The sequence below is a fragment of the Neopelma chrysocephalum genome, unplaced genomic scaffold, assembly GCF_003984885.1.
Source record: "Neopelma chrysocephalum unplaced genomic scaffold, ASM398488v2 Primary Assembly neopelma1_63, whole genome shotgun sequence".
Taxonomy (NCBI): Eukaryota; Metazoa; Chordata; class Aves; order Passeriformes; family Pipridae; genus Neopelma; species Neopelma chrysocephalum.
In genome coordinates, this window is record NW_020897720.1 from 13,356,894 (window position 1) to 13,501,072 (window position 144,179).

Consider the following 144,179-nt stretch of genomic DNA (forward strand, 5'->3'; position numbering starts at 1 on the left):
TAAAAAGAGGACATAGCTTTATCCGAGACATAAATTTGGTTCAGGCAGCAATATTGAGGAAGGTTAAATGGTAAAGAAAACTAATCTCTTAAAGCAATATGAATCATAGAAATAGAGGTGATAACAAAAATCTCAGCTGTAATTTTCTCGTGCAACTAAAGTACAGCAGTTCTGGGGCCTTCACAGCAGGGCAAAGGACTGGTCAACGGGACTGAACAGGGAAATGACAGTGGGAGCAGGCACGATCTGTACTTTATTAAGCACAGAACATCTCCCTAATGGGGCTGGTTTCATAGAATCATAGAATCACAGAATCAGTTGGGTTGGAAGGGACCTCCGAGATCATCAAGTCCAACCCTTGATCCAACCCCGCTGTGGTTCCCAGTCCATGGCACTGATGCCACATCCAGTCTCACCTTAAAAACCTCCAGGGACGGAGAATCCACCACTTCCCTGGGCAGCCCATTCCAATGGCTGAGCACCCTCTCTGGAAAGAAATTCTTTCTAATATCCAACCTAAACCTCCCCTGGCACAGCTGAAGACCCTGAGCCCTCTTGTCTTGCTGAGAGTTGCCTGGGAAAAGAGACCAACCCCCACCTGGCTCCCCCCTCCTGTCAGGGAGTTGTAGAGAGTGAGGAGGTCTCCCCTCTGGACTGGGAAAGAGAAAGATCTGAGTGAGTCCCAAATATTTTAAGCTCTTGAGCAAACCAGAGACCTCCTAGCACGTTGACTGTGCATGGGACATGACCTTGTGTCATGCCACTGTCCCCTCCTGCACCCTTAAACTTGCAGTACAATACTAGACTTATTCACAATTTCTCTAACCCTCTTACTATTTATTGCCAGACCCTGCAGAAACTGTTCCACCATCCCTTCATTCCCATTTCCCTGCCAGCTCTGTAGCTACATTCAGGATTTATTTCTTCTTGAAAGTACAGACTAAGTCCTAGACACAATCACACTCCATCACTGCCCTGTGTCTTCACATTCTGCTACAAGTTTCTTTATTATCTTAATACTGAATTTTTGTTTAATTACATTAATTCTTCTTTTATAGCTGAAAGCTTCTCTGATAACCAAAGTACAGTCATTGGGGTTGTACATTTAAATGTTTTAATATAGTTCCACGTCTCTTGTATGCCTCCTGGAGAAATAGATATAGCCCAGCTAGTGCTGTCTGGATAATGGGAGTCCAGGAGCCAGGGACAATGTGCTACTCCAACATGTTTTACACAATCCAGAGCACTGACAAATAGCAATATAAAGCAAAATAAGAAATGATACACAGTAAGTACTGCCTAATGAGAAAATACAGGTCTCCTGAACACCTAAAGCTACATGATACAAGAGCAGGAGCTCCTGCATAGAAACAACAGTTCTTTAACAAAAAAACCACGAGTTTCCAAGAAGCCAAAGGTGATGATCCCTCTATAATCCTCTTCCACAGCCATTTCCCCACCTTACACTCCTCCCTCCTTATTCCCTCTGACTGGCAGAAGTTGGCAAAGCTGTGATAACAATAAAACATGATAACAATAAAACATGATAACAATAAAGCACCATAACAATAAGACACCCACTGTCTGCTTTGTCTTGGGCCTGAGGTGATGGCAGGGATCTCTGCACCAAACAAAGCCTCGCTGCTGATGAAGTCATTTTAAAACCATCTGTCGTAATTTAGTGACTAATGAAGTGAAGGCTTGCTCTCCCCAGCCTCCCCTGCAATTTGCCATTTTTTTGGCACATCTATAAAACAACACTGGCCTCTCCTCACGGTGCCTGTGACAGCCTCGAGGTGACCATCCAAACAGCCCTCAACCCTGGCAAATGTAAAATCCCCAAACTTTGTTTGACCCTCACTGGAAGACATTACAATGGAGCCAGTTTTGCAATACTCTGGCAGCAATTTTTCTCCCAGTGGCTGACATGCTGGCAGTAAAGGACAAGATCACACAGAACACACAGCAAATCCAAATAAATCCAGAGTTCATTGCAGACTGAGGTTCAGATGCAACTCAAAAGGAGAAATCCTGTGTTACTTCACCATCCCTTCTTTTATCTTGCACAGCAAATCACCGTCCTTGACTTTGAATTCCTTCCCTCTTCTCTTTTTTTTTTTTTTTAATGCCTGTTCGTTTCTTTTGATGTCTGAAATAAAAACCATTGTGCTGGAAATATTGCAGTTAGTATGTGGGAATCCAAGCAGCATATTGCTTGTGGGATCCCTTCTGATTTCAGGTGCATCCCGTTGACCTCATACCCCATACCTTGGCAGCGAGATTTTGTTTAGAAACTGAAGAAAAAAGAAATAATACAGAATCATAGAACGGTTTAGGTTGGAAGAGACCACTAAGATCATCGAGTCCAACAGAAATATGAGAAAAGTTTATTTAATTAAAAAAGAAATAGCCTGATCTTGGCAGAATTTTCCACTTATATTTGAGGGAGGTTTATAGCTTGCCAGTAGCTCAGCCTCCATCCTTTGCATATTTTTCTTCCCTTATGTCTGTAACTCCCTTCCAAACTGGCAGGTATAACGATGCTGGGACTGCAAACACCCAAGCACACAAGCACGCTGCCATCAGGCATGAAGCATTGCACCACGAGGCTGGAAAGGCAGTTTATAGCACACCAAGGGTAGAATGCCACATATTTTCTTTGCTTTCTGCAGCTTTTCTTTGAGAAGCCTTTGTGCAGTGAGCTGCTGACTCAGCATCGGCTCCCGGGGGAGCCACGAGAGGGTGATGGTGTGAAACTGCAGCAGCAGACCCAGCACTGGAACTGAGCCTCAGCTCAGCAAAGTCACTCTTGTGCTGTGGCAGAAAGCACACCAGGCAGGCCTTTGGATTGCTGAGGTTTGCTGAGGGGGGTCAGCAAAACACCAATAATTTTGGGAGACGGCAGGAGCAGAGCAGGGCTGTCTGTCTGAGCCCACCCAGGCAGGGATGACCTGCCTCCTGGAACGCTTCCTGGAGTTATTCATGACACCCTCCATGGCCACAGCAGCCCTCCTGCTCCAGCTGCAGTTGCCAAATTTCCTTTCTTTGGCACTTACTATGGAGAAAATTCTCCTTTCTGCCAGGTGAAACGCATTCACTGAACTGAGGGTATTTGGTAGTAAATTCTGAGTCGGGCTGTATTTAATGTTACTTGGGCGTGGTGCAGTTTGTCCATCTGCTCCCAAGTGCTGCATCCCTAATGGATGCTGACATACTCATTTAGTAGCTTCCATTATTCCCTTCTCTCTCCTAGGGCATTCTGCTCACTGATTTGAGCACATGAGCGTGTTTTCAGATGAAAAATATTTCAGTGCTTCCAAACACACGGGCATTTTCCAGCAGTTTTTCTCCAGCCTGTGTCATCTGCTTTGAACATGATTTCTGTGGTGCTTTGCACCTCTCCTTTGAGTCCTTTTGTCACAGGTTTAGTGTCACCAGGGCAGGACTGACCTGGTTTAGATTAAAGCTGTAGTTTTTCCGTAGCCTCTACAACTGAAATTCCTGTCTGTATAATTTTCTGCGGTGTTTTGCCTGTAATCCACATTGTCTCTGCAGCAATGGAGTTGTGTCATCATGTGCTTTCAGTGGCTGCCAATTCCCTTTCTTCTCCTGCATAGCTCAGAGGAAGTCAGGGTAACCTGGCAGGCCCTGATCTGCCCGTCTGCTTTGCTTTCCCTTTCCTCTCTGCGTGTTCCTGCCTGGTTTTGTGTCCAGCAGGACTCTAGATTTTATATTCTCCAGTTCTGCAAACCATTCCTGGCCAAAAGGCTGCAAAAATTTCACCCTTCAAATCACCACAGCATAGGGTAACATTTTCTTTTTCTTTTTTTTTTTCCCTGAAAACTGTGCCATAAGGACTCCCCTGGATGCCAGTACCGCTTACAACTCTATTAGCCAAAGCAAACCCCATCATTGTTTTTCTTCTCACTCTTGCACACTTCTTACACTGATTTCTGGATAGCAGCAGAAGTCGTCTCCAGAGCAGAACAGCTGATCATAGCAGCATTTATCAATCAGTTCCTGTCTTTGACCTCAAACCAGAATTCAGAGTGCAAGATAAAGTGGTGCCAGACCACACAGTTCATCTGTGAGCTGGAGGTACAAGCCTTGGAGCCTGGCTCCATTCCCAGGCAGATGCCAGCCATAGCCAGATCCTGCTCAGAAGGGTTGGCCAGCTCCAGTTTCTCTCACTTTGGCTGTTGTTCAGCAGAAGGTTCATAATAAAGCTCAGTGACAGATGCAATAAACCCTTCTCTCATCTACCTCCCATTGCTACCAGCGCAGCATTATGGTTTTTGTCAGAGATTTCTTGACCCTTTCATCTCTTTTGGTGCTTAATGCAGCTTCCAGCGAAGCACTGCCATCAAATCCTGCCCTAATCCTACCCTAATCCTATTTTTTGCCATCAAGGCAAAAAACAAAAAAAGGTTAAATTGGGAATTGGGTTCATCTGAGTGCTCCTTCTCCCTTCATGTCTGTTCAGGTAGATATAAAAACAACAGATGACTTTTTTTTGTTTTTAATTTACAGATAATGGCAATTATTTAGCACTCCTCCACATCACTCCAAAGTCAAGGCAAGCAAGTTAATGAACTGTACGTGGCACCTTTGCACTTGCAATGTGCTCTGTGTACAAACAGTCTGACAGCTGACAGAAGCTTTAACAACCCAATGCTCTCCCAGAAGTGTCTCTAAGAGGCATTTCTAGTAGCACAGCTCTAGATAAGCTTTAACCAAAGCCTAAAACTGCTGTTTAAATGCAATTTAAACTCCACCTGCTGGCTGAGCTCCTTAATGGCATCATGTCTGCACATACAGATGGTAAAGGGGCTTAAGGATGCTCCCCTTCCAGTAGTAAGGGGCTTAAGAAAGATCTATGATTCATCCCATTAAGAAAAATACCAGACAAGAGTTTCTAAAGTGATTAATGATCTCTGTAGCTCTGTTTAATTGAAACATGTCTAAGAGATCTGATTTGCAAAATCACTAATCACATTTGAGCGCTGGCCACAACAGCCCAGAAATATTCTGAAACAAAAATGGGTCTAAGGAAAAGCAAAAAACGTTAAGAAAGCTTAAAAAAAGGGAATATATTTCATGAAGAAGGCTTGAAATAGTGGTTTGAGCGACCAGATGTTGTATTTTGTTTCCCAAATCCAGTTTCCAGAGATATATTTCAAGTAATTGTAGAGGAGTGGACGATGCACATGTGTAACAATGAGGGTAATGGGATTGGTGCAGAGCTGACATTTACCTCTATTGGGATTCCTTTTCACAAAACTATACATTGAAAGAAAACTAGGATTTTGTGGTTTGTTTCCTTTTTTTTTTTTTTTATTTTAGTAACTGAAAAGCAATGTCAATGGAAAAACAATCTATAGAGCAGTTTAAGAATATGAGGTGCATTCAGGAGAAATCTTGGGCTACAGTAAATGCTTCCATGTGTGATAAGGGTAATTTAGCATAAAACTACACATCTTTTATTTCCTCAAAACTGGCCAGACTTTAGAAAAATGTTATGATATTAATGAGACAGAAACCTCTGAGAATTCAGTGCATGGCATACAGGGAAATCAAAAATTAATTTAAGAGGGCATATTCCCAAGCTATGAGGGTTATTGACAACAATCAGTACATTCAGGAAGTCATCAAACACTATTTTCTTTCCAAAAGAGTGCATAGAAAGACGTAGATTTTCATTTTGCTTCATATTCATATTTCATATTCATTTATTACCCAATATACAGTTTATGTGACCATATGTGACCATACATGAAGTCTTTGGAAAGTATTCACCACAACTGATACCCAGAGAATGCTTTACTTTCCGTGGCTCAATTTGTGGGGCAGGTCAACTGACACTTGAGACTAATTCTGCTTGCCTGGTTAATCCACAAGCTTCAGAATAACCCTCTAAGCACTTCCAAACAAATATCCTGGCCCATTTCTCACTGATATTCACCCCAGTGCTTTCAATAAGCCATTTTTTTATGGACAAAAATGTCATCAGAGGAATTAGTAAGAGCAGTGCAGTCCAGGTAATTCCCATAGAGGGAGATGTTGCTTTGTTTCTTCCTTATTTTAAAGTTTTCCTGCCCATGTCATGGGAGAAACTTCATGTGCTCCGGTCACTGCACAGACACTTCCTGACATGTAGATTTTTAAGATGAGCAAATCATGCACCAGAACCTGTCAGTCATGTCTGTTACTGAATTCAATGTTCACATTGTCCTGACATAGGGATTTTTTCCAGATTCCTGCTCCAGAAAGCACTAACACTGTGCTGTTACAGAGCACCAGCAGTGACATGGCAGTTGTTGAGCCAGCATTACTGAATTTATAATTTATCACTGTTTTCTTAACCTGTCCAGAGGAGACCATGAGGATACTCAGAGGGCTGGAGCACCTCTGCTATGGAGACAGGCTGAGAGAGCTGGGGGTGTTCAACCTGCAGAAGAGAAGGCTCCAGGGAGACCTTATTGTGGACTCTCAGTACTTAAAGGGAGCTTATAAAAAGATGGAGAGAAACTTGTTACATGGGCAGATAGTGATAGGACAAGGGAGGATTGTTTTAAACTAAAAGAGGGGAGATTTAGAGTGGATGTTAGGAGGAAATTCTTCCCTGTGAGGGTGGGGAGGCCTTGGCATAGGTTGCTTGGAGAAGCTGTGGATGCTCATCTATGGAATGTTCATCTAGTCTGGATGAGACCTTCAGCAACCTGGGCTAGTGGAAGGTGTCCCTGTCTGTGGCAGGGGGTTAGAGCAAGATGAGCTTGAAGGTCGCTTCCAACCCAAACTATCCCATGATTCCATGATTCCTAAAGAGTGATGGAGATGGAAACTGTTCTTACAAAGCAATGGGGCAGCTACTGCATTCCCAGAACCCCTTGGATCCTTCAGCAAACCCCAGGCTGACCACATCACCTGGCACCACTTGTGACATGAACACACTTCTGTGTCCATCACAGACATGCAGCACCATCACTTCCTCATTCTGTCCTCTCTCCACACAGAGAACACACCTCAAAAAGAACAGAAGGAATGCTGGGCTGTGTCTGATAGGAATGAATTTTTGAAGCTCAGGTTACACTGAGGACATGACCCTCTGGGAAGCTTTTGTTTGCCTTGACAGCCCGTGATCTTCATACCTGCAAGAGAAGTTTTGTTTAATTTGAAGAGGAGGGTTTGTCTTGAAGGCCTCGGATTTCGTTGCTGCCTGGTGTTGTGGTGGACTCTAATTCTCTTGACTCCTTCATGAACCATATTCTATATAATGTCTGCTGTCCAGCACAGGAGCTTTTTTAATTAATATTCCCCAGAGAGGTGATCTGATTTTGCTTTTGCAGGCAAAGAAATGGGTCTGCTTTAAAAATAACCTCTTATATGAAATGATGCATCATAGTACTCCCATGCAGAACAGCAGTTAGGAAAGTATTCCATAGCAACGGCCACATCTTAATAGAAGATCATCTCCTGGACATCTCCCTCTGCATTTCTGCAATTACCAACTGTGTCTCCTACCATCTGCAATTACATAAAATCCCTCTGGCAACTACAGCTATTGCTTACATGGAAAATTAATGTTGGGGAGCAACGGGATTTAATAACTAAATATAAGAAATGTAAGTTATTACTACATGACTAACTGCCAAGCTTTACCCCAGCTACCAGGAGCCATTGAACTGATCAGCACGGGATGTAATTTTGAATTCCTTGACTTAATAATATAAATCATAGCTCTTGGATTTAATATTTTCTTTGCACTATAATGCAGAACTTTCCCCAGCCACTTGACATTAAAAATGCAGCAATGCAAGAGGCCATTTGGAATATCAGATTTGATTTGCTTAATGGACAACCTGGGAGCAGGTTGTGCTGGGAGCAGCTGTGGCCACACAGGTCTGCCTGTTCCCTGGTGCTCCAGGTTGTGTCCAGGCCTATTTTATATCACATTTCTTCCATATTGCTGGGGAAAAAAGCAATATGAGATGTTTCTTGATGTCACTGTGTCATACTGCTGTTGGGCTACTTGTTTTATAAATCAAAACAGCACTTAGATTTTATTTAGAAGAGGCAAGTTTTGAAATGCATTATATTGGAGGTTAATATTATCCCTTATCTACAGATTAATAATGATTTTCCAGACTTTGGCTTTTTTTTGTCACAGCATCCATTATGAATGATGTCACAACTTGGTTTAAAAGGTGCAGTTATCATAGTGGCTCTCGTTTTCCAGTTTTAAAATAAAAAGTTTGCCTTCTTTTTTTAAAGAAGTGACACTTTATTTAAAATATTTTCAAAGCAATTGAACATTTTCTGATAGGGGGTATAAGTACTGATAAAAATTTCCATAGTTGGCATTTCTCTAGAAGAAAGCAGTGACTAAAATGGCATATGTGTTTGAAAAAGTTGGTTGGCACAAATATAATTTTGGGGAAGAAAATAAGAGGTCGCCTGACTAGAAAGATTTGGGACAAAGTAAATTCTTGGTACTAAATTATCTCTGTCTACCAGCCTGGGAACTGAATCCCAGACATCCACTTCTTGTGCCCTGGAAGAATTAATCTCACCACAACATGTTAGCACCAGTTGGCACCTCTGCTACAGAACAATGCATATGGAGTCACCAGTGCCTTGGGAATGTCAAGGCAGGAAGAAATGTTCAAAAGAGGGGGAATGTCCCAGTTGTCATGACTTGGATGTCAAAGCAAAGAGTGACTGTTTGAAAATGGAATTAATCCTGTTCACCTGTGGCAGAAAAAGGCTGAGTGTAAAACAGCAGCTCGGTTCAACCAAGTCAGGTTTTGAACTGTGCTAAAACCAAACTGCAGTTTCTGGTGGTCGAGATACGGAGATAAAGGGGGATCAGTAAGATCAATGCACAAAACAGGTATCAAACACACCGTGGTTCCAGGTTCCAGCAGTAGTTTTTGGTCAATCTCAGGTTCAGAAGTTCCTGATCTTGATGGGCTAATTTTGAATTACAGGGAAGTCGAGTATCCTTCTGGTGGCTGGAAACCAGAGCAAATGAAAGCACAGACCTGGCCCAACCCCCCCAGGGCTGCAGTGCGTCATCTCTCAGATGGGAACGGTGACAGTGGATTACAGCAATCCCTGAGGGCCAGGTCAGCCCTCTGGAATCCCAGCTAATACTCTGCTGGGACAGTCCCAGGGCTGTGGGTTGCATTAGGAGTGAAATGAGCTCTGAGTGCATTTGGTACGAGGTCACTGTGCCCATCTGAGGGGGAAGGCAAGAATGCCAACAGCATGACCCACAGCACAGGTGTGTGTGTGACTGTACCCTGAGGGCAGGGAGTTCAGAAGCATGGATTGGTCATTTAGTTTGCAAAGAGAGAGGAGGCCAAGCAGCTGAAGAAGGCTCAGACAGCCCCTTCGGAGAAATAGCTCCGTGTCTGAGGAATCTGTACTTTCTTTTGACCAGGTGAAGGTGGAAGGAAAACAGCAGGGATCTGCTGGCAGGGCACAAGACATCCTACAGGGATATTTCAGAAGGCTGCAGTAACCAAGGACATGCATTCTCAGTATCCAATAAACACACAACAACAAATAAACACCAGTGACAAATGGGGTGACGCATTCAGAATTAAGATAGCTGTCCCAGAGTGAAAACACTTATCAAAGTTTAAGAGGATTATCACCAGCCACAACCCTTCCCACACTGCTCTGCCCCCTCCCAGGCAATATTTCCTTCTCCATCATCTCTGCTGCATAAACAAGTTAAGTGTTTATATCCTCAATCACTCAGAACTATCTTCTGCAAATAGTCTCTTGAGGTTGCTAAAATTGATTACAGAGTCAGAGTGTCAAACTGAAGTAGGAATACAAAAATGTAAGAATATGAACCGTTTATATTAATCACAAAGACAGAGGAGCTCTGAAAAGGTGCTTTTTATCATCCTAATATAAATAAATAAATCACAAAACAGGCAAAGGGAATAAAATCTAAGCCAAGGCTTGTTTCAGTGAGGTAGTTCATGTAGTGCAGTTTCTCAGGCTTTTGTAGCAACTTCTAGACAGTCGTGACACACTGTGTGCTTTCAAAATGGGTGTTCTTTGTAGACCCAGCAGATGTGCAATATGATAAATCTGTGTTTTGGTGGGAGGTGAGCCAGTCAATGTCAACAATAAAAATGATCAACAGCAGTCTCCTGTTCCATGGACAAATTGTTCAGGCCCTTTGCAAATTCAGGCAGCTCCCACTCCAGAAATTCTCACCGCTGGTGTTTTGAAGGGTTTCTTCAAAAGCACAAAATACAGAGATTCCCTTCAAACCAGACAAAGTGAGCTATGATAGCAGAAGAGGACAGAAAGTTACCTACACTGCTCTCCCAGATGGCTCCTTCTATTTGCCCTTGTAGAATCATAGAATCATAGAATGGTTTGAGTTGGAAGGGATCTTAAAGATCATCTTGTTCCAACCCCCAGCTCCCTACACCTTGTAACCTTCCATCAACCCCACGAGACAATGCTGTGGGTTCTTTAAATTTCACATGAGCCTTTGTTGCTCATATCAACAGAGATATTGGGGGGGGGTATTTATGTAAAACTTGTGTGTGTGACAGTAAAAGAGAGTGGGAAGAGTCAAGCACTGGAGGACCAGTTCTGTCGGGTGCTCTGCAGAGCACATGGGAAGGGTTTTTGTGTGGGCAGCACCACCAGCAAGGCAAAAGGGAGCAGAGCTGCACTGTGATGTGAACGCAGAGGAGGAGGTGGGAGGGAGATGATGTGTGTGGATGAGAACACAAGGAAAGCAGAGTGTGTCAGCTGTGAAAGAGGAGCCACGGCAGATGGCCCAGTAAGGACTGTATCCATATCCTTGGGTTAAGGGCAATCAGGGACTATAGGGTACTTACCCAGCAGGGAGTCTTTGTTAAGCAAAACTGCCCCACTGAACGGCATTCAGGGTATAATTAGCACTCAGGGAGCACAGTCAGGACAAGGCTGCATTTGACCGTGTGCTGCACTGACAGGTAATGAGAGATGTGCTGGGAGACACCGAGTTTGGCTGCGTTAAAACACAGAGCAAGTCTGGCCGTTTAGAGGGACGAGAGAACAATTATAATGCCTGAAACACTCTTTGAAGGGATGTTTCTCAGACCAGCCACACATCTTTTACATAGGCTGTCCCCGCACCCCTGTTTTTCATTCTTCCTTTAAACCATCTTCTTCCTGCTGTATTGTATGACAAAGGCACTGTGATGATGTGCTGATACTGAGCAAAATAAGGAGAGCTGGAGAGCAGGGTGGTTGATGAGAAGAGCAGGAGAGAAGCTCCTTGACCTCCAGTAGCTGTTTGTAGCTGCAATGATATTATGTCACTGTCAGCTGTTACAGCTCTACCCGTGAAAGAACAGCGAGGGACGCTGGGGAGGAGGTTATGGGCTGGCATCCCGCTTTGGGCACTGAAGAAAGAGGATGCTCCATTCGGGTGGGAGCAGTGGAAGACTCTGGGAGCATTGGCAAGCCAGGAATCTTTCAGGACATTCAAAACTCCAGCTGCCCCCAGTCCCACCATTGTACAGGCAGTGGCAGTTTGTTGTGAACTCTGTCCTGCAGCCAAGATCTGCTGTGGCAGCTCCTCTTTCCCACTGGCAGTGGGCGGGCGAGGCACCTGGAGAAGGCGGAGGGGAGGGTGGTGAGGGACCGAACCCTGGTCGGGGCGGCGGCAGCCCCGCAAGGTGAGCTCAAGGACATCCCACGCACAGACCCCCTCCAAAGGCTCCATCTGGGGCCTCTGGAAAATGGCACCGAGCCATTTTTGTACAGCACGATGCACAAAGTGCCCGCGCCTCCCGTGACCACCCGGCCGCCTGTTCTCTCCCCTCCGCGAACCACACGCTTCGTGCCGGGAGGGACGCGGCTCGCAGCCCTCGCTCTGTCCTCCCGGGCCCCGAAGGTTGAGGGGGCGAACGCCTTTGTACACAATGGCCCGGGCGGGAGCAGCTGCGGAGGCCGCGGGGCCGAGGGCTCAGCCCCGCACAGGCACCGGGGCCGGGGTAGCAGCCGCCGGCGGCCGCCGCGAGGCGGGGAGAGCCCCCGGGAAGCCCGGGGAGCTGGCCGTGAGGGGATCGTGAGAGATCGTCAGGAGACCGTGAGGGACCGTCAGGGGACGGACCGTGAGGGAGCGCGAGGCGTCCCCGCCGCGAGGGGCGGGCGGTGGATGTGACGCGCGGGCGCGCGCGGCATTGTGGGAGCTCCGCCAGCCCGTCCAGCCGATCCCGGTGGCCCCGCGGGCGGAGCGGAGCGGCGGGAGCGGCAGCGGGAGCGGGAGCCGGGAGAGGGAGCGGGGCCGCCGCCGGCCGACGGGAGACATCTTGCCCGCGCCGTAAGTGCCCGCCGCGCCCGCCCGCCGAGCGGGGAAGGGAGGGGGGCGCGCCGGGGGCTCTGTCGCGGCGCGGTGACACCGGCGGCGGGCGGGGGGGGGGGGGGGGGGGGGGCCGGTCCCCTCCCCTGAGGGAAGCCGGGGGTCGGCTCTGCCGCCTCTCGTTGTTGTCTCGGGTGAATCCCGGGGGATCCACCCGCGCCCAGCGAAATGGTGGCAGCGGGGCCGTATTTCCATGGAATCCGCTATGGAATGACGGTGTGGGGGCCGGGGGGGAGCCCGGCGGGGGCGCGGGGCCGCGGTCCGCCCCTGTCCCTGCTGCTCCAGGCACCGACGGGCTCCTTCCTCGGCGTTCCCGCCGGGCAGCGCGGGGGGATCCAGGGAACGCTGCGAAAAGCGCAAGGGAAAAGAAGCAGGACGCGGGTGTTGGTTTTTTTTTTTTTTCCCCGTGCGTTTCACTTCGGGATGAGGAACCCGGCGGCGCAAAAGTTACCTGCGGCGTGCGAACGACTTGCTGAAAAACAAAAGCCAAATGGCGCTTCTTAAAACCGCAAGCGGAGAGCGGCAAAAAAAAATAAAAAATAAAAAATAAATAAATAAACGTTCGGCTGGAAGAAGAATAGGGGCTCGCTATTCTTTTGGAAGTGTCACTTGCCGAGGAGCCCGCAATATGTCTGCCTGCAGGCTCGGAGCAGCCCGTGGGGACCGCCCGGGTGTGGGTGTTCCGAGGGGACCGCCAGCACTGCAGGTGGATGCGGGTTCCCGGGGCTCCGCACCGGGCACGGCACGGGAGCGCTGCCATCGGCCCGTGTCCGCGCCCCTGGGGGGACAGCGAGGGCGGCAAACTCCTCCTGCAACTTGCATCTTCCCGCAGTCCTTTTGTTTTCCCTGTAATCTTTAAAAGTAAGTTGCGGAAGGCCCGTGAAATCGCGCCTGAAGCCGGCAGTGGGAGCCAGCTCGTGTGGTGGAAAACTGGGGATGGAAGGAGGCTTGTCTTGAAATATATTTGGATGAGGCTTGTTATTTGTCTCTTGACCGTACAAATGAACAACCATTTTTTTCCCCCCCAGGACCGTGTGTAGCTGTCACTTAGCAACAGGTCTGTAGGGAACTTTGCAGATCCACTGCCTCCCCCATTCTGAAGAGTGGAAGAAATAAATGAGCTAAGGAGCAAGAGTGCAATTAATCAAAACAGTACCTGGGTTCTTGGGTACAGCTCAGAGTCGAAATACTTAACTGGGAACAAGACAATTAGAGTTGCTTTGAAAATGAGATTTTATTGCAATTGGCTATGAGAGATTTTGCATCAAGTGATTCCTAGAAAACTACCCAATGTGTTTGGGGCTTGGGGGCTTTTTTTTCCCCCAAGTGTTATGAAAGAAAGGAATTAGATTGTTGTTTACTTAGTAATGGTTGCAGGTTATTTTGCTGCATTATGATTCATAACCTTTCACACTGAAATCTCCTGGGTCCCTAAAGAGTAACTTTGCTTTGCTGTTTGTACTGCATACCCTTCTGATTGCCAGCAAAGCCAAATGTTGACGGTGTAGATTAAGCCATAACTTATCTGAAAACTAGTAGCAAGTCTAGAATTTGGCCTAATGACAGTAGTACAGGAAGAGTACTTAAGCACTGTTTATTTTGTAGATCAGCATTAGCAAAAAGAGAAGTCCACTACTGCAAGCTTAGACTTAAAAGAAATTTATATGTTTAAATTTGTCCTTAGGAGTTGCCTGGTTCTGCCAATGCTCAGCAGTGAGCTTTGATACAAGATATTCTCTTGATAGGGAAGGTGATACATAATCACACTGTGGAAGAATCATCATGAACCCGAGCTCTCAAAGAAATTCAGAAGTATTTTTGTACAACTCTGTCAAGTGGGATCAAGGCCTGTTGTCTGCTCCACAGAAAAGGTTATAAAGTAGGGATAAAAGAGGAGGAATCTGGAACTGATGCCACAAGAGGGAAAAAGAAAAGAGGCTCCAGATAGATCTTCCACTGGGAGGGGGAATATTGGCCCAGTGGGCAGTGCTGTGAGCATTAGGTTTTGTCCACTCAAGAGGTAAAATTGGAAAAGAATCATGCAGTGCTTGTGGAAAGAATGCAGGGCTGGCTTGCTTGCTTGTTGGGGAAAGATGCTGTCAATGCATAAAGAAGCTGTAATTCCTTACCCAGACCCATTCTAAAGACAGGATGGGCTGGATTCGTGGTCCTTGCTCCAGGAGTGATGTGAGAGTCACACCATTCATGACCTCAGTGGGGCGAGTTCTTGCACTCCCTTCCCTCAGCAGCGTAGCATCTATCTTAAATTTCATTCTGCATCCTGATTTCGCCCTGGAAACATCCATGTGAATTGTTTATTATGTTTTTGTTTTCTTCCAAAAATGTCTAGGGGCAAAGGAGTTTTCAAAATGTTCTTTAAAACAGTTTTTCTGACCTCTGAATTCACAAACCATCCAGTGCTTTAAGGCCATGTATCAATTTTTTCTGCTTCCTGTCAAGTATACAAAAACCTATAATGTACAAATGGGCTTATTTTGGGCCAGTTCTCCCAGCAGTGGTCAGTGAAGACAATTGTATTTACGTTTTCCTGAGTATTGGTGGCAGGATGCCCAGCTGAAACTCTTGTCTCGCTCCCAGCACTGTTCAGTGGGGAGGTTTGCACATTAAGGGGTGTTTGTTTTGGTGTTTCAGACCCACTGGGGGAGGGAGGGACTTGTGCCAGTTGAATACAATTGTGCAGCAGTGTTTTGTTTAGCACACAGATTTAATGAAAATGTTATTCCTCTTTTCCCCATCCTTTATGTTTTGGGAATTTTAGTCCTCTTAATCTTCAACAGTGCACCTATTGAGCATCCCTAGATGAGGAGTGTTCTCTTAGTGCGTGGAGTGAAAATAAATGTATGTATGGTGCTGCCTTTTCAGATGATAAATTAGTGGAGTTTTGGAACGGATATTTCAGTGGTTTCACACCAGTTTCACAACTGGTTTCACTCCTCTGTCCATTCCAGACCTCAAAGAGTTACTGCTTTGATGAAGAACTTGAGCTGAAGTTTGAAATCACATGAGATCAAATGATAACTGATTGAGAGCTCTTCTCAGTGCTCTCGTACCTAGAACCCACAGTGCCGGGCTGAGCCCCTCTCGTGCTAGGCAGGCACTGTTAGAGCCCATTTTATACCCACTCTAGGCAGTGCATTTTATAAATATGCCAGACTAGCTTCTGATTAGCCAAGAACAGAGCAAGTTGGTTGTCAAAGCAAATTCAGATGCACCTTTTCAAAAAGAGTTCAGCGAGCGGCTATTATTGTAGTACATAAAGAGATTTAAGAGAGAATGGCAGCACTTATATTGTTAATCTTTTGAAACAATGGAAAGAAAATAGCGTTGCAGCTAATCTCTTTTGTGATACCAAAATGAACTTTCCAGCGTAGTCTTTGTACTGAAAGAAGAGAAAAATAATTACTACATCTTAGTATTTTTCCTATTGTAGTAATGATCTCCTGGATTCCACTACACTCACTGAGATGATGATGTAGATCTAAATTTAATCATCTCTTTGCTGAGTGCAGTTAATACAGCAGTGCAAGCCCACGAGCAGAACAGTCCCTGCCTGACAGCAGCAGCAGCATTCATAGTAATTTGTTAGTCATTAAGAACCTGTACCTGAAAACTCTTAATAGCAGGGTGGTTTTATTACTGCTGTTTGATCAAGGTAGCAGATCGACTCAGCTAATAAAGAACTGGTGTTTGGAATTTGGGTATCACTTTGCCAGGATGTGCAGCCTGTACTTTCAGAATTACGTGATGTTAAGCCTTTCAGAAAAACAGATGCCTATGTGCATTTTAGGAAGATGGTATTTAAAAGTGTCGTTTAGCAGAGTATCTTCACGCAGGAAAATATGGCCAACCAGAGTTCCTGCAGCCAATTTCAAACAGAAAAATGTTAATTATGGTGATTTCATCACAACACCTTAATGTTTTCTTAGAATGTGTATTTCTGGCTTGCAAAGACGTGACAGCAGAGGAGCCTCGTAACTCGAATCTTGTAACCATCAAATCTCGTTTGTGTGCATTTGGACATCTTAGAAAGCAGTGTGAGTCTTGCTACAGTCCTTAAGGGGTTTTCAAAAGGCTGTGGATCAGGTGCTAAATTCTGCACCAAGGGCAATCTGTGTCCAAGCACAGCAGAGCCACTGAAGAATATAGTGTGAAATTTGATTTGAAGTGAAAGGTGAATGTAGATACTTGACTGGTCAGTGATATCCCCTGATTATCATAGTGATAATTTTGTGAACTGTCACATTGAAACAAAACCATTTTATTATCAAATCTTTGGAGACTTTGCAACGTATTTGGTAAAGTTTCTCAGTAATTCCATTGCAAAGGCAGGAGAGAAGAAAGAAAGGAAAGTACTGGTCCATTGACTGTCACTGGCTGTGATTCATTTAAAAATATATTTACTTATTATGCCACTCAAATCCTGTGTGAACTGTGGCTCATGTGATAAGGTTCCTTTGGTTGCCTCTGATCTGCGGGCTCCCGGTGACTCAGCAAACAGCTCTGGTTCATTAGTGTTGGCAGCAGTCCAGAGTTTCTGGTGTGACAAAGATAAACCATTTGGGAACATGGAAGGCACAGGGCTTTCTTTGGGTTTTGATCTGTTGCCGTGCTCTTTACTTTTCACTTCAGTCCATTTTCTTGTGGCCTTTGCAAGTGAAACCTCTTTCCCTTCTCTTTTTCCGTGGAGAAGGAGAACGTTCTGAGCTCCTTGGGCCATCCCTCGGCTCAAAGGCAGGACAAACAGGTTCTGCAAAGGAACGATCCTGAGTACACAACGAAGCTCTGAAAAAGGTTTGCCATGCCAGGCTCTCACTTTCACCTCCCAAATTACATGGTTGGCAACAGCAAAAGTGGTACTTGAAACCCAGTTAACTTTCCCACCCTCCACCCCCAACATTTAAACATTCCATGATTCACCAGGTGTAGGAATGGGATCCTTGAGATGGGAAGCTCTGAAACTCATCTTTATCACTTTTAATACTAAAAGTTCCAGAAGTTCTTGGTTTTTTCAATGTGCAGCCCCCCCTCACCACCACCCTTCTGATTCAGACTAAGTTTTTTCCCTACAAATAAACTTACAGACAGAAAGGTCTTTAATGTTCTGTATGGAGGGACCAGGTTAAGTGTCAAGATAGGTCCAGGGTTATCCTAAATATTAATGCAAGAAATGTCACCAAGTGTATAAAATAAAGGGAGAAAATAACCTGTAGAATTAGCAGAGGTGATAAACTAAGGTTGTGAAATTTGTATACGGGTCAGTGTTATTCTGTATTGGTGCCTCCTTTAGTAATGTTTTGATCTAAATGTTACAGTAGCTGATGACTGACACTCTCCCAAAAATATCAGGAAGTAAAGATTTCCATATTCTCTCCCAGCTATTCTGACTATCCCATAAACTCATAAGCTAAATGGTTAATAGAAGTTTACTGCTTAAGGCTTGCAGGTTTTCTCTAGGAAAAGCATGTTTTTCACCCATCAGTTACAAACCAAGGTTCTGTGGGGCAGCACAGGTATTTCTCACACCCTTTTCCCTGGTGTTCGAGTCAATGAACTGCTTAACATTTGTGAGGTTGAACATCTGTGGTGCTATTGACGAAAATGGATTATGAAATATGAAAATAATCTCTGGCAGAAGGTCCAGAGCCAACTCCAAGCCCCACCCAGCCTTCCTGCTAACAAAGTCAGTGGTAACTGGATGAGGAAATACAATTAAATGGATGGGTTTTTAAATCACTGGTGAGCTCCAGTTAGACAGTTTCTCAAGGCAAGAAAATTGGCTTTTGTCCTCTTCTTCACAGAATAATGGTGGTTGCAGAGCTGAGTCCACAGCAGATGAAAGGAGAAGGAGCCCTTTTGATGGCTTCCCCTTTCCCTACATTCCTGGCTGGGTTTTGACATAAATTTCCTAAATGCAGTGTGACTTCCATCTGAGCTACAGAGAGGGGGTTATTTTGTTTACCTTTAACAAGCAGTAAGCCCATTGCATTTAATTTACCTAATGTGTTGTGCAGGTATGGAACCTGATGGGTGGAATATGGCAGTGAAAAGGAAAAGAAATGTTTGATACTTGTGTTTCTTTAGTTCTCCTGAGTGGTCTTCATTTGGCAGTTAGGAGCCTGAATCTCAGTGACTCACTGAGATTTAGAGGACTGCAGGATGTGTCAGCACAGAACAGAAATTGCAAAACTTAAAAGTGAGGTTGGTGAACCTGTTCTGCTGAATTCTGAGCTCCCTCAGTTGAGGATTCAGACATGTAACAAATACAGTCAGGTTCATAAGGGCAAGGAGAGAATTCAGGATAAACAAGAGAAGATGGAAAGGGAAGCAGAGCAATGGTTTGATGGGAAGGAAGGCTCAAAGGGGCTTCACTGTGGAGTGTATGAACTCACCAGTGAATTTGCATGTGTATGAGGCAGCATTTGTGCAGCCAGGGAAGAGCTGGGATGCACAGAGGTCTGGGTATCACTGATGCATTCCACTGGTTTCCCTAGAGTTTGGGAGGGAGGGGGAGATGGGCACTGTCTCCTTGCCCCTGAGGTAATTTCAGAACCCAGTGAATTGCCTCAGCCTGCACAGATACCTTGAGAGCCTGTGAACCCTCCACCCCTTTGGGTTTGTCAGCTTCTATTTACAGCCTGAGCAGAAATCAGAGAGAGAACAGAATATGTTTGACAGCTGTATCAGCAGTAGGTTTCCTCACTGAGATAAACTGAGATACAGTTGTCAGATGTCTGCTGGGTGTTCAGACCCCTGTGCTCTGAGGGAAAGGTGGCAGATGGAAGTTCAGCACATTCCTGGAGGGCGTGTTGAAACAACACATTTCAATGTGGAGATTGTTGGGTTTCAATAGATTCAGATCTCAAGGGGGTCATTTCAGCTCTTTCTAAATATAGAACATTTAGTGTACAGGAGATGTATTTTGCCATCCATAGCCCTTTGTTCTGTCAATTCACACTTCTCAAAAAATGAGGTTTTTAAAGAGGGTGAATACACTTCAGGAAAGCTTTAGTGGACACAGTTTTTCCTGGTTAGGAATGTAGTTGTTCATGAGCATAACTGTCCTACCACAGCTGTTCAAATCATCAAAAGTCCCACCAAAGGTCTTTTGTGGAGAGCAGAGGGTTGTGTCAGCCTCCTTTTTGCAGAAAGCATCCTCTGCTCCAGTGCAGGACCTCTCTTTTAAATCTGGTTATCTTCACTCTTTGCTCCATTAGTGGTACTGGATTCAATCTGTTAGGAATTTCAGAAAAGGAGATTTATAGGAAATAGTTCATCTTACATATTTCCTACATAAAATTATGCCAAGATTGCAATGGCAAATAAACACTCTGTGGAAAAATATTTTAGATTCTTGTTGGATATACTCTAAAAAGGGAACTTGTCTGTATGTTTTAGGCACTCCGATGCATTGCCTACCCCAAAATACTGATTTGTATTGAAATTCAGTGTAAAATATTATAGCATCAGTCCTTATTAATAACCTTTTATCTTTTGTTTGGTTGTTTTTCTTCCTAATCTGTAGAGTGCTGTTTCAGACCTGAGACAGACAAGATGTCCAGCAGGGGTGGAAAGAAGAAGTCAACCAAGACTTCCCGCTCGGCCAAGGCTGGAGTCATATTCCCTGTTGGAAGAATGCTGCGTTACATCAAGAAGGGCCACCCAAAGTACAGGATTGGTGTTGGTGCTCCCGTGTACATGGCTGCTGTACTGGAATATCTGACTGGTAGGTGTTGCTGAAGTTAAAACACAAACTGAATTTGCACAGAAAAAAAGCCCGGAAAAAGATCCTCTGATTGATAAATAACTAAAAAAAAGTGAAATGTGTGCTGTGCTGATCACACATCAAAGCCAAAATCAAGGTATCCCCACCCTGCCTCAGAGCCCTGGTGGTTTTTGTTCGTTCCAGTGCTGGGTTTGCTTTCACCTGTTGTAAAAACTCTCCTTCCACACAGGCAGTCAGGGTTCCCAGTGACACCAGTGTGTGTGGACCGGGCCTGCATTGTTGCCATCCTTGCTTTGATGTTGTGCCCGATGACTCTGTTTGGATTATAATTGCCTGCTAATTGTCTGTTAAACATATACATTAATTTGAAATAGAGAGCTTCTCAGTGTTTACACAGGGCTGAGATTGCTTACAGCCTTGTTTAAACATTTTGTTGGATTTACAGATTTCTTTTGAGACTGCATGTGCTGTTTGCAGTTTATTTGGTTGAGTTTGTGTATAAATGCACACTGTTCATCTGCCCTGGATCTACGTGGCTTATTTGCTTCCATTTGTAGTCCTTGCTCTGTTCCTCTCATTGCATCAGAATGAGAACACCTTGAACAATTATCTCATCCTCACAGTCCCTTCTTGGAGGACCAAAGTATTTTTTGCTCCATTTAGAAAGAAGCTTCAAAGGAAGAAAATGCTTTGCCCAAAGACATACAAGTAAAGATCTTTATGTAGCAGTTCTCCTCTCAAATGAGACCTAAGACATTGCAAGTTTACCCCTCAAACAGCATTACAAAAGCAGTCCTCTGATGGAAGAGCCCAGCTGTAACAGCATCAACCTATGGGCTTTTTGCAATAATGGTTTGCTTAAAATAAAAATTAAAAATAGCTAAGAGTAAACCATCAGCTCAGTCACCTTTGTGTGGGCAGGTTGACTTTTAAGCATTTACCTGTGGTGTAGGGATGTAGAAAAAACACAAGTGCCAGATGGATTGCTGTTTGGAGACAGAGTCTATTAGCATGACTAAGGAAAGGCTTGAATTGGATCTTATTTCTCCTAGCAGTGTTTCTTTTTTCAGTGCATCTGCTTCTGTCACTGCTGTGGTTGCTGCAGGTTCAAGGGTTTGAAGGGAGAGGAGTCTTTAAGCTCTGAGGGTGTGCTGAGCCTCTGAGGAAGAGATACAATTCTTTCTTTGACTTAAGCACAAAGTTACCAAGGTGTGATTTAACTTTCCTGGCAGTGTTTAAAACTGTATCAACCTGACACTTAGGACTCTTTTAGATACACTTGATAGTGAATATTGACATTGAAGAACAGAAATAGGCTGATTTTTTTTCTATGAAGTTTTTTCTTCCCCTAAAGATGATTGATAACATTAGTGAATAATTAATAAACTGCTTGTTTTCATCAAATATCCTTTTTTCCCCCCCTTCAGTCGTTCACATTCAGTTTTCTTTATTTGGGCCTTTTCTTTAAAAGAATGCTTTTAAACTTCATAGATGGCCTTAAAAAAATTAACATTTCCTTCATCTGGGTTCCTGCTTACAGCAATAACAACTCAAATAAAATGCTTCTTAGGGTGAGGGGGGCTTTGAATGCTGCCCTTTTAAAGGAACAGAGTAATACAGGTGAGCTTAAGGCACTGCTAATGAGCAGCACATGTTGCTGCTTAACTCTTTGATTTAAAGTGTTTACTGAGGCAGGGATGGTTCAGGCAGCTGAGAATAAGCTGGGGAAATAAAGGTATTTCTTTAACTGCTGTGGATCCTGGGAAGCTGTCTGAGGACATTCATACCACAAAAAAAAGCCAAGGAAAAGTTACACACATTGGTTTAGGAGAAGTAAAAAAGGGAGAGGGAAAGGAGAGCTAAAGGTAAAAGTATCTTCTTGTTTTCTCCCTTTAAATATTTGCAAGTAGTTTTGTTATGGGTTTTTTGTCTCCTCTGAAGGCTGGGTAGATAATCCTGATATCCTCAGGGGTTTATTTCATCCTTGTATATAGATGCACCTCAAAAGCACAGATATTCTTCTCTTTCCAGAGTAAATAATAGTTTTATCTTAGAGTGGTTTGGGCTGGAAGGGACCTTAAAGCTCATCTCATTCCAAACCCCTGCCATGGGCAGGGACACCTTCCACTAGCCCAGGATGCTCCAAGCCCCATCCAACCTGGCCTTGGACATTTCCAGGGGTGGGGCAGCCCCAGCTTCTCTGGGCAACCTGTGCCAGGGCCTCCCCACCCTCCCAGGGAAGGATTTCTTCCTGATATCTAATCTAAATTTATCCTGTTTCAATTTGAAGCCATTGCCCCTTGTCCCATCACTACTAGTCCTTGTAAAAGGTCCCTCTCCAGCTTTCTTGCAGTCCTCTGACTGTTTCAGTCTGGGGGGGCTTTTTTGCCCTGCTCTTTCTGTAAGTTTTTCCCACTCTATTTGGTACAATTTTTTAGTCTTTGGTGCTCTGTATGTTTTCTGAAGTTGAGGTCATTCACCTTTTCCAGCATCATTCAGACACACTCCCTTGAAATGGGATGCTTGGAGATTTTTGGTTTGTGTTCTTTTTACCTCTTGGCAGTTATTACTTCACAAACCCAGAGAAATCCTGACTTCTCTCCAGGAGAGGTTTTTTTTTAAAGATGATCATGTCAGCACATGGTCTGAGACTAAATCAAAGCATTTCAACCATTTCAAAGTAAAAGCAGGAACGTGACATAATAGGAAGGAGCCCATGTGAAGTGGCCTGCTAATAAATTGGCTAAATGAAAAAAAAGCAATCCTGTGCATCCAGGAAGGAGAGGAGAAATGTGAAATATCAAAAGCAGTTGTAGGAAAGTGAAACTTCAGAAAAAAATCGGAGGGAAAATGGCAGAGACGTGACCTAATAGAGAGGAACCCACTAAGGTTTGAAACCTTGTTCATCAGGGTGCAGAGTATTGGACTCAACTTTAATTCTTTTGAAGGTGAGCTGATAAATTCTGCTGGCCTTTGCTAAAGTTGAACTTTGATGTAAATCTGAAATTAGCCCATAATGTGCTCAGATCTGGGATTTTTTGTTCAATTTGAGATTTGAACTTTTGAAATGCTTCCAGCTGTTTAGGCTTGGAGTTCTGTTCTGGATTCATCTGGAGTTATGACTTTGTACTTTGAAGGGAATTTAGTTTTATCATGTATGTACACTACTCATCAGAAAGTAAAGGTGCACATTCTGTCATTTGTTATGTCCTTAGATTTCAATATACTTGACATAGAAACAGGTTGCTCAGTGAGTATTCTCCTTCTCTTACTTCTTCATCAGAGGTTACCTAGAAATAATATTACAAAATAATTGTCTCATCAGCACACCCAGTGTTGGCAGCTTGGTTTCTTGAGCCAACTTTCTTATAGTTGCCTGTTTTTTCTCTGAGGAAATAACATGTTATGTCCACTCTAATAGGGTGCAAGTGTGTGTTTTGTGGGGAACTGTGCAGAAAGTACCTTTGAGTGTTACTGATGTCAAAGCAAGTGGATACAGTTCCTTTCTTTACTCTGCAGGAATAGTGTGGATGCTGAAGAACTATAATACATGGTTCTTATTTCTTTTCCTTCTTTGCAGCAGCAGTTCATGCAGTGCTGCCTGTCTTGTAGGGAATAGTCAGAATATTTGATTAACTTCTTATGCTGCAGAACTAATTTCAGGCATTATCAGCATTATCAACAGGTTTATGTTGGCAAGTTCAGGGTTGGTAATTCCTTTTGTCTCCTTTCCTTATTGCATCACGTGGTTTACAATGGTTCCTTGCCTGTTTATCTTCCCTAATGTGGACTTCAGAAAACTGCCATCCACTCCTTAATTTCTCTGCAAAGTAGTGAATCAGTATCAATTTATGTCAAAAAAGAACAGTAGGTCAGGCAAGGGAATGGCCACAGACTCCATCTGGGGCACTGCAGCCACTCACATGAACTTGGATGCTTTGTATTTGTCAGAACTGGTCCAGCCACACATCTAATCAGGTCTGGTCCTTTCAGATGTAGAACTTGTCCAAATTACAGTCCAGTCCAAACTTGCTTATGAGCTGAAAAAGATACTCCTTTGCCCTTGAAAAATAGAAGTCTCTGGAGCATATTTAAAGGCAGCAAGAACCAGGCCTGCAAGTGATTTCTGCTCCCCCTGTCCCCCATCATCTGTTCTACACTGTAAATAATTTTCATTTGCCAAAATGTCATAGCAAATGAGGAGAAGGAGAAGTTTATAAAACAGCAGGAGCACAGGAGTACAGAAGAAATGAGATCCTGATTTATATTTGTTATGTACAAAGTGAAGGAAGGAGAAAATGTTAAATGTCTGTTTTCTCCATTAGTTTTTTTTCCTCAACTGTGAGGTGGGGTTTTTGTTGCCATTCCTCTCTGGTGTCCTGCTCACTGCCCAAAATCTTTACAGGGTCACAGGGGAAGACAATGATCTGCCCTCTTAGTCAGATGTACTGCTGAACTCCTGCCTGGGAGCAGAGGGACCTCGGGGGTCCACAGGAAAAAAGCTTTAGGTTAAAATTGAGTTCCAGGCATTCTGAGACTGCTCTAAATAACAGTCCTTAGGGAGTAATGAAATTTAAGAAGATAATTAATTGACAGTATCTTTTTGATACTGTTGAAATGTGTACTCACTACCAGGATGCATCTCTTCTATTTAAACAGGCAGCTTTGGAAACACTGATCCCTTTTATGGTGTTTTGCCACAAACTGTGTCCCAAGGAGGTTTAAAATAAATTAGGGGTGGGACAGGTAGGACCTGTGTCTTACCTGAGCAAGCACGAAGCTGACTCTTCATATCCAGTGTGGGTTTAATATGGATTAATACTGGACCTAAAATACAGCAGAGTTGTTTATGGCAGTACTCTCACAAGCAGAATATTTTGAATATATCAGCATAGCAAAGCTCCTTTGTACCATTCCTTTTACGTAAGATTTATGTCCTGCTCTTAAGTGAAGAGAGATTGTCACAATTTAAAATTGCTCTACTTGTAAGAACTGTCTCTTTAGATATAAAACCTTATATTTTTACCAACTGAGTGACCAGCTTTTCTGATTATAAATGCATGAATCAGTGTGTTTCAGATGTACAGAAATGAAGAGTTTTCTTTCACTGATCAGCCCTTCCTTGACTCCAGCCCTGTAAGCACTTATGTGCCTCTTATCATGTAGTGCCATAAACTTCGGTGGATCCCCAAGTTACAAAAGCTACCCCACTCCAAAATTACTGACCCAATCAGGGTCCTGATGTGTTCTCAATTAGGGTCCCATGAGATGTATTTTTTACATCACAGTCTGCAAATTATTTCGTCCCTTGAAAATGTTACATTTTAGGTATATTTTAATGCACTTAGCTCTAGAATGAAATATTTTTTATTCTAGAATTAAATACTTTTTATTCTAGTAAATTATTTCATCTGTTTAGTGGGCTAAGTTGCCAGAGAGTAATGACTTTACTGTCTATTGCTGCTCAATTTACTGTTGGTGTCAGCGTTTGTTTTGAAGAGTGGAGTGTAAATGAAGTGTAAAACAAATATGGCTGATTTTGCTACACGTTTTTTTTCTACCCTTATCTTTGCCTTATCTTGAATTCCTTGTTGAGAAGAATAAAAGCATCTATAAAGCTTAAGCCTTTTCTTCTTTGGCCCTTTATTCTTGGAATGCCAATTGCAGCACAAATGGCTGGAAAGCAGGAAGACATCCTAACTCTCTGGAGCAGCACAGTGTGTTTAGCTCAGATGTTCTCAACTTTTAGAAGTTGTTACATCAATATTGTGAGCATAATTTCCCCCCCTTTTTTTTTTTGCATGAGGGAAGATTATTTAGAATGCCTGAGTTCAGATAATGTTCTGTCTTTGGTCTTCAGTCTTTTTTTCCACAGTACATTTATCCCCGAGTTACGTTTAGAAATGGAATTCCACGTGGATTCTTCGGTGCAGTCAGATGAAATGCTCCATCCTCAATATAAAACTTCATTGGGGAAAAATAAATTTAGGGAATATACAGTGAAATGCAAGATTTTTAAAACAAACAGGAGGTGCTTTTTTTCCAAACTGTGGTGTAGCAAGCCTTGTGTTCTCAAGATGTTATGGATACTAAAAATGGATACTGAACCATTCTGGGGCCAGAAAACAATTAGACACATCCATGGAAATAAAATCCATTGGGGGACTAAACAAAAAGGTGCATTTCTAAGATGGGAAACCACGTCCCCAAGTGCCACATGCTCCACTTGATCAAGTAATGTCTGGCAGCAGTTCCATTAATCACATTTGAGCATTTCTAAAACATTTGTAAGCTGTTATGAGTAACAGCAAATGTGTCCTGCCAGGTAGAGGAGGCTCCACTGAAAAGAATAAAGGTTGATTTGAATTAGATCAGGATTCTTGAAGTCAGTGGAGAAGAACTAGGCTATCTCTTTAAATTAGTACTCAGGGTGTGAGTGCTGTAATAAATAACATTTGAGTTGAAATTCAGGTTTCCCTGAAAACTGAACTCTCATACCATTTACAGATCAATAGTAAACCCTGAAACTAAAAGAAAAAAAAATAGGAAGTTAAATAACATTAGATCTCATACCAAAAAAGAAAAAAAAAAGATGGTAATAAAGTGTAATAGAGAGCTGAAAAGTGGCTTTTGTGGCCTGAACTTGTGTTTTATGTAAGCATCAGTCTGTCATCTGCCTCACAGAAATGCAAAACTTGGAATAACTTGGCAAAGTTAACAGTTTCTCCTTTAAGGGGCCTAGTTTTGATACAGCTCAGACACTCAAGACTGAAAGGTTTGGGTTTTTTATCACATCCTAAGAGAATGATTGCCCTGCTGGGAGTTAAGGTTTCATCCAGGCTTGTGCAAAGCAGTAAAATTGCTTGAACTGATTTTCACTGCATCAGATTTCCATGACTTTGAACCCAGGCTGAGAACTGTTTTATTGGGATGCATAAGAGGGAAAGTGTTGTTAAATGATTCTCCCTTCCCTCTTGCAACTGCAGATTCCAGGGGGATTGGGTGGAATACGTGGAGAGAAGAATGCAGGAAACTCTTACCAGTCTTGGTTGATTGGGGTTGATTGAGTTAAAACCTTCTGGAATCACGTAAAATGATTCTCAGGTCAATAAAATGCTGATGGGAAGATGATTAATTTAAAGTACAATAAGCAGACTCCTTGTCATGTAGTTGGCTTTGTGGCAAATACATATTTTTTTTCAGTGGAATTGTATCAACATTCATTTCTCTTTGATTTCTGGATACCAGTTTTCTTTGGAGGAGAGGCTTCACCATTCTTTTAAAAACCTCTGACTCGTTCCTGTTGGAATTTGAGTCTTCAGGAATTGGCCTTTTGTCAACACATCACCTGTTAGTTGTTAAGAGTTTAATTTTCAAAGCTATGATTTCATCTCCCTGAAGAGAAGGTGGACAAGGGGATTTGATGCAACAGCAGTGGTTTAGCTTGAGATATAAACTGAAAAAAGAGAGAAAAACAACATTTTGGGGATGAACTCAGACCAATTAAATTGACTATTAACATTTAGAAAGTATTACAGCCTGGAATGCACGATAAACTAAAGGCCTGAAAGGAGTTTTAGTCAGTAATGACCAGTAATATTTTGTTTGGAAATGGGGATAAATGAACTGGAGCACTCTCCAGGAGTGGGAGAGGAATGCATTTGCTTTTGTTTCCATCCAGGTCTGCAGTTCCTGCTGTGCCTGCTTTGTTTCCATCTTCACAGTAACTCATTTCATTTTAACCTGGTGCTGTTGGTTCCAAAATTTGCAAGTGTTGTGAAATAGGTGTGGAAGGCAGAGAGGAGCCCCCCTGGGAAACAGGGAAATGCCAGCAGGGAATTGAGAACTCAGGAGATGTCCAGGACATGACCAGAGTCTCTGAAAGGAAAGGGTGAGGAACTCACCCTGAAAACTTGCTTCAGGATGAGGTTTCTGTGGAGACTTCTGACACTTCTTGGTTGTGTTTGAGTAGGAAATGCCTTGAGAACACCTTTTCCTGTGGTCTTATCTCAGGTTTAAATGCAAAGATGTACGACCGGTTTTCTCTTCTCCTTTAAAAATATTTAACTGAACTTTTTAAAAACCTCAGCTGAAGAAAAGCGGTTTTGGTTCAGGTGCTGAGAACAGGCTTGAACCAGTTTTCACTACCCATATCCTGGTTCTAAAGGTTACAAAGGAGTTTTTCAATTGAAAACTACCTTTGAGTTAAAATTTAAGAGGAAATGTCTTAACTTTTAAGGCTTTCACTTCCCACTTTAACCTTCTACTTTAATAATGAACTGAAAAGAAGAAAAATATTAATCATAACCTTCTACTTTAATAGTGACTGAAAAGAAGAAAAGTATTAATCACAACCTTCTTTAATAATGACTGAAAAGAAGAAAAATATTAATAATAACTATACTTTTTAAATCAAATTGATATGTTCATGATAGATTTCTGAGGCTTCCATCCCTTTTTTTTGCTACTTAACAGCTGTCCATACATGAATATATCACATGCTGACATAGAATTCCTACTTAATTGGGGTTTTTTTCCTAATTAAATACTTCTCACAGCTTTTTCACTGGATTGTTTTATGTCTGCACTTAAAGCAATACATTTTTTGTTTGAAAGTATCCAAAAGCACAGAAAAAGTCATTTGTGCAAATAAGAGTATCTCTTCATATTAAGCTAAGATTTCAGTGTGTAGTAGTTGCAAAAATATACCTTCAAAAGGATAGAATAATGAAAAACTTGTATATTTTCTTCATGCTTTAAAAAATAGAGCTTTTCACGTTCTGTTGCCTGAGTGGTGGTGATGTAATTATTCTCCTGGGGGGAAATGCCTTCAGTAAATATAAGAAACGAATGGAATAGACATTATGCAACTTCCATCCTTTCTGTGAGGCCTCATTTTTGTAAAATGTTTTGGTCTTCTGGCTGGATAAATACAAGCTGAGTGAAACCTGATGTCATGGAAGCTCTTTAACACTTTCTTTTGCCTCAACATTTCTAAGCAGAGTCTTCTCTCTTGGCCCTGCTCAGCTGCAGGAGTTGATTTTTCGATGTCTGTTTTTTCCCCACTGTGGGAAGATTACCTTTAATGAGACAGAACTCTTCAGTGACTCAAACCCTTGAGCCTCCTGCTTCCAAAGGTGGGTCTGACCTAAGAATTCAGAGCCAATCTCAATTTTAAATACCTTTTCCCACCTACTACTCTTTCCAGCTAAAGCCAGAGTGATTCTTCTGGAAATTCGAGTCAGCTCCCTTATAGAGAGAGCTAGATTTTCATCTCATTTAAAATCAGTTTAAAACATGGGTGAAACACTGTTTAAGTCTTTAGAATTAAAGTAGCATAAACCAGATGTGAAAGTAAAGCTGGCTGCAAGCAAACTCAAGGCAAGTAGTGCAAATGCCATCCACAGCCACAAAGTCTTCATTTCCAGCATTTGTGAGTGCTCTGATCTGTTGGGTTTGGATTAGGTTTGGTCAGTGCTAAATCAAAAAACTATTGCCTGTATTGGCTTCAGCTCAAATTCCTCCTGATCTTCTGTTTTTAATCAGGAGAGTGCCCCTCTGACCAGCCTTGTGTGCAGGGCTGAGTTTATGCTGTGGTTCTCTCTGTGTGCTCAAGCAATACTTGGTTATTATTGGAGAGCTGAGAAGGCCAGAGGAGAAATTCCACCCTCCATGCTCTCCTCCTCCTCTCTCCCCCTCCCCAAGCTCCTCTTTTGTGGTCCTCAAGGCCGGTGCAAAGGTTTCTGTTCCTGAGGAGGAAGTGGGGCACCTCAACTTCCCTAAAGGACCATTAGAAAACTGTAATTTCAAAACGAGTTTCCTGTCCAAGGAAGAGGGCTTAGCACTTACCAGAACAGTTCTCCACTGTACAAGGCAGACATTTGAGTTTTATGAGGAACAAATAAAACATTCCTCTGTGCTTTACAGGCATAGCACTTTTCTTAGAGCCTTTAGTTCCAAAATGACCTGTCTGCATAGTTGTGCCGATCAGTCACGGGGAATAACACGGCCTGACTGTTCCAGGGCCTGCTGCAGTAAACTGGGGGAGCAGAGGCAAAGCAAAAAAACACAGCCTGCTGTTTGCAGCAAAGCCTGGCTTTTCAGCTGGGACTGATGTCTGAGTACAAACAGTTCCATTCCTGATCTTCAGAGGAGGAGATGCTGGTGTTCCTCAGCCTCGCTGAGCTCCGTGGGGATGTCTGGGGTGTCCACAGGGATGTGAGCCAGGTCTTTGTCGTGACAGGCAGTTAAACCTCATGTGTCTGAGCTGGGCCTTTTGCAGAAGTATATGAAAAGGATTATGTCAGCTTAATTCCCTTCTTTGGAGGTGTGGAAAGCATAGGCAGGTTGACCTTACCCTGCTAATCCTGCTTTAAAAATAAATTAAAGCAATTGTTGTCAGCGTGAAATGTTGAGTTAGTTTTGCAGCCTTAGACTTAATATTCTGTCTCACCCTGTAATAGAGTTGAGTGCTTTGAAGAACACAAAAATAGTGAAAATCTACCAAAATCCTCACTGAGGTTTAACTGTAGAACATCCAGGAGCAGCTGTAAGCTTTCCAGTAAGCATCATAATTTATTTGTTATGGGAATCAGGATGAAAAATAATTAGAGAATCATGTTAAATTCAGTCTAATGAGAAGCCGTAGTCTGTGCTGTACAGTATTATTTAAGATGTAGTGTTGTGTCTTATGTGGTCATGTGGACTTTGATTTTAGTCTTTTTCATTTCCAGATTAATGTGTTAATTCAATTCTGTTTGCCTCCCTATTATGGAAGAGCTCTCATGCTATAGTCAGTTATTAAATGTGAAATGCATCTCATACCTTATTGTGATGTTCCATTTTAATATTGGTGTGTAAGAGATGTAAAAAAAGACATTTTCATGTTCTTTTTTTTTCTCCAAACATTACCGGGTTTGCAAAAGGAATTATACAGAAAGTAACAGTGAAACACAGATTGTAGAGAGGGAGATGAAAGGTGACAGCAACAGCACATAATTACAAAGTCAGATAAACATGTTATGTCATTTTTTAATTGTTCCCCAGACTCTGTTGTAATTAATTACATCCTTGCCCAGGGCTTGTTGAGCTGAAGACAGATAAGTTTGCAGATAACACTCCAGCCTTTCACATCATAGATCCTTGCAGGGGAGCAAGGAAATCTTTCCTAATTCCAGTAAAAGCCATCCCATCCGTAGCTGTTAAACGTTATTTTGTCAGGGCTGGAAGTGTCTTCTAAGGAGATAATTTATTAGGAACAAATAAACGTGATTCATCAATTACTTTTTTGGGTTAGACACTTCTTGTCAGGCAGAGAAAAAAGATCTTTCAGTGTTTGTAGAAGCAGAGTTTGTATTTTTAATGTCCCAACTTGGTATGTGCTTAAATGCTTCTGTGATGTTAAAAATGAGACATTGAGAAGAGCATCTTTTGCAGTAATAAAAAACTAGAAGTGATGCAAGCCAGACTGATTTGAGAAAAAAAAACTATAGAATTTGTACATCTAGTGCTGTCACTTGATAGGAGAGGGATCCTAAGAGATGAGCAGACAGTAGGCTTGAGAAGAACACTGAAAGGTGAAGAATCTGGAGGAACTGCTTCAAAAGAACAAAAAAAAGAATTGTGGTTTAAAGCACAGGACTTCAAGGGTGCATCTGTGCTTCGGTGATTAGACATGTAAAAAGAAAATGGTAATTTTAGAGTTAGATGTCTATTGAGGGTATCTACAGCACTTAGGAGGAACGTGATGCAATTCCCATACCTTTTTGCTAAATAACACATTGATTTTTCTTAATGATCACATTGTAATTAAAAGGGGTTTACTTTCCCCCCAGCGGAAATTCTGGAATTGGCTGGAAATGCAGCAAGGGACAACAAGAAGGGTCGAGTCACTCCTAGACACATCCTGTTGGCTGTAGCAAATGATGAAGAATTAAATCAGGTAAGAAAAAAACCTCTGCCCCGTGAGGGCCAGGATTTCCTTTAGGGCTTTTTAAATTGTCTTTCCATCCAGCTGAATTGTAACTCAAGACCTCTGCTTACTGAGCAGCACAGCAGGAAACAGCTCCATCACTCACTGAGATGCTGCCTGTGTAACTACAGCACTCAGCTTAATTCTGTATTTCAGCACAATTGAAATGTGGGAGAATGCAATGGAGATGGAACCTGACCTTTGCTCACACCGTTACAGCCTCTTCTGTTGGGGTGGGACCTTTTCTTCAACTCTACAGGGACACAGAGAAAATGTTGCAGATGCTCTTTGTTTGGTTGGTTTTGTTTTCCCCTACCTGTTCCCACTGAAGTCTGTTATTGTGACCACAGAAGAGCTCTGAACTCTTGCAAGTCTGTGTCCTTTGCAGGCTTCAAAATACCGCAAAAAAATTGGGGTATTATTGTTACAGTGCTGTGGCATCAGCCAGGGGCAGTGGCTGGAATTACTGTACCTTTGTGTGAGGTGCTGTAAAAACACATCTGAAAAGAGACTTTTTCCAAACTTATGTATTATGATGGAGCAGGAAAAAAAACCAATATCCCCAAACCACCCTTCTTCTGGCTTTGTGTGAAATTTGGGAATACTGTCCATTCATTCATTTGTAAGCTTGGAGCCTCACTGAGTTGAGATTGGGGAGCAGTAAACATGAATCAGAAGGTGGGACTGGGGGACTTTGATGCCACCTTTTGTATCCTCCTGAATAGTGAATTAGTCCCAGTTAGATGTATAAAAATGGGTTCAAGTGTTTTTAAATACAGAACATGGTATATTTCACCTCTGCTTTTAAAGGCTTGAATGAACCACACTCTTTTGAATATTGGTCTTCAACTGCCTATTTCTTTGAAGAAAAACTTCTGGGTATAGAGACTTGTATAAATGTTACCCTCCATTCTGAAGTGCTTTTTCTAAGAAAGAAAAACTGTTTTAAAAATGCACTTTCAAGAGAATTCAGCACTTGGGACATACATTGGGTTGTGGCACCCATTGCAGTGTCACCCCCTGGATTTTGGGGCCCCATTTCTCTCTCCCAGGCTGCCCTGCAGGGCCCTCCTGTGTGTGGCTGGGACTGTCCTGTTTTCTCCTGGTTGGGTAACAGCCTTCATGGCACAGCTTCAGAGGAACAGATCTTGGGTGAGCCCTGGAGATGCTGACAGTGCCAAGCATATGTTGCAAGAAGAACACACATTCCTTTTCGAGTTAAAATCTCCTACGTGGTCAGCTCTGTTTCATACATTTCACGTCTCTCTTCTTCAAGGGTAAATGTGTTGAGAAACTCAGGGCAATGTACAAAGCTTGCAGTAAATTGCCATTTTCTATTTATTGGTGAGTAAACGCTGGAATTTGTCTTCTGCAACTTTCTTTCTTTTTTATTAGCTATTGAAAGGGGTCACCATAGCCAGTGGTGGAGTGTTACCCAATATTCACCCAGAGCTGTTGGCAAAGAAGAGAGGATCAAAAGGAAAACTGGAAGCCATCATCACTCCACCTCCAGCAAAGAAGGCAAAGTCTCCCTCACAGAAAAAAACTGTATCAAAGAAAACAGGCGGCAAGAAAGGAGCGAGGAAATCCAAGGTAGAGTAATGTGTTTATTTTAAACCCAACGAGCTTGCAAACTGTAGCTGCAGGGAGCTCCACTCAGGGGCAGCTTTCTGTGCCTTGTGTTGTTAACAACAGTGATTTCAGTCACAACAAGCAAAGGAAGGGGGAGTCTGAAAACCCTCAGAGGTCACTCGAGTCTGCAGGACAGGGAGGTGAGCCATAAATACTCTGCAAGGAACATTCTTAGGTGGGCACAGGCTGGAGGCACCAGGAGATAGAAAAGTGTCTGAGGGCTGTGCCGGTCACCCCTTACAGGTTTCAGTTTGTAGGAATAAGGAATCTTTGCACATGTGTAGCCAAGGATGGCTTTTTCTTTTGCAAAACAACTACTGTCAAGCAGTAAGTTATGAAAGTAGGAAGAAAAGGACAGGAATTTCTCATGAAGTGGACAAGGAATGTCAGAATTGCCTCTGGGTCGAACAAAGCTTCTTTATTCATTGTGTGTGTCTCTGTTACTGTTTACTTGGTCACTGCTGATTTTTTGGGGGGATTTTTTCAAGCTGTTGAATTGTTTTCTCCCCCAGAACACCTAGTAGTTGACATTTCAAGTGCTGTGCTTCCAATAACCATGCACTAATAATTTCCCTAAATCTGGAATTTTTTTCCCCCCTGCTTGATTACAAAAGCAGGAAGTCTGTTGTGGGGTTCTGTTTTTCTTCCACACAATAAACTGTATTGTCTGCTTACTATATTGGTATTTGGCTAACAGCAAACTCTTGGGGAATTGAAATAGGACCCATGAAATTCTAATTTTCAAAACATTTGTGTAAAGTAAAGCGTGGTTACAGCTTCTAAAAGCACCAATATACCCTTGCATCAAAGTCATTTCAGTTGTTCACCCTCGGATTTAGTTTATAGAACTACAAACTAAACTTTGCAAAGGGATAATAGGGAGACAGTGGCTTGCTTAATACTTCAGGTGTGCTTTTTAGCTTCAACATAGATACTGCTGAGGCACCAAATATTTACATGAAACCCTAAGTAGTAATTTTATTGAAAATATGAAATTATTTTTGGCACCATCTGAGTTTATGACCACAGCAGTCAGTTCACTGTCTTCATGAAATGCCTTTTTCCAAATGTTCCTGATTCTCATTTTTGTTCATTCCTGAGGGCTGTTATTCCCCTGCAGTGAATGCAGAGTTGAAAAAGGTGGTTGAGGGGAACTCCATCTCCCCCAGCAGTTTTACTGGAGATAAAAGTGGGTGGTGATGTTAAATAAGACAGAAAATTTTTCAGCCCTTTTCCTGCTACCAGGCAGGTAGAAAGTAGGTGCATTCTTCTGACTCTGCCTCTAAGGACACATTACAAAGGAGCATTTCTAAAAATAAGTTTGTGAAATCTGGGAGCACCTCTCTTCACAAAGAAAATTTGTTCTCTGACAAGTCACTTTTTACCTTAAAATGAACATCTGCCCACACACGCAGATACATTATCTTTGTCCACACAAGCTGTTAATAGTTTGGGGCTGGTTTTGTGTTTTTCTGCAGCATTTAAGACAACTCCCATCTCAGTTGTGCCCTGTCATGGGCAGGGAAAGGCACCTGTGGATCTGCAGGTGCTGAGGTCGTTATTCCTGTTGGTCCCTTCACTGTTATCAGTCACTTTGGTTGGACTGGAGGATAAAATCCAACCCCAGTGTTTGCACAGGCATTTTATTGCCTGCTAAGCATTTAGTGCCTGTTGTGTATCTTTGTGTCATTAAACTGGTTTTCTCAGAGCCTTGAGTTAACTAATTAAGTGTATTTTTGGAAGAAGAAGCAGGGAGAAGTTAGCAAATCAGCCAGTGCTGACAGTACAACAGAGGGAACTCCTGCAGATGGTTTCACAGTCCTGTCCACCAAAAGCCTGTTTCTTGGCCAGAAGGTATGATCCTGCATTTTTACAAATGAATACCTATTTTTCCAGGCTGCTTAGGGAATACCCCCTCTCCTGCCACCCCCCTTTCCATAAAACATCCAGGTACAATGGACATTTCCCCACTGAGCACTTGAGGAAGTGTATGATATTAGCTTTTCTAATTTCAAACAACAAACTTCTAGAACATTTTAAAAATACATAAAAAAATTTTTCATGTGGCTACATAATTAAATAATTAGAAGGAAAGCCTGTGTGCTTGTAATCTATCTCACCTCATTGATAAACAGCGTAATTGTTACAGCTCAGCATCTGCCAAAGAGGAGATTATTATAAGAATGATATGTATTTTTTCCAGTGGGCAGCCCACTTCATTGCTGATGTAAATGATTTACAGGTTTTTATCAAAACCTATTTTAGACATTTGTTCATCATAGTGGTTTTATGTTATGTTCTGTTTTGTGGTTTACAGACTGTGTAATAATGAATGATGCTTTTATGAAAAGCTAGAAGTCAACAATCCTTTTTTTTCCCTGTGAATATGCTTTGGGACGTGGGATGGTTTAATACAAATACATATCTGCTTAAAGAGAGGATCCATTTAAAGAGACAATTCATTAAATTAATTTGGTTTTTTATCCTGAAACCTGCCTTTAGTTCATGATACAAAATTTTTTGTTAAGTAAAGCTGCATCTTTCTTCTATCATTCAGTAATCAGATCATTGTGTTGTAAGCCATAAAAGATGAGCCATTGTCCATTGTGGAATGTAACTCCTCTGACTCATTTTTATTTCATACTGAGGTTGTTCTCCATTTACCCTGCCACAGTTTGTTTGCCAAGTTTAACATGCATGAGAGTAACATTTTTTTTTGCAAGACTTCTGATTTTCCACATTTGGTTTTACAACAACTGGAGCTAAATTGCTGGGTTGATAGGGGTCTTTTATTTTACTCCTAGTAGGGGGGTGGTTCTTTAAAAACATTTCAATGACTAATTTAGAACCTAAAATTTATAGTCCACATTAGTGTTTCAAGAAAGCAACATCAGACTTGTGGAGCTGATTTTGAGCTCCTTTTAGTTACCAGAGGGAACCTGGGATAAGAGCTGATGTTGTGTTCCAGCAAACTGACCCAGCAAATCAGTGAGGCTTCGCTGCTGGGCTCAGTGGAAGAGAATCCTGAACTCCAGGAGTGCTTTAAGCTGTGCTGAGCAAAGCCAGTGTCTGTTTTAGAGCGTCCCAGGGAGTGCCTTGTACTGGGAAATGGACTTCCTGGCTTTCCCATTCCCTTGGAGTGCATTCCCTGGTGTGACATGTCCATCCCTGCACTGGGTGGTTGTCACTTAGCCCTGCATGTGAGACAGACCACGTGTCAGCCTTTTGTTGTAACACATCATGAAAAGAAAAATGAAAGGAAAATGAAAACCCGTTTGTCTCCTGTGAGGGGGAACACTCCAAATCAAAGGGATCATGTTCTGAGCGTTAGAGGAGGCATTGGAAGAATTGCTGCTGAGATCAATCAAGCAGGATCTTTCAAACCCCGTGACATCCTTGAACACCTCTCCAGCATCTCTCTGTGGTTTGCAAAACCATTATCTGCTAGATCAGAAAATCATTTGCTAGATGGCAGAGAGGGATGAAAATAATCTTGGGTTTGGTATCACACCATTCCTAAGTGTTTAATGGGAAAAATCTTAGTCTTGGCTCCATGTTTGCAGAAGGGAAGGGATTTATTTGCAAGAGCAGCTCTTCATCCTTCTAATATCCCCAGATTTAATTAGCTAAAAAAACAAATGAGAATGTTGCAAACCTGGGTATTGTTCAGTTTTTTAAATTCCTGTTATTGCATTAAATCTTCAGGTAACTGCTGACACTCAGATAGAAACTCTTAGAGGTCAGGAAGTGGCCAAGAACCCTTCAGTTATACCTGTACAAGTGTCTTAGTGCTACGTTAATTAAATATTAAAATCTAGTTAATATGTAAATGACTGCACATGGTACAAGTGCCATGCCAATGGAAATGTGGTATTGTGCACATTAAGTAGTTTGTTTTTCCTGAGAGGATTAGAGGCAGAGTTGTGAGACCTCAAACCTAAGCTTTAGGGTTTGGACTTTGCAAGAGACCTCAGCTTGTGGTCCTCCACGGGCATCTTCAGTTTTCAGTATGAAACTCATACCAGAAAAACTTCCAAGACTTTTAAGGTAATTTTATCTGAAATAAAAAATGGAAGGCTTGGCTCAGAAAATACCCACAGATGTGCTAAGTGCCACCTGCATTTTATCTAACTAACATTTAATTGAAATGTTACCTAAAGCCCTGTCCATTCTTTGTTGCACATGTATATGCAAGTCGTGCCTATTTATATTTGTAAAGTGACCCTTTAGGGCATCACTTCTCCTGCCTAATACATGCTTCATGTCATTTGGTAGTGAAATTAAGCAATTACTCATTGGAGGATTTGATTCTGATTAATTTTTGAATTGTGTTCTGGCACTTGGATGTCTAACAGTGCATTGAGCAGTAAATGCAGAATTTAGTAAAATAATACTTAGCTGCCAACTCGTGCTACCAGTGATGGGCAGCTTTCTAAGCATCTTCTTGTTGCTGTTAAATTGAAAGTTTAATTACCAACTATTTATGATGTAAATCCCATGTATGGGTGGGCTCAGGGTTAGATTTAAGGTCCAAAACGTTCTGCAGCTAAGAGATCTGAGGCAAAAACCTGTAGAACACAGAATTAGGAATGAAAGAGGAACATCTATAGAATGAACAAAATATGCTTAGGAGCAGACTAAAATCTCCACAAAACAGTCTTTTGGTGTGTGCATGTGTTTTGTTGTTGTTTTGGGTTTCTTAATTTTAAAATTCATGAAGTTTCTTTAACATTTTTGGTTTGATTTGACTTTTTTTTTTTTAAACAGCAGTTGCTTGTAGTCAAACTCAAGACTCAAACTCAAGTATGAATAACTTGCCACGTGTGAAGTATTAAAGGATTCCAAGCTATTTGGAAAGGAAGCTTTCTTAGATTTTATTACAAATTCCCGAACAGACCTGTACTTAAAACACTGAATTACACTCATTTTTAGTCAAAATCACCCTATTTTGAGGGAACATAGTTTACTCAAGCAACATATGCAAATGATACGACATTGCAGGCTTTTAAAAAGAGAAAGAAGGTCAATTCATGGAATCACATGAATGAAATGGAAAGATTTTTTTTCATAAAACCTAAATATGTGGATGGTGGCCTCCTTAAATCACCCATTCACTTGTATGGGTTTCATGGATCAGCTCATATTCCCTGTTAATAAATTAAGATACACAAAGAGATGGTTTGAAGAGTTAAGTTTACAGAACATGGATTACAAACCAAGAGGCAAAATTCAGTTATTGATGAGATAAAGTACCATGCCTGTTGTGCTTCAGAGGTTGAGGGCTTTGGATTAGAAGGAAAGCCTGGCTTAACTGCAGCTGGTTTCAAGACTTGCATAAACAAATGAGAACTTTCTCTTCCATAATTGCTTTCAGTATCACCTAATCAGCCCCTGAAACAATCATTTTAAATACCTGTAGATACAAGCATAGACCATGCTGTAATTAATATGTTTCCCCAGATGAAAGTCTGGAAATTTTTTAAACTTTTAAAGTATTTTAAGTTTGAAATAGTCAACTTAGTGCATGTGAAATCAGACTTCCCAACAGGAGCTACGAAGCAGTGTCACAACCTGCTCTAACCCTGCAATTCTGACCTCTGCCAAGTTTGGCATTCCCAGCAGGTTGCCCAAATTATGGAGTTCTTTCTGTGGTGTGGGTCACATCCTATGGTGAGACACCCAAACTATCTGTACTATCAGTTTTCACCCCTGAGCACTACTAAAAAAAACATCCTTACTGGAATAACGTGACAGGATCCTTTTGTCACCGTGGCTGGTCTGAGTTTTTCCACTGACTTCTTATTTCATAGAATAGTTTGTAAGTCTTGCTCAAAATATATTACCAGAAGTTAAAGTCTGCACTTCCTCATATTAATTCCATGAATTCTTTCTATTCTTTGAAGAACATGTAGTGCAGATGTGAATTAATCTCTAGATCTCTGGGCCACCTCCCTCAGTTTACTGTGTGCCCGTGAGAAATCCTCCTGATTTTGTAACAAGAAAGAAATAGGAATCCACGGGTGCAGTGAGAGGAGTTAATGGGCATTAATGGGTGGAGTTAAAATTTCTGTTTTCCTGAGGGACAAAAGCAAATAAAATAAAACCTAGAAGAAATAAGCACACAATATTATGTGCCTGCTTATGGTACCTCACTAGGCACTCAACAAAGGCTGCAGAACTGTAATGAGAACTGAAGTGCTGCAATACAGAACGTGCTGACCACTGATAAGGAGAGAAAAAGAATCCCATCCCCTTGTTGGGATGGAGGAATCACTGGAGACAAGTGTGTGCTTCCTCAGAGATAGGCTGTGTGTGCTGGCTTAAGGAAGGAGGAGCAGCAGCTTTGATCCCAGTTCAGTCTGAATGGTCTCAGCACGTTCCTGTAATTAATGCTTAAGGAATGCTTAGGGTGTCCTTCATCTCTACTTGGAGGAGAAACAAAAGCCTTCTTTTAATGCCAAAATTAGAATCACAGAATGGTTTGGGTTGGAAGGAACCTTAAAGAACGTCTCGTTCCAACCCTCCCCTGCCATGGGGAGGGACGCCTTCCACCAGCCCAAGTTGCTCCAAGCCCCATCCAACCTGGCCTTGGACACTTCCAGGGATCCAGGGGCAGCCACAGCTTCTCTGGGCAACCTGTGCCAGGGCCTCCCTACCCTCACAGGGAAGAATTCCTTCCCAATATCAAATCTTAACCTTCCCTCCTTCAGCTTGAGGCCATTCTCCCTTGTCCTGTCGCTCCATGCCCTCATGGAAATTGCCTTTCCAGCCTTCTTGTAAACCCACTTTAGCTAGTAGATAATAATAACAATCCCAAACAGTGATCAGCATAGAACCAAACCAGAGCTCATTAGTAGGTACATTCCTGTCCTCCCTGTGTGAACAGTGTTTGAGTCTTGCGTTTGAGTTTTTTGGGGACAATAACCCTCCTTTACGACCTGCCTTTTTATTTTGCATATTTGTTTGCAGTGATGCTATCTCCATCTGTGTTGCAAAGCTCACTTTTCTGCAGCTTCTCTGTGATTTCCCAGCTGTCCTGTTATTTCCCACCTCATGCTTTTCTTTTCAGCTGAACCTTATTCACAGTGAAATCAGTAATTTAGCCGGCTTCGAGGTGGAGGCCATTATCAATCCTACCAATGCTGACATTGACCTTAAAGATGACCTAGGTAAATGGGGCATGGGTTGACACAACTAACGGTCACATGGAAATTATGGAACCCAGAATTTACCCTCTAGGCCTTCAAACCTTTAGGAAGAGCAGAAATTCAAATCTTGCTTTGTTGAAGAAAATATATTCAAAATACTCTTTTCACCGAATCCGAACGCTCGCAGCTATTGCTTTGTCTTCAAGCTGATTTCAGTTCAAACCAAAAATTTAAATTCTTTTCCATAATGATCATATGTGACTGTTAGCTATTTTGGGGGGTTTCTTATTTGGATACTTTGAGGACTAAAATACTTTTTTGTCAGGTTGTTTTCAAAATAAGCAGTTTCTCCATTCTACCTGCAGTCTCAGGGCTTTTTTCTCATACTTAGAGTAGGCTTAAAATTTTTAAAAGGAATTATTAAATAATTAACTGTCCCCAAATCTTTCCTACCTTGATTTCACGTTTAATTCAATCAAGTCATGTTTCCATTATGCTTCAGTTACTCGCTGTCACTCACATTCAGCTGAGAACAAATACTGATATTATACCAACAGTGAACTACCGTAGATGGTGAATTGCTTTTAAAGCTTCTGTCTTGTTCCAGATTGAAAAAAAATCAAAAAATTCCTTCTTCAGCAAATGAAAAGTTACCTTTTAAGCATTATGTACTGCATTCCCTTCTCATTTGAATATTGAATATTCTTATTTGATTATGCTCTTGTCTTTTTTTTTAAACTTCCTTAATGGAATACAACCCATAATTCTACTACTGCTGCATTTCCTGTGGGAATGTACAAAAGTAACTTAACAAGAAAAAAGATTTAAGAAGGCTAATTTTTAAATCAGCCTTTCTCAGAAATATGTATATCTTTACAAGTGTCTCGGCCATTCCAACACATAGTTAGAGAGTATGCCTTACCTTTAAACTATAAAACAATCCCTTGTATTTTTTAAAGCAAATTCAGTACAACCCTTGCTGCAAATACAGGGTTTCCTCTGTGTGAAGGAGACTGGCATTTTTAGAAACAAAATGATGAATTGCTTTCCACGTGAAGATTAGTACCTGTCAGCTTATTGATGCTGACAAAATGGAGAAACTAATTATTTTGTTTGGCTTGATGATCCTGAATTTCTTTTTTTAAACAGATTCCATATTTTAATGTCATGCTCTGTGGGGAACTGGTTGTTCTAGGTTTCTGCCAAGTGCAATGGGGCATTAGCTGATTTTAAAACTTTGGAAAATGATCTCGTGATTGCTCTGACTTTGTCATTTTAGCATTTATTTGATCATGTCATACTCAATATTCCTCCTCCTGTTCCCTACACCCCTTTCTCTACACACACCTGCACACACAACTCAGCATTTTGGCGCAAGGTTTGGAGATGTGAAGGTAGGAAAATATGGACGTTGGTACATGTGTAAATGTAGAGCCTGTGCTGGGTCTCTGTCCAACGTGGTTGATCTCCATCTGTTTACCTGTTGTAGTTGCAAGTTGTACAGGCTGACATTGCCACGATCGACAGTGATGCTGTCGTTCACCCGACAAACTCTGACTTCTACACCGGTGGTGAAGTAGGTAATGGCAAGTTCAGCGCTGCCGAGTTTGTATGTGTGTGCATGGTCGATCAGCAGCCACAAGCTTGGTGTAGCTATGCAGATCTGCATTCATTTCTCACTTCCAGCAGTCCTGACTGATCAGAGAGAGAAAGCAGGGATTGCAAAGCCAGTAGGCATTTCTGGTTTTTATCACCGAATCAGGCTTTCAGCAGCGAAATTGGAAGCACAGGAACAGTTCGTTCAATGCGGGCACATGAGCAGGGCACATGAATCACCACCCTGACATGTTCAATGCCTGGGCTGAACATGGTTTGAGGCTTGATCTTTAGATTTCTAACCAGTTCCAGTGCACCCTCTCTGTGCCAGATGTTCACATCTGGATCACATGCTGGATCTGGCCGATGACCGATGACCTTCCCAGCCCTGCTCAATGGTCCACAAGCCCGCAGTGGTGTGACACGTTTTTCAGGTGGTCAGTCATCTAAGCCACACTGCTGAGAGAAGGCACGAGAGAAAACAGGACAGACCTCTTAATTCAGCCATCATAACTGTCCCCTGAGTAACTCCTCTAAGTGGTACCCACCCTCTCTGCTTATGCTGTGTTGAAGGATTTGGTAAAAGGGTAGCAATGCTTTCACTGAACTGCCTTGGTAACTTGAGAAGGCAAGTGACAGTTTGGGCTGGATGCAGAAGTTGTTAAAATCGAGTGAGCTGATCCCAGCCTCTGTTCTGCATCTCATCTTAACCTCCCCATCACCATGTGAACGGGCTCCCTGCACACCCAAGGCCCTGGGTCAGTACTGGCTTGGGGGGACACGTGTCCTGCTGCAGCACTGGCATGTCCCACACCCCCTGCTTTTCCTGAAGGAGCTGCTTTCTGAGTAACACACAGAGAAAAGTAGCTCTGGATGGCCCGTTGAGCAGGAGCACTGTGGCTTGGCTGGCTAAATAATATGTAGAGACATTAAAATAAAAGTGTTAAATAGCCTGTAACTGAAGAATATGCTTGCAAAGCCTGTCAGACCCATTTAGCCAATGTGCCTGTCTCCTCCCCTGTGACAGGGAAGTGCTTTGCTACCCTGCAAAGAAAATTGTCTCTCGAAGCTGGACTGCTCATTCCTTAGTGTAGGTTCCTGTTGCCTCTGACTGCTGTAAGAAAGAATAGAAGTGCACAAATGCTTAGCTTCCAATGATTAACTTTTACCCATCTAAATTTTTTTTTAATTATTATTTTTGTTGGTTTTTTTCCCTAACAATTTAAATGTACTGGGGGCTTATCCTGAGAATTTTAGAGCCTAAATTTCTGCTAACGCTGTTTTCAACACTGATACCAATGCCTGCTTGGAAAGCATGAGATAATGATCTTGTTCTCATGGGAGTGACACATATTTATGCCTGTGAGCAAATAAGCTACTAACCTTGAAGCTGTGAAGCAAGACTTCCATCAAGAAACTTGCTAATGTAGTGGAAAATGGTTGAATACAGTCTGTCCTTTCCCAGATTAAGCTAATTTACAACATAGATCTCAAGTATGATTTCAATATAAACCCTCACTATTAATCAGAAGAAGAGCATAATTGAGGAGTAAATGCAGAATATCTCACTGATTCATACTTTTGCTCTTCTTTGTACCAGATCTCCAAGAAGAGAGCTCAGTGAAATAAACTGACATGGTTGTTCATTGCTTTTAATTATAAATTAATTCCCTGTAGAAGGGAAAAAGCTGATCCTTCTGGATTGAATTAAACCAAACTAGGCTAAATTCCATTAAATGTACAACAGCTTTGCAATGGCAAAGAAATGACCTACTTAATAGATCTTTGCTGTTCCTAGGTTCTGCACAAGGCTTAATTATGTTTCCCCTTGAAACAAGAGAAATTAAGGATTATGAATGTCATGGGGTTTAGGACTGATCAGAGTTCATGGACTCAGGGGGAATATAACTGGAATATATATAAAAATATCAGTGGGAATTATGTGGAAATACATACAGCAAGAGTGGAACTAGAATGGAAACTGTTTCATTGCCTCCCCATCCCTTCTCCGTCGGAGGGATTTTACAAAGCCCTGGGCTCAGCCACGTGTCCTGGATGGGCTCAGCACAGGGCATGGGGGGTCTGTCTCTGCCTTTGAGGTGCCAGGGGGCTTCCAACCCCTCAGTGCTGCTGTGGGTCTCCTTTCCCAGCCCTCTCCTAAGACACCTTGCTGCTACAAGTAAAGCCATTACTGTCTCCTCTAAGAGATTTTAAGGTGGTCCTTCCACTCGCGTGCACTGGGACTGGTGACTTTAAGTCTCAGAAAATTCCTAGTGAGGAGTTGGGCTGAATAAGTAGAAATACTTTGGCTGAAGTATTTCTATAAAAGAGCTTAAATGAGCACAAAGAGCAAATTACACTCTGACCTGCACAGTCTGACCTTGCAATCCAGCTTTTGGCAAACCCTGTGTTGAACTGATGGCGAAAAAGCCAAAGAAAAGGCATAAGTTTTGTAATTGTCCTCAGCTTTTGTGCCCCAAAAGCAATAAACTCCAACTGGAAAAATAGAGGCAGGGTCACAGAGTCAGTTTTTGAATGGAAAACAAATGCATTGTTTTCAACTTTTCATCTTCAGTTTGGAAGAAATTTAGCAGAACAAAGAGCATCTTAGTTCTTAGAGCCATAACCCAATTTAGTAACCTGAACCTTGGAGGAGGGGCTCTGCTTCCTTGAGCATACAGTATGTGCACTTCCATCAGAAAATGCATTTTTTTCTTTCTTCATCAGTGAAAGTAAGGGGTGTCACCAAATAAATGTCTAGATCTTTAGAGATCCTAGTTCTGAATTTTTGGAAATCAGTTTTCAAAGCAATATCTCAAATCAGAGCCTTTATGATATCACTGCTTGTACTTATCAACCTTTATAATTAATATGCACAGTGCAAAATTATGTGGGATGCTTATGTAGTTAGGAAAATGCTTTCTTGGGCTGTTTTTGTTTGGGTTTTTTTTTTTTTTATATTAATATTTAAAACCAGAGCTGCAAAATAAGATCTAAACCATTTAGTGATGGACTGCCTTTGTAAAGAGCATACCTTTGGGTTGCCCTGAAACACTGCACAGCTCTTCTCCTCCCAGAATGACTTTGTCCAGCTCCTTAGCTGTAGTTAGAGAAGTTCATTGGAGGAATATGTTCCTTAGAGATTCTCCTTATTTCTGAGGCTCTTCCTCTTGGTTAAAGGTGGCTCAACAAGCTGGGCAGTTACCAAGTAAAGCAGCCCGCTGCACTCACGAGACTGTTTCATTCCTGGGGCCACCTGTTGGGGTCAGGGACCAAGATCAGGTGAGTCTCAAATTCTTATTGTGGCAAATGGCTCTTTAAAACAATTTGTAAGAGAAGAGGGGAAATGAATCCTAGGTGAAGGAGTTATGAACCTTCCACCACTCTTGAGCTAGCATATCCTTCTGGAACATTGCACCCTGAGAGATGCTCGTGATAAGGAAGGAGGTAGGGATGTCATGTCCGATGTTTTGACAGTAAAATCAAGTCTGAGAATGTTAGCAAGGGATACCAGGGTGAGATTTTTGGGTTGTTAGGGTTGTCTTTTTGGTTTTTTCTTTCTGTTGTTGTTGTTGTTGTTTTTAATGATTAGCTAATTCTCAAGTCCCAAAAGGTTTAGATCTTACTTTGCAGTCCCCAAAAAAAAATCAACGTTTGGGCAGAAAACTCTAGAGCGATGTAATAAAAATTAATGATGAGTCACATGTCTGCTGTGGAAAGCTGAGATGAGAGGAGTAAACTATCAATTCTCTGTCCAGGGAGCACTTTGGAAAAGAAAGGTGGGAAGGAATTTGTGGAAGCTGTCATTGAGCTCCGCAAAAAGAACGGGCCCTTGGACATTGCTGGAGGTGAGGCTGCGGTCCGGGAACCCAAACCTGAACCCAAACCCATCCCAAACCTGAACCCAGACCCAAACCTAGACCTGAACCTGAACCCAGACCCAAACCTAGACCTGAACCCAAACCCAACCCAAACCTGAACCCAAACCCAACCCAAACCTGAACCCAAACCCAAACCTAGACCTGAACCCAAACCTGAACCCAAACCCATCCCAAACCTGAACCCAACCCCATCCCAAACCCAAACCTTCACCACATTGGCTCACACAGCCAAGCTCCTTCTACACCAACTCTGGAGCTCCTGCTGTCTGAGGCAGCTTTTATGGATTACATGTTGTTTGTATTCTCCATATACACACGTTGCATCATAAATAGCCTTTACCAGGGCATGTGGGCAGTGATGTAATGCTGCAAGTAAAAGCTGTTCACAGGTACGTGCACACACAATGAATGTTGCTCATTAAGGGCACAGTTCAGAAAAGCAATTAATGAGATGGTTATTTCTGAGCCCAACTCTGTTAAACATCTGCTTTGCTGAAATGCCGCTGACTTTCACTGAACTTAAGCACGTGCTTAAAGTTCAGCATCTGCTTGGGTGCTTGGTTCCATCAGTGCCAAAATCATCACTGTAAAAGCTTACGACTTTTTGATGCCTAGTTATCAAAATTTATGTAATATCGGAGCAAAATCTACTATAGGAGTAATAAAGTTTGATAATGGCAATATATAATTTTACACCATCTGTGAAATTGCTGATCCATGTTGTTCATATAGAAGGCTGATTCTGCCATCTGTGTTTATGCTATAAAAACAAATACAGTGTGTGCAGTTTTGTAAACGAATCCTAACTACAGCCAAAGGGGAGATGTAAGAATTCAGCTCTGACAGGAAAAATTACAACTGTTTACTTCTGCTGCTTAATACTTTGGGGTTTTTTTTCCCTCACTTTTTAAAAATTTTAATAAGTTTTTCTTGGAATTTTTGTTCTGCAAAAATATGTAGAATCAATTACTCAGTTGGGTTTTTTTTAAAACCTTCTCTATAATATTCCTCGCCGGCCCAGACCAAACTGCTCCAAATGGGTGGCAAGTTGGAAAGCAAAGTTTGTTTTTCTCAGGCATCAGTGTATCCCTGAGATCTGAGGGCTTCTTTTCCAGTCTTACCCCAGGGAGCTCTGTGTTGCACTGGGAGAAACTGGCTGTGAGGGATTTGTTGGAGGACTCTAGAGCAGAATTGAGGCACATCAGTTTTTCAATCCTGTACTTATCCAGTTTTCAGATTTCTCAGTTATATGGGTTTTCCTTTAATCTGCCAATAACCAGGATCCCTACCTGGTAACTAGCACAGAATGTGTCCATGGTTCACTTTCTCTTTCTTACTTCTCCTTCCAAAGCATTTGCATTTGAAGTAAGGGACAGCTGCTCTTGGTAATGAACAGTTGTCCTCATCAGAATCCTAATGACTTAATTAATGACTACTCTAGAAAACAATCCCTGAGAAATATTAAAGCTGGTGATGTGTATCAATACAGCATTCTATTCTTTCGGGATGAAGATGATAGCCACATTTCACATCTGACTAGAGATATGTCAGCTGCTTTTAATAGATTTTTCTTGGATTTATGATGTATTCTGAATCTGCCAACACTTTAGTTGCACATTATGACAAATTAACATTGCCTAACACTGAGGCTATTCAACATGTTGGGACTCTGCAAACCCATAAGAACATAAATGCTTGTGCTTCCATTGTCCTTCAGAATGTTCTGGTTAACCCCTGGTCAGGATGCCATATGACAAAGTCTATTTTCTCTTTCCTGCAGCAGCCATGGGATAGCATCCATATGTGGTGATCGTGTGCCAAGAGTTATTTCTACTATACTTAAATAACAAAATGCCTCATAAACATTCCAGAATGGAGTGGAGGCTTTCAGACCTTTGCAAAGCTGATTTTTAATTTTTTTTTTTAAGACTTATTGGTATTTTTATTATGGTTTTTTGAAGACATAAGCTGCCATTTTCTACCTACCCTTTTGTGGGGTGTTTTAGGGGCTGACTCTTTGTGAAGGTTCCCTGTGTGCTCGTGTGAGATGTCAGCTGGATGTTTTTCTGCCCTCAGGGTGGTTTTCTCCTTCCTCTCCCCCCCATTTTTTTTTTTTTTTGACAAACCAAAGCTACAACTTTTTATTTGCAACCAACCACAGCCCTGTGAGTTCGGAAATGGCAGAGATCCTCCTCCCCTGGTTTCTGGCAGGCAGGCAGCCTGTTGTTGCTCTGTGGTGGGAAGTGGTGAACCCAGAGCATGTTCTCCTGCAGGGAAGGCAGAGAATCCCTGTCTGTCAGCAGTTTGTAGGAAGGTTCTGCTCCATCTTCTTGATCCCTGCACGTCCATGGTAGTGTTGTGGTGCTAAGATACAATGAGCATGGTAAAAATTCTTCATTTCGTGGCACACAGAAGGCCTGGCCTGTTGGTGCATAAACAGTGTGAATGAAACATTGCAAATCTGTGAGTGTGTCCCCTCCAACAGTCTGTCAAGAATGTGATGAAAGAGAGAAACCACAAAACTAAACCCAGCAGTGTTCAAGTGGTCTTAGATGACCCCTAGACAAAAAAAAGTTCAGATAAGGCCAGGCCCAAAGTCTTGAAATTGCTCAAAATGTCTTCATTACAGTTGCTCAGAAACAAAGGTGGAAATAAAGCCAAAATCTTAATTCACCTCTTTTCCAGCTTTCCTTAGGGGTTTGCAGAGCACTTGGTAGCTCTGATCTGCTCCAGTTTGGGCTGTGGGGTGATCAGAAGTGAGCTGAACAATCTGTGCATTTACCAGGAGTAGCTGAAGGTCACCCAAGTCATAACTCCACGTGCCTGTCCACCATCCTGATATTTCCTGGGGTAAATCAAACCAAAGCAAGCTCATCCCTTGGCCAGGTTAACATTCTAACAGATACTGCCCTTTTCCTTAGACAATGCCCAGTATAAATGTGTTTCCTTTGATGGCAGCCATGAATTCTCACTCTCTCTAAAATAAGCTCTATCACAGCTATGATTCATAAATTATCACAGCAAAGTGCAGCTGGAAATGGAAAATACAAAGTCTCTGTACTCATGTTGTATTTTAAGGCTGTGTGATTTATAATCCAAACCATTCACAGAGGCTGAGGGAATGTCTGTTGATTGTTTGCTATTTTAATCACACGTGCACTCCTTTAATGCCGAGGAGAGGGAAGAGCAATTTTCACGTTTCACTTTCTGTTCTCCCCAGCTGTTGTCAGTGCTGGCCATGGACTGCCTGCAAAATTTGTGATCCACTGTAACAGCCCCGGTTGGGGCTCAGACAAATGTGAGGAGCTGCTGGAAAAGACAGTGAAGAACTGCCTGGCCCTGGCTGATGAAAAGAAGCTGAAATCCATTGCGTTCCCTTCCATTGGCAGTGGCAGGTAAGGCTCTTGGGGCCAAAGAGGTCACATTTCCTAAGTGCCATCCCATGGTCCAGTCCCTTCCCATGTACAAAACCCGTTGTTACAATGCTGACTCTTTTCTTCTTTAAATCAGTTCCCTAAATTAGGTGTTTCTTCTCTGTGGGACCTGCAGTGTTCTCCTGAGTGATTCTGCCCTGCAGAATCTTAAAGCATGCAAATAGGATAAAGAGCATTAAACAAACTTTCAGGAGAATATTAAAAGACTCTCTTCAGACTGTCGATTTCTTCATAGAAATTGGGGATGTGGAGGAGAACATGAAGAAAAAGGGGTCTATTTTGCCTAGTTTTAGTGCATAATTAAACTTCCTGCACTTTATGGCTCAGGATGGCCAAAGACACGGCTTAGTGTTTGTTTAAGCAGCAAACCTGAAGTGCCTTGATTCTTAGGATTTGCAGAGTCACTTGAAGCTTTCACCCAAAATCCATAAGCTGAATTCCATGCAGTTTACATCATGGGACTATTTCAGTTAAAATAAAAAAAAAAAGACCTTAAAAACCTTTGCCAAGGTCTTTGAAAGCCAAAGCCTTAAGTTCAAGTCCTCTGGCTTTGTACAGGGTGCTCAGTGCCTTTCAAAGCTGGATTGTGTTCTTAAGAGTCTGAGACTGCACCTTTAATCTGAGGCTCTTGGGTTTGGGGTGCAGGGGGAGGTTTGGAACTCTTGGCCCTCAGTGTGAAGAGCTGAACAACTGCCCCTCTTGAATGTGCCATGAAAGAAGTTGGCTGATGTACAGCAGGAATATTCTTCCCATTGTGCTGTGTTGCAACAGTAGATGAATTCCTGCATATTCTGTGGGCTAGAGCAGAAATCAGTATTTGAGCTTTTGGGTGAATGACAATGAAGAAATAGAAGTTTCATTAGGATAATAGATTTAAGCAGCTTGCATCAGACAAATCTGCAGCTAAGGTTAATTTACATGGGTGTCATTTTAAGGAGATAACTTGTGGAGAAATATAGCAGAGGGTTCATAATAAACTGGTGAATTAGCTGCCAGGGTCACAGGCTGGTCAGAACACAGGGAAGCTCTGAATCACTCTTTGGGAGAAACTCCCTCCATGGTCTGCAGTGTAACTGTGGAATTGGTTATGTAAAAGTGGGACTGTGTAAAGTATCTTCCACAGAGCCCTTTCTTCCCTGGATAGCTCCCAGCAAGGAACCATTCCCAGCCCTTGTTGTGAAGTAGATGATTGGTACTGGAAGATGATGAAACCCTGAATAAAATCAGCAGATTCCCATTCTGTTATGGAATCTGGGTACTGACAGGCAGGATCTGTGGTGAGCTCCCAGCCTTGTTTGTGCACGTCATTCTCACTGGAGCCAGTTGAGGTGGTGCTTTTAAAAGATGGAGAGGAATCAAAAGGCCTTGAATAATAAATGAGGCTATGTATTTTCCCTCCTTTCTCTTAATTAGAGATACTCAAGCATAAATTAATTTTGGAGGGAGCAGACTATATTCTGACAATACTCTCTGCTTGTTTTTATGAAGTCTAAAGCATTTAAAAAAATAAAAGTAAAGCTTTAGAAGATAGCAAATGCCAAAAGACACCACATGTATGCAGCTGTTCTAGTACAGACATCTGTCAAGCAGACATCACCCAATAAACCCACATAAACAGTTTCATTCTCTTTTATAGTTGAGGAATGGGATTACATGAGGGCAGTTCAAATAAATCACAGGGGGAAATAAAATAGCATTCACTGGGCCAGATGCACAGCTACAGCCAACTTGTGGAAAGCACAACTTGGGTGCTGTTCAGAGGTAGCCTGGAGTTCAGTCTGGTTGGGCCATCAGGAGAAAAGGGAAAGGAGAGTTAGGGATTGAACATGAAATCATCCTTGGGGTAGGGATTTCATTCTGAGGCTCTGACTTTGATCTGAATCGACCCTGGTTTGGCTGAAGTCTCAAACTGCCTTTTCACAGGAGTTTAACTCAGACCCGTAGATCGATGCAAGAGGCTTCTGCTGCTTGCAGCCCACACGTGGCCATCAGGCCAGCACCTTTCTGCTGATTTCTTTATCCTCCTTCTTTTGGGAAAGGGGTCCTGAGCAATGTGCTGTCATCAGCTTCCCTGGGAATGTGCCTTCCTTTCACCAGGCTGCTCTTCTTTATGTGCCCTGTTGTGACCACCCTGCCAGAACACTCAGAAGTTTTGTGGCTTCAGAGTTCCCCAGGAATGATTCAGGAGCAGTGTATACCCTGATCTTGATGCTGCATCACAGTCTGTGCCCAGGAGCAAAACCCCTAAAGATCTCTTCAGTGTATGCCAGGATTTATATGCATTAATGAGTGACCTGCAAGTGCTCAGGTGTGGAGGCTGCTGAGTCTGTCTTTGCCTCTGTGTAAGCTGACAGCAGGAAGCAGCTCCTATGTCAGAACTGCTCTCAGTTGATTAACTTGTCACACAGCTGATTCTCCCTGACCAGCTCATTTGCCTTTGGAAGAGTACAAGGTTTTTTTCAAAGTGCTTTGTCCCTTTTTTTTTTTCTTCTTCAACAGAAGAAAGAATGGGGCATTTTCAGAAAAGAGAAAACAGCGTGAGCTATTGCGTGCCATCATTTTTGAAATACCACAAGCATTATCTTCAGGCAGCATGTATAATATCACATTACAGGCAGGACTGGCACAGAATTGCTCTCAGAGAGTATTTGCTGGGAAGGCAGTGTGCAGGAAGTGGACCATGACACAGGCACTTGCCCTTCTCATTTTGTGTGTTGTGGCACAGAACGAGAGGGAGAGTCCAACAGTGCTTCATTATCAGGGTGGTGCTTCAGTGAGCAAGTGCTGAGTGATGCTCACCCGTTAGTGCCAGAGGAGAATTTAGCCCAGCTTCTTTGAACTGCTGAGGAAACTGAGGAACTCAGCCATCTGTGTGATCTGTAAGCTATTTGTAGTATTAGTAGTACACAGTTCATAATGGGGAGCATCGACTATCGTACATCTCTCAGTGCATGTCAAGGAACCAGGTGCTGTTCAACAGGCTCTTTCAAATTCTTTGTGGGTGCTACTCCTAAGGGTGTTCTTGTCCCCTCACCCTCAGACTGGTTAGTGCAGCACATGTCACTGGGGCTGGGGGAGGGCTCACACTTTGTCCAGGGCAAACCCTTGGTGTGGGTGAGCAGTACTCAGGTGTAACACAGCAGCAAAGCTCAGGTTACCAGGTGTAATTTCAGCAGTTTGCCCTGACCTGTAAAACTCACAGTTCGGGTCAGGGCTTTGCTCAGACCATCCTACTTGTGCTTGACCTGTTTTAAAAATTAGATGAAACTTTCAGGCAAAGGCTGTTAGATGAAAATGTGAAGAAGCTTGTAAGAAGGGTTGCGAGATTAGGTGCTGAGCTTTGAAATCCAGTCATGCAGAGTTTTGGCATCTGAGAAAGCAGCAAGGTTGGTTCTGTATCTGTGGCTTCTCCAGAGGAAGGGGGTAGGAGCCTCTTCTTTAGGCACAGCTGGAGGAGCAGGAAAGCCTCTGGTTTCACATCTCTGCAGTTGGTACCAAGCACGTGTCTGTCAGTGTAATTTTCCTAGGCCTGTACTTGTATTGGAGCAGCCTGTAACTAAACAGGCTGTAAGGAGTGTTGGAAGTGTTGCTGAAAAGTCCATAAAGTCTGTCCTCAGACCTGACACAGCAACTTTGGCTTCCCCAGCCCAGTCCAGTCTGACTGACCCCATCTGAGCAAGGCCCTGTGACCCAGGAGAGCATTCTCACCATCATCCAGCCTGCTTCCCTTTCCTACCACATTTGAAATGATAATGGGATAACCAGTGCTATTTCTCACCCCCAAACTAGCAGAACTCACTCTCTCTTCCTTTTCAATCTGCAGCAAGGCTGTACAAGTAACTTTTACAATCTTGTGCTTAATTAACCATTAACAGTGGTAAGAACATTTTGGACTTTGGGTCTTTTCATGTTTCATTTGCTGTGTCAAGTTGTCTGTCCCTTTTTCTTTGTTGGTTGCTTTGCTTTCAGGACAGGTTTAACTCTGCAGCTCCATCATCTGCACTGCTTTCCTGAACACATCAGGCTCTTGTTTTACTTGTCTGTTAAATGAGAATAATTGACCCATCAGGTATCATAAGGTTCAACCCAGTAATGTGGGTGTATTTTGGGAATATGTTTCTTCTGTTTGAACATTTTAAGCCTTGCCTAAACAAACAAGTTTGTAGCTTCTAATTCAGCCTGTAAACACTGACTTTGCAGCTTTATTCACCACAAGGTCTTAGAGAAAAGCCGAAGCCTTAAAGGTTAAACCACCAAAGGCTGGTTGAGCAAGTCTTGATTTTCTTTCTTTCTTTTTATTTTTTTGTTTTAATCTCTCCTTCCAGAAACGGCTTCCCAAAGCAAACAGCTGCTCAGCTGATCCTGAAAGCCATCTCCAGCTACTTTGTGTCCACAATGTCCTCTTCAATCAAGACCGTGTACTTTGTGCTCTTCGACAGCGAGAGTATAGGGATCTACGTGCAGGAAATGGCCAAACTAGATGCCAACTAAGCCCCAAAAGCTGCAGTACCAGCCCCCTCCTCCACCCCTCCTCCTCCCCAGACCCTTAACTCATTGTGAAGCAGAGCATCCCTTATTTTAAAGTTTGCTCATCTAGGGGGAATAAAGGTGGGGTTTTTTTTGTTGTTTTGTTTTGGGAATATTTTTTTTTTTTTGTCTGTTTGTTTTGTTTTTACTTTCTAAACTGTTTTATGTTGGCACTGATAGTTGGCATTACTGCTGTTAATGCACTGTACCCCAGGCATCGTCTGAATTTAGTGTAATCTAGGAGATTTTATAGTTTTATTTTAATGAAGTATGGATCAAGCAGGAAGCTGTTATAGGAGTATGTAGTCTTTTACTTGTGAAAGAAACAGGCCAACCCTATTTTGTAACTGTGTTGTGGTGCTTTATCAATACATCGAGTGGCGTTCCTTTCATTTTTTAAAAGAACAGATGCTATAAACCTAATTTGTGTTTGTTTATTGTCTTAATGATGAATCTGGAAGAGAAAAAAAAAATACAGAAACCCTGTTGTCCTTAATTATATTTACAATTTTGAAACTGTGTGAATTGATTTAGTAAAATGTTTGAACTGTTGCTCTTGCTGTACTTGGATTAATTTTTCCCTGAAGGCCTTGTTTTCTAAGTAAGTTCTGAAAAGTTACCTATGACAGTGATGAGAGCAGATCACAAACAGTGACCTGGAAATTTGGAGATGCTGAGCCTCTTCCCTGTGCTGGCTGCATTTGTGTGTGCCCAGTGACACTCAAACAGCTGCGTTTTTTCCACAGACAAAACTTCCGACTTTCCCACTTATTGCTTCAGATCCTCCTGTTCAGAATGTGCCCTAATTGCCTCTTCACCCTGGGAGGTTGAAGCCTTTTAGATCAAGCAAGGCCTAGGATTTTTTGAACTGGTTCCAGTCGTTTAATATTGGCCCGTTTTAAGCCATTTTGTATTTCTTCCAAATATTTATGAGCCCTGTTTGTATTGGTGGCCACATCCTTTGCACAGCTGAAATCCATACCAACAGAAACCTTTATGGAAGCCACTTGGGTTTGTGCTTTGAGAAAAAAAGAGGTTCCACTTTTAAAAGCTGGTGCATGTGGATGCAGCTCTGAGGGAGGCAACTCCTCCTTTGAAATTTTAGCTGCTTTCTAGGTAGTGGACAGACGTTTTCCATCTCTGGTGAAAACTTCATTTGCTGATTAAAGAGTATTTCCCACCCACTCTGGGTTGATCCAGAGCAATGAGTGGACCAAATCTGACTGACTTTTCAGCCAGCTGAGGAATACCAAATATTGAAAATGTGTAGCTTGAACTCCTGCAATAGTTTGGGTTTTTCATGTAGAAATCCAAGTGCTTGGAGCCTTCAAGTGTAGAGGAGGAACAGCACCAATAACAGAAGCCAAAATTTAAAATATAAAATTAGAGTGTAATTCTAAATATATACCCAAAGTTAAAAGGAGCAAAGAGTAAATTAATTTTGTGCCTCAATACATAAAGTATTTGGGCAGAATATGGGCTCAAACTTCAAATTTTTTTCACTGCCAAAATGCATTTGGTGCATTCCTCAAAGGCAGCAGCTCAAGGGGCAGTAAATGCAATAAGGTGCAGGACTTCACCCTTTAATTGTGAAGCATCTGTTACTGCAGTTGCACTGTTCCTTGGAGTTAAAGAAAACTGAACCTGCACTTTCCCCAAATTTCACTAGATGTCACTAAAAGGATTGGAAAACAGAAAAAATCCCGGGTGAGCAGCTACCTGAGGAAACACTTGGTGTGAGAAGGGCCATAATTTTTTTCAGCACAGGGGGATTTTTAACCCAGAAGGAAAGTGCACATCACAGAGTGTACATATTGCAGTTTTCTGATCTTTTTGCACTGTAGAATTTACTATACTGTATAAATTCTCACTTTTTTTAAAGTCTCAAAATATTAACATCAACAGGAGAAGTGTTTTTCCACGGGTATTTTCTAGGTAGTTAAAGCAGATCTCTTACACTGTAACACCGTGCTGGGAGGGCCAACTTTTGTCTTTCAGCTAGAAAATCCCAAAGCAAACTATTGTAATTCAAATCACATGGACTTGCTTCTTCTGGCCTCACATCTCATCTGCTTGTTCAGCTGCTGCTCCATAAATAGCTCAGCTGGTTTCCTTGGGATCCCCTGTGATGGGCCATTTTATTTGCTGGGATTCTGGTCCCTTTGTGAGAAAACATAACCCCAAAATGTTGTTTGCAGTGTCAAAACTGGTCTCACGAGGGGCATCACCTTCTGTACAAACACCAGAGCATCCTTTTCCTCCTTACCCATCCCAGAGCCCTGTGTGTGTTCAGAGCTGTGATGCTGCTGCTCTCCCACCAGCCAGAGATCCCAGAACAAACCTGAACTCAGGTAGCCCAAGTAGATTATGGCATCTAGTCAAGAACCTAAAAAGTAACATATCAGATTACACAACATAACATGAAAAACAAGAGGAGAAATTCCTGCTAACTTGTGTGCTGTGGGACAACATTACTTCGGGAATCTCCCTGGTATTTTGCTTCTTAGAGCCAAACATGCAAGCTCCACTTGAGGAAAAAAAAATACTGATCCCATTTTGGGAGGGCCACAGATGGAAAAATCTGGGTGAGGCGCCTTTACAGCTGCTTCTCTTACTGCTGAGTGCATTCTGGATCTTACCTGAACACAGCAGTTAAAATGGATGTTGTCTCCTTAACTTTTTTTGGTGCTTTCAAAGTTTAAAAGCATTTTGTGGCCAGTGGCATTTTCAACTCACTGTTTCAAATCCTGCTCTGCACTACTTTCTAGCCTCTGACCCCACTGACTTTTTCCACAACAGAAAATTCATTGTAACACCAGCCTTAAGATGCACCAAATCACAGAACTTCATAGGCTCCCTCTGATTTTACAGCCCTTCATCCTCCTGGAGCTTTCCCCCCTCTAAGCTGTCAGCCTGTGTGGTTTGCTGAGCTGATATAATTAATTATCCCACCACATCCATGACCAGGCTGGGTTGTAGCTGCAACCAGCTGTGACAGAAGTGCTTCAATGTCCCAGAGTGAAAGCAAGCAAAAATGCAAGTTTGGGAGTCATCCCCTTCTGCAGAGTTCCTCCTATGCTCTTCTGCCTCTGAATCCTTGTTTCCCTGAAGTCCCTTTTTTTTATTATTATGAAAAATGGGAGCAATGAACAACATTTGTGCAACCTTGACTGTTCTAAAACCATTTGGGAAGGGCAGATCATTTGCTACCCGTAGTGGATGTGTCTTCTGGGATGTTGGTGTGCTGCTGGCCAGGTGAGACTTCCACTCTCCTGTTACATCCCACTGACATCCATCCTCTGTACACTTCACATTTAATTTAAGATCCAGCTGCAAATCCTGCTGCACTTCCTTCAGCTCCTTTCTGGATGTGAACTGGAAGTTTAGATGTGGCAGTTTGGTAAATGCAGAGGTTGGGACAGCAGCAGAATTCAGGTGGCTGAGCAAGGACCACCCTGACAGGAGGTACAGACACATGGCAGAGACCTTCCCTGTTTTGGTCCTTGTTGCCCCCCACTTTCAGACAAGTGGGCAAGGAATAGGTGGGATTGTGTTGCTTCCTCATGTTTGGCCCAGAGATCACAGGTCTGAATCTCCATTTTATCACCAGCATTTAAATTTATAGCACAGTTGAGAACTAATAACTGTTCTAATTATTTCATAAATTATGGATTTATTTTTTAAATAATCTCATTTTAGATTAATAACAAACCATCTGAAAACTGACCACTCCTGTGGCTCCCAGGAGACTAAATATGGTCCCTCCCCACCAGGGTGTTTCTGTGCTGATCACACAGCACAGAAAGTATTCAGTTTATCCCAGGGCCTCACTGTCTCCTGCACATCCCTGCCCTGAAGGCAGTGTCCATCTTCACACCTCAGCTACACCCAAACTCATCCCCTGGGTAAAGCCAGCCCTGCTGGGAACAGCTCTGGTTTTCCATCCATTAGGACACACCAATTTTCTGCAACACCTTACAAAGAGCTCTGACATCTGCTGAGGGGGCTGGGCTTCCTCACAAGGCTCCATCCAGCTGGTTATTTCCAGGTTATTTTGGATTTCCATTTAATACATGTGCATTTCCAAAGAAACACCTGTAAGTGGGATTATAACCTCAGGCATCAGCTACGAGACACAGGATGTTACTTTCTGAGCCCACATTCGGTTCCTCCAGCACTGTTTTTTCCCAGGTATTGATCATGCTTCCCACAGACTAATTAGCACTCTGATCATCCATTGCATGATTTCTCTCCTCTGCTGCCCATTGTTGCCTGAACTCCCTTCTTAACCATAAGATTGCAGAAACATGTGCAGCAGGTAACAAATGCAGCACTGGGACAACACCAGAACATCTGTTCTCCAGAGATTTGCCACAAAAAAATGCTTCCATGTACAGGATTTCATCCCAATTGTGCAATGTCATTCCAGGGCTCGTTAGGAGCAGCGTCAACATAATCATGAGGATAATATGAAAATATAAAAAGTTAGGTGTTAATGGCTAGATAGGAGAGGTTGTAATCTTCCAGCCACTAAATGTTCTACAGAAGAGTCACTGAAATGGTTCTGGTTTTGTAAAGGTGTGATGAAAACTGGAATAGGAGTGATTAAGTGTGGGCAAAGCACTTTCAGAAATTTTTTTTTTCAGTAAGAGGGGGAATTGGGAACCTTTCTATTTGTAAACTCTCCAAAAAAATCAGAGTAGCATCATAGAATGGTTTGGGTTGGAAGGGACCTTAAAAGCTTTACCTCATTCCAACTCCCTGCCATGGGCAGGGACACCTTCCACTGGACCAGATTCCTCACAGCCCAGTCCAACCTGGCCTTAAATACCTCCAGGGATGGGGAGTCCTGAGGGCTTAAGAATTCAGAGAAAGCACCCCAAGAAGGAAAGTAACACAGACAAGACATCAGAACCCCAGTCAGGCTGAAACAACCAAAGAGGCAAAAGTTTACAGAAAAATAAGGCTCTGGTTTTGCAGCATTCATTAGCACCAAGTTTTTGTGAGCTCCCTTCCCCTTGATCCCCACTAAAATTGGGTTTTCTAGCCTGAGAGACAGCACTGACAGGAGCTGCAGGTGCAGATACTCGAAGATGAGGACTGGAGCCTGTGATAACTAGTCCCATACTCTGCCCGGCGCTGCTTTTCCAGAGGACAGTAATGCCTGAAGTTGTAACAGCAACTCGAAGGAAGCAGCATAATTGATAGGCCTGAAGAGTGCAGGTAAGTAGGAGGATTGTATTTATATCCCTGGCACGAAACCCAAAGGGAACCAGGCTATTGCACACTGGCTGAAGTGCTTGAAAATTGCCACCGATTCCTTTTCGTGTCGAGTTCTTCAGAGATTTACTTTGTTCCTCCATAGAATCCCACTTAATGCCTCCACAACTCATGTTTAACCATTATCACTAGCAACCTGCTCATAAATGCTCCTTCCTTGTTAGATTCCACGACCGGGAATCAAGGGGAGATGATGCTGCTGTTTCCTAATACAAAGGAAGGAGCGACAACATTTTCACAGCGCAGCCCGTAAAAATCCCAACTCTTCCTCACTTTTTCACCGGCCTGGTTAACGGGAGAAATTTGATATTTTTGTACCTTGAAATGACTAACCTTCTCAGGCTTAGGAGAATAAATTAAACTTGAGCCAAAGTATGCCTCAGCTGCAGCAATGGGCAGATTGATTTGCTTTCCATCTGGGAGATTAAATTCCACCGCCAAAAAAATGGCACCGGCATAATTAGCTGTCAGTCAAGTTGCAAAGAGACAGACTATGTGGGATAATTGAAAGCCCTGCAGCTTCTCATTACATACTACAGTAGCCCTATTTGCAAATTTCCACCTTGAGGAGGTTCTCCCAACGTGGTCAGGATTGCACTCGTTCCTCCTGGCACATTCTTCCCAAGTGAAACGGGAGGATTGTGCAGGGATGGATTAATTTTAAGTAACTCGCTTAACCTAAGTTGGTTATAATATATTTGTCAACAGCCCCTGACAGCTCCACTAGGCTTTAATTGCAAACAAATCCAAACAGCTCCAAGGAAGTGGTACATCTTCCACTCTGGTTATGCCCAGGAGACACCTTTACAGGCATCAAAATCACCTCCCTCCTTTTCCCTTTCTTTTTTCTCCGTGCACTGTCCCTCCCTCAGGAATCCCCTTATTCAGCAAATTGTAATTCATAATGAACCCATCAGGATGCGACATTACAAACATGTACCTTTCAAAAAATAATGAACTCTTTTTTTTTCCTCCCCCATTTCCTGAGGCTTGAGCAGCTTCAGCCACTGCTGAGTGTGCAGGGAAGTTTAGAACCCTAGAATAGAATCACAGAGTGGTTTGGGTTGGAAGTGACCTGAAAAACCATCTCGTTCCAACCCCCTGCCATGGGCAGGGACACCTTCCCCTAGACCAGGTTGCTCAGAGCCCAGTCCAACCTGGCCTGCAGAAACAAGGAGCTCTGATGATCAACCCAAGCCTTACTGAAGGCTCTGGGGTAATCCTGGTGATGAGGCAAAAGGCAAAAAGGGTCCTAAGAATAAAATATGTTCCAGCTTTCATCCTAAAACCATAGGGAATATAATAATAATATAATAAATCAGATTTTTCTTCTGAGTATAATGGGAGCCAGCACTGCCTGCACTCTTCTTTCAGGGTGAGATGTCATTTCATTCCTGTCACTCCTCCCCAGTAAACCAAACAGAATCGGGTCCATCACACTCACCAACTGCCCAGTTTTAAACTCCCACAGTTACCACCAGCTCCAGCTGAACGCCCTGGCCACCCTCCCCTCCCCGGGGAGGAGGCAGCTGTGCCCCTGCCTCACAGCTGGGCACTGCCTGATCCCATCTAAATAACGTGGGGTTTGTACCAATGGCCCCGAGGTGGGAGGGATGGGGGAGGTTTTGTGGGCTTTGCCTTCTTCTGGCAGCTTCAAAGTTCTCCAACCCAGAAAAGTTACTGGTTCCCACAGAAGAGGGAGCCAGTGTCACACCTCCCACATGGCTCCGAAACCTCCGAGCTAATAAAGCCCGGACTAATACACTAATAACTCTCCTTAAACCAGAGCTTTCATTATAAAGTGTAATTTATGTTCACCTTTAAGAGCACCACAAGCCTGAGCCCTCTTACAGGCACAGATTTGCCTCTTGCCTCCCTGCAGCACTTCCTCAACACTGGGAGCGTTTCCAGACCTGACGGGACTCACTGGTGTGAACTGGGAGCCAAACTGGGAGCAGAGCAGGTGGTTCACAGGACGGGTAAAGCCCAAGTAATGAGCGTGGGGCTGTGATGTGGGAGAAGCCTGGCTTGGCACGACAGAGCGAGACAGAAACTGCACAAAACAGGGTGAAACTATTTCTGATTATTCAGGCTCCATCAGAAATATAACCACACCAATCTACTCCTGGGTCTAGAGGGAGCAAGTCAGGATTTAGCACACAGACAGGTCTCACACTGGCTTATCCTCATGCATGTCAGGAATGGGAAAATTGCCCCTCTTGTCTGTGCACAATGCCCCTTTATGATTTATTAGACAGTCCTCCTTTTTTTGCCTCAATTACTCACTTCAAAAGAGGGTGGAAGTGGGACATTCCTTGCCCTAATACTAAATGCATGTAGTCAATAAAAAAGAAAAAACACTGAAAAATGTTTAAAGGGAGGGTGCTTAAGTTATTGCAGCCCTTGGGAGCATTAATGTATGTGCCAACAAGTTACTGTATGTGGCTTTAACATGCTTATTTATTCTGCTGTGCAATAAAACCCTGTCTTAAATAGTGCCAAAACCTGTTTGCCATGGCAACCCCTCATCACACATGTGTTCCAGTAGTACTTACAAGCACCTTCTTAAAGAGAAATACACAGCAGGATGAATGGCTTGTGACCTTCAGGGCATTTTACAAAGTTTTAAGCACCCAAGTAAATATTACTTGGGACTGAAATATTTCTTCCAGGTACTTTTTTTTCTTTTTTTTTTCCTTTTTTGAGCAACTCAAAGCAGCGAAGCAAAGCTTGTTCCTTGCTCAAATTCTCTCCAAGTGGAGCTCTAATGACCTGGACAAAGCACAGAGCCTGGTTTTTACCTGGCAGGGCTCAGGTGTTGCCAGTTGGCTGGGGAAGCATGGAAGGGATCAGCTGGTCTTCTATAGTTTCAAGTGCACTGCAGCTGTTCCTGGGGTAATTAGTCATCCTTTGTACTGACACAAGAAAATAGATGTTTTCCTCCTCCCATCCACACTAAACATTTGCCCAGTCTAGACACTGGCCTTGAATCCAAGAGTGCAAATGTCCACAATGAAGTCACATAACACCAGTGTTCCACTCCCAGTCCCTCAAATGCCCAGGAAAGGGTTCAATCCTGCTCTTTTTCCACTGCTTAATTTACTGCTGGGCCTTAAAACTGGCAAGACAAGCTCATTTCCCACAGCCCTGGGAGATCCATCTGTGGATCACAGCAGGAAGCTGCATGGAGCAGGTCTGGGTTATCCTGCTAAACCATCCTCCCACTGCAGGACTCTGCAGTGTGGGAATCCCTGGAGGAAACCAGGTTCCTTGGACTGCTGACCACGATTTCTCAGCTGGAGACAGCACCAGATCCAGATGCAAATTCCCAGTGGCTCAACAAGCAAAGCCTTGGTGACAGTGGCCACTTTTGATTATCACTGGCTTTTGTCCTGCTGTCCTGCACGAGCAGGAGCAGTGGAAGAAGCATCCAGGCAGGTTCTGCCCAGGGAAGGCTTAATTGCCAGGAGTTATCCCATCTGCCCTTCCCTCTTGCTTTCCTTCTCAGCTGCTTCCTTTTCTGGGGTTCACACTCCTTTCCTTCCCCTTTCATTTCAAAGAACGTTATTTAATATTTCCCAGCCTCCTCACAGGCTGAAAGATGTAAGATGGTGAGTCCAACCATCAACCCAACCCTGCCAATCCACCACTAAATTAATGACTTTTTGCACAAGAAAGTTCAGTCTAATCTTTATACAGAAAGAAATCCGTGAACATTATCAGCTTCTGCTAGGCCAGGCACTTTCCCTTCAGCTGACAAACTTTCCCCACTCCATTCCCACCTATATCCCTGTCCCAGGCCCTGCTGCAGACTGTGGTGGGAGAGGGCTGGTCCCAGCAAGGCACAGGGAATGTTACCAGCAGTGGCTGTAGGGATATTCCTTCTTGTGGCCAGCTCCAGGGAAATGATCTCTCCAGCCCCCAAGAAAGAAATCCTAGAAAGCAGCAGCAAACAGTTGTTTTAAAAATAAATAAATGTACATAAAGCAAGAAAAGAAAACAGTGTTTTCTTAATGCTCCATTATTAACGGTGCTCAGGAAGGGATTTTCTGCTTTGCTGGAGCATGTAACAGGCTTAAACAAGAATCCCTATCAGAATATGACTTTGTAATTATGCAGATAACATTTTGTTCTTGTAATCACAACATAAGAACTCCCAAACTGCATTGAGGACACGTTTCTGTAAATAGCAGGGATGTCTCTCAGCTTGCACTGCCAGAAGGACCACAAGTGTGTCACCCTGACAAACCACCAACCTGTTGAGACTCCAGGCATTTAATAGTGTTGTCCTGTTGGTTTTAGGGAGGCTTTCAGCTCCTGGCAGGATTCCTGAAGCAGTAGTGCCAGGCAGAACACTGATTTCCCAGCCCCATACTGTTAATTAACCATTTCAGCACCAGCTCAGGTGCATCCTTTGGTGCTCAGTGAAGCCTGTAGAGAGCCAGCAATCCTGAGGATTCTTTTCAAACACTTCAGTCTTACTCTTTATCCCCTAAACAACAATACCACTGCTAGAAAGATATAGAATGATAGAATTATTTGGGTTGGAAAGGACCTTAAAGAAATCCTGTTCCAACCCCTGCCATGGGCAGGGACATCTCCAAATATCCCAGGTTGCTCCAAGCCCCATCCAACCTGATCTTGGACACTTCCAGGGATCCAGAGGCAGCCACAGCTTCTCTGGGCAACCTGTGCCAGGGCCTCCCCACCCTCATGCTGATGAAATATTGTCTTTTTTTTTCCTTTATTTTCTCGGGGACTAACACAGAATATAAACACATCACTTACACGCCCGCAACCGTGACAGGGCATAACTCAAAAATTCCTAATGTACAGAAATAAAGCCTAACAGCTCTGTAGAGTAAGTGATTCCTTCTGGTAGACTGTGACCCACTTCTGTGCTATCACAGCAACTGTGTGTTTTACTGCCCTGGCAGAGGGATCGATCCCTTCCACAGTAAGTGTTTAAACAGACACACCCCTTGCTCGGCAGCTGAGTTTGGATCCACTCCATGCAAATTCAAATTTGTGCTGAAATGTCTCATTATGAGACACTTCTGTCATGTCTTACAGCTTCCTAAATCCCAACAGGAAAACATCTTGATGTTAAACTGGTGTCATCAGCTCAGACAAACACATAAAGTCCCGTTTATTGAGCATTTGCAAAATTCAGAAAACACGCTGATGTGTGATTCCCCCTCAAAGCAGGCACTGAAAACACACACTGATCTACTTGTGCATGTGTTTACAATTATTTCTGTACATTGCTGTGTCCAAATAGCTGTTAGAAAAATTTCCAGGCTGGTGCATGTATATGTTTAGTTTTACTCCATAAATGAATAAGAAATCTCTGCTGCCTGGAGACGTCTGAAAGTGGAGTTCTGAGCGGAATCAAATATCAGGAGTGATACCTATTACAGCATCCCCCTCCCCTATCCCATTAGAACTTGGAGGCATCACAATATTTTGTGTCATTACATAGTACTGGAGGCATGAGAATTCTCCAGGCTGATCAGCATCCTAAAATTTCTCACACTAAAGCACCTAATCCGTGGGAAGGGACTGGTGGGGGCTCAGCTGATCCTTCATTTGTCTCATTGAAACACTATGACTCCGTTTTAAGAGCCTTTTTTATAGACTCGTATAAAGGAGAGAGTGAACTTTTTAACATGTTTGCACTTCACTAAGTCAATACACATAAAAAGAAGCACAACTGGGGTTCCTACACGGATACATGGCCCAGAAGTGCTAAGCTGGTAAAGAGAGATACAGCTACCAGCTAGGCAAGAGATTAACTTTATGTATTTCCTTTCCTCCACTTTGCTGACTTCTTCCTAGAGATGCAAGGGACATCCAGGAATGTGACAGTAGGATGAGTCAGATCCCAGACTCCCCAGACACTTGTTTCACTCAGTAAATGTGATTTCTTTTTTCCCCCCTGAATTATTCTCTTGGAATAATCCCTGTTACTCTGTGGGTTGTTTTGCTGTCCTTTGAATGCCAGTCCAAACACAAGAGCAGGATTCCCAGGGCACTGTCATTGCTGTCTCTACAGGATTTTATAATTTTGCAACTAAAACAAGTAGCCTCCATCCCAATAAATTATTCTGGGAGCACTTTGCCCAGTTACCTGGTGGTCAAAGAGCAAGGCTGAGGATTAAGGTTATATTTCTCCTACAAGAAGGTCTGGTGCTCTTGTCCATCCTGCTGCCTACATATTTAATGAGTTTAAAAAGCACAGTGGAATGTTTGACCATCCCAATTGTGTGCATTAAAAAAAAAAATAAATTAAAATTTAAAAAAAAAATTTAAAAATTAAAAAAAAAAAAAAAATGTGCATTAGAGCATCTTCTTCCCAGCATCCCTGGTTCTTGTTTAGATCATTCCCCAGTACAAAAACCTGAGTCATTTTAGACAGAATAAAATCAAATTCTCTGCTTTGGTGATGTGGGAGGCATTTGCTCCCCTCTCTGATGCCTCTGAGATGGTAAGAAAAACTTAGAGGAAGCAAAACACAGAATCTCAGCAGCTGCTGAAAATGAAAGGGACATGTTTTTAAATAGAAACCATCAGTACCAATACACTCCTCTACTATGTTTTGCCCCCCCCCAAAAAGTGATTTTTTTATTCAGCTCTGTAAAAGTTTCTAAATCTGAAACTTTAAAACCCATTTTTCTCCTTAAAGTGAAATGTAAAATGGCAGAACTTTATTGAAAGTTAATGTTAAAGCAAGAGTATTGCCAGGAGAATCACAGAGATAAATACTGTCATTAATGACATTGGTGTAGATCAAACTCAATTTGGCCCTGACAAGGAACTGATTTTCTCCAGGACTGGTTGGACCAGCTGAAGACAAGGTAATTTTGAACTGCAGAAGGGAAACAGCAGAGGAGGAACAGACAGAGAAATAAAAGAATTAATGAGCAGCAAGGAGGAAGAGAAAAATGTAGGAAAGTAGGATAAAGGAAAAAATAAAAACAAAAACTAGGGTTACAGAGATTCAGAAAGTCCAGTTATATTCAGAAAAGAACCTTCACATCAGCAACACAATCAAAGGAGAAGTTGTGAGTTCTCTTGGATGGTGTTTCAGCTGAAGCCTTCCCAAGTTGGAGGGTTTTTCTGTTTTCTTGAAAAGTATAGACATTAACCCAAACCCTCTAAAGGGTGATGAAAGCCACAGAATTCCCAGCCATTGCCAAGCATCATCTTTTCCTAAAAATACTGTTCTAGGCTGTTATTTATTTGACCAAAAAGCCGAGAACATTTAAAGCAGAGGGAACCACAGGCCAGAGACAATGCCCATTAGAAACAGCCTCAAATTATAGATGGAGTTTGACACTGTGTTCCTTGAGTTATATAACAATAATTCTTCTTGGAAGAGAATCTTCCTGGAAATGAGGGCAGAAATTTCTGCTGTCCTCTCCTCTCTGCCACTGCAATGAGAAATACCCTGGAAACTCCTGGTTTATTAGCATGAGATGAAAGTTTAAGAGAGGTGGTTTGTCAAGGAGAGCAGAGCTGGAGCTGCTGGATCAAGATAAACATGTACACAGACAAAAAAAATGTTCATTGGGGAGCCTAAAATCTGAGGGAATCCAACTGCATTGCCCTGCTCCACAGGTTTTATGCAAGGAACTTATTGGAATAGACATAACTGTGTTGAGAGCATAACTGCTGATTGAAACATCCAGGAGAATTAGTTATTTGTACTTTGAGAAATCTGGATTTCCACGATGGCAACATTTCCATTTATATAAAATAGGGATCCAAACCAACTGGGATCCACTGCTGTGATCCACCAACCGACAGATTCCCAGTCAGAGGCCAGTTTGCTGTGGAGGATTAGAGATGAGCAGGGACTGGATGACAGAAATAGTGAGAGCAGCAGCAGCAGCACAGCCCCTGGTTCCCACTGTGACATGTCCAAGCACACAAACATCAGCTGTCACACATAAAACAGGGTTGAGAGCACTGGCATGCAGAGTATGTCCTCCAAACCTCCACCAAGCTAAAGCCTCGCAGGGAAATCTTGATTTATGTATCTATATAATCCATAATTGGCCTCATGACCCAGAGATTTAAAGCAATCTTGAAATAAATTCCAAGCTTCTTATATAACTGGGGAAGTTGTTTGTTTTTCGTTCCCCACTCCCAACAAAAAAATGTTTTGGACTCTTCTGCTTCCACGTGATCCACAGACCCTTCCCATCAGCAGGCTCATTACCTTTTGATCCCAAGAGGATGTGAAGAACAGAAGGGCATCCAGGGCTTTGGGTGCACAGATGCAGGACAGCAAGCCATGTGAAAGCTGAGTAATTATTTCTAGTGTTCCCCTGACTGCCAAAGTGCTTTGAGAGACCTGGGGGAGCCCCAGTTATGATGGGCAGTTTGACAGCAATCTGAAATATGCCCTATCCAAAATACACTCTGACACAACAGGCAGCAAACACGGTGTTTGCCCACGTGTTATGGTCCTGTGAACGTGTGGAGCAGCATAAAATGAGATTTTGAAATGCTTTTGGGTTCATTACCTCACTCAGTGCCTCGTTAACGAGGTCTAATTTTAATCAGCCAACTGTCCTAATTCAGCAGAATTGTCTTCCAGGGGCTGGTGGGAACACCATCACTGGCACATCCCATCCATCCAGGGAGCAGCATTCCTGGAGTGCTTGTCATTCTGGAAGGCTTTGTTTCAGAAGCCACGGGCAGTTAATTTTATCCAGCCCTGGTGAGTCTCGAGATCCACTTCACCCATTTCTCACAACAGGACTGTTGGAGGTACAAGTTTTAAGCAAGACCACCATGACTCTGCTCCCATCCCCCAGAAAGATGGGAAGAGAAAGGCATCCTCAAGGCAGCTCTTGGGGCAAAATACTCAGACCTTTCAGGACTGGGACAGTTGATCAGAGACCTTTAATTTCCATTAGCTCTAAGCAGCAAAGTTTTCAAGTAGCTCCTCTTTTTTTTTTTTTTACCCCTCTATTAAGACAACCTGCTTCTTTTTAATTAAGAAGCCAGTGCCCTCCTGAGAGATAAACAAAAAGGAGGGAGACCCACAGCCAAGGGAACAGGATCCACTCTCTGATATGCAGTTTGTGCATGGTTAATGGATGTTGGGCATTAATATTTCTTACCCTTTTGTCTGTGTTCACTGTAATAGAAACCCCTGTCTAGACTGAGTGGCTACTACAAGTAATCCCAGTAATATCCAATAAAATCACTCTGAAATGTGATAGCTATAGTTATCAAGGAGCACCAGGATTAAGTTGATTGATTGAACAATGGACTTCTGGTTTTTAACATGATCTATATGTGTCCCAAAAAAATTCAAAAATATACATAGGGTTGTAAAACCTTCAATGCTGGGCAACTTATCATGGTCTGTAAGTGCACTGACACACCCTGAAAGGAGAGAGATTAGTGCTGCTCCAAAATTAAAGGATAAATGGCAATGGTCATAAAGAAATACTTTCACTTAACCAGCTTCTGCAAGGACAGGACACATCAACCTCTCCCTGACAGCCAAGGAACAAAACCATAGATACTTCAATCAATCTCTCCTTAAAAGTCCTCTGCTGAGAACACACCACAAATGAAGATTTTTGCAGTAAATCCAACCATGAGAGCCACCTGCTCTTCCTAGAGGAGCCTCTGAAGTGCCTCAATAGATGCACATTCCTCTGAACAAGGAGAATTAGGTTCTTCCAGGAGGGATGAGATCACTTGGAATGCATTTGCTGGATTTAAATGAGTGGAAAAACCTCTGGGCCCAGGTGTGGAGCATCAGCCACTGTGTTCTGCCCCAGGTCTGCCTGTGTGTACCCAATACCTTCACTCTGAGCTTAGATAAACCACAGGGGTCATGGCTGATCTCTCTGAAGGTTGAATCACATCAGTGGAGAATTAATTAGTCAGGGATACAAGACCTGGAACCAAAACTCCTGCACTCATTTCCATCTCTGCCATAGCCTTCCTTATGAGTTTGGTCAAAACTGAGTTCATTATATGGGCTGGTATGAGTCTGGAAATGAGAAAAATGATTCTGCCTGACACAAAAGAGAGAACATTCAATAACTGAGTGCTTAGGGCAAAGGTGAAGCACTTCTCAAACTAGAAAAGTATCAAACTTTAGAAAAATTACTCAATAAATCAGTTTAATCCAAGTTATCTCCACCTAATTAACTGGATTTTATTTCTAAATTAATTTCTAAAATTAATTCCCACCAAATTGAAAGGGAACTATCTCAACTTTGCAGCAGTACCCAGAGATAAAAAAAGGCAACAAGAAAATAAATTTATGGTTACCAAGAGTTTTAGTACAGGCACATTCTCTTCAGGAAGGGGCTTTGAATGACCTGGCTGAAGGGAGATGGGCTTTGTTTGCTCATCCACTGTTTATCAATAAGCAACATGACTGCAAAGGAATGGAAAACCACTGACCTTAAAAATCCTTCTGATGTTCAGGTTATTCCCACCCCAGTTGTGCGGGGACACAAAACATAACCACTATCTCCCACTGCAGCAGGGAGGCAAATTCCCTTCCCAAGCACCTCTGCCTTCCCTTTTATAATGCACCTGTGGCTCATTTTTCCTTTGGTTCCTGCATTAAAATGGTAGAACAGGTGGTTCAGGTTTGTTTGAAAAAACAATTAAAAGAGCTGTCCCTATAAGGCAAATTTTTCAGCATCTCAGTTACCTGGGACTGCTCTGCTGCCTGTTCCCTTTGTTCTGCAAGTAATCCAATTTGAGCAGTGCAGAGGAGAAAAGGCAATTCCAGCCAGAAGTCCTTCATTCACTGTTTATTTTCATTTTTCTGGTGGAAACATTTTTATTTCTGGAAACTGGGGCTGTACCCACTGCCCAGCTTTTCTCCAATGCTGAGCAAATCCAACATTCAAAATGACCAAGAGGTGAATATTTTCAATCACTTCCACTCCACCAGCCCCTGTGGAGCCCTGACAATTCCTCAGGTGAGGATATGGTCCATGCCTAGCAAAACGTGGTTAAAGAGCTCCTCTGTGCTGACCTGGCATTGAACCTTGGGCTGAGCCATTCTCAGTGCAGGAAAATATTTATTTTATACAGCCCTGCAGAATCCATCCCAGTCCTGGCACTCAGATTAAGACCAAATGTGTCGAGTTTCCTTTAGGTGAAGTTGTGAGATCTGTATTTGGGATTTTAGCTGACTTCTTTTGTGGATGTTGGTGACACTGAAAGGGCACAAAAAAGAAGAACAGCAACAACAACAGTGCTCATGGTGGAGTGTTGGGGACTTCATAAAGGACAGCCCTACCCTGTGTCAAATAATGTTCTCAAAGGATTATGTGACACAAGTCTCCCTGAATCCTCTGAAATTCCTTTTCCAGGGAAAGGTGTGAGGCTCTCCTGGCTGGTTGAACAAAGCCAAGCCTTCCAATCTCAGCTCACATCAGCTCCCTGCACATCCCAGGAACTGGGGACACCTCCAGACCCAGCTCAGCATCACCAGCCATCCCAGCAGGAGGGAGATGGAAGAGGGAACCTCTCCCCAGCCAGAGCTGGAAAGGTGTGGAGGTGGAGGGAGTTTACAGTGGCCACGTGTCTCCAGGTACAACCCAAATGTGATCCTGGGAATCCTGCAGTGAGAGGAGGGACCATCTGACCTGCACTGAGACCTGACTCTGAGAGGTCCAGGAAGACACCAACATACATTTCTGATTTTCACTGCATTAATACCTCCTTCAACAGCAGGGAGAGCACTGAAATCTCCTGGGGTTTGACACTGATGAAACCATTAAAGAGTTTTCTCACCAAAATTTCTGACTAATCCAGGTTCTCATGGTAACAGCAAAATCCCTGTTAAAATATAGTTGCAAATATCCTGTTTCTTTTTATTGCTGAGCTGATATATCAGACCTGGGATATGAGATATATGATATTTCCATTACAACCATAATGTCTCCTTGGGACCTACACGGTGTCACTCTGTATTACCAGATTTCAAGAGTGATCCTGAATACAAGGATTTTATTTACTAAAATATCACGTGTACCAGTTTCTGATCCATCTATTGTAACACAAAGAAAATGAAAACTAACTAAAAATAATAGCTAATTCCAATATTTGGAGGCCAAATGTAAATTTCAAACTTAGAAAACGTAGCAGGGAAAAACAGAGGAGGGGGAGAAAGTGTGAAATCTTTTATCTGGACACAATCACAAGAGAAATGCCAAATACCACGAGGGTTTATTGGTGTCTCTGAGCTTGTTTCTGTGACTGTGTGAAAGGGACCTTTATAAAGGAGGCATTATTTGAAGACACCCCCCCAGTTCTCACAGGATTTTCCGAAAGCATAACTGATGTATCACTGATACAGCAACTGAGATCTGCCCCGGGATTATCTGCCCCATCTATTTGAAAGCAGCCTGAGAGGCGGGGAAGGGTGGCGAGATGCAGATGTTATCAATTAGGCAAAGGAGTTAACAAAACAGCTTCAAACTGCAACAGTTGTTCCAGCTGAGGAGTCTGAGGTTGGAAGGGGGGGATTGAGCTGCTGCTGGGTGCTCACTGCTTTTGTGTGTGATAGGAAACCAGTCAGACCACAGCTGTGAAATCCCAGCTTTGGGAACCAGATCCTCGCTGTCGAATCCGAGGGGCAGGAGGCGAGGCTTGTGTTGCAAAGGATTCACAGTCCCGAGGCAAAACTCACAGCTCGAGCACACCAGGGCTTGTGAAATGGTTATTGGTGAACAAAGTGAGGGACAGAGGAAAGGAAACCCCCCTTCTGTCGTGGCAAAACCGGCAGTGACACGAAGATTATGTGAATTGCTGTCTGAAAGAATTCCTCCAAATCATGGCACATAGGGAATGCGTGGGAAATTCTAGAAATAGAGGGGAAATGTGCTTGTTCTGTGCCCTGAAATGCCACCACCTCAGTGAGGTGCAACTGCACAAGAGTACAGGGGTTTTTGCAAACACTTCTTCATCTTTAGCCTGTGCTGAGCCCTCAGCATGTCCATGGAACACCAGCTAGAAGAGCCAAACTCAGGCAGAAGGGAAATCAGGGATTTGTATTTCCTACTGACAAAAAAATAGCGGATGTCCAGAGCACAGGAGAGCCTAAAACCCTTCCTTCCCTAGTGCAGGACTCCCAGCTTTGTCTCTCTGTGGCTTATTTAGCACAGCTCTGGCCATCCCAGCAGGCCCACCACCTCCAGCCAAACCTGGCACCGAAATCCAGCCTGCTGATGCTCCCAGGGACACTGAAGGGACCAGACTTGCAGCCACCAAAGTCAAAGCTGGTCCCAGAGCAGCCTGAGGACACTGCAGGGTAGAAGGGCAGTGTTCAAAGCCTGTGGGTACAAGCAGTGGTGCTTTCTGTGGAGCCCACACGAGCCAAGGAGAAGCTGCTTGTCACCTCTGTAAGTAAAATTCATCCAGGCTGCAGTTCTGACCTATTTCTGCAAAAGCCAAAACAGAGTCTAATAAATAAGTAAGCTCAAGATAAATACAGCTTGCCTGCAAAGGCATGATGTCTTCATTGTGACAAGCCTCCTGGTGATGTCCTTGGCCCAAAATCTTGGGTGGGAGACAGAAACACAGCGCAGTGTTCAGCCAACAAGGCTCCTTGGTGACAAGACCACAACGCAGAGCAAAGCAGGGAGAGAGAATGGGTTGCATGGCTGGAAGCATTAGGAGGCCAGAACAACCAAGGCTGGTGAGTAATTGATCTTATAACAGTTAATTAAAAAATCAGTGTGATTCAGAAGAGCGCAGCCAGGGGTTTATAAGGCAGTGTGGTGTGGAGGGTGTGTGTTGGCATGGTTTAAAAAAAATAACAGCAAAAAACCACAACATTCTCTGATCCTGAAGTGACAAGAGAGAAACACCAAAAACTCACTGTACCTGCAGTTTGTCAGTGAGCTCTAAAAATAGGAGTAAAAGGCTTTATTTCATTGCCTTGGAGCCCAGAGCCATCCCTTTGCTGCCGTGGGTCCTGCATGGCGTGGCCACCAGCCCTGAGCTGAAGCCATCCACGGTGTGCCACTGGATGGCATCTGCTGGAGTCTTGTCTGGGGTCAAACACCAGCTCCAGTGAGGGAATTGGCAAGTGGCTGCAGCAGCAGACAAGCAGTTTGAACAAGTCCTGCAGCCCTGGCATCTGGTGCAGCAGCCCTTGCATAGGACGGGGCTGGGAGAGGCCTCCTGGGTCCCCAGCCTTGTCTCCTGCTATCACAGGCACCACGCTGGATAATCCCCTTCATAAACAGCAGCAGCTGTGGGAGAGAAGCCTGGAATGGCTGAGGATGCTGAGAGTGAGGTGTTACAGGGTCCTGAGTCAGGGGGATTGGGGGTATGCAAGGAATGCAGCTTTGTGCTGTTTAGAAGAGCAAGAGTGTTTTATTAATGAAGCTGGAAAGTCATACAGCCAGGGAAACACCCAAGACCTTAATTATGCCAGAGAGGCATCAGGTTAATGCAGTACTTACTTTCTACTTCTGGCCTTGACTTCAGAGAATTATTTTCTTCTGTTTCAACATTTGGTTGAGCACGACATGCCAGCAGGAGAGAGAAAAAAAAACTGGTTTCCATTCCTGCAAGTACTGTGTCTGGTTTAAATCATGAGAGAAGGAGACTTCTAATGAGGCTGATTCATATAATGATGTATTTTACAAGCTATTCTTAGCAGATTCACTGCAATATGTCATTCTTTATGTACCAGGAGAGATATATGAGCACACGAGCCTACAAAGGGTGGGGAAGTCTCTGAATAACTGGCCAGTTTTGCACCTCATGTGCTGGAGGAGGGGAAGTTCACACAGACTGTTGCTTCCAAACCCTCCAGACCTCGGGTCAGCTGTGAACTCCACTCCAATAAATCCCAACATTACAAGGCTCATGTCTTAAAACTTATTTCCAAGGAAGTGTCTCATTTTATTGCAACACGAATAGGAGACTCTAAGGTAATATTTACTTTGTTTTACATTTCATAAAAAAAAAAAAAAAGAAGACTGTAATTTCATGGAGGCTCTAACAGAAATTCCTCTTTCCATCCAAGCGGAAGAAATCACGTTCAGGACCTTTCCCTGAGGGCTCAAGGAAAGCACATTAATGTGGCAACTCCCCCTTCTCTTTATCTGCAAGTTGCCCTCGCAGGAGGGTGAGGCTGGAACTGAGACAAGATATAAGTGGACTAACAGGCCAAAGCCTGTGACATTAAGGGGTAGGCAAAGATGCTGAGAGGATAATCCCAAAGATGCAGCTGATGAAAATCAGAAGAGCCGGATAACCACTGAGAGAGATCCTGACCTGGACAGGAGGTGATGGCAGGGGCTGTGAGCACAGGGTGAGCACAGCAGTGGTTCCTCCAGTCCTGCCTGTCATTCCTGCCACTGCTGACTTTCCCAGCACTGTGTTTTAAGATGCTGGAGGAGGGGCTGAGGCCCTTTTAATGAACTGAAAGGATGAGCAGGAGTGGAGAGAGCAAAGACACGTGCAGCGAGCCCTGAGCGTGGGGAGAGCAGAGCTGAGCCTGTGCCAGACCCGGGAGTCGCTGGAGCAGAGATGTCTGCAGGAAATCTCCACTCTGCACCTCAGAGAGTTGTGGCCAGCTGGGAAAACCAGTCAATTCCGAGGCTCTGCCAGTGCCTGGCTTTGCTACATACCAGGGACAGCAGTGCCTGGCCCCCAGGACCCTCATGGGGACCCTCAGACAGGGGAGTGCCACAGACAGGGGAGTGCCACAGACAGGTGAGTGCCATGGACAGGTGAGTGCCATGGACAGGTGAGTGCCACCTGAACACCTGAGTGCCACCTGGACACCTGAGTGCCACCTGAACACCTGAGTGCCATGGAGAGGTGAGTGCCACGGACAGGAGAGTGCCACCTGGCCTGGGTGTCCTGGTGTCCCCCAGCACGGCCACAGGTCCTCTGGGGGTGTCTCCCCCCAGCCCCAGCCCCTGCTGCCCGGGAGGGGCCCTGCTTCAGCCTTTCTCTCGCCGCCAGTGGAGCGCCCTGAGTTCTGGCAAGGGGAGCTGGCTGCTGTTCCCTGCCTGGGCTGCCAATACACCTCCTCCTTCTCCTTCTGGCCCGAGGGGCCACCAGAGAGTGCTGCAGGCTGCTGCCAACTCCGTGTGCCTGGGAACGGGGGACCCGGCGGGGAGCCCAGCCCAGCTCAGAGCTGTTCCCTGCTCGCCTGCAGACCAGCCCTGCTGGGTTTCTTGAAGGCAGCCTGCCCCTACTTACTAATTTTCTTAATTTTTTCGTGGCCTCATCGATGACTCAGTCATAACACCGGGGTCAGCCACCAGCTGCTGCCTATTCCCACGGTATAACCTGCCCACTCCACTGCCTCTCCTTAAACGTAAGACGTGGTGCATTTGTGTCTGGTGCTTTCTCTTGTTTCTGCAATTGAAATTTTATCCCTTCGTGGAGTGCCCGAAATTCTGCAGAGACACTTGGCCTGAATACTCATTTCATTGCTGAAAGCCAATACTGCTTTAACAGATGCAGTAAAATTGTGAGAATCTAAAGTTCACTTTTCTGCTTTAAGTACCCCAGATGAAAGAAGCCCACTGCACACAGCTGAATGCCTCTCCTGCGTGCTGGCACATGGGCTTTAAAGGTGTTCTGGTAGTTTTCAGTCCTCTGTGTTGCCTAAGTACTTTTGTCCAGATCCTCAGCTGGAGAGATGGATGCAGCTTTGCTGCAGCCAGCAGAGCTATGCTGATTTATACCCCCAGGCAGAGGTTTTTTATATGTAGATATCCTTAGAAAGTAATCACCAGGCTCCCTCAAGCTGATTCCTCATGACTTGCAACTGCACTTTCAAAGCAGTGCTATTCCTGAAGCTTGGGTACCCCTCCCACACTGTGCAGGAATCTGTCCAGGCCATGAAGGAACCTGGACCCACACCAGTCCAAACTCCCAACCTCCCTTCAAATTATCATTCATTCTTAGACATTCTTGACTGTATAATTATTGTACTGCTTTGCACAGTTTCAAACAGCATTTCATAATGACACACACAAAAAAAAAAACCAACCTCCAGACCGAGCTGTCAAATTATTTTCACTGCAACAATTTAAAAAAAATACAAACCCTGTCATTTTTTTCACCTCGGGGAAACGGAACCAGAAGGAGCCGAAGCCTGAGCGCTGCACACCCGACGGCTTCAGACTCTCCTTCAATCTGATTTCTGCCGTGTGAGTTAGAGCAGTGCAGACCAGTTCCCTCCTGCATTTGCAGCAGCCAAACACCCTGTGGAGACCTCGGGCTCTGTTTAGTGTCCCGAGCTCCCAGCCCTGAGTTCCAGGGCTATCTCCACCCAGCAACACAGCCCCTCTGTTCTCCTCCGACCTCGCAGGTTTGTCACCATTTGAAAACAATTATTTTCCCCTGACTTGGCGTTTTTGGCTCCCACTCAACTCCTTGCGGGCACTTTGGGATTTAGAGTTAGAGCCCCTCAAAGGAACAGTTATCTTGAAAGTTTAAACTACATCCAAAAGGCTGGAGCGAATCTTTCAGCTGAGTGTGGCTTTCCCTGCCAGAATTGCTTCATATGGATCTGGGTAATTCATTTTCCTGCAGGGAAGAGGTTGCAGGAACACCTAAGGGCTGGGGCAGAGGGAAGGTTGGGATGATTGCCTCTTACCACCAGGGACTTGAAAATAGCAGCACAATTGACTTCTCCTTTGAGATGCTTTACAAATGTGAGTCAGATCTAACTGAGCAACTTCTTACGAAGAAATAATGTAAAATAAAGCAATTTAGCTGGTAAGCAAAGGTAAGAAAGGGTTTTAATGCTCACGGGAGAAGGAGAGAGGAAGATCCAAGAATTATGGCCAGACCCAGGTCCCACTGAAGTGCTTAGTTCCCAAAGTGGGAGTCCTTACACATGGAAACACAAAGATCCCGACCCTGGCAGCCTCTCTTCCAGCTGCATGGCCAATGGGGAATGCTGGGAGTGGGAGTTCAGCTTAAAATTACCTCAGCTGGGCCTGCCCTCCAGACTGTAAGTCATGATCTTGACATCCTTATACTCTGTATAGTGATGAAATTGTGTGTAATCCAATGGGCACGTGTATCCCAACTTTCCTGGCTGGAGTTTAGCTGTAGGGAAGCCCAAGCAAGCCCCTGACTTTGAACAGGGGGGAACTGTGTGTGTGTAGCACAAGTGATATTCCAGACTTGGAATTGGCAACGTTTCCCTGGCTGAAACTTTGCAGGCCTCGGTTTCAAAGGTGACTATTTGATAGATAAAAATAGAAATAAAACAAATTATGTCAGAGTGTTTATCTTGCAGTTGGCTCTGACTCACTGTAGTCAAGACATCTTTGAATTACTCCTCACAAACACACCAGCAACGGCAACAATAACAAAAATTACACCAAAAAAAAAGAAAAAAATCCATGTTTTTGGTGTACAGAACTGCTTTCCCGGGATAAGGCCTCTAGCACCTCATGCTGTTCTCAGTTTTTATAGCTGTGGAAGGAAAGATGTTAAGCAAGATTTGGAATTTGAGCTTTGATCTCCAGCTGTGTCATACAGGAGGACATGCCAAGTGCAGCTTTCTACAGCCTTCACAGCAAACACCCTTCTGCAGATCCCAGAAAAACCTGGACCTCGGCCTGGCACATTTCAGGCTTAAAAAATAAAAAGGAGCAATGCCACTAGCAGCACTTTTGGACGTGTTTGATAGCCCAGCCTTGTTCGTGGTGCAGCTGGAGTGGCCATAACTCCAAGTAATGCTCCCAACCCACATTTCTACCCCCTTTTATGACCCACTCATTTAACAGGAGACAAATATTTCTGTCATCTTCCAAGTCTGGTTTTTGCAATATCTTCCTGTGTTGGCTTTCACCTGCTTGTTAATAAAACGTGCAAGTGACTGTGGTAAAAGGAAGGGAACCCACCTTTACAGTGCCAGGAATTTCTGACAGTGATTTTAGCACAAAACAGATGAACTGACTGGTCAGAGTGACTCGGGTTGTTGTGACACTGAGGGTCAGGTGTGGTCTGGAATGGCAAAGCCACCTGACCAAAGAGGGTGAGGGGAAACCTCCACGAGCTCATGGTCATGTACAGAATTATTTCCAGCATAAGTAAAGTAAAGGAATATCCACACTGGGTCCAAAAGGATTTGCAAGGCTCTGCCACTGGATGAGTCTCATCATTTGCAGTTAAATGAGCCTTTTCTCTTTCCATTGACATTATAATATAATATCCTTGTAGCTGTTACAGAAAAAAAACCCTAATATATGAAGCTCACCTTTAAATAGGTATTTAACAGACTATATTAGATTATAACAGGTGGCCATGAGGAAGAAAGCCAGGACTACTGAACAATAAGCCTCATGCTGTTTGCCAGCTGTCAATGGAATGTGATCTGGGAAAACACTCCCTCAGGAAAACTGATCAGAGACAGGACATGGGGAGGATAAAAGTTGACACCTCTGCCTTCTGCAGAGCACTCAGACTTTCACAAGCAGGTTCATCAAGTGGAGCTGAGCCTGCCTGGTTTACAAAAAAAGCATCCTACAAGTATTTGTAAATGCTTCATCCTGGGGAACAATTCCTGGCATTCCTTTGGATTATTTCTCAACACATCAATACCTGAGTGATCTCACTGGAAAATGTTCCTCACAGGAGGTGCCATCCTGTCAGGACCCTGCTTTGACTCATGCCAGTGCTACCTGAGTGCACTGATCCTTTGGAAGGGTCTGCAATTCCTCGGGATTCCATCCGCATCTGAGAAATCATCATTAAAAGCCGTTAGCAAATTCTATTTACAAGTGGTTAAGTCTGTTTCCTTAAAGAAAAGTGAAACCACGAGCAGGGTAAGAGGGTCAGAGGAAAATTCCTAACCCTGGAATCCGATGCACTTCGGAATAAAACACGATAAATGTGCTCAGTGAGTGACAGCAGCACTTGGCAGGGATGCAGTTGTGCAGCACATCATTTATCAGAGCTGGGCTTTGCCTCACAGCTTTATCAAACAGATTTCTTTGCAGAGCTTGGCTACATCACCATCTGAAAAGCTCCCATAAAAATGCAAAGTTAGGTCTTACCTGCCTGTATCCTTTATGCAGTCGCTTGGTTTGCACTGGATTCCTGACACTCTCACTCCTTGCAGACCAGAGCTCCACCAGCACAAGTTTTAGGTGATACTCAGTTTGCTTTCGACACCCAGAGTGCTTAATTCTTCAGGCTGTCTGGAATATATTGGCATCAATGGTGAATAATCCCTCCCAAGTCATCACATCGGGCCTGTTTTAGTAAATCTTTCCACTTATTAAGAACAACTTTAAACGACCGAAATATGCTTGTGTAAGGAGTCCTTTAAAAATAGTTCGTAAATTTAGGAGCCAGCATACACTGAAAAAATCCAATAAAAAAAAGTCAGTGACACACTTTAGCCCAGTTTAAACTTCAGCTGGATCCTCCCACCTTGTGCAAAGCAAACAAGAGGTTTTACATAAAAGCAGCCAGCAAGGTCCTGCTGGGGTTAAGATGTTCTTTCTGAGGCACAAGGCAACATCTCCTCTGCTTTGTTAGCCCGTGGCTGGGCTGGTGGCTGGTACCCACATTCCAGGATTTAGAGAGGTGCATGTGCAGACTCAGTGACTCCCCAGCTGTGGAGGAGTGCAGGGGGTCTCCCCTGGACCCAATTGAATGCTCAAGCCTCTTGCACGAATTTTTGGGAGAAAGAAGTCAGGGAGCAGTTGCTGGGAGTGACCTGCAGGCCGTTCATGGCAGCCCCAGGGGAGCAGAGCCCGTGGCTGTGCTCTGCATGCCCAGCTCCTGGCCAAGCAGTGGGGCCAGAATGTTGTCATATTGTCTAGGAGATCTCAGCAACACTCAGGAGAGTTCTTGTAAAACCTCAGTGACTTGGAGCTGTGTCTCACTGGCAGCCAGAATTCCTGCACAAACATCACCTCCTGCATCCCACAGGGCGATGTCCCAGTGCAGACACAGCAGCCACTGCCTGGGGAGGGGGATCATCACAGAGTCAGAGAGTTTGGGTTGGAAAGGACCTTAAAGTCCATCTTGTTCCACCCCTGCCATGGGCAGGGACACCTTCCACTATCCCAGGCTGCTCCAAGCCCTGTCCAACCTGGCCTTGAGCACTTCCAGGGATGGGGCAGTCGCAGCTCCTCTGGGCAACCCTTGTCTCTTCCTTCACACCATTTCTGACCCAAGGCAGTGCCCTTGGACTACTGCTGAGATCTGCCCTCACTGGGGCAAGAAGAGGTGCAGGTCCAAGCCCAGGTGTTACCATGCACATGAAAATCCCAGTGTTGGTGAGCGTGTTCTTAAATCAACGATCCTATTAAAGAACCCGACTGCCAGTGGATGGAGAGTTCATTGGTATTGCAGGACTGTCTTTTAAACATGTTCCCCAGGGCTGACTTGAAGCTTCTGCTTGACAGGTGTGTGTGATGTTCCAGGATCCAGGGAGAAATCCTACCTTGTCAATCCAGCTGAAATGAGGCAGGGAACAGAAAGGACAGAGTGGGCAGTTCACGTGTGGGTTAATTTACAGCAGCTCCAAGTGTCTGCCAGTGCAGCACTTGGAAATCCTGTCACATTCTGTGAGACTGGATGAATTATCAATTCCCACTAACAGCCTCACACACACGGATGTTTTGAGTTAGTGGTTATTTATTTTTCCTATTCCATGTAAGAAAAAGACAAAAAGAGTGGTAGCACATCCCAGAGTGATGCACTGTCCAGTTGTGACAGCACCTCCCTGTGTCACCTAGAGCTGTATTTACTATTCAGCAAGGGATTCTGCACTTCCAAAATAAGGAAATATAAAGCATTTTGCTCTGCTTTTTGTTCAGGCAGATTTATACCTTGAATAAAGCCCACATCCCAGTGTATAGCCAAATATTCAGACAAGCCAAAACAAAATCTTGTTTCAATAAATACATAGTTTGGGGTCTGAAAATATTTTGCCTGTTTGCACCGTGATATATAAACCCCAACTGTACACCTCAAAACACTCCCACTGAAAGCAAGATGGTTACACTGCATGAGGAGCAATCAAAGAAAGGTGTGTTTGGACAGGTTTTTCAAACCACCACAACAGAGAATACACTGAGATATCCAGGGAAGGTTATGGGATGTGGGTGCCACACCGGCCCAGGTTTAAAAATAGTGAAGTATTGTGACTCCACCTCCGATTTTCAATTGGAACCTTTTGATGGGAAGAAAATCAGAACAGGTATCTCCCCTGAAGGATGATAGGAAGGAAGAAATCCTTCCCTGTGAGGGTGCTGAGGCCCGACACAGGTTTCCCAGAGAAGCTGTGGCTGCCCCATTCCTGGAAGTGTCCAAGGCCAGTTTGGAGCAACCTGGGCTAGTGGAAGGAGTCCCTGCCCAGGGCAGGGGAGGTGGAAGTGGATGAGATTTAAAGTCCCTTCCAACCCAAGACATTCCACGATTCTAAACCAAAAATTGAGCTACAGGTTTCTCCAAGACTGCCATCTCAAAGACCCATGGACTTGGGAAAAAGGAGGTTAATATTTTAATCAATAGTTTAATTTGAAAATATCCTCCACTACTCTCTGACTACATCTTAAATTATTCCCCAACTTTTCTATATTCACATCACCCTACATGCAGTGTAATAATTAGATGTTATCTACTATTTGAGGAGTTGTCTGCACACAGGTCTGTGAGACACTATGGCTTGTCTGGAATCCAGTCCCAGTCCCCAGCAACACGTGTCAAGCTCCACACATTTGTTGTTGCTGCACTGGATCTCGTGATGCTGCAATGCAGGGGATGGACCTGACACAATAAACCCAGTTTCTGCTTCATTTCTGGAGGCTGTTCCTCAGCTGGAGCTCCTCCTGCCAGTCCCAGCCTCTGTCAGGCTGCTGTAAGGGAGCACAGCTCACAGGAAATCTTGCCCAAGCTGAACTGTCTGACTTCAGGATCCATTTCCTTGCAGCAGTTCCTCGTGCTGTGGCTGCATTATTAAGCTGTGATAACAGCTCTGCTCTCCAGGGCCACATTAAGCTGCTTCAGGGCAGACTTTTTTATGTCCTCTTTCTCATGCCATTACGCACAGGCTTCATGTCCAAGAAAATCATCTGTCACTTCCAGTTCCTGCAGCATTATTCTGACAAAAATCAGTCACTCCCCAAGTCCTTGATGTCAGAGGTTTCATGAAAGCAAAGTAATAAATATTGCAGCAGCCAGCTTGTCTTCAGAGTCCCGGTGGTTTTGCCAAAAATCTCACTTACTCCTTCAACACTGAATTGTCAAAAGAATTTTGTTTGTCGGAGTTTCTCTTTTCTTCCACCGCTTTTATTTTCCCCTTTCTCCCTTTTGCCTTTTCTTCTCTTCCCAAGGAAATAAGGGGCAAATAGAAGTGAGATACTGTACCATCTTTATCACTCCACCATCTGCAAATGGTTTCCTTCTCCTGCCCATTTCACTGCAGCCTTGTAAAAAGCCCTGGCTCACTTAAGCTGAGAACTTCAAAGATGTACAAAGCTCTGCTGGACCAGCCTGTGCTGCTGGGGCAGATAATAAAAGGCTGTGTTTGATTTCTGTGAGAATCCCTCTCTGTGTCAAATGGCTGATGGGTGAGAAAACATTTCTTCCACTTGTAGAGCTCAATCCTTCTTCTAAACGAAGGCAGAGAACAAATTAGTGGCCAAGGGAGGACAAGCAGCCCTACAAGCAAGGAGTGAACCTCTGAATTTTCCTCTTCTTTCTGCAGAGAAGGCCATGAAAGGTTGGACTTGAGGATCTTGGATATATTTTCCAACCTTAACGATTCTATGAAAGCTCCTGGCATCCCTGCAAATATTTCAATGGGATTTAACACTGTTCTTTTCTCCCTTTAATAATTTCTCTGTGCCTGATCTTTCATCAACTGCTTAATGTCCATCTTTGCCCAAACCAGCAGCAATGTCTGGCTGTCCCACCACAGCTCCCTGCTGGTGATTCTAACCAACCCTGCCACGCTCCCACTAAAACTCCACAGGTTTTTGGGATGCTCAGACTTTGCAGCCCTGTGCTTGTTCTGTCCTGCTTCCCTGGAGTCCATAACACAAAACCTTTGTACCTGGCAGAGGGTAAGTGGAACTGAGTCTATTTTCCCTCCTTGTTAAAGGCACCTTCCTGAATGTTCCACTGGCTGTTTTCTTCACACGAATGTTCTTCTATTTTCCATCTGTTAGACGAGGTCATGACATTGCATTTTGCCCTGTGGAAATTTCAAACAAAAATAAAGCTATTTTTATTTTGATTTCCAGTTCCTCTGAATATCAAGGGGAAGTGCATTAGCCCCTTTTCTTTCAAAATGACTTTTTAATAAAAACATTCATGTTTTTCCTAATACTGAAAACATGGCTTTCTGTTCTCTTGAACATTTCTTGTCTTCCTTTTAAGTAGTTCTGATGAAAATTACTTTGGTTCTCTTTTACTACAGAGCTTCCATGTAACAAGGCAGAACATTGCATTGAAATGAAGAAAATATATCTCAGATTTTAATCTTTTTATAAAAAGCCTGACTTTTCTCTCCATCTCATTGCTCATATTTTAAAAAACGATTATCAAATGGAAGCGGAGAAAATCTCAAGAATTACTCTTTGGCTCTGTGTTCAAATTGAAGGTTTTTTAAATTCTTCTTGGCTGTTCACAAGCCCAGAGGATTTCCTTTGATTTTTTTTAAGCCTCTCTAGAAAGTGCAGCCTTTTCTCTGGGGACAAGCTCTAAAAGAAACAAATCAGAGACGAGGAATTTTAGTAGTCAGTTCACTCTCTGGCTCATTCCTTTGTCTCTCTCCTGTCAAGATACTTTGATTCTGCATCCCCCACATATCTCAGCCTTTCGAGGCATTTATGAATTATAGAAGTATTTATTATTGTGGGGAAAATATGATCATTCACTGAACTTGTGGTGAACTTTGCACACATGCTCACTCCTTTGGTCCTGAGATAGGTTGTTTTTTTTTCTTTTCCATAGCAAGCAACCTCCTTGTTTTAGGTCTGCAGCCTGACTGCTGAAGCTGAGCTTGGCAGGTGAGCTCAGGCTCACCCTGGAGAACCCAGAGCAAGAGCAAAATTCAAAAATGCCTCTTGCATCCTACTCTTTTCTAAACTACATCTGCAACTTTCCTTCCTGTTTGTCCAGTTTTTCAAACACGAACAACCAGCACCATGTTGGTGTGTAAATCTCTGGGAAAAAAAAATCTACCCATCATCCCACGTGGTTTTGCAGAGAAATTTTTGTGAGATTTTCAGCTCCTTTGTTGCTAAAATATATTATGTGTGTGAGGGTGGGATGTGAAAAACTTTTGAATGCAATTAAACTGCAATTTTCACTTTCTCCAGTAGATATTAAAAGAATAAACTGACAGATATTTAACAGGAATCACAGAATCACAAATATGCTGAGTTGGAAGGGACCCACAAGGATCATCCAGTCCAACCCCTGGCCCTGCACAGGAACATCCCCAAGAGTCACACCCTGTGCCTGAGAGCATCATCCAAATGTTCCTTGAGATCTGTAATTCCTGACATTGTAATTCCTGACGTTGTGATTCCTGACATTGTGATTCCTCCACTCTTTCAACACCGTTACCCAGGACAGTTCAGTGTAGAAGAGGATATCCCACCTTGTGGCAAGGAATTATTGGAGCTGAAACTTTATGAACTGTTCACTCATACCACTGCATTTTACATTTTCAAGAGGATATAAATTTTACTTGTAACATTTGTGGGGTTTTTTTTGTTTTCACCACCTGGATATCCCACCTGGGATATTGATAATTCCTGCCCAGTGGGATCTGTTCCCCTGCTGACTGTGGAGATCCATGGTTGTGTTTCCTTTCTTACTCTTCCTTGAAGCTAAAAAAACCACGGTTCTCAGCCTGTGCTGTTCCACTGCAGCAAAGACACTTCTTAGACACAAACACTCTGGATTTGAGCTCAAGCCCCCCAAGAGAAGGCCACTTAATCCTCAAAAACACCTACAGTAGCCCCTGAAAGTCTCCTCACTTACCATGTTTTCTGTGATATCTTCCATTAATGCTCCCAGGGACCATACTCTGCCTGATCACTGAGTGATCTGTTCTCCACCAGGCCAGAAAATGAATGCATTTAATAAGGATTAACCCCAGCTGGCACGAGGGAGCAATAAATATCATAGAGCCAGCATTTGTAACGCTACAGTTATCATTGTGTCAGCATTTCTGGTATAAACCAGGGGTTGGGGGGGATTAGAACTCAGCCATAAAATTTTCTCCAGGCTGAAACTTGGCATGAAAAAGAAATAGTCTATGATATATTTTTTAAACTTAAAAAAAAAAAAAAAGCCAGTCTATTTTAAGTTGTAAAAGGAAAGAATATGAGACTCTTCCTAAAAATTCTTTAAATCATCATCCAGGCCCCTGGGAATGAAGAGAGACTCTGGTTGTGCTTGTATTTAGGGGTGAGTTTTCACTGGGGTATCAGAAGTTCAGGGATTAAAGACTCCGGTTGGTATTTCTTGAAAGTCAAAAGCTTTGTCAAATTATATGAAAGAGCTCAATTCTTTAGCAATGGGGCTTTAAAAATATTTCCTGCTCCCCTTTTTTATTCAGAGGAGTGAACCATTTTAAGCCAGCAGGACCTCCAAAGCTGGGCCCAGCCCCGGATCAGAGGGGCTCCCCCTTTGTGCCAGGCTGTGGTGGCACAGGGGACAGGCTGGGGACACTCAGATCGGGGCTGCTGGAGGTTTTATTCTGAGCTTAGACTTGAGGGTTTCATCAGAACCTTCTCAGAAACCTTCTGAGAAACTCAGAAAGAAGGTTCTCAGAACTGCAGGACTGAGGGAACTGATGTGAAAGGAAGGCATCCTGAGCTTGCTGGTGCTGGAATCATAGAATCACAGAATCATAGAATCATAGAATCATCTGGGTTGGAAGGGACCTCTGAGATCATCAAGTCCAACTCTTGATCCAACCCCGCTGTGGTTCCCAGCCCATGGCACTGATGCCACATCCAGTCTCAGCTTAAAAACCTCCAAGGGCGGAGAATCCACCACTTCCCTGGGCAGCCCATTCCAATGGCTGAGCACCCTCTCTGGAAAGAAATTCTTCCTAATATCCAACCTAAACCTCCCCTGGCACAGCTGAAGACCCTGAGCCCTCTTGTCTTGCTGAGAGTTGCCTGGGAAAAGAGACCAACCCCCCCCTGGCTCCCCCCTCCTGTCAGGGAGTTGTAGAGAGTGAGGAGGTCTCCCCTGAGCCTCCTCTTCTCCAGGCTGAACAGCCCCAGCTCCCTCAGCCTCTCCTCACAGCACTTGTGCTCCAGTCCCTTCCCCAGCCTCGTTGCTCTCCTCTGGACCTGCTCCAGCACCTCAATATCCTTCCTGAACTGAGGGGCCCAGAACTGGACACAGCACTCCAGGGGTGGCCTCACCAGCGCTGAGTCCAGGGCAAGAATCACTTCCCTGGACCTGTTGGCCACACTGTTCCTGCTCCAGGCCAGGATCCATTGGCCTTCTTGGCCACCTGGGCACACTCTGGCTCCTGTTCAGCTCCCTGTCCATCCACACTCCCAGGTCCCTTCCTGCCTGGCTGCTCTCCAGCCCCTCTGTCCCCATCCCGTGGGGCTGCAGGGGGTTGTTGTGGCCAAAGGGCAGGACCCGGCACTTGCCCTTGTAGAACCTCAGGCCTGGAGGAGGAGCAGGCACTGGGATGCCACCCGTGCCCCTGAGCCACTTGTCACCGCACACACCCACCCCTCTGCTCCTCACTTCCCACTGTCCCACAGCACCACGAGGGTTTCCCTGATCCTGTTTGGAGAGAGGCCTGATTCCCCCTGCAGTGTACAAGCACACGCTACCAAAAAGGTCACCGTTGTTTTGTGTAGACCTCAAGAGGAGAACATGAATTAATTTGTTCCCCCAAAATAAGGTTTTATTTTAGAAACAGGAGAGCTTTTTTTTTTCTCTCTCTCTCTGGTGCAGTCTGAGGTATAATATTGAGTTCCAGTTTCCCTTAAGAGCTGAACTTCATCCTCCTACTAGGATGGTTTTATTTTAGTTACCAAATATTTGAGGTTAAAGTGAATAGTTCATCTTTAATGGGATTATCTCTTTCAATGTTTGCTTTCATTACAGTTTGAATTGCTCTGAGCATGAGAATCTAACCTCACCAAAAGCATATTTTTGTAATTTGATACAAACTAAATTTAACCTTTGACTCTCATCTATAAAGACGTTACTTTTTTCCACTGCAAAGCAGAATGTTAGATTAAAGATCTGCCAGTTCCAATTTCCAGGTTGCTAACCTCCCTGGGATTGGGAATGCTGTGCATTTTGTAAAGGTGTTTAATGTTAGCAGCAATAGTCAAGATATTCTGCTACTTTTAATATCTAGACAGAGGTTCTCTACTGACTTTTTACATACAGAATCATTTCCTTCACCTACACTGTACAACAGAGGAGAACTCTTTGGACAAAGATATTTAAAATTAAATCTTCCCTATGAGATAGTTCATCTTGTCATCATAGTTCTTTTGTTAAACAAATAATTTTAATCCAAATTCTTTGGAATATTAAGCCTGTGCATAGGAAAAATAGATTCATGTTCTCTTTCCTGAGGGCTGGATTTAAATGTGATACAGAAAGGGAAACAGATTCTTTGTATTATTTTATATTTCCTCTAGTAAATCATCAGGAAAACTGGAGAGGAGTGGCTTCTTTTTAGAAAAACTATATTCTTATTCTCTGCTGGAAGGAACCTCCTAAATACGTGGAATTTTTCACTTCTGCTTTGAAAAAAAAATGAAGTGTTGAAACTTTCCCTGACAGAGCTGCTCAGATATTTGTCAGGAATTCGAGGGTGGGTTTTTTTAAAAAGAGCAATTAAGTGTGAATGAAAAATTATGATGTCTCCAGTCCTGCAAGGGACAGATCCAAAGTGGATCAGCTGTCAGATTTCTGGGCAAGGCAATGGTGCTTCTTCCCTGCATTTCTGCAGGAGTGAAGGAAAGGGGGAACAGCTCAGGGCAACCATCAGGGCTCAAAGGGGAGTGGGGTACATCTATTTATTTATTTAACCCAAAAAAATTCACTATGAATTCTACAAAACCTTTCCACTGGATATTTTTCCTATGTCCCTATTTTTTTCAGTTCATACAAAAGCCTTTGTGTTCATATCCTTACTCGAGCTCCATGGGAAAGACTGAGGAAGATATAAAATTTATACTGTTAAATCTGTCCAGTCTGTAGAGGCAAGCAAGGAATTGGGGGGAAAAAAAGGAAACCCACCTTATATTTCAGCTCTGCAAGCAGAGAACTGCAGCTAAAATTCAAATTTCAGTTTGAACACATACTGCACTAATAAATGGTCAGCTTAGAAGCATTTCCTGTTTATACACTGTGTTAATAAGCATCCATCACCCATGTCACATATACTGGATACCAAATTCAAATGTCAAACAAAATGTAAGAGGTCACACATTTTCCTTTGCTAACTAAAAGTGTAATTCATAAATATTATTGCTACCAAACTCTCCATCTACAGCACTTGTTTAGAAATATGCACATGTAATATAAATTGTGATTAAGCTAAATGGGTATATTATTTCCTGTTTTAAGGGCGAGCAGCAGCATGAATTATGTTTTACTCAATAGGCATTTCAATAAAAACCTACAGCCTAACAAGCTGCTCTCATATAATTCAGCTGCACATGAGAAGGGTCTTATGATCCACCACTGATATTTAAGCTATTTCTCTGCCTGTTCTTTCTGCTGATGCAGAGAAAAAAGCATTTCCTTTGCTCAAAACCTCCTCCCATTTTTTTTTTTGTTATAAAAATAAAGCTTATTTGATTGTAGGTGGGGTATAAATAAGATAAATGGAATCAGCTAAGGGCAGGGTTTTTTGATTTTTCCTGGCTTCAGAAATGTAGGACTGGAGGAAATCGCTCTGGTGGAAATAATCAACAACTCCCATGGTTTGAAATGACTCATTTTCATTTGTAGAAATTGAACACTCAAGGAACAAAATAATGGAAAGATCTTAGAAGTGGCTTAAAGCAATTTTTGAAAATAGGAAATGTATTTTTAATGTCATGAAGTCACCAGGTTTTGTAGAATTTTTGGCTAGACTTCTGTGTCTCTTTTTGCTTAATATTGAATTTTCAGTTAATTTGCAGAATTTTAGGACCTGATTCAGAATCCTCTGAGGTCATTTTAGAGACTTGCAAAGCTATAAATAGAACAGACTTAAATGAATTTGAAGTAAAAACCTGAAATATTACGAGTAATATTGTTATAGTGACAAAATGTTCTCCCTTCAGGCTCAGTTAAAGATCTTTCTCACAAACACAAAAAAATAAAGATTTTAAAATTGAATTAAAAATGGACCATTTCCCCCTTCTGCATAAAAACTGCCAGAGTTCCTTAGCTTTCTGAGTGCAACTAAAGAACAGCAGCAAAGGCACATTTTGCTAAAGAAATATCTTAGATTTTTATGTAAAGAGAGTTATTCCCACCAAGGAGTTGCACAGCCCCAGATAAGCAAACCCAGTGACTGCTCATCTTGAACCACTGAGTACAAAATGTGGTTGCAAATGCTGTCAAATCAAAGGCTTTTGAGGCAAATAAGAATGCCACACATTCCCAAGTTATCTACTCCTTTTTATTATTTTTTTTTTAACTTTGGTTTAAAAAAAAAAAAAAAAAGAGGTTTTACCAAGTCGCTGGAGTCTGGTGTTCTTTTAAAAGCTTGTAAAATGGGAGTCTGAATATTTTGTTTTATTAGGAGGACCATAGTGCACAGCAAAGGCAAAGAAGATTGCTAAAAAGGAAGGGGTGCTAAGTCCTTTAAGATACTCAGAAAAGAAAATAAGTTCCATATTCTGAAAATTGTAGGAAAAACAGGCAGATAGGACCACTGAATTATATTTCAGAGCCTTTTACAGTGGTGTAAATTCTTTGATGTGTCCCTGTTTATGAAGTGCAGGAGACACCGAGGCAGGTACCATCAAAAAAGGGAAAATGCCATTGCATTTAAGAATTCCAGTAATGGAAAGAGAGTCCTATTCATTAAGATTTCAACATTAATAAATAGCTAATTGTATAAATCTTACCCACCATGGTTTGACCACTGAATTTCAGTAGTTAAAAACATAACAGGGTGAAGTTATTGTCATTGATATTCACTACTGAGTGGTTTCCTTGCAAGCAGCCAACGAGTCCACAAGAATTCCAAAATCACTTTATAAATCGCTGTGTTGGGTTTGTTTTGCTGTGTGTGGTGATCTTGTTTAGCTTCGGGGTATTCCTGAAAAATTCCCAGAGGGAATTCCCAAGAGAAGGGTCTGTTTTTTCCCCACCCCACGTGTGACCCTGTGTTGCCTTTGAATGTTGAGGGGCAAAGAGGAACCCACGGGTAATGCAGGGAGCAGCTCCTGCAGTCACATCCAGAGGGAAATGCTGGGAAGTGGCAGCATCCAGTCTCTAGGGACGGTCTGGAGAGAAAGGTCTGTCTGTCCTGGGAGCAACCAGGCCTTCCTGGATCCCAGGGGGTCCCTGGAGCTCGTGAACCACAGTTCAGTCCACGAGGGAATTAAAAATGACGGAGGTGGGGGAAGAGGAGGGAGCAACCCCTGCCCTCCGGGCTGGATGATGGATGGGAAAATCCACAGGGAAAAGCTCTCTCAGGATTGAATAGGGGAGGGCTGGGGGTGCAATCCCAGGTTAGGAACCCCTACATGTTCAAAGGAAAGCTTTTATGAGTAAAGACAATGTCCTTCCCTGAGTGAAGATCAAACCCTTCCTAATCTTCTGTTGCAGCAGACAAATGACTCCATAACTGCCTGCATACAATCCTCACAAGCTTCTTAAAAATAACTGAAGATGTCAGAAGAATTGGTGTCCCTAACTGCTGAAAAACAGGGCCTGGAGTAAGGAAGAACATATTTTCTTTTTCCTCCAAGAGGCTGAAACATTGGAGTTGTTTTTTCCCTTCACTGTGTTCTTGGGAGATTTAAATTTTCCTGAAGACAAACAAAAATTATGCAATGGGGTGTCTTTCTGGTCCAAAGTGCCCTGTGCAAGTTCCAGCTGGTCCCAGTCAGCTGGTGGATCTACTACAAAATTTGTCCTTTGGTTCTGGGCTTTTTGCTAAAATCCCTATTCATGCTCATATGAGGTTTTGGACAGTTAATAAAATCTTTTCACCTTCTAGTCATTCTGGTATTGCACACTGATATACAAGTGCCTTTAAATAATAATGATGATGATGATGGTGATGATTAAGATTGTAAACTTTGTGGAAAATTAACCAGCATTGCCACACAGATATTTTCAGCACAGTGGTTTTTTTAATGATGTTCATTTCCCCTCCTCCCCAAGATCTGTGTTAATTGAAATTAAAACTCAGTTATTTTAATAGGTTGTAAAAGAGCTTTGTGTTGTTTTCATTTCATACACAAAACTGCCTAAGGCACCACTTGCACTGGCAATGGTGCTGAACTGCTCCATTTCTGTGATTTTTCACATTCCCACCTATGAAATTTTACAGCTAAGAGGAGATAATCAACATCCAGCCACTGATACAGGAACACGAATTTTTGAAGGGCCTGAGGCAAGGATTTGGGAAGGCAACAAGAACCCAGGCACCAGCAGTGGGCTCAGGAAAAAAAGTTCACTTGAGAGTCAACCTCAAGTTAAGGCAACAGTGATTTCTAATATGTACTTGCAATTGGCATTATTTCACCAAAAATTACATTTAAAACTGTGCCTTATCCATAAATATACCAATCACAATTTCCTCCAGTATAATTGGGTTTTGCATGGGTGTGACTGGCAGAGATCTCTGTATCACTGACCATCTCCCCCAAGGAAGGCTGTCAGTAATTCCTCAATAAAAACCTGATTTGTGCACTAAAGACCCCACATGTGCTGAAAGATTCAAGGGCACTGGAACTAAAGTTATGTATTGGACAATGACTATCTGGAAAGGGCTGCCCTCTTTGCATCTTCATTACTCTTGTTCTGACTGGAAAAAAATTTAAAAAAAAAAAAAAGCCCATAAATTTGTATTTCTTCCTTCAGAGCCTAAACCGCTCCAAAATATAAATAAACAAGTGACTGTTTTTATCAGTCATTGGCTGCTTAAAAAGATGTGTTTGAAAACAGCCTTCTGAGAGGTGGAGCAGATCAGAACAGTCGTGGTGACCCTGTAGCCCCACAGGAAAATGTCACTCTGATGTGCTACTCACTTAACATTGGGAAAAAAAATTCACCTGGTCAATACATTTTCTTCCAGTTACAGGTTGCTTAACCTGGAGGATTTTCTCTGTGTGTGCACCAGGAAGAGCAGGATGTGGGGAATTAGTTTGAATTCACAATTATTGGCCTCCTTGAGGGCACAGAGTGAATGGACAGAAGCTGTTGAGCACAGTGACACTCTGGCTGTAAGGAGATAAAATGGGAAATATGGTTTGCCCTCTGTGAATAAAGGTTTGGGAGGTGTTATTTCTCACCAGAGCTGCCCTGTACACTGCTCAGACAAGCTTCTCCATGATCACAGAGATTCACAGCTTTAAGTTTTTTGTTTGCACAAGGTTGGCTGTCCATGCCACCTTCATCTGTAGAGAAAAAGATGTGTCACGTGGGACAAACTACAACCTCCGTGGTTAAAGGTGATTCACGTGTTATTATCAGGTACATTCATGGAAAAGCTGATCAGCCACTCAGAAATTTGACTTCCACAGTTACAGCTGCAGTTCAGTAGCCTGCTGCTGCAAGGCACAAAGGCTGAGCAGGAGCAGAACTGGAGGGAGTCCATGTGCAAAAAAGGAGCAACTTCTGTCCTTTTTCCAGCGAAGTTGTGGTTCCACCCGCTTGCCAGAGACAAATGATGGACTCTGATGGCAGGAAGGCTGCGGGACACAAATTTTGCGGCAAAAGCCAAATGATATTTCTTCCTGTTTATAACTGCAGGACTCTGGCTCAGCAGAGCACCAGCTCCTCCCAGGCACTGAGCATGTGTTCAGCACTGAGCTAAAGCTGCTCTGAGCCCTTCGATGGCAAATGAAACACAACTGGCAGGTAACGAGAGACATTTTATCCATCATGGTCAATTAAGCTGATTTAATTCCCCAGGAACTCAGTGTACAACATTTAGCCCTTTCCATCACTTGTTTTGTTCCCCTGACATTCAATCACTCATTTATCTCTGTTGCCAAAGGGCCACACCTGAGCTCTGATTTATGGGGCGCAGTTGCAAGGGAAGAGCAGTTTTCACTGGTGATTATCACATTTCTGCTCAGTGAGTAACAGGTTCAACCTGCACAGGTAACTTGGAGGGAAACTGGTACTGAAACTTCAACCTTTCCACCTGTCCAGTTGTATTCCCTGCTTTTGTCCGAAGTAACAAGTTTTTCTTGTCACCTGTGTGGATTTTTCACTGCTGGCTTACCTTGCAATATTTCTTTGCAGAAACCAATTGAGGTTTTCACTTTTTGGCCTATTTAATGAGGCTGACCTTTCTAGGAAGCCTCAGTCCTTGTGCTTTGGTGCAGTGAGCCCACAGTGCCTTGAACACATCGTGTTTGTCGCTGGTGCAGCTCCTGAGCAGCAGGTCTGACCATCCCCAAAGCACTCAGCTCGCTGCACACCCATGAAGGCTTTGATCTGCTCATGGACAGCAGACAGAGCTGAACTTTCAGGGTGGCCAGCAGCTTAACTGGCACAAAAGCCCAGCTGGATTGCCAAACATCTGGATATCCCCTCCTAAATTTAAAAAAAAAAAAAATTAAAAAAATCTCCAAATTGAACTCAGACAAAATTTCCAGGAGAAGATGGAAAACGCATCCAGAGAAACCCAGATGTAGGAGCAGCTCCAGATTGGATGGGGTTTGGGTTGGTTGGGTGCAGGGGTGAGGGCAATTATTACTTTTTTAACAGGAAAACAAGGTTGTGAACCAACACGAACCAGCAGTGGGCTTCGGGAACAAAGGCAGTCTTCTGGTGTCCAGCCCTGCTTGCAGAGGTTCTGAGCACTTATAATTCATATTTAAGGCAAACAGAGCTTCAGATGTTCAGCACTGTTCAAACCATTGAAGCCTCTTGTGTCCCTTGAACCCCGAGACGCAGCAGCCTTTTAACTGCGACTTCCCGTGGCTCCTTTCCAGCCCAGAAACATAAACATGTGAGCTCTGCTGACTCTCCATCTCCACTTAGGCTCTGGGAACTTGATAAATGCAAAACATTTGCTTACCTTATGAAGAGGAAGTCGTGCTCTCCGTTGCAAAATTTCGATGGCAGAATGAAGGACTCGCCGCCGCAACCCAAGAAAAATAATGCGAGAAAACTGCGTTTTCAGACAGATTGAGGGGATTATTTTTTATGATTTCTGACTGTTTTGGCTTGGCAAAGCAGGAGTCTAACAAAACAAGTGATGAAGGCTGCTGGCATGTGACTTCTCAAATATTTAGCAAGTATTTGTAAGCTTTATTAAGTCAAGATGACTCATCCATCTTGACTTGCTTACATATATGTTTCATGTACTGTGCTATGTAGACCAATAGAAAGTGTTAGTCATTTGTTTTATTACTGCAGGGTTCTATTTCAGCAAAACTATCTAATTCGGATGCTGTTTATTTTCAGAACAGCTCAGGGTGAATTTTGTGTGTCTGCAAAGCCACTGGCCTTTCTGACTTCTTTTCTTGGCAGGGGAGACCCAGAATCGTGAAGCAGAATCTCAGTTTTCAGTTTAATATTAAAAGAATAAGTTGCTTTCCCTTTCCTTCAGGGACTGTGTTCTTGGAAATAGAACTCTGGTAAAGGCAGAGCAATTATTTTTGCCCAAACTCTTCCACTGCTTTTTGCTCAAGGCCAGAAGGAAAGAAACCCATAACTGTAGGTATTTTGATTTTGAGAAAGCCTCCATGGGAGTTTAGGGGAGGGAGTGACAATGGCACAGATATTTACCACAGTGGACATTTTAATCCTTTTTTTTCACTTCAATTTGTCCCCCTAAGTGAATTTAGTCTCTTCAAAGCAGCCTGAAAGACCCAACAACTGCTGTGTTTGCACAGGTCAGCTTGTGATATGAACTTGGTAAAATCAAATCCAGGACAGAAATATGTGATTTCTCAGCCTAAAATCATATCATAACTGTGCTCTGTTATTGTGCAACACAGCTAGACTTTATTAATAAATAAATAAATAAATAAGTATCTGGGGGGTTTCTGTGGAAAATTGTTATTCCAAATAAAAGAAATTCCCAGACAGCACTTTCCTCCTGCTAAAAATTTTGTCTTTTCACTGGAAAAAAGGAAAACCTGGACACCAAAATATATCTGCTGAAAAGTGCAAATTTTATGTGTTAGTTCCTGACAACAAGTTGCTCTTAGTGGAAATTTTGTTGCCATCACATTTTTCACAAGAAAAATCTTGCCCAAGACTTTATCAGCTCCACACTCACTATTTTCTGTTTTCCAAGTTTATGTTATGTTCATGTCTCTGTCCTATAAACAGTCATTTTTATTACATTTTCTCCTGCAGACCCACAGCACATCTCCAGGAAAGAGAAAAAGGGAAAATTAACTGTTTTCACTGAATATGTCTTTTAAATCAGTAAAAGGGAACAGATGGAACGACACGTGAGAGGTCCTTGACCTGAAGAATATTCCAGTGGTAGATACATACTTACAGGTGTATATAAACTCAGATATGCAGAATCAGAACCTCAGAATATTCTGAGTTTTAAGGGAACACACTGGCACATGTGTGTGCTCAGATGCACCCACAGACAGCATGGACACGCTGCAAGGTCAATAATGGAATTATTGATGGAAATAATGGAATTAGAGAGAAACAGATTTATGTTCCATAACCAAGCACGCTTAACAGCACCCAAATGAACCCTGAGGATGATGCTGTAGAAGCACATTGTATCTGCACCACCAACCTACCCCATCTCTCCTGGTTTTTGGCTGGTGGCTGCCAGTTGTGCAGTAAATCTGCTGGCTCCTATTTCCAGACACATCAACACCATCCATGGTACAAATGGTACATCAGCAAACTGTGAACACCAATGCAGATCATTTGTAAAAATAAAAATATATTTTAAAAAAAAAGAAAAAAAAAAAAAGACAATAATAAGGGGTATTGCCCTATCTCCTTACAGCCCTGGGAGTGAAAAATGAGTCATAATGCACAACACCTGTGCCACGTAATGCAAGTCCTGGAAAGCAGTTGCAGCTCAGAAAAGCTGGAACATATCCCTGCACCCACCATCCAGGAGCATAAAGCCCCACAGTCAAACCCAAACCAGCTCAGACTGGGCACTGCTTTGGCCCAGGGGTTTTTCTCATGCCAAAGGAGCAACAACAGTTCAGTGTTTCAGGGGTTTTGGGGTAAAACCTTGTTATAAAGCCTTTCCCAGCTCATTGGTGCTGACACACAGTGAGGAGTTGCCCATTTTGAAGGTCTTGGGGATCACACAAATAACAGGGACTCCCCTTCTCTTCATTCAACATTCCTGCACCAACCTCCACATCACACAGCTGAGCCACTCAGTGGATTTTTCCAAAGAAATGGTTTGGAGAGGCAGAGTCTGTGAGAAGAGAAGATGCTTCCTCATTAGACCAAATATCCTTGGAGAACAATGGAGAAGCTTCAGGGCACAAAAGCCCCTCGTAGAAGCAGCCAATGCCAAGCCCAACAGAGGCTGAGAAAAAACCATCTCTGTGGTGTGTAATTGTGTCAGTCCTTGTGTTAATCTGAGCAAAAAAATGTGGTTGGCAGCTGAGGAAGGTGGGCAGATTTAACCCTCTGGGACACAGGATTTTTAGAGGGTTACTTGGAGAAAAGGGGCCTTGTGAGGAAAATCCCAATGGACAATAAGAAGAGAGTTGAAGTGCTGAACACTCTATCATGACCCTTGGGAAGCTGTTCTATTAATAACTTACACTGTGTTTAAAAGTTCACCTCTTCTTTCCAGGTTTGATTTTTTTTCCTTCTTTGGCTTCAAGCCAGGGGGCTTTGTCTGCCAACCTTAAACAGATTTTTTTATTTGTGATATTTAAGGGTTGGTAGAGCAACCCAGAATTTAATTCCCACTTATGGGTCTTCCCTTCCATTTAAGGGTCTTTCCACTCCTTTTTTTTAAGCCAGTGCTTTCTTTTGTACCAGAAAAGTTTCACTCTTTGGGGATCACACATAACACAGCACAGATTGTGAAGGAAGGTGCTTAGAAAATGCATGTGGAAGGTCCAGAGATCCTGAGAAAGCTATAAAGCCCTGCAATGAACACAAACCAGAACCAGTTCCTGGAAGCTTCTAAAATAAAACTGCTGCCCTATTAAAAATTAGCATTTTAAACCTAAATCTCAGTTTGAGTGGCAAACACAGAATAAACCCAGCAAAACTGAGAAGTAAATTGGTTTCCAGGAGGGCTGGTGCTGGTGGTCAACCCACTGGCAGAGTAACTGTTGTAAACAGCAGAATTGTCCCCCTTTATCAGGAGTTCTCACCATATTTGTGCTTTGCACTCCTGTTGTTCTTTGGAAGGTCTTTATGTAACACGGCTGGTTGTCCTGAAAAAAATGGGATTAACTTGGAAGACATATACTGCAGATTGGATTAGACTTCAAAGAGGTGTTGCCAAAGAGAACTTTTAAAAGGCTTTAAAAACTGACTCGCACCGACACAGGCTCCTTCCCTTTGAACATGAAGGGGAAAAGGCAGAGTTTAATATTACTTAAATGCATCCAACAATTAAGTTGCTTGGTACTCAGGGAAACCACATGGGGGGGTTCAAAGGAAAGTGGATATTTTAGTGACTTTTCAAAGACTGTATTTCCCCACATTTTTGCAGAGTTGTTGGCCCTGCCCTCCTTGGAAGCAGCAGGCAGGAGGGAGATGTGCCCAGACTTCACCAGCTGCTGGGCACCAAGAGGTCCTGCCCTTCCCTCCTGCTTCCAGTGCACTTGTGGGATTGCCCAAAATGTGGCTCCAGCAGCTCCTGGGTTCCACATGTGCATCTTTGAAGGGTTTTCTGTTCCTCTCCATTTATTTTTAGCTTCACAGAATCACAGAATATTCTGAGCTGGAAGGGACCCACAGAGGGTTTATCTGCCAGTAAGACTTTGGGGTAATTTTTTTTTTTTTTGCTGCAGGGAAGGTGAAGCACTGGCTGGTGAATGGAGTAAAGTGCTTTTCCGAGCATATTTTGGTGTTTGTGAGGACATGTGGAATGCAGGGTGGGAGTGCCAAGTGTTGCTGTGATAGGAACCTTGGCTGAGTGCAGATTTTCTATTGGAAGAGTAAATATAGAGGGTAAAATGTCGTTGTTTTTGTAGAACATAATAGCTCCCTTTCTTTTTCTCCCAAGAAGCCTGGGAACTCCAAACAAATTTGGGGGCAGTTTTATTAAATGAAAATATTCGTGCATTATGAGCTAATTTATATCTTTCCAGCCCAGCCCAACAAAAGGTCAGTTGAACAAACCACTCTCTCAGGAGCTGGGGAGGAGCTGTGAGCTCACAGTAATCCTCCTAATTGCACTCTACCTCGGTTTTTCATTTTGCTAATCAGAGGCCAACAAATCCTGGCTTTCAGAGCTCATTATCGACCTTGCTCCACACTCTCACTCGTGCCTTCACCCTTTGGATACACCCTCTGCACATCCCTCTGGCTCAGGCATCCTCCAGGTTGCCTCCTGCATCTTTCTGGTGCCCAGTCCTAACCAGCTTTTTGAATATAAGTAGACTATAAATATCTGGGGTGCTGCTGGATTGGTGTTGATGAAGCTGCAGAACAGAACGAGCACCAGTGGCCAGATTTGCTCCTGTGGGGAGCTTTAAAACCCAGTCTTGGTTCCAGAAGATCTCTGCCAGTGGAAACTGCCCAGGTCCAACACTTCATCACTGTATCTCCTGGCTGGATCCACCCCACCCAACACTGATGTTTGACAAAATTTTACAATTGAAAGCTCGGGTCATTTTTATTTTTTTTCATAATCTGCAAATTAAAAAAAAAAAAAAAAAGAAAAAAAAAGAAAAAAAAGGTGGTTTGAATTTTCTCCAAACTTTACATGACCCTTCTCCCTTCCCTTCTGAGAAGATTTGGCAATTTTCAGGCCTAATGAATTTTCCAAGTCCCAGTAAAAGGGGAAGCTGCCTGCAACCCTGCCTACAAGCTCCCAAGCCTGCCAGCCCCTCAAAGCTCAGCAGCTCTTTCCACTGTGGTGCCTCTTTGTGTATGTGCAGTAAAGAGCTGCATTTCTCCCAAACTTTCTTCTCCCTCCCGTTTTTTTGTTACAGTCTGTCTCAAACACACTGAAAAAAGAGGATTAGAAGTGGAGTTTGGTTGAAGAACAGTGACATCTGTTCTCCTGCCAGGTGACTCCCATTTTTTCAGAGTTTTATGACAAGAACATTACTTAAGAGTATGGCTGGATGAGAACCATGTCCCACCTCCACCCTGGGTCCATATGTTTGAGTTTGTCCAACAATGGCCATGAAATATCAATCTTTGCTGCTCTTTTGGTGCCTGGACATTACAGCACATACAAGAGCTACCCTAGAATGAGGTCAAAACACCATGACAGCAAAGTTCAGGGGGATTTTCTGCCCCCTGGTTTGCATGGGCTCATGGCACAGCTGCATTGTCACACTCAAGACAGTGGAGAGAGTTGAATTCCTCACACTGGGATCTGGGGCATTATAAGTGGCCAGTGTAGTTCTGGCTTCAGGCTGAGTTTGCTGTGCAAGGAGACTTGGGCACTGCAGAGTTGGACATAAGGGGAGAACGTGCTCCAGCTCATCCTTGGAATGAAGGGGATGGGATTTCCCCAGGAGCTGAGCATCTACAAACTCACACAGATTTGTTGACAAGAGGGAAATATAAAGCAGTATTTGGAAGCAGATGCCTTTCCTTCACCGTTGCTGAGCAGCCACAGACACTGCACAGTCATAGGGACCCCTCTGCTACACTCCAGAGTCACGTACATGGAATCCCATAATGACATAAGGCCCAGATCTCCTCACCAGACCTGGCTCCCAGAGTCTGTTCAGCCCAGGCTCCCTCCACCTGGAAAGCTTCTCTTGCTTCCTGCACGTGGGAGCTGAAAGGAGCAGCCACCTGCAGCGGGATCCACCCAGCACCTCCCAGAGGAACCTGTAATGTCCCTGCTGCACGTTTGGAAACAGGCCTGCAGGTCTGAACACACTGATGCTCCCTTTCTACAGGTGACAGAAAGGCCATTTTCAAATGTCCAAAAGCAAAGCAAATCCTCCTCCCCCTTGCATGCAGGAGGGCAGACCTCATTCACCTCAGCTTTCCTCCGTTTTGATTCAGATTTTTACCATTTTCTCAAGAAGAGAAAAGCGGGTAGAACTCTGAACAGTCTGTTCTAAAGTGTCTCTGTACCTCCTTCTGTAACTGAAAGACACTCCCCCAACCTTCCCTTTGCCTCTACCCTTTGGAGGAGTTGCCACTATCAGAAAGCTGCCCTTGTCCACCACTCCTTTTTTTTTGGAGACTGGAGCCATGGAGGCCCTGTGTCACTTGTCACCTCATTTCTTCCCCAACATCTGTTGCACCAGCAGCCCTCAGCCCCCACCGTGTCACATGAGCTGCAGACTCTGCACCAGAGGAATTAGGTGGAGCTCGAGGCAGCCCTGATTTATGTTGCAACACAAATTGCACTGTAAGTTATGCTGCCCTCAAAGGCAAGGGATTCTGACAGAGCACCTGTTGCCCAGATTCCTCCCTTCTCCCCACATCAGCCTCCTGCAAGGTCGAGTCCTGGCCAGCATGGTTTAGGATTCAGGTCGCAGGACTCTGCGAGCTGAAGGCACTGGGGATGGTTGTTCACCCAAATTTTCCAGTGGATATTTCAAAGATGCTTTATATACAGAAATAGAGGAATAATAATAATAATAATAGTGGCTAGAAGTAGCCTGGCTGTCTAGTCTGAATGCCCTTGGTAAGAACAGAAATTATAATAACACCCAGCAAGCCAAAAATGAGACACAGTATCTGTGCACATGAATGACTTACTGGTTTTTAACTGTCCTTAGTTGGCAGCAAATGCTGATGTACACAGCAAAGCTGATAAGACAGGCTTAGCAAAGGTGTTTTCCAAATTTGCATCATTTACTTTCACAATAACCTTTTCTCTTTCCAAAAGTATAAAGCTGTTTGTGCCAATACTGGTGACCAGTTCAGATCAATAGAGATGAGCAATGGTTCGACCACAGCAGGAGAGAGAAATATTCTGTTTTAATGAATCAGCCCCCCTTTTCTCCATCACTTTATGGGGAATGTTTCATTCCCATCAGGCTGTCAGTGAAGACTGAGTCTCTCTCTCATTTGGCTGGCTTACATCTCAGCTACATCACCTGGAAAGGAAGAAAAGCCAGATGACCTGGTGCAATGTTCCAGTGCCTGCATGGCCCTGCAACAACAACCCAACACCTTCCATTCAGATCAGAACAGCAAAGGAAGAGGCACAGCCACCTGCTGGGTTTTTCCACATCGTGCCCTCTTTTGCCTCTGGGCACATTTTGCTCAGGGAGAATATGAGGATCTTTTTTAATCATTATTTCTCTGACATACAGGGTGGGTTGAAGTGACCCTGCTCCCAGAACAACCCTTCATGGTTACTGCATGTGCCCAAAGCAGCAATTTAGAGCTGTCCAGTGCAGCTGGTCCAACCTGTCCTGTATACACTGAGCTTTGCAGTGCACACACACACATTTCTGTCTAGTCTGTGGCACCCAGAAGGACAGGACAGCACAGCAGAGGTGAGACACAGCACTCCCAACTGCTCTGAGACGGGCTGAATCTTAGACTTTGATCTCCACCAGTGTCCTTTGGACTGCCCCATTCATGACATGCCTTTGTGATGCACAAAGACTCCTACCTTTGAGAGGAACCGTAGGAAAAGGTGCGCCCTATTTGTTCAAAAATTAATTATTGATGTCAGTCAAGCTCCTCAGCCTTGAAGGTGTGAAGGGGAAACATTAAACCCGTGCAAAGGTCAGCTTTACTGGGACCTGCCTCTCCAACAAAAGGAACTCAGGCAGGATGATGAATTGCCAACGAGTTCCTGTGTGTTCAAGCAGATGACAAACTATTAACCTGTAAAACTGAACGTTGCAGTGGAGGAATTCAGCTTTGGGATGGGGTCTTCACTGAAGCAGGTAAGTGGGAGGCTTTGTGAGTTGTACATCAATAACTGGGCATCAGATACAGAGAAAAAAGACTGTACAAAAGTAGAGGGCACTTTTGCAGACTAACTCTGCTTTTGATTAAAATGGGTAGCTGGATTCCTGTGGATGAATAAGAAAATGCTGCTGACATATGAAAAGAAGAAGCAAGTGGACCTTCTGTAGCTCAATACTGGAGTCTTTCAATATGGAACCACGTGTTGATGGGATAGTAAAGGACTTCTTTGCTTATTATCCTCTTGTTTCAGAAACAGGCCACTTGTGAAACAGGAAATCTCCTGAGGTCAAGTCTTTCACTGAGTTATCCTTATAGATTAAGTGCAACTAAGCCCAGTAAATTACACAACCACCTATTGGTATGCATGGAAGAGCAACTTAATAAAAAATGGAAGTTTTGACAATTATGTGCTTCAAAGCCCTGAAAACAGCACTCTTCCCAGTCTCCTCAGTTATTGGGATGAAGATCCTTTCATGAATCTGTTTTTTTCTGCTATAAAATCAGAGCACTTGTTAAAAGAAGACTCAGAGGCTGAAGTAATTACACAGCCAGCTGCCACGTTTGCATGGGATCTGTAGTCCCAGCTCACAGAGAGTTTTTAGTGCAATGATTTTACAGCCCCGGGGCTGCCACACTTCTTTGGATATGAACAGACATTCACCCACTTGGCAAGTTAGGAACCTAAAGCAGACCAGACATTTTTTTGTTTAGGACCTTAAAAGTTGTTCCCTCTATTTGCTTTCCTTAGTAATCCACGAGCATTGAACATCTGGGACTCATCATCTGTTTTCTGATGACTATGAGGTACCTCAGATTTTGAGCAAGCCCAGTAAACCTCAGTAGGTTTATGTCAGAAAAAGTCAGGGAACAGTCTCCTGGGCCTCTGGTCATCCAGCCTCATATGGATGAGGTCTACCTGCTCTGGATGGGAAGTCACATCTGTTTCAGTCTCTACATGGTTTTGGTATGCAGCTGCTGACACTAACTTGATCTAGGACGTAAGCCTACACCAATAGACTCACAGAAAGCCAAGAAACATTCCATTTCCACGACAAAAATAAATTTTCAAGATGCTTCTTGGAAATATGCATACATTTTAAAAATAAACCACACCAAAGAAAGCAAACAAAGCGAAAGGCTCTGCTACTTTATGATACCAATTTCAGTTCAAAGTGAATTCAGACCTATGACTTGGGCCATGTCTGCCCTAAAGCTCAAGGTCTGCCAGCAGGCCAGTGTTGGGCAAAATTTCCTGTGTGTCCAGGGAGAGAACTTGCAAGCACAGCTTTGTGCAGGCTCTGGAGTAACTCTGTCCTTCCCCAGGGAGTGCAGACACCTCAGTCCTCTCACCCTGTGCGAGCAGAGGGGTGGGTGTGCAGTCACATCCCCCAGCACAGGCATTCAGGGTCCTCTGCATCCACAGCTGGCCTGGGCAGCAGCCCCTGGGAGGCAGAGATGCTAATGCAAACCCAGGCTTGTAGGATTTGAAGGGGAGATGTGGGTACTCACCACCTTGTTTAACAGAGCCCAAAACTGTAAAAAACGAGAAAAAAAAAATATTTCCTACTCTCATCAGGGTCTGCAGGCTCAGCCTGCCTGAGAACTGAAATAACTCATTGCATTGGTGCTACACTTGGGCTGCAGACACGGGAATACTCAGCCCAGTGCTTGTATTTCCCAGGTTCTGAAGATTCTGAAGATCAGCTTAGTTTGGCTGTAGCAGTAAACAGCAGACTGATCCAACACATGCAAACACACCTGGTAATGCCACTTCAACCTGGAGTTCAACACAGAGAAGTCACCTGAGCCTAATTCATTCCCATGTGTTTTTAGAGACTTCAGTTCTCAGCTGAAGGCTCGGGGCTGAAGTGCTGACACCCTCAGAGGAAAGACAGTTCAGCTGCTACAAACATCAGGGACTGTATTTGCATCTGTCATCACAAATATATTTCGGCTTTAGATGGGGGGAGAAAAGAAAACAAACACAACATTTTCTGGTTAAACAGAAACAGAGTAAGGAATCACTGGGACTCTCTGAAGGGGAGTTTATTTAATTTATTCTTCCGTACACAGAGCTAGTTTGCTAGGATATTATAACTCAACTCATTTCTCTGGTGACCCATGGCAACCCCTGGATCAAAAGGATTACTTGTGACTCATAACTTACCTTGGCTAAATATAAATATAGGGCTTTAGGTTAAGTAATCTAGGCCTTAATCAATAAAACATTTAAAGTGACAGTACAAGGAGGGATTTCAAAAGTCGTGCTGTTGTGATGTTAACTCCTAATACCTGAGTTTCTGGGGCTCTCCTTTTCAGGGTTTAACACAGATGCCCCACACCAAGGATTTTTTTTGTGCATTTTGTGCATGCAAGTACAGCTGCACACAGTTTGAACGTTCTCCTGTTCCATACTGAACTCCTGCTCGTTTTTCCCCACAGGAAATCCAAGCGATTGCCCCTGTGTGCAATCCCACAATTAGGTGACCATAATTGCATCCCTAACGAGCCTGTATGTGTTTTGAGTGCCAGCTTCTCAGATGTGGCCACCTAAATGGATATCTGAATCTCGCTTTTGGGTGGCAAGGTTGAGAAAAGAATGCATGAAAGTCTTATTTCATAGACCTAAATTGGGCCATTCAAATCCCCCAATTCTTGCTGAAGTGCCTGTGCTGCAATATCAGACCTGACGTGCAAAGCAGTCGCCCTGTGGACCAGTGTTGGCAACCAGGGATGGGAAAATGCGAATCAAAGAAAATATGGCTCCTTTCAAAGAAGCCTGGAAGCTTTCCAAATAACTCCAGGGATGTAAAGATGACAAAAATTTGTTTCTTCCCAGCCTGGGGAATCTGCAGGGTGACTCCTGGTTATAGACACAGTGGCCACGTGAGGGAAGTGGCTGCCAGTTTATGGTCCCAATGCAAGCCCTGTGCATCCAGGGAGGGATCATAGGGCAGGACTCCCCCCTCCCAAGGTAATGCAGCTTCTACAATCCCTGCCAGAGATGGATGGGACAAGGGGCAGTTCCTCATCAAACCATCCAATAGCCATTTTCCAACGTACAGGAACCAAGAGATTAGACTTGATGTGAAAATTGAGTGGGTAAGAAGTTCAAAAGTGGATATGAAGCTGGGTTTATGCTAAATTATTTTAGTACTATTGACAAGCTGGGACTTAGGAAACAATATAAATACTGCTGTCTCTGGTTCCTCTGGTGTCAGTGGAGTGAGTCTGGACTAACACATCCTCCTCAGAGCTTGTACAGTCCAATTTATGAACACGGAGGAACAACTAGTTTCAGGTATTAAATAGCTACATTTTTTCCTTTCTGAAGGAAAAAGCCGAATTTGTATCTGGCTTTTATTCTTGCCCAGGGTAATGGAAAAGAGAAGATGAATTGCAGCTTTAAAAACCCTTCCATGCGTTCTGCACGATGAATTATTTTATATAATTCACGGAGAAGGTGACATGATTTACATCAATATATACAGTTAAATTGTTCTATATTGTAAACCATTAGCAAAGAAGGATGAAGGGCTTATGAAGAAGAGTGGAGAGACTACGCTGTTATGACAGAGTGAAAAATTTCTGGACATGCAAGAAGACATCAGACTGTTTCCATTGGAAGATGCTTGTGTATGTTTCCTACAGCAACTATAAGATCTTTGGCCTGTGAACAGGAGACCACTCTTTGTTTATTTTTATTATATACCAGAAAGGTTTGTACAGCAGAGCAGGGCACGTTGCACTTCAGCTCCCAATGCACAAGGTGAGGTCTGTGTGTGCCAGAGGGATGTCACTCACAGCTGATTGGTATTATCCAGTCTACATTGTTCAGGAAGCTGTGCCAGGGGAGGTTTGGGTTGGATTCTTCCCCCAGAAGGTGGTTGGGCACTGAACAGGCTTCCCAGGGCAGTGGTCACTGCACCAAGGCTGCAAGGCTCAAAGGAGCATTTGGACAACACTCTCAGGTGCATGGTGTGATTTTTGGGGTGTCCTGTGCAAGGCCAGGAGCAGGACTCGATGATTCTTGTGGTTCCCTCCCAACTCAGGGTGCTCTATGACACTGTGACCCTGTGATCCAAGTCCTCAGCAGTGTGAGAAGGATATTTCTTGCAGCACCAGTGGGTCCTTGCAGAGTTTTGTGGCAGAGTTGCCCTGAGTTTCTCCACTCTCAAATGAAGGAGATATCTCGGTCACCAAAGCCAGCTCTGCTGGGACATGAGTCCCCTGAGTTCAGGCAGTAAGAGAGAGCAAAGCCTCTTCCTCTCTGTACACAAGAGCTCAGGATTCTGTGTGGGACAGGCCAAGCACACCAGAAGCTGAGGTGGAATCTCTGGCTCCCAGTGGTGGTTTTGCTGTTGGAGGGGGGGAAGGTGCAACAAACCCATCACATGGTTTATTTTGAGAAACAGAACTCACCCAGGGGAAAAAGGATGGGGATATGGTGGCACTAAGAAAGGAATCACAGAGTGACTCTTGCTGACACAACTTGGTCCTTTATATCATCTACTTTTGTGGTCTGCTACAACTCTAGAGAAAAGAGCCAACCCAATACAGGGTCTGATACTCTCTTCATCTTGATAGTGGCTTCAACCTTGCTCCTTTGTTGTTGTTCTCTGTCTGGTGCTGAAGATTCCTGAGGAAAAAAGAGTCAGTTTATGTCTTAACCATTCTTGCATCTGTGTTTCAAGAAACATTCTTTCTTTCTAAAAGATGTTTCATTCCCCCCCCTCCATGGACCCATTTAACTTTCCAATCTCCCAACAATCTGGAATGAGGTCTTTAGTAGTTCTGTTTATTGTGAAACAGCTTTGGGAGATAACTCCTAGTCCATGCTAACTACACTTCAAATAATCTTTGTGTGGCTGTGATGCAAACCCATAATCTCCCAAAGCACATTTATAACCGTTTTAATGACCAAGACTTAAGAAGGTTATTGCAGGATGGGCAGGGAGAGAGGGGTGAAGAACTGACCAAGGAAGCACAGTTCAGTTTGTCCTCCAAACAGCTCCATATCTCTCACAGCTTTACAAGGATGAAGTGACTGGTGAACAAACAAGGAGGCCTAATCTCAGATAAAGAGAGGGGGTCCCTTTCTGGACCAGCAGCCTTCTTCTGGAAGGTCATATAAGCACATACTTGTTTCTTTGCAGGGAGACAGATGCTTGAGTTTCATAGGACTCGACACCTTGAAATGTAAATGAAACATCCCCTCAGGATAATGAATTCCCCAAGCTCTGAGGTCTGAGTGCACACAGGGAGCAGCTGTGTGCTGTCCCTGGGGACACCCCTGGGGAGGGAAAAGAGAGCAAAAACTGTATTTGAACACCTAATTACACATTGCATTACACTGTTCCTTAGGCAAAATCCACCTCTCACTGCCCTCTTTTGGGCTGCCTTTTGGTATAAGGAAACCTGCCCATATCAAGGACAGAAAACAGACTGGGATTTGAAAATGAGATGGTTTCAACATCCTTTCAAACAAGCCTCCCAAAACCACAGCAAAACACACAGTGACATACAGGGGTTGAACTGCTCCTAGAGGAAGATAAGAGCCCCTAAATATCATTTTTGACTGGTTTTTGTTTGCTCAATTGCTTTTAATTAAGCCTCACTTGGTTTGGGGAGCCAGCCAAACGTGGAGAACGAAAAGGAAAGCAAGAAATCCAAGCCCTCAGACCTTTGCTCACTGGCTGAATTTCCCCAGCTTTAAAGCACAGACTTTCTCCATGAGGGCTCAATGCTTCTCTCTAAACCTGCTCGGGAGAATTTATTATCCCTGTGCACAAATCTTTGAAACCATGATTTTAACGGTAATAATTTCTAAGCAGTGAAATTTGTGAGAGGCTGTAATATAACACCAGGTCTATCCTATTATGGTTTTAATTGGAATATACATTTTATGTGTTATTAGAGAAACGTTACTGTCCTTCTTATGCTTAATACTATATGAATAGCTAAAGCCCTCTAATGACCATGTAATTTATTGTCCCTATAGTTATGGCATTAAGCTACAAGTCACCTAATACTTGCAAACATTGTAAACTCCAATTACAGCTACACCAGTGATCCTTCTGTCAACTGAGCTCAAAATGACTGAATGATAAGGTTAAGCACTGAGCCACACAACGCAGTTATCTGGAGCCCAGCACCTGTACTACGGAGAAATGTCCAATAAACTATGGCTAAATAGTTTTACTTGGCTATCAGATGTAAGTACAGCAAATAAACCAGCTTCCAGAATGGTGCTGATGGCTCTGATTCCACCAATCTTTTATGTATTTGTCAGCTTTAGCCTAATTTACTGTTAACAGTCCATTGGGGATACCCAAGAACTCGAGAGATTTCACAGGCACCAGAGTGGATTCTGTCCAACCCTACTGAAATCTTGGAATTCCATGAAAAATTGACAGCAGCTTCTATGCAAGGTGAGGTCTCCTTTTCCAATATCCACAGAAAGTACTAAACTAACTGACAACAGAATTCAGAGGATTTGGGAACTGGTTAAACTGCTTTTTGCTGTTGAGTGACAGGAACTAGTTACCATCTGAAGGCAACCTTTACCCTCTTCACATTTCTGTGTTCCAAAAGAAGAGTTGATAGCTTCTGAAGTGATCCAGGAGACCAGTTGGGGGCCCAGAAAGAGAAAGCAACTTTAAAAGTTCACTGCATCCAGGTACTCTGCCCTGTGCCAGGTGCCACACCCGGGTCATGGGCATTTCTGGTCAGGCTGTAAATGAAACACAAGCACACACTCTATCCTGGGGACATTCTGTTCACATGTAGGAAAACCTTTCCTAAACAGTCTGTTTTAAATATCCCTGAAATGTGCTGTAAGGCTGAGGAGGACTCTATCCACAGCATTAACTTTTATTTCCTTTTTTTAAAGGTGGAGATGTGTGAGAATTATCACTTCTGTCATTGACAATATCACGTTTACCTGCAGAGTCACCCATCCTATTTATCATATGCTTTACAATGTCATGTTTACAAAAGGACTGTAAACCCTTCTTTTATATCCTATAAAAATACATAGATGATATGTGTGTATACAGATTCCCACAAAGGTAATTTGTATTTGTTTTGGAGGGTTTTACACCACACAAGTGGGGATAGTTAAATAGAATCCCAGCACTGGTTGCAGTGAGAATATTGCAAACATTTGTGGAAATTCTCTCCTGGATGATCTGTGATGTCTGTAATTCCTTGGACAAGTATTCCTTTCAAAAGAATACGTGGTGCATAAAATGGATGAATCACCTTTCCTCACCTGTGATTTGGGATTGGTCACTGAAGCCACCCAACATTTCTGCAGCCCAGAGAGGTGGACTAAAACTTGCTAAAAGAGGAAAAAGGCAAATCACGTGTTTCAACTCCGCATTTTTTAAAGGAATGAGCACTCAAGCTGCATTTTGTGTCACGTTTGAGATTTGTGTCACTCCATACATTTCCCATGACCGTCCAAATATTCATGAAGAATTAATAACATGGTCCTGCTTTTAGCAAGTTCCATCCATTCTTATTTGTATCTGGCTACAATCAGCACCAAGCCCCCAAATACTGGGTGACTGCATTTCATTCTTGAGTCCTTTACTTTCTGTTTATGTCAAAGCAAATTAGCTGGAAGGAGACTGACAGGGCAATGGAGCAAACTGTGGAAGGTCGAGAGGGCATTTCACTGAAATGTAATATAATAAGTACAATTTAAACAATGACAAATCCCATTCACCTCTTTTTGTTTTCTCGAAATGTTTTAGCATTATTTTTAACCGTCCTTTTTAATAAATAAAATTGTTCTATTAGTTCGCTGTACATTTGGATTTCATTAATTTCGGAACATTTTCCAAGCATTTAAAATTGAACAGATGTCATCGGGCTCATTTAGACCTCAAATAACCCTTGCAACAAAACCAATTATTCAGGGGTCAGCTGCAAGTTGGAATTTTATAATAAAGAAGAGTTTAGAAGTTAAAGAATGAAATGAAGAAGAAGAAAAAGAAGAGGAAACAATGCCAATTTCATGTCCATTCAATTGTATAGGGCAACAACTGAAAATCTGTTTTATTGCTGGGGGAAAGGGTGGAGCCAAAGAGTGAAAGTTCAGGAAAGCTGGTTTATTCCCCAAATAATGGTGACTAGTCAAGAAATATCTCTTCTGGCTTTCCAGCTTTGCTGTGAGGATGGATGAAAGGACAAAGGTTTTGGCTCTGTTGGTCCTGTTGGTCAAAGAAATGTCAAGACCATGATCATTGTGTGGGAAAGTGCAATCCAAGGACACAGGAGAGAAGGGACAAAGGCAAAACCTGGGATCCTGAGTGCAATCCCTAAACAACACTTCCACCTACTGTAAGAACAGAGGGGTTTTAATTGTGCCTTGTAAGCACAAATTGTAATTTGTTGGGGAGATTTTTGGGGTGTGGAAAAGCTTTTCAAGGACAGCTGGGAAACAGGCTGGAGAAGGAACTGCAGGAGCACCTCCCAGCAGGAATCTCAGGGGGCAATGCTGAGCCAGTCCCAGGTGCCTGGGAGGAATAAGTGACCTCTGTCGGCCCCAAAGAAAAGGAAGCTTGAAAACATGATATAAAGCCAACAGCTCTCCCCTTTCTCCCACCTTACCAAAGAGGGAACTGGGTTCCCAGCTCTGTAAATGTCTCCAGATTTATGGGGGTGTGTCTGAGATCAGACATGGAAAATCCAACCATTGTGATTCCTCGGCTGGAAATTCGGAGCTGGGGTTTGCTTCGCTGAGCAGGAGGGAAAATGAAAATTGCTTTTCCCCTGTAACCTGAGAGGCTTAGCTGAGTTCTCCTACCAGACTGCAAAGATCTGCAGTGGTCCCTGCCCTAAACTATACCATCCTACTCAGCTGCCAGGACTGCTGAATGGAGACCTAGAAAAATGAATAATGTATTGTGTGAAAACTATATTACCATAACTGCAAAATCCTGCTGCTGGAGGCCGAAGATCTCTCTGAAATGCTATCAAGCACAGTGGAAAGGGAGTAGAGGGCTAATATCCAAAAAGAAATTTAATCACTGACCTCTGAATATCACGGTTTAGCTTTTTCTTTTTCTCTTTTTTTTTTAAGAGGCAGTAGCTGTTTAACTCTCCTTCTGACCCAACATTAACTTTCTAGAAGTTACAAGAGATTATTTGTAAAGACATCCCTTATTGCCTTGACCTATTTTAGGGCTGCTCTACCCTCCAACACAGCTGGATGCTGCGCTCTCTGTTAGCTGAGTGCTCGTGCTGGCTTGTTCCTTTGGACTGAAGTTGGCAGCTCAAGTCACGCAGGTTATTCCCAGAGAGGCACCACAGCCCAGCAGAGCTCCTGTCCCACGTTAGGGAGGTTCATCCCTAATGTGAAAAGATAAAAGAATGTGGCAGATTCAACGGAAAATTCACACTGAGGAGCAACGGGCAGGAGTCGCTTGAAGGACCTGGGCTGTTCTGAGCACAACTGAGGAAGGAGAGAGGATTCCATTTGGAAGATCTTCCCAGACCAGTGTCAGGGCTCTGGCATCCAGCCAGCCCAGCTATCAGTGTCCTAAAGAGCCAAGAGTATCTTGCAGCACAGAGGGATGCACAGTGAGTACAGAGCTCCTCTGCACAGCCACAATCCTGCAGAAGCTCTTGGGCACAGTGAGGAAGGACCCCGAGCATCCTGCAGCCCCTGAGCTCCTCCCCAGCAGTGAGGGGGTGCAGACTCTGGTGGTTTCTGCCTGCCCTGAGGTTGGTACCTGCATTTAGGGCTGGGCTCAGCTTTATAAAGCCAAGCTGCCCACAGTGATGGGCAGTAATTTAATTTAACTGAACTGCCAGTGCTCTGCTGCTGGTCCAGACAGAGGGCTTGCTCCTGGGAGATAAAGAGGCAGTCAGGACATCACAGGCAACATGGAAATAAAGGGATCAGAGCAAGTACAACAGCAATGTGGCAAACACTGTCCCAGTGCAAGCAGCACCCTTGTTCCCTGTGCCAGCTGCTGCCACGCTCCAGGGCAGCGGGGACTCGTGGCCCTAAGGAGGACCAGAGGGTTCAGGCAGTTGTCAGCTGTGAGCTCCAGCCCCAAAGTAGGTGGCAGCCAGCACCATGCTGGGCTTCAGGTGCTTCAGATCACCTCAGCCACCCAGTTACAATGGAAAGCCAAAGAGTTAAAACAGCAATAATTGCCTTTCTCAGGCTGCTCCTCCATCATGCAAACGCAGAAGGAAAAAATGAGAAACAAATATGGGGATTTATTTTTTTCCACTGAGAGGCTGAAGAGAGGGAGAGGTTTAAGGAAGATTTCATGGGTGGGAGTCCTGGGTTTCTTTGCTGGGCTGTGCCAGGCTGCAGAGCTGCACAAGAGCCCTTCTGCCTGGAGCTGCACAGCAGATCACCAGCCTCAGCTGCCTCACCAGAGGAGATTTTGCTTAGCACAGCTCTGGTCAAGTAATCAACCCGCTGCCTGTAAATAACCTAAGGACTATTGGGAGTCTGCACTGGATTTTCATTGCAATAAGATCACCAGATCCACCAGGAGTTTGTTTCAGTCCATGCAGGAGATGCTGCAGCAGAGGGAAATGCATTGCACTAACACCAGGCTCCACAGAAAGCAAACATACCCCTTCTCATTTCAGGTTTTCAGCAGGGTTATTTTTTTTGTTGTTTGTTTTTTACATTTTCCTCCCCCTTTTACTTAGTGCTTTCCAGGTTTAAAAAACAAAGGCTGCTCGTGGTGGAGGAGCAATAGTGGCTTTCATATTTAATAACTCTTAAATCTTGCTCAACATGTGGCAATTGTTAGGTAGATTTGGGCTGCAATTAAAGAGGCACCCTTCTTTCTCTTCAGCAACAATATAGGCTCTTAATCCAACTAAAACCATCATATTTTAAGAGCTGAGATCATCCTGAGGCAAATGGTATCAAACTTAACATGGATCTGTTTTTCATAGGGAAGTTTAAAAGTTAAAGTTCACTTTCCTAAAAGTCTTCCATTAAAGAGAAGGCAGCTCTGAGCTCTCTTTTCAAGTACCCACAGGTACCTATACCATGCAAACAACATCTGGGGGATGGAGGGGAGAGCATAATTACTGAAATTCCTTTGTAAGTCCCTTTTTCTGTAAGAGCCTGAGTCGGGACTCTAAATAGAAGCAAGGTGAGGGGGTTTTGTTGCCTGATTATAGATTTGACTGCAGATAAAAGTCCTATTTGTGTGACTCAGCCCTCGAAGTGCTCACAGGTCTGATGGAGATAACTGATAAGGGCTGTGAAAGACAGGAATAAACAGTGATAAAACAGCCCAGCGCACTCTGGCTTCAAACCAAAACACATACTTAATAAAACCTGCACAGCTGATGAGGAGACGTTTCTGTTTTTCCTTTTGTGGTTCTGAGGTGGCTTTAAATAGCCACGAGGAATCTGGGCTTGAAGCTGGTTTGTTGTCAGTGCAGGTTGGGCTGGGCTGGGCTGGGCTGGGCTGGCAGGTTGTGCTGGGGCTGCCTCCCCCAGTGGCACTGGGCTGGGCTTGAAGCTCCAGTTAGTTCTGCAGCTTTGGGGTTTACAATTCTTTTTTTTTTCAACTACACCATAAGGAAATACCTGCCAGGAGACCACAGGTAGGTGGCAGGGCTAAAAGCAAGGGCGATGCACATACCAGGGTCACATCAGCACAAAATAGAGGGGAAACATTTCCTTTCCAGTCTTGATCATAGTTCACATCCAAGTTCCCTTTGCTCCTCAGATCCCTCAGATTCCTGTTTTCCCATGATAGCTCCCACTCCCTAATCAGCTGCTGTTCCTGATGCTTTACTCTCTTCCCCTTTTATTTCTCCATTTTTCACAGATCTTGCACTCCAGAGCAATTTTAGCAAAAGCCAAGCCTGACTTACAGCCTTCATCCGTGCAGAGGTGAGAAAGGCACCGTGACAGCAGCAGTGTCTGTCAGAGGATCTGCAGCAAGAGGTGTCTATTAATATCCACTAGTCCTGCTGCTAAACCCCTATGTCCTCCTTTGAAAAGGTAATCCTGTAGTGTAAAGGCTCAACAAATGAGAACACCAAGGGACTTCCCTCATTTATAATACCTGCAAATGACTTGAATGAAAATACCTCCACAAAAGTTTGCGGAGGGCGCAAAATTGGAGAGGGAACAAATAACGAGGAACAAGGGATTTCAATCCACTGCTTGCCTGGGCCAGTGAATGGAAAATGCAGTTTAATGTACAGAAACATAAAATAATAAGTCTGGGGCCAGCAAACCAGACAGAAGGATATTATACTGAATGGTGATGCATCATATTGACCAGTGAAGGGATTTAAAGGTCAGCGCAGAAAAATCCTTCAAGCCTTAAACTTGGCATCCAGCTAAAATGAAAATAACTCCAGGAAAGCAGCACAGCAGTGGAGGCAAAGGGATGGGACACAGCCTTCCTCCTCTGTCTGTGCAGCAAAACAGCACCAGGGCTTTGCTCTAAGTGGCACAATACCATCTCTTCCCAAGGGCTGTCACACATAGACACTCGAGTCCCCCATTCCCCACGAAGCCCAGCTCCTGTCTCAGCACAGGGTGTCATCCCAGCAGCTTCCCTCCAACAGGCATGTTGGAAAAGGCAGCCCAAGGTGTTCATTTGTTCCGAGTAAAGCTCAGGGGAGTCAGGGGATGCTGAGTTCACTCCAAGGCTTAGTGATGCTCGTGGGCAGGAATGCGGGATCCCACCCCCCCCCGGCTCATTTGCTCGTCTGCCTGTTCTTTGCTTCTGGCATTGACAGGCAAGAAAAGCCAAAGCAGCAAAGCCCAGGGCACAGAACAGCTGCCTGAATCCTACCGGGACTGGGAACCTGCGTGTCTGTATCCACAGGACCTGTCAGAGATCCAGGGGAACAGTGAAAGGTAGGAGGAAAGAAGCAAAGGTGATCAGGCAATTCACTTCCTCCCCCATCTCCCTAACGAGCAGCCTCATTTGGGTATTTTCCATCTCCTTGCTCTGCCAGAGTACTTCATGCCTCTTCCCTCACAGCTTTCCTGCAAAAACATCAACAAAAAGAAATTTTAAAATCCCCTCCCAGCTGGTTCCCTGTTTCAACCAATACCTTCCCCCATTCCTTCTTCTCTCACGGTAAATACAAATAAACAACCTTTGAGCTTTAATGTAAACACAAAAAAACAACCTTTAAGCTTTGCTGAGCTGGATGCTGGTGAGCTGCAGGTAAAGGGCTCTGTAAGCTCATTAACAATATCCATGGAGTATCTTAAACCCCATGAGTGATAACCTGGGCTATGGAAGGGAACAAGATGGAAAATGATGAGCAAATTTAGCATCAGTCTGAAACAGCAGCTTACACACACACATATATACCCAGCTTCTAGGATGGATTTGTCAGAAGGACCAGGTGGGGAAGTGTTTTCTCAATTCTTGGCTGCTGGTCAAGTGCCTTCCTTACCTCTGCCGGCTGCTCCGGAGTTAATTCTGGCTTTTCCCACCTGGGGGAGCAGCAGCGATTCGAAGCCAAACTGCAGACTACCAGCACAGTCCTTCCTCCATCAGACAAGTGGGAGAGGATAAATACCCCGGGGTTATGATGAGCACCCGGAGGATGCAAGCACCGGGAGAAGTCCCCATTCCTCTCCCTCCTCTTCTGTCCCTCTGCAATCCATTCCCCTCTTCTTCTCCACCCCTCCCCACTGCTTCTGCCTTTCCTCAGCTCCCTAAATCCTGGAGAGGACATGGCCCCGAGGGAGAGAGGGGAGCAGGGTGGTGCTCCCAGCCTGCTCGGAGCAGGCAGGTCTTGCAGCCCGTGCCTGGCAGAGGTGCCTGGTCCAACCAGGCAGGACAAGGCTCTCAGCCAAAGGAGGATCTCCCAGGATCTGTGACATCTGGCAGTCACCGGCACTGCCTGTTCCTCCCCTGCTCTGCCTCTGGCTGTTTTCTTGTGTAAAGGGATAGATAACCTGGACATATTCCAGCTGAATTAGTGTACACGTGATGCTCAGGAGGAACTTGTGGATAGAAATACATGTCTGACCTATTATGAAGCCTGAAATACAGGACCTGGAATTGCTTCCACGTCCCGGGCCAGATGCCTCTCCTGGCTCTCGCCCAACTCCTGTGTCAGGTGAGACAGATGTCAGACCTGCTTTCTTGCCCTTCCTCCCACACTTCCACAGGGAAAAATATAGGGACACAGGCCCAAAGCCACAGCAAAGCTCTACAGACCTAATGTGGGTCCCAGTGCAGAGGTTTGCCCACAGCCAAGGTGGAGCCCTGGAATAATCCCTGAGGTCTAGATTATACCATACCCATTGCATGGAAGTTTTAGTGTACCAGGTGATAACCTGTCCATTTGATCTATGACAATTTCTTATTGAATAAATTAGGTTTTCATGATGAGAGAGAGACCTTTTCTTTTCAGAGGCAGAATGACTTGCATCCTGCACAAGCATCAAGGAAAAGAAAAGGTTTGGTGCAATAATATCCCATCTCTGCCAACTGCCTTGCTTGATACCCTGTTTCTGCTACTCACCACATTTGAAACCTATGTATACTTGTTCTTTTTTTTTCTTTTTCTTATGTTCCTCCTTCAGCAAAGGCTTTTGTCTTCCGTCCTTTGCTACAGACCCCTATTTTCCAAAACTGGCTTTTAAGCAACGCAGAGAGATGAGAATAAATGCAATCTTATGTACTCAAGCTTCAGAGGTTTTCTAAAAGAACAGTCAGAAAAGACTTAGGAGCATGCAGCTATTTTCTGTGCCTAATACTGATCCCATCAGGGGCTTAAAACCAGCCCTTAAGGTGCTTTATTGTCTTAGGAAACTCGCTGCAATAACAGAGCAGAGATGAGCAGTTTCATCTCCTTCTCTTCCATTAATGTACAAACTGTTAAAAGACAAGAAAAACTACAATAATAAACATGAGCGAGCTTGCTGCAGCTGTGCTTGTCAGCTCCAGCCATTAGTGTGGCTAATTCCAATTGGGAACAGTTCCTGAGCTTGGTGATAAATTAATCCCAACTCTGATAGTACGGAAAGATTTCTGTGTGCATAAGCCGAAAGAAAACTTCCCAAACTGCTTACAAAAATCCTCTTTACAGTTATTTTGGTGACTACACACCAAAATATTTAGTCTGCATATCTTTTTTGGATGCAGTGCAATCTATTTTTTATTTTAATTAAGTGATATTAGAATAGGATGTGCTTCATCCAAAAGACAAAAGAATTTACTCACAGGCTTGCTCTGACATTGCAGAAGGATGAAGCACAACCAGTGTGGGGTTATGTTTGTTTTCCTGGAGATACCCTGCAACTGCTTTGTAGGAAGAGAGATGTGCCATTGAACATTTCTGAGAACAGCCTGAATTTTATTTCAGATTGCTGTTTTTAGGAAAACCCACGGGCTGACTGCTAAAATGAGAAAACATAATAGCAGTCACTGATTTTTTTCCATCAGTGTTGGTCTGTCGGCAGAAGGACATGACCCAGAGGACAAGGAGAAGATCCACTGGCTGTAGAAAAATCAGCTTGATTCAGCAAGACCAGTGCCTGGGAGAGACACCACAACAAGGATGCTGGAGCATCCTGGACAACTGGGCATCTCCTGCCAGCTGCATCCTGCCCTCCACCATCTCCAATTCCTGAGCCTTCTCCCCAGCGTTCAAACTCACCCACCACATTCATCCTGCAGTTGATTTTGGTCTCACTCCTGCAGGAGCACCGGGTTTCAGGAAGTTATTCACCTGGGCAGTTTCATCTGAGCCCCGATGAATAGCTTCATTCTGGAATAACAAATATATACAGAGGGAAGGCTGCTTGCCACAAGGATTCCTTTATGCTGCGCCATGAATTGTTGGCCAGTGGCCATTTAGCATTGAAAGGCAAGAGCCACCTGTGTCAGGTGTGTTTAAAGTTCATATTGACTCCTGCCCACCAGTATTTGCATGATGGACAACATCAGAGAAAGGTGCATTCAGTCATTAATTTCTGCCTGACACGGGGAACGGAAATGAAAAGGAGCCCTTTTCTTCCAGGCACGGCTTTTGTTTTCCAGTGTGATCAGTCAACTACCAGCTCTGTGACGCCCAGCACGGGGCAAACCCAGGTCTAGAGTGCTGGGGACATTCTGGGGTTCCCTCCTGCCCTCCCACACCCGTGTGGTCCCCCACACCCTCCTCTCTGCCCCTCGCTGGATGTTGGGATCCGCTCCGCCTCACACAATGCAGCTTCCTGGGAATGGATTAGAGGGCGAGCTGTGTGGGATATTTGTTATGGCCATGCCTTTCATGGAGCAGACTGTGACTTCCAGCAGTTCTTGTAGATTTTGTAACCCCAGCCAGCCTGCTACTGATTCCTTCATGAATTTTTACAGCTTTGGCTCCGTTCGGGAGCGGTGGAGTAGAGATCACAGTTTTTAATGGGTTTAAGTTATTAGTTACGTGTTACCAAAGGGTGTAACATTCTTTATGTTGTAAAATAAAGTCCGTTTGTCTTCTCTCCATTTCCCACAGCACACAGTGTTTAACACAGTGCACCATTGTTGGGTTTCTCTCTGAAGTTGGCTATGGGCAGTTTTGGGCCATGCCAGTGCATCAGCCACAGGGATTGCTGTGGGGGCTGGATGTCCCAGCCCTTAGGAAACCCTGAGGACACTTATCCCATGTGGGAATCCCCCTCCCATGAAAAAGGGGGGACCATAGGTGGGGGAGTACATGGAGTGGCTCACTCAGAAATGCTGGAGGGATTTGCAGAGGGGTTTGTAGCTGAGGGCTCAGCATTGGTGTGAGGCCCCTGGAGGATTTATAAGGTTTCCTTTCTGCTCCCTAATGGGAAACTTTGGCAAGGGGAACATTAGGATCTCTACCTATACTGTGTACACCTCCACTAACCAAAACTTCCCTCTTCCCCACGCTTCCCAAGTGGGAAGATTTGCACTGTCTGGCTGCAAACTTGGCAGTGGCCTTTGTGCAGATGTCGTGGAGGGCAGAATTTGCTGGATTAATACAAATACCATCTGTGGGCTTGGTTCAGATGAGCACAGTGTTTGAGAAACAACCCATTTTGCTTATATAAGGACTAGTGACATAGCCAAAATCTGCAGCACATATCTGGTTTTCTCAAACAATTATTGGTGGGTAGCCAATATTTGTTACTTTTCTCCAGAACAATGCATAAACTACAGCACAGAGACAACTGGCCACTCCATATGCTCATGTCAGACCAGAAACCCTGTGCTCTAAATGACTTCAACCAATTTATCTTCCATTTAAAAATAAAGACAAGGAAGAAAGAGCCATTTAAATTATGTTTAAAACCACTCAGAGTACATTCTAGCATTGCTATCCATTGGAGCAGGGAGGTAAATCCAGCCCTTTTTCATAAACATTGGAGGTTTCTTTTATAACTGATACAGCTTTAGGATTATTTTTTGCTTTGTTTCATTTTTCCTGACCTAAAATGTCCCCTTCTGTCTAATAATAGTTTATCAGCTAAGCAGCAGCTCCAAGACCTCATTTCTTTACACAGTAAAGTTAAGGGAAGGACTCTTTCAGCCCTCCTACAACTTCTCCCCAACCATCATAAACATGAAATCAGACCTTGCAGAAAAAACAAAGCTCAGAGACCTGTAGGGAAGGGACAATTTTATGGCTGTTATCTGTCTGTAGTGCACGAGATCTTTAGGAACTGACTCTTACACATCATCTGTCACTCAGAGACTGAAAAGAAACAAAAGAAACCAGGGAAACTTTCCCCTAAATCATCCCAGGATGATCCTGCAAATATTTATTATGGGACTTTGGTGAGATTGTTCCCCTAAGCAGTCAAACATCAGTCCCAGTGACATCTTGATGTGCATTTAGCACTGCCCAGCTTGGCATTTGTGTGATTTATGTGAAATTTGGGGGTAAACTCACCTACCTGGGCTTTCCACGTGTGCTAAAACACGTCCTGGCTCAGGGCACCGCGTGTTTCCAGAGCTGCCCCTCGCCCTTGGAACGAATCCACCTAAATATTTACACTTATTTTGCTCCTATAGTAACAAGAATATTGCAGTGGTATGTCTGACATAAACGTGCTGCTACCATGTATTCTGTGTCGATCCAAACTGCACGGGAGGCACTAGCGCGGTTCCTTCTTCCCAGGGAAGGACGGGCTCGCAGGAAGCATCCCACCGGCTTCCGACACTTGGGAAAAAAAACACGGGGAGGGGAAAAATCGTTTTAAAAGGGGTTTCGCGAGGCTGAGCTCGGGGGGGAAGAGCTGCCCGATCCTGCGGCTCCCGGGAGCGCTGCCGGCAGGCGGCAGAGCGGCCGGGATGGAGTGGGAGCCGGGATGGAGCGGGAGAGATCGGGAGGAGCGGGGCGGCGAGTCCGGGAGAGGCGGGTCCCGCTCGGCCACCGCAGCCAGGAGCCGTGGAAGGGGAAAATTTAGAAAAATTAACCTTGATCCCGTTAGTTCCTTGACGTGCGATTTTCAGGAAAGCCAGGCTGTGCCTGAGGAGATCAGGAATTCCTCCTGTTCCCTCCGAATCCTGCCCTGATTTAAGTTAATTTGGAGTTTTACCAGGCATTATTAACTGCACTTTTCGTTATGGATTTGAAGAGAACTGTTATCCCCCATATTTCCAGGTTTACCGGGGTAAATCTTGTATCTCTGCTAAGGGGAGTTTTGCCTGGATACACTGTTAAAATCTGAGCTTTTGTTAAATTATGTCACGAAGCAGAGCGGGAAGAGGGGAAAGGTATTTGAAGAAATACCTAATTTCCCTGTGCAGAGTCTGAGGGCTAGGCTGGATGTTTGTTATGAGGTTGAGCAAACTCAAAAAAAAAAAAAATTCAAGTTTACAGCAAGTTAATTTGTGAACTTATCTCTGCTGTACCTTAGTCCCCTTACTGACTGACACGGTCATGGAATTGGATGCAAACAACTCTGGGGGAAAAAGAAGGCAAAGAAAATTTCTGAAATCGTATTTGCACAAAGAAACCAAAACAGCTTGAATTTCAAACGGTAAATGCTAAGAATAAGTCCTGCAGAGGGAGACTGGCATTTAAAAAAAAAATAAATTAAAAAAAAAAGTAATATAGCAAATTGATTCAATAAAAAAATATTTTATGCTCACCAAAGACAAAGCTTCTGAAATAACCAGTATTGAATTACTCACAGAGCTTTGATCCTACAGCCCTAATATGTGATCTGTCCTGCAGTAGCAGTACAGAACTGAGCCCATCATTCTCTGAGGTACTAAACCCCCTTACTTTTATGTAGGTAGTTATAGATCTTGTTCCTACATAAAATTTCATGCTTTTATAAAAGTAAATTCCAAAGCAAATGTAACTCTTCAGAGCCATCATTACCCAGGGTTTTATTGCCAGGCTTGTTAACTCTCTCAGTAAACAACAGGTCCAGCCACTTCTCTCGGTCTCGACTCCTCTTCAGAGGCTGGTAAGATTTATTTTACAAATAATACTGAGAAGACACTGCTCAGTGAGTTGCTGTCTCAGTGAAACTCTGGGAAAAAAAGTCCTGTGGTTTGGTGGCCTTACCTGACATTTTACAGGTGTAAGGCAGAGCACTGAGAGCCCCACAATTGCTTAACAAGGGAGATTTTTGGCTTTGCCAGGAGATAATTGCTCCAGTAGTGAGCTGCTGTTAATCCCGGGCCGTGTTCTTGGTGCTGACCTGCAGCCCCGCTGTTTACATCAGTGGGATTTTTAGGGCCAAATTTTGCAGTTAATTGCAGCAGCATCAATCTGGATTCCTGCATCTCCCTCCCCAGGCGTGGAGCTCCTTCGGATCTGACGGCGGATCTCGGGGCCGATCCTGCGGCCGCTGAAACCGGTGGCCTGGTTTTGCAGCCAAACACACAGGAAAGACCTGGGCTAGGCCCTCTCCCAAATTTCCTAATGGCAATAAACCCGAGCAATTAGGGGCTCTGCTTGCTCAGAGGAGCAGGGGCTGCCTTATCTCTGCCCGCCGCAAGCCCTGGGACCGCTGAGCCTGGGTGGTATGAGGAGGTGTCACTATTAGAGTGGCTGTGGAGGGGATTAATACTGCTGTGAGCTATATTATGCCCTGTCAGGAATCTCTGCAATAAGAGCAGGAGCTGGAAATGCAAGCTTTCAGCTCTAAGCCCTGAACTTGGGGCTATACAGCAAGATTAAAGCATCGGTCTTTCAATGTTTTCCCAGCAAGAAGTGAGAAATCTCAATGCATTTAAAGGCATGTTTTTTAAATAACCAGTGGAGTCAAGAGAGCGATTTGATGTCGGTTCTCGCTGTTACATTCCCTGAAGTGCTGCACCAGACTGGCAGCTGCTGAGCAAGGGGCTCAAAAACCTCAGCACAAAGGGGTATGGGTTGATGCTACAGGTCCAGGAGTCACAGCTCGGGGTACAGGCTCCCTCCAAACCTGGAGCCTGAGCCCTACTGCAGATCTCACAGGCTATGGCTAGTGCAGAGAGAACTGATTTAGAGAAAGGCACTGCAGGAAGACCCAACATCAAGGTCTCTGCTGGAGGAAAGCGCGGATTAAACTGCTCGGTCACTGTGAAGGGCAAAGAGAAAGTGGTCGACAGTGAAGTGATGAAATAATTCCCCTGAAAGAGGGAGTGTAATGGCTCTGTGGAATTCCTTCGTTTGTTGGTAGATCTGTTGTGGTGTCCTCAGCTTTGCTGTCGCAGCCTGGACGTGGGAGTTCTGGTTGCAAATGATTTATTCAACAAAATGCTAATTCTGCCCTGAATCCCGTGTTCACAATCACGAGTTTGACCCCCACACAGAAAGCAGCACAGAGAATACAGGTTAGCTTTCTTTTCAGGGGGTTTTTCACCTAAATCAGACACATTTACCCTTACCTGTGCATGATGAAATAAGAAAATACGGAGGGAGAGTTCCAGCCCTCGTAACTTAAAGAACAATGTGCTTCTCCCCAGCCTCACATTAGGGTGAACATCCACACAGCACAAAACCGTGTCAGTGATGTGCTTTGGACCAGCTCTGTGTCTATTTAATGTTCAGAAAATGCAGCATTCAGAAAAAAAAATAGCCATAAATTTAGAGGTTTCAGATCAGGATCTTTTTCTCTATATATTCTCTATAATGTATTCAGTACTAATTCTGCCATTGTAGAATTATACAAAGTGCAATTCCCATCCACTCCAAAAATACCTGGCAACTCTGGCAGGCTGAGGCTTAATTTTTGTCATTAAACACATGAAAGCAGTTTTGGTTACAGTGAATCATCCAGGTTAAAGCCAGAACATTGTATTGTAGTTCTCAATTCAAGAAACTATTGTGGGAACAAAGGACAGAAGTGAAGGCAATGATTCCTCCTTCTTGATGCTCTCTTATTTCCAATATATGCATGTAGAATATATGCACACTTTTATTTTGTACTTTTAAAATTTAAGGCACCTCCAGGAGTCTGGTTTATAAGAGGGAATAATGAATCCACAAACATAAAACAAAACTTTCTTTTGCCAGAAAAAAAATTAAAAAAAAAAAAGAAGAAATATTATTTTTCCAAAGGGAAACTAGATTTGTTAGCGGAGGTTGCATTTTAAATATGTGTGTGGAGAAGTTAAAACTGATGGAGACTGCAAATAATAAAACCATGTGCCCAAGACCAAAATAGTGTTTGTTATTTTAACTCCCCCTGACAAGCAGACACGATGACTTCAATGAAATTATTTGTGTAGGTAAAATACACAGATAGGACTGATTATTAAGGCACACAGAATTTTCCACAACTACCTGATATCATTTGAGAAACTGTGATATATTAATGGGTTTTAAGTTAAAGCTCGTGTGCACACACACCTATACATATCTGACTGGGCATTATGTTTAATTATGGGTTAAGAAGAGCTCAGAAATGCTGCAAAACTGATGGCCTGAAATTATTTCATCACTTCTGTATCAGGAAGGTCTTGTTCCCATTGAGGTTCATGCCCCGTTGACTTCAATGGCAACAGGACCAGCCAAAAATACACAAATATTTGTCCTGTTTTTACAGACCACAGAAGTCCCTGGGAAAGGTTACCTGTGTTATTCTGTTGTTATTGTATGCAAGAGGTGCTGTTTGCTCTGTAGGAAAATATAAGTCTGTAATTAAAACCAACAAACATACCTTCGATTTTTTATCACCATAAAGATGTAAAAAATCAGTAGATGAATATTTAGTTGAGAGGTTAAATGAAACAAACAATTAAAGATGCCAACAGTCCCAAGCCCTTTTGTGTTACTACTATTTATTTTTCTCTAAGAGAAACCCTTGTTTTCCAAAGGCTTATCTTGTAGAAAATCACTGCTTTAAATTAATTTTCTTTTCATCAAACCACTGAATATTTCGCTGTACAACGATGTCCTGTGTGTTATTTCAGAAATAAATAGCTGTTTCCTTGGGTTTGGGTTGTTTGTTTTTTTTTTTTCTTTAAGTACCAGTTTCGAGAGAGGAGGGAGATTTATTTGAAGAGAAATTTTCCTTCTCGGAGAAAACTGTTTGAAAAGCCACACACACACATTGAGCCTTTGTCTATCACAGCATCTTGGAGCTGCTGAAGGAGTTTAATAATCTGAAATGAGGAGGGTGTGTAAAACCTAAAGATGCTTTAAATGTACACCCCAGACTGGTTTTTCCAAGGCTGGTTTGCACCTGAATGAGAAACCTGGTGCAGTTATTTGTTATTTTGAAACATGTTGGGCAAAGATCCTGAGTTTTTCTCTCCTTTTATTTTTTAATTTTTTAATTTTTTTTTCTTTTTTTAATTATGGGAGGAGTGACTTTTTCAGCCTGATTTTTGCCCTGAGAAGCACCTGGTGACTTGGAGAAACTCTGCAGTGGTTTGATCTCCTGGTTCTTTGCAGGATCAGGAGCTTTAATGAGCTCTCAGCAGCCTGATCCTGTGAGCACTCTCTCAAGTAAGCAACTAACTTTGGAGGCATTACTTTTGTGACCGAAAGCACCAGTGAAATTAAAAATTAACTCCAGCCTTTTGGAATGATCTTGAGTACGAAGCTGAACCCTGCACAAGTTCCTTAAAATAAAAAAAAACAACAATAAGAGGGAATTAGGGAGCACTGGGGGAGTGCAGCCCTTTAAAATCTCACAGAGGCGAAAGCAGCACATCTCAGCACAAATTATATCGAGAACTTATAAAAATTTAACAGGCAGCGCTGTCCTTTCTGGAAGTATTTAAGCTGTTCCATTGCAGTTTATATCCCTGCAATGCAATTTTTTAAATCAGCTGCAGGATTTTATAGGAAACCGGCTTCAACTCTCTTAAAAATCTATCGGGAGGCTTCCCTGGGCAAGGGAAAGGACCTTCCACAGGGAAGATTTTGGCTGGAGACGGGGTTTATTTTTTGGATCTGACAAACCCTCGGTTACCCATGAATTCCTTTTTGGAGTAATCCTAATAGATTGCTCTGTGAGGGGTCAGTCCTGAACTGTGCCCAGGGTCAGCACAAAACGCTCCTTCTGCAGATCTGCAGTTTGTAAGATTGGACCATTTATTGATGCTCACTTTTAAAACAGCCCCAGAAGGGTCCTGCATAAAACTGAAGAAACCCATTTAAGGAACCAACTTGCTTCCTTTGGAAAGAAATGAGAGCTGGAGCGTGTGGAGTCAGGAAACTGTAGCTGGCTGTCAAAATTGGGCGCACAAAAGACATGTCAGTGTGGCATTTCCTACCTCGTGAAGCCACTTTCCCCTCAGTGCAGCTCCACAAATACAATAGAGCATTGATTGGATCTTAAATTCGCCAGACTTCAATAAATTCTGAGAGTGCATGAAATTAAAATTGAAGCGAGGGACACGCAGAGTGTTAGTCCTTCTCCAAATAATAATTTAATAACTCTCCAAAATGTATGGCGGTTTGGGAAAGGCAACCCAGATGGGAACATATAAAATAAAGCTATAAAGTTCCCTTCAAATGTATTTTAATCATTGTTAAATATTTACATTTAATAAGCACTAGGTTTTATGGCAGGAGAGATGTAATTACACTTATCATTCATGGAAAAATGGAGTTTTAATAGGCTGTACATTGATTTCCTAAGATGAAATAGTGTCCTAAAAATATGTCGCTTGCTCTCCCCTGGGAATATGTTCCATATGTGAATGTAAAACAGATGAGGAATTTTTTTTTAATCAGTGCACAAACTATATCAATTTTATTTCTCATTGTCTCTCTTACATTTCACATAAATCTTTACCTCTGATGTTTTGCTTATTAAAAGCACCTTATCAGGCTTTTACAACCTTTAATGACAAGGTTATTTATTTAGTAAACAATAACAGGAAAATAGCAATCCCTTGGTATTGGCTGTGGGGAAGTTGTTGGTTGAGGTTGTGACCTCACACAAATTTATCAATAATTTGTGGCCACATTTGATGCACCAAAGACAAACAAAGGTGCTCATAGGGCAGCACATTTCCAAAAATTATTATCCCTTGTTATTATATTATAATTATTTATCTGCCCTTTTTTTTTTCCTTTATTTTCTTCTTTTTTTTCTCTGGTTTCTCTGCTCACAGCACTTGTGGTCCTGGCTGTCAGGAAGTTTTATGTCATCTCTCCTCAACACCCTGAGCATCCCTCCTTCCTCACTGGGACAGCACAGCCAGAGCTGCAGCAGCAGCAGGAATTAGAGTGGCTTCCCCAGAACCACCAATCACCTGGAATTCTGGATCAGATTTTTTTACCTTGGAAATTGTAAAAAAAAAAAAAAAAAAAAAAAAAAATAGACCTAATAGAGGGTTTAATAGAAGAAATATCTGAATTTTAGGAACTGATGGCAGTGACAGTGTGGGCATCATCAATGCAGGGAACTCTGCCAGACACCTTCTGAAATACTGACTGTGGCAGCATCTGGAACCCTTCTGCCTTGAAAAGATGTTTGGTGTTTGTACTCTGCAGGCAGCCATGAAAGTCTCTATTAACATTATTTATCAGGACTGACAAATGATTTTTTTTTTCATAAATTGCAGCTTTTCAGGTGAACTGCAGAAATGAGGAGGAATAAGCTAAACCACTTGGGGTATATTTTATTTTGTTGTTGCACTTGTGAGCTCCACATTTTCCCAGCAGAAAGATACCAGCAAGAAAGGAAGATAAATGTGGAGAAAAAAATATATGGCTTCAAAAATTAACCATATAAACGGTCCCTTGGACCTCCCACAGCAGTACAAAGCCCACCCTGCCAGTAAATGGAGTGGTGAGGAATGGTGTGGATTCAGGTTAGCAATGGTTTTATTCCCACCCTCTTGCATGATTTTAGCCCTCCTAAGTCACATTTTGCAGGCACAGAACAACCTTCTTGAGAACAAAATGAACTAAAACAAGGATACCCAAAAGGATCTATTTTTCTAGTGCAAATGTGTCTTCCACCACCACGTGGTCCCAAGCTCTTGTGTGATCCAGAACCCTCATCCTTTGATCTAACCCTTTAGGAGTTGAGTTGGAGCACAGAAATTCAATACATTTGAACACATTAATTACATATAATATCAGAAATACCCACAGCTTGTTGCTAATCTTGTACCTGTAAAGAAACTATTTGCCCTTGCACAATTTCGTGCACGTAGAGGATCCCCTGGGATCCAGAATTTTTGGATATCTGCAGATAATCTCTTCACTAGAGCTTGCCATAACTTCTGCCATGAGATAATGAGGTACCTGAGCACAACACTAGACAGGTAAATACTGGAGCCTGGTGTGCAGTGTTACTTCTGCTTGTTGTAAGGTACCTTCACATGGAAATATTAAATAAAATAGACTCATGCTCACTCCTAAATGAAGGTTAATTGTCCCTGTAGCATCGTTCACATGTGCTAACTATTACAGCCTTGTTCTGTCCATATTCCAGGACAGGCTGTTGCAGTGAATTGAGGAACTGCTGCCAGGAAATGTCCTTCTCTAAATGACATAATTAGAGTCTGTGGGAGCCCAGTGAAAGCAGATTAGGGGCATCACTGCTGTTCTCAATGCAAGCAACAATTCAAAGCACATAAGCAAATACTTAGACTATGAGGAAGATTTCATATTGATTAAACTCTGACATCTGAGACTCCGTGGAAGGCAGGTACAACAGGCTGGAAGGAAAACAAAGTACTGAGTTCACATTTTTGCATTAGCTAAAAACCAGAGTGTTTTTATTGACCTCACTAACCAGAAATCAAAAAATCAAACCATTATCCAAATTAAAGCTATGGGCTCAACTAATTAAAATTACTGGACTGTCTGATAAAATTAAATGATATATAGTTAAATGAATTCAAAACTGCACTTTGTTTTATTTAGATGTTCTTGGTTTCTCTTGGAATTGCCCAGCAGTTGGGTGTAGCCACAGATAAGGGGAGTCACATATGTGCCAGCTGAGCTGTGCCTACACCTCCAGCCATGCTTCCAGGAGGGAGATGCTTCTCCTCCTTTTCCTAGCTGATCCTCAGCTCTGCAAGTGGTTTTGGTGATGGAAGAACATGGCAAGTGGCCAAGGGGAGAGTTTAGTCATGGCAACACACCCTCCTCTTCCCTGTTAGCACAGAGGCACTTTGATTTTACCAAACTATTGGACGTTTATCATTAAGGTCAGAAAAATTCCTTTTCTTCATGAAATGATGGGTAGGGTGGATTCCATTGAAACCACCAGCTCTGCAGACATCAGGCACTTTATTATCTTTACTTTCAGCTGCAGACCCATTGACTCCCATGGGAACTGTTTGTATGACCATGGGATAACTTGTTTTAGGGTTGACAGCACCAGGACCTACACCACCAGTGGAGCTTCTAAACTGTCCCTCTTAGCTTCTGGGAATGACTCATTAAGTGCTGTTGCTCCCACTCAGAACTTCACAGCTTATTATTCAGTCACCTTAGTGCCTTGGGCATTTCTCCTTTGGTGACAATATGGGAAATTAATATCTGCAGCTATGGCACAATTCTCCATCATTTTGACATGAACACAAATGAACACAAGTCTCACTGAATCACTCCTTAGATGCATTCTTTGCCAATTGTATTTCTTCCCATCAGCTGCAGAGGGAGAGCAATGAGTGGATCCATGAGAACAGCAGAGCTGACACCTCTCCCACTTTCCAGCTTCCTTCTTTTCCCCCAAGGCCAAGAGCAGAGCTCTGCATTTCCACACTCTGCCCCAAACCACTGTTTGATGGAAAGGCAGAAACGGAGCAGCAGAGAAGCTCTTTTCCTTCCTGCAAGCTCCACCACAGCTCCCACTGCTCTGGCCTCCAAGGCATGAAGGTAAATCCCTTCCCCTGAGGATGGTGCTCAAATACTGATCAAAGTTCCCCAATAACCAGCAGCACTTTTCCTTGTCTACAAACCACTGCTCTGCATAGACAGACTGTCTCAGACAAGTAAAATCCACCTGCCATAGATCCATAGATCCACAAACCACCTGCCATAGATCCATAGATCCACAAAACACCTGCCATAGACCCCTGGGAGGAGCATCCTCTGCAGTTGTGCAGTGCAGGCACAGCAGCAGCTCCGCTCTGGGCACGCCGAGCTCCAGCCAGTGGCCAAGGAGGTTCCTTCCCCCGTGAATCATTGCTTTCCTTTGCATCTTTATCACATTCCTGGATGCAAGCCATGTTCCTGCAGCTTCTTCACCCTTGATTTTACAAGAGGAGGGAAGTGGAAAAGCAGCTGTAATATCCTTGGCAGGAGCTGTTTTACAGTAGCTCGGAAATCACAGTATCTCGGCGAGGTGGTTGAACCCCTTGGCTGTTGCTCTGGCAGCAGCCAAGTGAGATTCTCACAGGGTTTAGCTGGTGTTTCCTCCTGAACAATGTCAGCTGAGATGATGTGGGACCACAGGAGCACACATGGGGCTTCCTAGAAGTCTTTTGACCAGCCCAGGGGAGCAAAGAGCAGGTCCCACACCTCGAGAGAGGCAGTGTCAGCACCACTCCAGCTTGGAACAGGTGCCACCAAGGGCTGACAAGGTCTGAGTTGTGTTCAGCAAAGGGCTGAACAGTGACCTGTTTTGCTCCAACTCTGCTCCCTGGCTTTTTCAGATTCCTGCTGGGCTGCAGCAATGAGCTGCACGTGTGCTTTGCATGCACTAAAATTACCTAAGTGATTTCAGTGAAGCAGGATAGAATCAGCAGGGCTGAAAACAGAGCAACAAGGCACAAATAATACCCAGTGCATCCTTCAAATCACCCTAATTCCTCCCCTTTCTGCACAGCTCCCACGGTACAACCCTCCCAGTTCACTTCTGGCTCCCTCAGTCTCCAGACTGAGAGCACTGACTGGTTCCTTTGGCTGCTTTCCATCTCTACCATATGCCATCTATCTTAATTGAATACAGCAGAGTATCCATGGCTTATCTGACACAGAGCTATTTGACACTGAAAGCCCTGGAACAGATTTGTTGTACAGGAATATTCTCATTCCTCATCTCTTTGCTCAGGCTTGGGAAGTTGGAAGGATGGTGCAGCGGGAATGAAGGAGATGTGCAGGGAAAATGAAACAACAGAGAAGTCTCTTGAGGAGAAAACACAGCATATTGCAACCTTAAGGGATGAATCATAAAGTAGAATAATATTTACCATGGCAATCGATGCAATCCTAGTCAGAAAAAGCTGATTTTCAAACCTGTCAGAGTTTCTGAGAAGAGCTTGTACATGACACAAGCTACTTTATTTCAGTTTGGCCATAGTTAGACTCAGTTGATAGCTTTAACAGATGCTATTTTATGCTTCACTTCAGTGTTCCCCAGTTCACTTTGCATGTCAGTGTGAGTTCTTTGCCCTCGGACAAAGTTAGATCATTCTAAAGGATGCTCTGCAATCAGAGTCCTTCAGATGATGGCACTGGGAGCTTAACCAGCCCCGTTTGCTGGTGTTGGCTTGAGCACTTCAGTGCCCAGATCCAAGCAGGGCTTCATACAGAATAAAAGCTCAAAATTCATTTAACCTCATTGTAATGGTGATTGTTGCATTTGAGTCAAACCTTCACTAAACAGGGAGCTGTGGTGCAGGCACTGGCAGACCCTGCAGAAAGAGCAGTGCTGTGTCTGCTCTCCTCTGCATCTGCAATTTTTACTGAGGGGCTTTTTTTTTAATTTTCAATTTCTGTGATATTTATTGTCCTTATGAGACGTGTTCAAAGCAGCGAATCAAAATATCCTTTTCTGGGGAAGTAAATCTCCCAGAGCTTAATTCATCATTTTGAAGTAATACAAAGCTTAAATTTGTCTTTGCTGGAGCTGCATACTAAGTATTCAAGCATAAATAAAGAAAATATAAATAAAGCAGTCCTGAATCTATTTCACTGTGTTATTAAAATTCCATTGTTTGTTCTGCGGGAAAAGACCTCCCAAAATGACAGTGGTAATCTGGGCAAAAAGCAGATTGTTGCCAAAGGGTTCAGCTCTTAAAGGGGGGAAGCATTTTAAAAACTGCCAAGGAAAATATTTTCATTCATGAGTTCACCCAGCCTAAACATGCATCTAATCCTCCCAAACTGACAGTTCAAAAAGGCAACCACAGCTGAGACAGGCAAAGCGTTCAGTTCAAAGGCAAAAAAAAAAAAGGACCTGGGGATTATTAGCATTATCACTTTATCACGAAATGACCATCGGCCCTGGAAGCTCAAAGCTCCACCTCCCCTTCCCAAACCCAGGGGCTTAGTCCCCATCATGTTCCTAAAAGGGCAGCAAAGCCTTCCTTGGTGACTTACCACGGTGAGGAGGGGGTCTTCAGAGGGGTTGGGACTTGCTGCCATTCGCAAATTTAAAGATGACATAAATTGAAGCAAAGTGCCCTCGATCTGCAGAACAGGAGTCAGTCAGGAATCTCAAGTTAATTCAGATGACAACAGGATTAGCCACTGTAGAGCTCCTTCACCTCACCATGGGTGACTCCTTGGCAGGATTCCTGCTCTCACCACTCACACCTGATACAGATGACTGCTGTTTTGACTGCCTTCATGCTTTAACTGTGTATTATGAGTGTATCAGATTATCTGTCGCCCAAGACGAGTTGTAACAAGGGAATATTTAGACAAGCAACCCACATAACACCACCAAAGTGTCGTGTGTGTTTTGGTAAACTCCAGGACAAGCTTATGGTGAGGAGCTACCACAGGATAAACACGTGGGAATACAGCATCATCTGCTGGATCTTGGGGCTTGATTCATGTCAGTGCAGAGCTTCTAAACTGAGCCCAGTGTTAACTTTCCTGTATTAATTTTATCCTCCTTCATGCAGGTTTGTGATCAGCAGCGTTTGGCAAATCAAATATTACTAGACAATATATTTTGAAACCATATGGACAACCATATTTTCCTATGTTTTAGGGAAAAAAAAAGGTGCAGTAAATGAGAGACTTTTCTTCCTTCACTTTCTTTGAATAGTTTTGAAGTATTGTGCAGAAGATCAAAATGGTCTTTTCACAGCTTTGAAGAGGCTCAGATGAAGAGCAGAAGAACTATAAATTGGAACCCCACAGGTTTGGCTTGGACTCCCAAGATTTCTTATTAATTTGGGTTGGTTTCTTGATTTCTCTGAGTCTCAGATTCCCCCTGTAACTTTTTCAGTTTAGATTACTAACTGCAGAGCAGAAACTTTCCTGTTATATTTAAGCATTGCATAGAGAGCAGGGCTTCACCTGGGCCTCTCACTTTTGCTGTAATACAACCAATAATAATTGCAATATGACACAATTAAATGATCTGTTAATATATTTTTCTGTCTAACCTGATTTTATTGCATATTAAATTCCACAAGGCACTAGAGCAGCCCCATGCTGTGCTCTTATCTATCCTTTCCATACATCACTGCTCTTGCCAACAAGGATAACATGGACATCCTTTGTACAGGGTGCATTCAGGGCACAAACCCTGGGGGAATCACAGATTTGAGGACAAGTGCCAAGCCCTTCTCAGATCCTTGGCAAACCTGGCCCTCACACCTACACGTGGGAATCCAATTCATTTCAAAGAAATGGTGGTAATTTTTTCCTTCCTTTTCCACGTCTCTGCTTTCCTGACCTGGAAAGATGCTTTGGCAGGAGCAGGGATAACCAGAGAGAGCCCAGGCACAAGAAATATTGAGATGGGCACTCTTAAGACCACAGTGCCACCATCGTCCTCAAAAACAGAGTTGTGCCTCCCAAAGTAAGAAAGAACATTTGGCATCTGAATATTCTTAGCGTGTCTCTCTAATTTCAAGTCACTTCAAGGACTCTTTACTTGCTCAGACTCTGCAGTAATCATTAATATTTAGAGTTGAGATGGGAATTGAGCACTGGCAACAGAGCAGAAGATAATTGTGGGAGCTGCTGCTGCAAGCACGTCTGGTTCACGACTGACTGGCCATGGGTTCTACCTCATCACCAAAGCATGCTGAGATCTAGGAACCTCTCACAGCAACTTTGGGAAGTTTGTTGCATTTTTCCACATGTGACTGGTGAGGTCATTCTTCATCTGCACGTGCAAACCTGCTGCAGTGACTCCCTGCTTGCTCAGACTCACCTTGGGACAGACACCCCAGGGCTGCTGCAGCAAGAGGTCTCCTCTCAAAACCCCCTTGCTGGGTGAGGATGGACACACTTGGGATCACTAATGCCCTCTTATGTCTCCCAGGATTTAGGGATGACCTTGGAACAGCAATTTTTGGACATTACACAAGCCTCCAAACTCGAAAGCTCCTACTCGGTCTCCTGTCACGGCACAGATGAAGGTGCAGGGTCTAAAAGCCATTTTCCAAGAAGTGGAGAAGGCAATACACTGTGATTTTTACAGTGGTTATTTATTTCAATTCATGGAGAGAAACTACTTCCATAACTCCAAAGAAATTGCAAGGAGGGAAAAATGAGGTGTGTTGTTTTATGTGCACAAAATGGAAAGAAATAAAAAATGCTCTGTTTTCTGCTGAGAGATCCAAAGGAGTGGGTTGATTATTTTCAAGTTTTTTATGGGGTTTGGGTTTTGGATTCCGTTCACTAAAAGCACACGAATACTTCCGAGAATGACATTTTTTTTCCCCATCAAAAAAAGAAAAATTAAATTAAAAATTTAGATGAGTTGCAGATGCAAGAAAGTAACTGGATGGGAGATGACAGCAGGCCAAAGCCAGAATGGCTCATTTCCCTCTTCAGCCTGGGCATGTCCTCTTGCTCCACAACTATTATAGACCTCAAACTGAAGTGGACAATTTCCCTCACAAAACTGCCACTTGTACTACACAGAAAACATGGATATCACTGCTGGGGCTTGCCAGGACATCAAGGCTTGACTGCAGGGCTGGACATAACCCAGACAGGTTCCTTCAAACCTTTTTTGAGGGTGCTTGCAGGAGATGGTTGCTCTTTCCCCTGCATGGAGGTAAAAATAAGCCTGGTTGGGTTTTCCCTGCTTTTTAAAGGATCATATGTAGTAATGAATAAAATGCTCAGCAACCCACAAGACCTCCTGCTAAGCAGGAGTCTGTAGTTTGGGCTATTAAAATAAATGAGAAATCACCATTGGTCACAGCATGAGCAGGATTTGCCCAGGTCTGACTGACATGAAGAAAAATGAAGATAAAATACAGTCATGTATATTAAAGTGAGGCTGCTTAAAAAGTGATTTTCCTGGTGATGCCTATTCAGTCCTTTGCTTTCTAACCCCCTGTTTTTCTTTTCTCACAGGACAAGTACAGGTTGAGGCAATTTACATCAAACTCCTTCCCCAAACCTGACACTGGTAATTATTCCAAATTACAAGATTTGACAGGAGCCTGAAGAGGTGGCACTTAACTCCACTACAGCATTATGTCTTTTTTTTCCCTTTCCTTTCTTAATCCCCTTCCTAAAAGCAGAAAAACGATATGGCACTCCAGGTTGAAATGAGTGACTGAAAATATAATGCTAAATATAAAAACATAGCTGCCATTATCATTTCACTCTGCTTGCAAACAGGACTACAATTCTGTATCCTTGGATTTCCCTAATGGTCCCTCAGTCCTGTGCCCTGAGAGGCTTCTCTGCTCAACCTGTGCCTGTGGACTGCACAGAGGTGCTGAGTCCTGCAGGCAGCCCAGAATTCCTGGGAAATTTGAAGATGGAGCTGAGTCATTCGTCCTTATTCCTACAGCACCAGATTTGCAGCTCAGAAGCAAGTTTTTGTCTTCATTATGGTTGTGCCCATGTGCTGAAAGATGAGCCAGCACAGAACAATACCAGCCTGGCTGAACAGAGAGCTGGAACTCACTGGGGGAGGAAAAAAAAGGAGTTTATGACCTTTGGAAGAAGGGGAAGGCAGCTCTGGAGGACTACAAGGACATCGTGAGGTTGTGCAGGATAAAAATTAGAAGGGCCGAAGTGCAAAAAGAACTTAATCTGGGTACTGCTGTGAAAGAAAATAAAAAAATATTTCTGTAAATACAGTAGCAAATAAGGAGAATCCAGGTGGGGCAGTGCTGACACAGCTCCTGGAATTCCCCCCTTTCCTTATGGGAATTTCTATGGACAGCAAACCGGGCAGCAAGTGGATGTGCTTCAGCTTGAGCCCAGCTCCCGAAATACAAGCCCGGGAGCTGATGGGACCCCCCAGCTCGCAGCGAGGCTCCAACCACCCCTTGCTGGGGTGTCCTGGGAAGGGCTGGGATTGCTCAGCCACTTCCAGGGCCTTCAAGGCAATGGCTCATTCCAGCACGCCTGGCTTTTCTGCCGGAGCACCACAATACTGGGGTACTATTACAGCAGCAAATTGGCCCATTAAGCCTCAGGAATAATGACTGCTGTTGGTAATTACCCCTAATCCACTAATGAGCTATTGTTTGCTCCCAGCATTAAGCGTAAGCTTAATGACGTGGAAAAAAAAAGCAAAATAGACTTGCCCCAATACTGCTAAACCAACTTAATTGAACAGATGCTTGCTTAGCACCTGCATTGTCATGCTGATTCATAGAGAATTGTTTTAATTGCAAGATGATCCTCGGTGGATCGTGTTTCCTTCACCTTAGGGTAGGTTCAGAAGTCAGAAAGTAGGAATTGATTAATTTGGTGGCATTTAGTATGAAGGTTTAGCCCGTGCAATGTGGCTTTTCGTCTGAGCTGGCCAACACACGGATGATAAGGACCAATGGCAGAGAAAAAACTCTGCAGCAATAATAGGAGAACACTAAAAATCCCCTAATAGGAACTGCGAAATTGAAACCAAGTGTTGCACGACTTAATTTCTGTCCTGTATGACTTATATACTTATTAAGTAAAAGAAATGCTAAATGAAATGTATAAATTATTACAACGGCACTCGTGTAAAACAAAGTTGCGCTTTGTAAACTTCTGAATGCCGAGATTGATGGTTTTCATGACTTCCCCCAAGATCTTGCAAATTTGGCTGGGGAGGCTATTTTTGCAAAATTTAGTCGGTGAATTTATTACTTACACGGCAAAATCAGTGCAGTTCATTACCAGCATAAGAACTGCAAACATGTTATGAATTAGGTGAAAACAGCTTTTCCTAGAAAGATGAGGCATTTACACTGTTTCAACGTGACCTTTTCTTGTGGAAAACCACAACAAATTCGAGGTGAAACTTCAATATTCCTTGTTCTGCCCCAAACTGCTAAAAATTATTCTATCAACATGGGCAAGAGGACACTTTGCTTCCCCTCTCCTAATTTATATGCATCAAAACTGAAGACTGCAATTTTCCTTCAAATACTGTGCTAGTGGGGATATTGATCTTGAATAAAGTGTTTGTGTTCTTATCTGCAGCAATTCCTTAACTGGTGGCTTTGAAATGTCAGCAGCAGCAAAAGATGGAGAAATGAGAAGAGGAAGGAAAAATCTGGATAAAATAACCAGGATTTATGCCTTTAAGAAGTGTCAAAGAACATCCAGGAAGACAATGCCCTGGTGTCCCTTGAAGTCATCTTCGTGCCCTCTCTGTCACCAGATTTCTCATTTTTCTTCTTGTTGGTTGAAATACACTTTTTTCTTCTTAGTATTAAAAAAATAAGCAAATTTTATGTGCAAGATAACTCGGAGGACTGCTGTGGTTAAGATTAAAATACTTCTGGGGGACACTGCATGCTCATTTCCCCAGCCTGATACAGCACAAGGTTTCTTTAAAAGCATAATTCATGAAATAAGCTGGATGAACATGCTTGCCTCTTCACCATGGGTTTGGAAACACAAAATAACAATTGCAAATCTACTTGAGCATCCTAGAGAGAATACTGATGTTGCACACCCAAATAATAATTCATATTCTGCAGAGCCAGAATTTATCCAAAGAAGTTCTACAAAACACCAATTGTCACAAGTGTTAAAACCTGTGTTGTAAAAATCTGAATTCAAATCCCTTGATATCCTGTTTTATTATAATTTCTCAGTGAATGGCCCATCAGAACAACATAATACCATCATAATTCTTTCTATTTTCCTCCATCATTTCCCATTCAGGTGCTTTTCACCAAAGATGTTCTCAGGTGAGTACCCAGCTCATGACTTGGCATTTTCTTACAGAGGATGTTGAGCTCACTGCTAATGGCCATGTGAAATAGGAAGAATTCTAGTTTGCCCCTTCTGAGTCACTTGATGCCAACTCTCTCTGACCTCACCACTCAGTCTGATCTATCAGCTTTGAACTGGGACTGATCAGCTTCCTTCAGGGATCCTGGAGTTGATTCCTATACCAAGAATTGCTGATGAACAGTTTGGAAGTATGTGAAATACGGAAGTTGGAGGTAGCAGCTGACGAAAGAGAAACAATATTTCAGAAATTGGGCTCCTGTCATTTCTCTTAGCCCCAGAAGCAGGTCTAGAGAGGGCTTTGCATGAAGCAGGCAGAGAGGGAGAGCTGCTCTCCACAAACCTCACTTCTGGGAGCCTTTCAGGCCAAGCTCTCCCCTCTGCCCTGCCCCAGGACAGGAGCCCAGCACGGCTCCCGTGCGCAAACCTGACATCAGAGCTCCCAGAGCTCAGAGCTCCACTGCAAAACCAACCTAACCCATCCCTCTTCCTTAAAGTCCTTCCAAATCCCCAGTTAAGTGCTAAATATCACAGGATTGAAAATTTCACCCAAATGTTGTGTGTCAAAGGTTTGGACGCAGAATGTGTCCTGTGGCCATGGAGCCTCCTCTTGTCGCTCGAACATTCCGTGCCTCAATAAATCTGTCCTGTAGGGGAGAGTTTATGTCAAAGCAAATTATTTCCCTTTTTTTTAACAATATAAATGTTTAGATTGCAACTTTCTCCCCTCTCTGGAGGTTCTGAATCTACGCTCAGGGGGCAACAATCTCACTAAGACATTTTCAGGTGTCCTGCTTTCACCGTGCCTCGCTGGCTCTCCAGTCCTTGGTGGACACTTTTTGGGTCACGTGTATATCCCACGGCAGACAGACATCACTACAGCAAAAAAAAAAGGTTACATTTGTCAAGGTTGAAAAGCAGAGGAACACTTTTTCACTCAGCTGCCTAGAAAGGCAATTGTGTCCTTTCACAGGAGTTGGGAGGGGGAAAGCGAAAAGGAAGGAGTGGCCAAGGCTTTTTCAAGTTAAAAACAGTATTTCCTGCACCAAGCTCATGCTGTCTATTGAATTTTGCATGTGAGCTGCTGAAGGCTATGAATTCTGGTTGTAGCAGAGCACACTAGATGGATTTTAGATGTGGACTAGTATGGCAACACTCTCTGGATCCCAAGGCCTTGGGATATGTTATGGAAGACATTTTTTGTGGGCTGATGTGAAGCATTTTAATAAGACTGTTCCTGCACCTAAAGGCAGTTTTGCTCATGTGTATTAACTACCACACTTTCTTTGCTTCAGTCCCACATCCCCCAGACTGCAGGTCTCCTCTGGACTCTATTATATGAAGTTCCTGCTATGTTGGACCTTCCTTCCCTGCAGGACAGCAGTTGGGCTTTTCCATGTCTCTGGCCAGTCATCCCAGCACATGACTCTTGGATACTAACAAAGAGGTTATTTTCTCAGACAACAGATCACAACCTCTTTTTCCCTCTCTGAGGAGATTTCCCAACTAATAACACTTAACTATGAACAGAAAATGGTATGGGATTATCAAGGATTTTTAATTCATTAATTTGGATACATTTTATGTGCAGAATCACCACGTGTTCAGGCCAAGGCTGAGCTAGAACCACACAAATATTACACATCGCCTTGTTAATGCCAGCAAAGCCCTTTTTATTGCATAATTCTGCAGCCTGTCTGTAGTTTTTATTTCATTAATTTTCATCCTGATAATTGGAAGCAGCTTCTCTCCTTGCTTTTTTAAGGTTTAATGAGCTACATAACCTCATGCCTCCCACTGAGGGGCTGTGGGTCACTTTGCACTCTGGAGAACTGCTACACCTCTCCCTGCTTCTCTTTTACTCTCCAGCAACACAAGATAATGTTTGTTGTCTTCCAGCAGAGGTGTTTGTGCATTCGTGGATGTGTCAGGCATGTAGGGATGACCTTCTCTGCAGAGAAATACAAATTGCTGAGAGATGGGGAAGATTCTTACAGGGGATGACAGCGGGACACAATCCTGGAATAGCGCTGGAAGACCTGGATTCCTCTGCTTCATATTCACCTCAGCTGTGCACTGGCAGTGGCACTTTGGGTCAAGCCTCACAAAAAGCCTCACAAAGTGACATCAATACTTGGGTTGTTCTTTGGACAGTGATTTTTGCAGAGCAATAATTTCAGCCTCTACTACAGAAACGCTGGAGAAAGAAGTTAACAGAGATGGAAGTGAAATAAGGATTGTTTCCATCATTATATCCTTTTCCACTGGATTGTTCTGAAGGAGTGATAATACAAACACTAGTAATAAAAGATGTCTCAATTAATTAATCTCTTACAAGAGGACTGGGGTCATGGGGAATCACATTCTTTTTTACATTTGTAGGTGTGTATCAATGTTGGAAAGTAAATTCTTCTGGCCCAAGATATAAAAGCTTATCTATGAAAAATCACAATATTTCATCTCTAGCAGCTTCTAGAGATAATGACCAACCAACCAGGATTTTACATGGGTGCAAAATACCCTGGATAGTTTGCCAACAATCCTTCAAGACTCAAAAGAGAAAGATGCCTTCATCCAGCTGGAAATTCAACAGGAATTGGACTGAAATGTCTTTCAGAGGCATAAAACCAGTGGGATAAACGCCCATAAGCATGTTGTGTGCCTTGAGATATCCACAGTGGCCATCAGTTTGCCTCACATCATGTTCCTTTACTTTTCCTGATTTCCTCCTTGCACTTTGGGAGCAGTTCAGAAGTTCTCGAGCACCATCACAGGGGAGAGCCCAGTTCAAAAATACTTATGTTAAATTCCGGGTGTTTTAAGAAAGAACACATTAAACACTTTTTTTTTTCCTCCCCCAGGTTGTTGACTATTAGCTGTTGGAGTTTGTTTTGTTTAGTTTTAAAGGGATTTTTAATTGTACATTTTCAACCGAATTAAAGGTACCAAAAACAGCTTCCAAGACCCCAGAGAAATACTGTCCTAACACAAAAATGGGCTCTGTCACCCTCTCCCAGTTTGACTGACACAAACCAGAGCTATGAAAAGCAATGTGGACACGGAAAGTTCAGCCACTGCACCACCTGAAATGCAATTACCTCGAGAGCCTTTCTCCAAGATGTTTTTTCTAAAAACCCCAAAACTCACGAGACAAATGGACACTAACAAAATAAACCACACAAGCCTCATATTCAGGTGTGTAAAAAGGCATCCTAAGTTGTCCTGGTTTGCTCAGCTCATCTTTAATGTGTTTACAATGCAAATGAAAAGGCTGCCATAGCTTTGCTAGCTTTTAAGGGTGAATTACTCTGGACAAGGGAAAGACCATCCACACCAGGAGTCTCAGCCCTAAAAAGCACGTTTGTGAAGCAAAGTGCTAAGTGACCTAGGAAAGCACACAACAAACAAGTGTCTTGTCCATACAGGAGCTTTGCATTGTACCATGGCCCATAGCTGTATATGGATCCCATTGAATAGGAAGCTGTTTACTTATTTCTGTACATAATTCCACCTAAGATGAGTCAACATCCAGTGTAAACAGCAGCTTTATTACCGTTTGTCCCCTGAAAGAACTGCCTCAAAAGCTGTCAGTCGAATTTGGAAGGCAAATGGTGCCCCTGCACACGAAAATGAAAGCCCCTGTGTGTTCTGCCCATATAGAGTTGTCATCTTTTTCCATCAAGCTTAAAATTGATCTGCCCCGGGGGCACTTTCTGCTCCACGTTGTGGGGGGTCCCGTCGCACAGACCTGTTGGTGCCGTGAGTGCTGCAGTGGCTGGTGAGGAGACACCTCAATGTGCCCGGCTTGGGAAGCCTTTCAAAGCGTGTCTTCCCCCTCCTCCTCATCCACACAATTCCCTCCCGTGAGCCATTCCTGGAGATGGAATGGGGATGGTCCTGGCTGTGGCCGGTGCTGGAAGCCCCTCTTGGACAAGTTAATGGGCTGCTCCCTGCAGAAGGGTTCATCCAGGCAGCAAAGTGTCCTGGGCTCTGCGCTGAGAGCACATCCCAAAAATCCCTGAAGGCTCTAAGGTGGAGTCTTGTCAAAAATACACCAAAAGAAACCCTTTAAGTGATGTGTGAAATCCCTGGTGGGTCACATGGATTTGAGTTTGGGGGCCCTCAGCAGTTGCCACCCTGTTGTCACCACCTGGTTGGTCCCAGGGAGCCTCATGAAGCAGCACGATGGGTACAAGGAAGTGCTGGAAGAGCTTTATCCCCCTGCATTTGTTTTAAAAGTCCAACTCAATGAGGGAAATGATCATCCGAAAGGGACACCCAGTTAAGCTTTAGTGATTTCTGCAGGAAGATAAATGTGATAAAGGAGTAGAACGCCTTAAACAAGTCCCTGAAATCGGAGGAGCTGCACATTTGCAAATCACAGAAGAAACAGTAGCTACATTTGAGGAATATCCACACCCTTGTTTAATTTAGTTTTTATATTTCTTTTGAAAAAAAAAAATAAAAGGTCCCAACCCACAAGCTCAGTGCTTTTGGATTAATAACATATACTTGTCAGCAAACAGTACATTAGCTGGCTGTTGGCAGCTCATCAAAACACATCATGGAATGGAGCTGCTTGTGTTTACAAAGCAAGGGAAGGGCAGGACATGCTGTATAACGGGTAGCAACTCATTCTCTAGCCCGTACAAATGGGCTAAAAGGCTCAGAGGAGCTGTGACATGAATAAGACAGAGGAAATATTTTTTCAGTTAGTCAAAATGGTTTATGGGCTGTGATTAATGGCACATCCACCCGCTCGTTCGTGTTAACAATAGCTGCAGCCATCAGGCAGCGCGCAGGTTTCTAATTCAGGCTACTGGAGCAGGCGCTGCTCAAAACCCATCTCCTCCCCCAAAACAGAGGAGTGTTGCAAGAGAGGGACCCAGCCCATGTTTGCAAATGAGAAAACAGGCTGAAACCTCTCTCGCAGACAGGCTGTTACTAAAGGCAGCCGGTTCCCAGACCTCCTACCAGGTTCATCACTTGCCTGCAGTTCTGCACAAGCAGCTCTGCCCCATGGCCATCATCCCACCCATCCCCAGCCTGGGTGCTCGGGCTCCATCACCAGGGCACCTCAGAAAGAAGGAATCACACCAGGGTGATCCCAAGGCTGGACAGAGAGTGGGTGTGTTGGATTGCGTGCCAGCATTCCATTCCAGTGCCTAAATTTCTCATACATCTGCTTGGGAAGAAGACCTGCCTGACTCATCTGTGCTGGTTATTCAGCTTTTAGAGCTGAAGCTCTGTAGTGCTTTGGGTGCAGGAGAGAGAGCCAGGACCCCAGCCCTGACACCAACTCCTTGCCTGGCCTTGGGCGAGCCCTGCAACCCCTCCTCACTCATTCCATGTCTTAATAGTGTTTGCTTACCCATCTCATAAGTACAGAGAGAGTTCGTTTATATTGTAGGGCCCTTTGAAGTCGTAAATCTCTGTGAAAATGTCAAGTGTCACTATTGTTTTATACTCGGTTGGTATTTCAGATTGAATGAGAGCCTTAGCACATGTAAATTGAACGCATATTAGGAGATTTCCATTTAAAACATCAGCCAGTTATTGTAGCCCGAAACATCTTGCTCAACTTAAGATAACTATACACTTAGAGCAGAAAAGACTGCCAAAAGCCAAAGATGAAAGAGGTTAGAATAACATCACACAAAGCAGAGGTGAGGAGGCAGAGGCGGGCAGCCCTGGGGATCAGGCGTGCAGTGGGATGGGAAAGCTTCCTCGCCGTGACTCAAATGTTTTATTTGCTTTATCCAGCAATAACATCCCGGCACACACGGGGCTGTGCCATTCATCTGTGCACACAATAACCACGGAGCAGGGCAGAGGAGAGGTGCTGGAGGTGTTGCCCTGAGGCAGGAAGGGCAATTTCGCAGGAAACCTGCATTCCTGGAAAGGCAGGTTGGGCTGGGACATGCCCG

General features: G+C 43.5%; 1 protein-coding gene across 8 annotated transcripts; it reads left to right on the top strand.

Moving 5' to 3' along the window:
• Positions 1-12,235: 12,235 nt before the first annotated feature.
• On the top strand, positions 12,236-54,870 carry LOC113967106 (core histone macro-H2A.1). 8 transcript variants are annotated; one of them, XR_003534095.1, is made up of 11 exons: positions 12,236-12,346; positions 19,929-20,129; positions 31,964-32,070; positions 33,496-33,693; positions 35,476-35,586; positions 40,802-40,901; positions 42,370-42,460; positions 45,657-45,758; positions 46,235-46,324; positions 49,578-49,752; positions 54,117-54,870. XR_003534095.1 is itself a non-coding variant. In XM_027682406.1 (9 exons), the coding sequence occupies exons 2-9, from the start codon at positions 19,958-19,960 to the stop codon at positions 54,280-54,282; spliced, it is 1,116 nt and encodes a 371-aa protein (XP_027538207.1). In that variant the 5' UTR covers positions 12,236-12,346; positions 19,929-19,957; the 3' UTR covers positions 54,283-54,870. The 8 variants fall into 8 exon arrangements, 4 of the variants coding, with proteins under 4 accessions (XP_027538207.1, XP_027538206.1, XP_027538209.1 ...); XR_003534094.1 differs by lacking the exon at positions 40,802-40,901; XM_027682406.1 differs by lacking the exons at positions 42,370-42,460; positions 45,657-45,758 and having other exon boundaries at positions 35,479-35,586.
• Positions 54,871-144,179: the final 89,309 nt, after the last annotated feature.

Excerpts from the sequence above, each read along its gene's own strand:
- LOC113967106 (XM_027682405.1), top strand. The coding sequence starts at position 19,958 with ATGTCCAGCAGGGGTGGAAAGAAGAAGTCAACCAAGACTTCCCGCTCG. Across the intron at positions 20,130-31,963 it reads TGTACTGGAATATCTGACTG|CGGAAATTCTGGAATTGGCT; the intron begins GTAGGTGTTGCT and ends CTTTCCCCCCAG. Across the intron at positions 35,587-40,801 it reads GCCTGTTTCTTGGCCAGAAG|CTGAACCTTATTCACAGTGA; the intron begins GTATGATCCTGC and ends TTTTCTTTTCAG.